Genomic DNA, 144,179 nt, shown 5'->3' with positions numbered 1-144,179 from the left:
TGCCACATGCAACCCTGAGCTTGTTCACATAAAATATAAGTCCTCCTAAAAATGATAAAATGCATTAATTAAAAAAAGATCAAATGCAATTTAAAATGCATTAAAATGGCTTAATATAGTCACAAAAAGAAAACATTAATCCTGATAAATGCTCATCAGATTAGAAACCAACTAGAAGGAGACTAAGGATATCAATTTCATTTCAGATTTTACAGAGATATGGAAAGCTATATTAAAAAAAAACAACAACAACCCTCTTTCACAGTCTTGACTCACTGCAAAATAAGAAAACACCCTCTATAACAGCCAAGGATCAAAAAAAAAAGTAATGGATGCTCTGGACAATGCAGACTAGGTGTGGAATCCTTTGGGAGGAAATACATCTAAGGTGGAGAGCATGGGAGAGCAAATCAGGATTTCTGTATTCTACCACTGTATTCTACTATTCTACCATGTGCAACAGTAGAAACTGAATGTCTCCCTGCCACTTTTCCCATCTGTTAAACCTTGTTTTTCCCATTTGTTTAACCCTTACCTTCATCATGGACATGTTGATACCTACTCTTGCCTGTAAAACATTTAGATGAAATTTGCTATTGGTTATAGGTCCAATAGAACTAATTATTTAGTAAATAAATAAAGCCTAGTAATATCAGTCTTAATCAAAAACAGCCAACAAGACTATCTTTATTACTTTATTTTGCTGTTCCAAAATTCAGTCTCTGAGCCCATGAGGCATCCCAGCTCCTGTAGACAAGGCCCCACAAGTAAAGTGATGTGGACAACATTCACAGCTACCTACCTCCAACTACCCAGCCCAATCAACCAGGTCCTCTTTTACATCCAGGACAACTATGGGATGCCTTTAGCAAAAGTCCAGAGCAAAGCTGTCGCTGGTAGGTGTTATAGGGCTTTGGCCCCCTTTTGGTCAGTGCCTTGCCCCCCACCAACGTCAGGGTGAGATCAGGCTTCGTTGCCACCTAGATGGTTCAGGTGCTGCTTTTACTCACCTGCTACATCTTTGATGTTCGTTGTTATGGAGGCAGTTCCCTGTAGGTGCCCCAAAGGGTCTCAACCCTGGGCTTTCTTCATGGGACTCCTACCTTTACCATATGCCCCCCCCCAATGTCTCCCAAACCCCCGCCAATGCACCCTGATACTCATCGCAGGGGGCTCCCATGGGGCTCCCACCCTTACCATATCCACAGCTGGGCAGGGGCTGTTCACCGCAGGTCTTCCCCTGGATGATCTCGCCTCATCCACGCTACCCTCCTCGAATGGGTCGGGTTTTCCTGGCCATCAGTCTGTCCATGTCTGTCCCTTGTCTTCAGGCCGACTCCCAGGCAACTAAACCTGCCCCATCTGGGGCTAACTGTAACTGAGGAAAACTTAACTGAAAAGTGTCCGGCGTCTGCTGATGGGGCTCCTGCGATTCTGTTTCCCTGGACCCTGGGTTACTTGGGGGACTCATCTGTCCCTCTTATCCTAGCAGGCATGGGTACAGGCAGCTGCCCTGTTCCCAGGCCTCTGTCGGCTCTCCCAGTGTGACATCCCTGGGGCCTGGCTGACCTATAGTTGGGCTATCCTGGTCCCACCAGCTGGCATCGTTCGCTTCGCCCTGCCAGGGGTCTGTGATCTCCTGTGCTCTACTCGCTGTGGGGCTGCCCAGGTGTGCCCATGTGGGGCCGTCCCCTGTTGCAGCGTCTGAGCTCCCAGTTGGAGCCCTGCCATTCCCCTGCAGCATCCCGTAGACCTGCTGCTCCCCGGTGGGGCTCCCTCATCCCTGTTGGCTCCCAGGGCTTACACACTTCGCCTTGCCAGTCTGGGTCCGCTAGCAGGTGCCCGGCCCCTTCCTCCGGCATCTGGGGCTTGAGCTTTCTGTCTCTGCAGCCGGTGTCTCCCAGCCAGCATTCCAGTCCCCGCTCCCTGGGCCCTCTGCAGCTGTGCCTCCAGCTGCTTTTTGAGCAGCCCGTGCTTCTCCGGAGCCACGCCACCAGGACTCGCCGATTCGCAGACTCAGGCAGCTCTGGAACTGCTGAGCCTGTGGTGGCATCTCTCCTCAGTTGCTGCTCATTTTCACCCCTGCAGTGAGTATCAGGGTGCATCGGGTGGGGGTTTGGGACATGTTGGGGGGGCTTTTGCCTCCCCTCTCACAAAAGCAAAAAGCCATGTCTCTGAAACAGCAATAAAAACCTTAACCTTGCACATCTTTGTCCAAAATAGGGTTGGGCATTTGACTGGTCAATTAAAGTTTGGTCAATTAACTGGTCAAATATCAGTCAAACATTGTAAAAAAATTGCCAATAGCTTCAAATAACATGTGGAACTGTACAAATTTTCAGTAAGAATTGTGCAAAAAACATTTTTAAATTATATTTAAAAAAAAAACCCTACAAAAAAGTTAGTGTTTTTTTGTAAAATTACTCTAATATTTGACCAGTCAAAAAATATGCAGTAAATTGACTCCTAAGTTGACAATATTTGACCTGTCAATTGACCAGGTTGCCAACCCTAGTCCAAGAAGTATGGCTTTTTTAAATCCTCACCAAAGAGATATGTAGATTATTTTTTCTACTGAAAAACTGCATCTCCTAAAATTTTTAAAGTTATCAAAACAATTATCATTTTTATTAGGCAAAGCTTTATATGTGAACTACTTAACAATCCCCTTAAAATGAATATTTCTGGGGCCAATTATACTGATAATAGACCTACTAACCACATTAGTAATAAACAAAGTTTCACTTTCAAAAATTGAAAAATTAATATAGTTCTAGAAAACAGATGAAGTAGAAAGGGGAAAAATCAGTAGAGAAGGATAAAAAAATCAGTATCTAGCACAAGGGGGAGCAATTGGACAACATTAACAATGACACTGCATTGGGACTAGCGATTAAAGGCTTAACCTGTTGGTTTTATAAAAATACCTAATTTGGTTAAATTCTATTCTAGTCTGGTGCCTAGATAACTCTCCTCCAAAAATCCTCTGCTATCCTCTCAAATAAAACCTACTAAAATATAAAAAAGTCTTACTGTTTCAAAAACATTCAACACATTTTCTTATTCCTAAACATAATCTCATCAATTTCCCAGTTATTTGTACTGGAGTGTGTGTAGAAGCTCACCCTTGATATCAACATTCAAATATCAGTTGTTCTTTGTCACAATGTTGATGTCCAAACATTGATATCAGTGCCTTTATTTATTAACAGAGTTAAATAATAACTGCCTGAATAAAGGAACATCACAAAATCTCAACCTCTGTTTTCTATAAGTGTTGGTATGTTTAAATACATTTATTTCAAGCCTATTCTATTGACATGATAAATGCTGGATATTTGATTAGGTAGGAGAATGACTTTGAATTGTAGTGTATGCCAAAAATACATCACAGAAAATTAACCTAAATGAGTTTGCTCACTTTACAAATGAAAAGACTCATTTTGCAACAGTCTGGTCATAGAGCCTCAAGCTGGTATAAATCTCCACAAAAAGCAAAAGCAGTTTACAGCAGCTGGAGGTAGATCCTCAGCTGCCCCAAGGTGTTCTTGCTGACCAACACCATCTTTGTTCCCTCCATTTTGTTTCCAGATTGGTCCATCTCTTCCTAGCTGTTGTCTCTTGTCTTATACTTGGATTGTAAACTATTTGGGAACTGCCTTTTTGTTTCATGTTTCATATACAAAACCTGGCACAAGGGCAGTATTGCCAACTCTAATGATTTTTGGCATTGTTCTTAAAGTCTACATTTTGGGAACGTGAAAAACTTGGCTCTTTCTTTTATATTTATACATAATAATATATTTATATATTAATATATAACATATATATTAATATATATATAAATATAAAAGAAAGAGGTAAGTTTTTCACATTCCCAAAGAATAGACTTTAAGAACAATGCCAAAAATCATGAGAGTTGGCAGTACTGCAAGGGGGACCTGGTCTATGACTAGTACTCCTACCGGGCTATGATAAAACAAAACAAACTAACAAATGAAAACACTAATAGGACACTACATAATCTCAAACCAAAACAGAGCCCAAACACCAATGAAGAAACTACCCCAGGAAAACAGAATTCTGACACAGTTTCAAGAACAAACAAGAGAAGGGGGCAGGTCTGGCCCAGTTACAACCTGGACTTGCGCTCAGTGAACATTCTGGCTAGGGACAGAAGTTACATATAAACTGGTATAAGTGATCAGAAACTGTTTCAAATCTGTAACACAACAGGGCTAGGAACAGATATTCTAAAAGCCTGAGCCTGAATTGATTCAATCTTTACAGGTTAGTCTAACCTGACTAGGCTGAACTGGTTTGAAACTGGATGGACATTCTCTCTAGACTGAGGAAATTCAAGCACATGCCTGAAGTGGCTCAGGATAGAAGCCAGAGGGGCACTAGAGCAGCCTTCTGCAGGGAGTTGAGCTAAGGTGGCCATGGTCAGGCCCCCCACAGGACTCTCTCACTAGGGATGTCTGCCTGCACAGTCCCAAGTTTTTCCCCACTGTCTGCTCAAAGGGTGAGAGTGTTGCCAGCTCCTAGCCCTGGGCTAGCACTCTGAGGCAAGGGTGTATGTGCAGTGCATGCATCTGTTGATGATACAGAGCTTTTCAATCTACCTCCCTGCTTCATCATACTGTCTGCAGCAAACTGACAGCCGAGTAAGCCAGCCGGGGGGCTGATAACAGTCTTTATCCCCTGATTAGCAAAACAATAGCCTCTCTCCACATTACTTTAAACTTCTTAAACAGCTTACTGGCTAACCTGTTGATTAGCTCCAAAAGCCCTAATCAGTCACTATTCTGTCTGCCTATCCCAGTGAAACTGGAGAGAGGGACATACACAGACACCTCTCAGCATTAGCTAGCATGCTGTGGCAGAGAGAAGAAAGGGATCTCTGCCTAAGCAGTGAGTGGTGAGAGGGGGATGGAGAGGGGGGCATGGGGAAGCCAGCAGACCCTGCTGTGCCTACAAGTCTGTGCCGAGTTCCACCCAGGGAACAGAGAGGAGGGGCTAGCCCTGCTGTAGGGCAGAGAGCCATGCCCAGCCCAGAGAGCATACCAGGATGCTGGGGGAGTCTGATTTAACTTAAACCAGCAAGGGGACAGACATTGCATAAACCGGTTTGAGCTAAATCAGTTTAGTCTGATACTACATTGAACCGTGTTTATCTCATACCGTTTTCAGCCATTTTCAAACTAGTTTATGTGCACCAAACATCTGTTCTGTTACAGGTTTAAACCAGTTTCTGATCACTTAAACCAGTTTATGTGTACTGTCTGTCCCTAGCCCAATAGTTCAGTGCACATAAACTGCTTTCGAAGTGGCCGAAACCAGTTTAAGATAAATCTAGATGGAGGCTGAATCGATTCAATCTTCACAGGTTAGCCTAAGCTGCGCAGATTGAACCGATAAGCAAGTGAAAAGACATTCACATTTGATTCCGGAAATGCAGCCCCATGCCTGCAGTGATCCAGGTCAAAAGCCAGAAGGCACTAGAGTATGCCTCCCTGCTCAGCTAGAGCATACAGCTTGGGCCCAGGCTAGCCCACCCACCCTGTGATGGGGGGCTTTGCAGGGGAGATGCAAAGCAACCTCAGATGCTGGAGGACTGTGAGTTAACTTGAATCTGGAGGGGATCTGAGACAAAAGTTCAATAAACCAATTCAACCTAAATCAGTTAAGTTTGATACTACATCCATCCAGATTTATCTTAATCTGGTTTCAACCATTTTGAAAGCATTTTATGTGAACTGAATTTCTGTTGCATTATAGATTTGAACCAGTTTCCAATCACTTATATTGCTTTAAGTGTAATTCCTGTCCCTAGCCACAAGGACACAAAAAAGGAGGGACCACAGATGTAACATATTTGAGCCTTGTGCCTAGCAACTGTGACAAAGACAAGAGTGAAAATATCTAAGGAGCAAAGTCCCCAATCTAGTAGCTGGTTAGCTACCATGTGGTCTGTATTAAATTAATTCATAGAGGAAATTCATATAGCTCAAAACCCACTTCAAACCCCCAAAAAAGTAAATGGGAGCCTTTTCACTAAATTCAGGCAGAACTAAACTAGGTTTACAATACTGTTAGCTGCAGAGCAGACCACACTACACAAGCTGACATTTTTAAAGTTACTCTTGCCACCAAAAAACCCTATAAACTATATTTCAAGTGAAATAGATTTTAAAAATAAAATAAGCTTATGTGAAATCCTTACTTCTAGCTTTCCATCCATATTTTCAAAATTAGGAGGACACCTAAGGTCATCATCAGCATAAATGCAGGAACTTAATTCTAGTACAAAGGATTTCCAAACTATGCTGCAGGACCAGTAACTCAGGCACATTGTTTCATCAAGAAGCCCACGTGGAAGGACTCCTTTATTTGTTTTTTACTGGAGCCACTTCAAAAACATTACAAGTCGGCCAATTAATTATGGCCTTTCTTGTACGAGTACAAACTTTACTTTTATTGCTACAGGTGGTAACAAGTCTTTCATCAGAAGAGATTTGTCTCATTTAGATCCAGTTTTTCATCTTTTTCTTTTTTAATTTGCTGCGTGCTCTTGGAAAGAGAATGAAAGATTTAAGAGCTTTTAAACCAAAATATCTGTTGGAAGTTCCAAGCAAAGCCTTGATACAGCCCAGCCTGCCAAGAACTGCACTTTTCACCAGTAAGCAAGCAAAACTATTTTTTCTAGTTGTTAAAAAAAACCCAACAAAACAAAATCTTACGTTTCTGTTGGAATTTACTCTATTTTTCCTTCTAATTATTCTGTGCGTTTTGTGTCCAACATAAATAAAACATCTTCCTTGAAGCACTCCCACCAGAAACCTTGGAAACCTAACAAATGCAAGAGATCACTCTGAAGTGCTAAGGTTGGAGCATTTGTACTCCCAGACAGATTTAACCCCAGTTAGGACAGTTCACCCTAGGGCCTCCATTCCAACTAGAAATGCCCAAACACTGAAAGACTGAAGTCCACCCTGGCAGCTTGCCAGCAGCCTTGGAACTGCATCTAACACAATTATTAATAGCTGTACTTCCATGGAGACGTCATGCGGAAATAAGCAGAATAAATGCTGCAGAGCAGACTGCAGCTGCCCACACTTTTATTGCGGGGATGAAAGCAGCATAGACTGCAGGACTTGGGGCACATCACCCTGTTTTAGTCTGAGGCGACAAACACCAGGGACCAAAATGTAGGAGTGCAGCCCCTCAGGTTTGCCTTTGGGAATCAGCTTGGCTAGTCTTTTGCCACCACTGGATTTTGAAAGTGAGGGCTTGGGGGGTGGGGTGGGCTGTGGCATCAATTGAGATGTTAAATTGTCTCTAAAGAGATCAAGCTAGATGCATCTATCCAGAGTGGCGCTTCTCAAGCATGGTGCCACAGCACACCAGGGTTCCTGGAGATCCTTTCAAGGGTGCCACACACGCAGTGGCACAAGCCACAGAGTAAACCCAGAGGTTTCAAATAGAAAATTAGTAGCATTAAAAACATCCTGACCTGCTGAAGTCTTTCAGAGTCCCTGGCAACAGAAGACTTACTCTGGTGTCTTTCTGGAGTCAAAAACCAGCCAGAGGCTGCTTGCCTTTAACAAGGGGCCCCTCCAATCTACAAAGGCTGAGCAACTCTGAACTACAGGGCTCTCTCCCCTGTCAGCCCCCCTCTCTGAGAGCTGCTCCAGCTCCACAGGCCTGCGCTGCTGCTGCTGCTTTGGAAACCAGAAGCAATAGGAAGCAGGCTGCAGCCAGCCTTGAATGTTCAACCTCAGCCCTTGCTCTGCCCCAGCCCCAACCCCAGCCCCAGCCGGCTCCTTGCACTGGTGCCGGTGTGCTGGAGATGCAAGACTCGCTAGTCCTGCACTGCCTCCCCCACCCATCCTGAGCTACAGCCCTCCCCCTTCCCTTCCCCCCAGCAGTGAAGATTGGGTGCAACTATAAAACCTTTGCTGATTCCCCTGCAGAGACTTGATCTCTCCCAGGCACAGATGCCTCTTATAGGTCTCAGCAGGTGAGACCAGCACCTCCTACCTGTCAGCAGCTCCTGTCACTGCCACATCCCCTGCAGCTCCTGCTGGTAAGTTTCTGCTAAGGCCTCTCATGTGTTGGCCTGCTGAGATCCACATCAAGAAAGTGGAGATCTGGCTCCTAAGGTGGTGACTCTAGTGCAGCAGTTCCCTGAGCAGATGGAAGATCTTGAAATAGGGGTGCAGATGGTGCTGGGCATCCTTACACATTAATACACAACACACCTTGTTCTCCAGGTAAAGAGAAACTAGAAGCTTTAGTGATATGCTGGGGGAGAGGGGTAGTGATATCTAAGTCAGTCTAAGATCAAACAAATCCAGTAGAGTTACACAGTTTGAAAAAAACCTCAACAGAATAGCCACAGTAAAATATATTGTCATTAGTTTCACAACCATTACAGTTATTCCAATTCATAAAACAAGATCTAGCCTTCTTGAGCCTTGGGTACTTCACCATCAGTCATTTCTACATCTGAGTTCATATTCCCACACCTGAGTTTAGGTTTTTAACTAGAGCTAAACACAGTCTACAGGGCTGTGAAATAGAAGAAAGGTTAGCAAGAATGTCCAACAGACAGCAACACTGCAGAAGAAAGGATAGTTTGAATGCTGAAACCAAGGCCATTAAAAAGAATAGAGGGTCATTAATACCTGTGGAATGGAGAGAGATTAGCAGGAATCAGGGAGATAATAATGAGCCATAAAGTCAATTGACTTTCAGCAGTACCTGAATAGAAATGCTGCTGCCCCTCTCAGGCAGTTGGCTTAAAAGACTGCATGGAGCAGGAATCAAAGGGGGATACAAGCCTCCCCTATCTGCCATTGAGTGATTATCAGCCAGGGTGATGAGGAAGATCTTTTTAAGGGTGCCCCAAGGTGTGAGGAAATAAGCAGAGAAGTGATAAGTATATAAACAGTAGGCTTAAGCCTGCCTGAACAATCCTCCACCCCCACTGCCCAGCTCCTGGGCAAGGAGGTAAGTGCTGTAATATGAAAGTTAGGTTTTGAAAATGGGGATCACAAGTCACAAAAAGTATGGAGTGGTGCTTCAAATCCAATGAGGGGGGTCCAGAACAGTTGAGAACCACTGCTGTAGTGGTTGTTAATTTCCTTCAAGTAGGATATTTGAGGAAGAAAGTATAGCACACCTAACTACCAAGAAGACAAACACCAAAGAACAGACTTACAAAAGAATAAGACTCTCTCGAACACAGTTAACGATAGGGAGAAATTGGATCCTGTGGTAGTTTATAAGTATGCAAAGGTGCAAGTCTTCAAGTTTGGCAATCCACAGAGGCCACATCTACAAAAACATGGGCATTTGTTTCCCCAGAAGCAAGAAGCAGAGCCACACATTGTGCTGCTGCTAGTTGTCCCCAAGGAATGCCTGTGGCATGCGCCCTCTGGCACGTGGCAGGTTACCCAAGATGGGGTTGGGGTGGCTGGGGCCAACACCGGTCTGGCCCCAGCAGCCTTACCTTGGGTTCTGGGGGCCTCCTGGGGCTGCAGCAGTGGCAATCCTGCTGCTCAGAGCCTGGCCAGCAACCAGTGTGTGACTCTAGCCAGCCAGGCTCCAGTTTTGGGTGACGCGCACTGTCCCCACATGCATCACCCCACTTTTTTCTTGCACAGGTTTTTTTGACCCTGCTACCTTGCAACATGTAAAGCACCTGAATGTGTGGTATGTGGCATCACAGATGTGTCTGTGGCACCACATACCGCATGGCTGCACTCATCTGGATGCAGCCATAGACCCCCACCTTTGACTTACCTGAGTCTGAAGAATGTTGTGACCTTAGGCAGAGATCCTTGTATTTCTAACTATCATGTATTGGGATGTAAATTCTGGATGTGCTTACATTTTTGTGGATATATGAAGCTTTGCAAACCAAAAAAAGTTAGAGATTGGGTAAAATGAGACTTCTTAGCTTTGAAATGCTCTTATGCCATTTATTCTAAAATATATTCACACAGTAGATGATAAGAAACTTAAAATACATATATTTTACATGTAATATCTAGCTTCCCACAGTGTTTGGCGTTATACTGTGAAACAGTCATCAGGAATACAATTTTGTACATCCAATATACATGCAGTTATGAACATGGAAGATACTTATATAATTTATAACGTCTGGCAAAATGTTGGAAACAAGAACCCTATCACCTGACTGCAGACCATCTTTGCCAAAAGGGTGAACACAGCTTTTTACTGTGATGTTTGTCTTACCTCAAGGACAACCAAAGAGCTGGAGTATATCTTATCAGGATTTTTCTTGACTGTAAAATGTGCTATATCATAGTGAGAGATTTACATAGTCTGAAAAGAAACTAGAGGATGTTTCAGGCATACAGGACTTTTACAACAGGATTAAGTCTGGGTAAGTTATTAAAAGGGCCTCTGAACAGTCATGGAAAGGGGGAGAATTTCAAAGGTAACCCAGAGCAGCAAATAGCTGAGTAGGAACAACTACTATAATTGCCAAGAGGAATATGGCTAAAGCTCAAAAATTTTTAAAAAGAAGAAACATTACGATAAGAATAGAAAGGATGTTCATTTTCAAGCAGAAGATAAGATATGGATTAAAGTTCATTCTCAGGATAGTGCAGAAACAGATTTCATAGCTAAATTAACCCTAAAACAAATGATTCCATGTTGAGTTTTCAGAATAATAGGGTAAACTCATTGGATACTGGCATATACTATGCATAAATCATAATGTTACTGGGATGTAAATCTTGGATGCACTTACTTTTTTGTAGATATGTCAACTTTGCAGGCAATAACAACAAGTTTGGGTAAAATTAAATTTCTCAGCATTTATATGCTTTCATACCATTTATTTTCTTCTCAGAAATTCAATTTGTTCTCCAGTGTCAACATTCTTTACCTGAATCCTTCATTCCTTGAACCCGCAAGAAGAAATTAATCTAATAAACATAAGTATGACTTCAAATTTGGCTTTTTTAAAAATGAATCCATTATCAATTATTGATGTTACAGTAGCATCCAGGATAGTCTAGACTTTGTCCTCACACTCACACAGTCCTGCCCCTCAGAATTCACAGTCTAAAAAGATAACCAATATATAAAAGCTGAAAAGGAAAGAGGAGCAGAATATGTATATTTCTTATGTACAGCTTTAATTAAAATATTGTGCCTTTATAAATTAAATACACATCAGGGCACCAAGTCCTCCTCAGTTTAATGATTATTAGTTAGACTTTTTTTTATAAGAGTTCTGGAAGAAGTGGATCCTAGCAGGTGTGTCTACATGCATGCCAAACTGCGCAGTTGTTGCTGCACGGTCATTTAGTACTTGCTTAAATACTCACCTGCCACTGTTTCCTAGTGCTACTGTGTTCCTGAGCAATGAGCTATTGCGCAGTAGCATTGGAAACAACCTGTGTGGTGCCAGGACTGTGCAGTAACACCAGTTACTGCACAGTCATTTAGTAAGCAAGTACCAAAGCAAGTACTAAAATGCTTAAGCAATGTACTATATATTGTGCAGTAACCGCTGTTTCTGCCCAGTCCTGGTGCCACACAGGTCATTTGTGATGCTACTGCACAATAGCTCATTTCTACTGTGCAGTAGTGTAGGCACCACGGTTCATGCCCACCAATGCTACATCACCACAGCAATGAGCTCATTGCTACAGCAACATAGCGTCTCTTGTAGACGCACCCCCTGAGAAAGAATCCAAAGAAGGAAAGAGTTGCTGAGAAGGGTATGTCATGATTTCCAAACAGCATGAAACAAGGCACGAAAATAGTTTTGGAAGAAGAAAATAATGGGTAGGACAGGCTGTTACTCCTGGTGGAGCAAAAAGGCAGGGATTGTGCTAGGAAACAGTAGCAGGTAAGAAGAGACAGGCAAAGTTATCTTTGGGTCCTTAAGGACAAGAACCTCTAATGTGCTGGAAAAGGAAGACTTCTGAAATCATGCTAAATTCCTCCAGGCAGAGACAATGGAACCACCTACATATGTTCATTTCTCTTCAAAAAGGGACCTTGGATGTTTAAATCCTCAAGGCAACTACAATGTATGTATACTAAATCATTATTTTAAATAGGAGATTTAATATTCTCGTTTGCCATTAGAAATATGGTCTTGTGATTGACTGGACTCTGGAGATTGTTTAGGTGAGTTCCAGCTCTGCCACAGACTTCCTTGTGACCTTGGACAAATCACATGATCTCTCTGTGCCTCATTTTCCTAACTGTAAAACTGGGATGATGGTATAACTTCCTTTCTCCCATCCTTTGCCTGGCTACTTAGACCATAAGTTCTTCAGTGCAAGGATGGTCTCTTCCTATATATTTACCTCAAGGCACTTCTGTAGTAATAGTAATGATTTATCTTATAAGTTTTAGAAACTTTAAAGACTTAGTTCACTAAGAAAACCATTACAATGTTGAACAGACCTGAAAATCTTTCCTGCAATATTATATTGACCTAACATTGTGCTGCACCAGTTTACTAGTTAGTAACTGATTACTAATTAGATATTATCTTCTCTCATCTAGATAAGACAAATGATCAATCAAAATTAACCAGGAAGTTAACTGGTCAACACTTAGTCTACGAACATGTGATTGGTCAGTTATCTCTGAAAACCCTTCCCAGGCCTTCCCTTCCCTTCTTTTCTCAACTGCTTCTTTTATCTTTCTCATGCTTTTAGCTTTTTTCCTTCTTTCATGTTCCCCCTTACATTTTAGCTTCCCATCTGCAATGTGCCAAGTCTCCTTTATATCCTTCTTTAAAACCTACTTCCTTCACATAGCCTACTTATACTGATATCATCACCAATGATGTCTCCATTCCTTCCCCATCTGAACTATTGTCCCATAAATCATATCTGTCATGCACTGTTAGCTCTGAATATGAGGCATGTCAGGAACATTACAGCAATAATTCCTTGTCTGCTACCACATGGATAATAAAGGGGTTTTGTATACATTTAGTGTACATTTCCCAGCAGCATAGAGAAGAAAAAAGTATTCAGAGCTTCATTGGAACCCTACGCTACACATCTGGGAACAAATGTTTTTTTGTGGGGGTGTTTTTTTGGTTTTTTTGCAGTACAATTTACAATCATGTTAACAGTTTAAACATAACCAACAAATAATAGTTTCATATATGACTTGCAGCTTACAATCATGCTAATTAACATGCAATTTAAAATGTTAGTAAAAACAAGCCCTGACTTTCTTTTGGTTCCTTATATGTCAGTTTAAAAAAATGCCATGACTAATTATTAGTGACATAGAAAATGATTAGCCTCTAACAGTCAATAACAAGATATATGAATTGCTGAAAATCTGATGAAAAAGATATGTGAACAGATCTTTTGAAAGTAATTTTGCCCAGTCATTTTCAGTCAACAGTTCCTCTATTTCAGTTGTGAAGATTAATGTTTTTTCCATTAAACTAACGCCAAAAGTTTGATTCACTGGAAATAAAGCATTACTTTAAAGAGCCACTCATTATCATTTGTTTTATATTAAAAAATAAATTTCATGAATTAAGATATAAACCATTTTGTCACATAATAAGTTGGGAAAGACACTGAAGGTGACCTGTATACAAAAAGTTCTTCTGCCATTGCCAAATTCCTGACTACTGTAACACTTACAAAATTACATGGAAAACACTTGCATTTGCTCAGACCTTGGACTTATTTTAAGTTTCCTCATGTCTAAAGCGGTGATAGTAACACTGTTCCTTACCTTAAAGGATCATAGGGAGGTTAGCATTTGTCATCATTTATACTATGTACAAGTCCTTACCCCAAAGGCTTAAAGCACTTTGGCTCAGAATCAGCAGACCATTACTCATGTGAGACTAGATCTATTGTCAGTGGGACTGTTTATGTGAGTGTGCATTATGGCTAATTACAGATTGTCAAAAAGTGCAAGGCTGAATCAATTCAATCTTCACAGGTTAGTCTAACTCAGCATTTCCCAACCTTTTCCATTCCACGGCACACTTACATGGGCCTTTCCATCACACAGCACACTGTCCAGATGCATGAATCCAGGGGGCACTAGAGCATGTTTCCCTGCTCAGCTGAAGCAGACAGCTTGGGCCAAGGTGAGCCCTCCCACCCTGCAAGGTGGGTTTGCAGGAGAAGTGCAAAGTATCCTGTGATGCTGGGGGATTATGAATTAACTTGAATCTGAAGGGGATCTGAGGCAGAAGTTCAATTGATACTATATACATCCAGGTCTGTCTTATATAGGTCATTTTCGAAGTGGTTTATGTGCACCGAACTTCAGTTGTGTTACAGATTTGAACTGGTTTCCAAAAACTTATACCAGTTTCTGCCTCTAGCTAATGTGTAAGAATTTTCAGGATCACTTCCTAGATAAGTGCCAGCAATCCATGCCTATGCAGTGATAAGCATTTCTGGAAAGGTTCTCAACTTTGTCAACTCCTATTCATTGCTGATTAATTGAACATTTCAGAGGAATGAACAATTAGGATAGGATCTAGCAGCCAATTTTGTAGACCCTTATTCTTGTAAACAGTCTTCAGGAGTCAGGCAGGAAAGGTAAAATAAGTCAGTCTTGCAAGGAATGGACTATGGCATAGGAGATAGTGATTCCAATGGAAGCAGGAAGTGTCTAGCACCTCACACGATATGCCCATTATTGTGATTATTGTTATTCATTTATTAAGATTGAAAAGTCTTATAGCACTCTGAACTGTAATCCTAGTTTTACTTTCCTAAACATCACATGATACATTTAAAAATATTCAAATTCTAGATGAAAAAGAAGAACGTTATCTAATCAAAAGTCACTGTATTATCTATGCATGTGGCAGAAGACCCAGAATGTCAACAACAAAGAGGCATCAAACATTCTTGAAGATTAATGACCTGTAGGAGGAGATGTTGGACTGAGGTAGATTGTTAACCCTATCAGTCATTTTTTCCACAAAATGCCGTGCACCAGTATTGTTATTATATCATATATTTGGTACAATATAATTATCATTTACTTGACTAGTCAATTGTTATATCCCTTTCTGAGTTTAGCATCTTGTTTGGCTTCATTCTTGTCCAATACATTTTTAAAAAGCACAGGAGGTGCTATGAACTATAATCAAGCCTCCATGGGGCTCTAGATGCCACTACGTTTTGTAGTATGGACTCTGGACTTCAGAAGATCTAAAAGGAAGTGTTTCTAGATAGTGGAGCAGAAAGATACAAAACCCTGTGAGCAGGGAGATCTTTTTGGCAAAACCCAGGAAGCAAAGGACAATAGATACGGACAGACAAAGTGGTTTACATTGGTGTAGCCAGCTTTATAACAGTGTGAAAAATTAATGGACAGACTATAAAAAACCTTTGCGCAGGGTATAGTTTAAGTTAGTAGAGAATTAGTCCCAAAAGAAGCAGGGTCATCTACCAATATAAGTTAAATCAATTTCATAGATTTCATAGATTTCATAGACATTAGGGCTGGAAGGGACCTCGGAAGATCATCGAGTCCAGCCCCCCGCCCAAAGGGCAGGACATCAGCTGGGGTCATAGGATCCCAGCAAGATAAGCATCCAGTTTCATCTTGAAGGTGTTCAATGAAGGCGCTTGAACAACCTCCGGCGGCAGGCTGTTCCAGACCTTGGGGGCTCGGACAGTAAAGAAATTCTTCCTTATGTCCAGCCTGAAACGATCTTGTAGTAGTTTGTGACCATTCGTCCTCGTCATTCCTTGGGGCGCTCTGGTGAACAAACGTTCCCCTAGATACTGGTGGTCACCCCTGATAAACTTGTAGGTGGCCATCAGATCACCCCTGAGCCTGCGCTTTTCCAGGCTAAAGAGCCCCAGGGCTCTCAGCCTGTCATCGTAGGGTCTGCTTCCCTGACCCCGATCATGCGCGTGGCTCTTCTCTGGACTCTCTCAAGCTTCTCCACATCCTTTTTGAATTGTGGAGCCCAAAACTGGACGCAGTACTCCAGCTGCGGCCTCACTAAGGCCGAGTACAGGGGGAGAATGACGTCCCGGGATTTGCTTGAGAAGCATCTATGGATGCAAGCCAGCGTTTTGGTCGCTTTACTAGCCGCAGCATCGCATTGCAGGCTCATGTTCATCTTGTTCAATTTAAGTTTCATCTGTCAGCTTCTATCCCAGTCATATGAGCTACCTCAGGATAGTTGCATGTCGGTCTATTCTTTATCCTGGTATAATTTATATCAGCATACAAAACAGATATATATCTCTCTACACACTTTATGTAGCATCCCTAAATTCCAGTGGGTTCACTGCTATTTGCTTCCTCACAGCTACATATGGCCTGAAGAGTATCCTGTTCCCTTAACTCCCCAGTCCCACTGGTAGTAGTACCATGTGTAGTGGGCAAGCAAGGCATGTGCCCCAGGTGCCACGTAAGGGGAAGGGCGCTAGAAGGTAGGGGAGGGGGTACCTCACCCTCCAAGCTCCAATCCACTTGCACAGAGGGCTCCAAGAAACAGCTGGCTTAAGCAATATGTGTCACGGAGCACAAGGTGTTTTGGGAACTGTAGTTTTTTAGAGCAGCAGTGGAGTTTGCGGTGGTGTTGGTAGAACTGATTCCCATTTTTTGCTTCCTAAATCAGTATTTTTTTCCCCTTTTGACATGGGCTTTGGTGGCAAAAAAATGGGGTTAAAGTTCCCTACCAGCAGCAGTGAACTCCGCTGTTCCACTGCCAATCTTGAGAATTGCAATTCCCAGAACACCTTGTACTCCATGACATACACCACCTGGCCATCCATGCTCCTGCTCACTGTCCCATGATGAAGCCAGAAGAAGCTGGGGAAGGGTGAGAGAAGACTGACCTGGTTGCGTTCTTGGGACATTAGCCCACTGGCCTGAGAAACTTCGGAATTACACTGAGGATTGAGCCTTCCACTTCCTAGTACACATCATAAAACATTATAGAAATGTTTTATTTAATAAATAAAATTGAAAGTATTCACAATAATTTTTTTTCATGAAGTGGATTTGTAATTAAGCTGTAATTACCTATAAATAACATCAGTGAATTTCTAGCATGAAAATTGATTTTGACCCAAAGTTACACAAGCCACTACTGCTTTTGGGAGGGCCTATGTTTGTGAATACAAATTTGAAACACTTTGATAGAGGACCTGGTTTTCAGATTTTTAGAGGGCAGGTTCAGTGCTCTCTGAAAATCAGGACCTTTTGAGATTTCTCAACTAGGATTCCCAAAAATTGAAGCACTCTAAACTAGTCAGTTTGAAAAATTTGGGCCAATAAAAATGTCATAGTGGGTTTTTATATTTATTTCTCAATCATTTTCCTACGAAAAGTGCTCAACTTATAAATAGAAACCTATTTGTTCTAACTGTCAGCCCTGTGCACATATTTTGGCCCAGAGAATTACAGATGAGCTTTTTCCTGCTTTATACATCACAAGTGACAATGGTTCTTCAAGCCTTAATTAGGCCCTCATAGTTACACGTGAAGCCTCATTACATTCATTTCTTATTCACAGGTTCCAGTTTAGAAAAAAACTGCTATAACTTTAAGGAGTGCACATGCTAAGCACAGGCTTGTTTCTTTCTGCGTGAGAATGCTTTCTGGACCTGGGTCACAAGGTTGGAACTTAATAAATAATTCTGCTAATAATGCAACGGTAGGAACTGAATCCAGTTAGTGTAATCGTAGCTGCTTGACTCTTCCAGGAATAATGAAACTGTGAATATTTTTCTAAATTAAATTAGCAAATCTGCCTGTTGATTCACACAAGATACCATTTTTACATTACTATTTCTCATAATAGAATCACATTTAAGGGTAAAAAAAAAATTTTTAAATATCAACCCTATCAGAATATTGTAATATTCAAAAACAAAATATTTACAAAATAAGGACACTGAGAGTTGGGGATTTGTTTAAAACAGGCGTAGCTGTTGCTGTTAGGAGATGGTGAAGTTTTGTTAAATTGCCTCTGATGCCATAATTCTGTGCTCAATAATGAACTAAGCTGTTGAAAGGGCATTAGCAAAGGATCAGTGCAGCGGTACTGGGTAAAGAAGGCAATGAAAAGTTCTGTATCTATGTGAGGCAGAAATGGGAGAAGATAGAGAAAGAGAACTAGGGGCTTACCTACAGAGAGGACTTAAGAAAAATCCTGTGTAACTTTTAGAAGCCTGCATTAACTGATGAACCAATCATCTAATATCATCAATGCTGCTTTGCAATTCCAATGGATGAGTTTTAGTTTACAACACTTGATTCACTACAGACCAATTGAATTCAAACTCCTGGAAACAGCAAATGTTCAATATAAGCACTGTCTGATAGGAGTGAAAGGATGGGAAATATCTTACATATCACATATGTGGGCATATAGGTGCCCTCTGGTGGCTGGCCCACAAAGTGAATAAAGAATGACATGAGCTTTAACTCATCTAATTGTCAGAGGCTTTTGCATTTTAAAGACTAAAATTTCCATATCCCACAGATGTAAATCCAAACACTCAGCCTTTATGAGAGCCAAGTATATTTTGTCCATTAAGACCAGCATAGTTAATGCATTGCTCATTTTCATATTTAATTCAATAAAAATCCCCATTATTATTAAAGTTACCTGAGTGGGCATGTCCAGAGAAGCCCACACATGTCTCTTGCCATATCTCAGAGCAGAGTCCTGAGTAGGTGCTTGCACCACCTCTGGTGGGAGTCTGTTCCAGGCCCTGGACACTTGGACTGTAAAGAAGTTTTTCCTTATGTCCATTCTAAATCAGTCTTCCAGAAGTTTGTGGCCATTAGACCTTGTTATCCCTTGGGAAGTCCTGGTGGACAACTGTTCTCCCAGATCCTGGGGCACACCCCTTATATATTTATAGGCTGCCACCAAGTTCCCCCTGAGCCTTCTCTTCTCCAGGCTGGAGAGTCCCATGTCCCTCAGCTTCTCCTCACAAGGCTTGCTCTCTTGGTCTTTGATCATGCAGGCACAGCTCTCCTTTGGACTCTCTCAAGCTTATCCACATCCGTTCTGAAGTGGGGGGCCCAAAACTGGATACAGTACTCCAGCTGCAGCCTCACTAAGGGTGAGTAAAGCAGGAGGATGATATTCCTGGTTTTGCTTGAGATGCATTGGTGGATGAATGCCAGAATTTGGTTTGCTTTGCCGGCTATGGCATCACATTGGTGGCTTGTGTTCATCTTGTGGTCAATCAAGACCCCCAAGTCTCTTTCAGTCATGGTGCTAGTGAGCATAGCACTGCTGAGCCTATAAGCATGATGCTGGTTTTTTCTCCCAAGGTGGAGCACCTTGCACTTCTCTATGTTGAATGCCATCAGGTTTTGGTCCACCCACCTTGCAAGCATGTCCAAGTTGTCCTGTATCCCCAGCCTGTCCTCCAGTCTGACTGCTTTCCCCCATCCATGAACTTGGCCAGTCCATATCTGATGCCTGAATCCAGATCATTAATAAAGATGTTGAAGAGTACTGGCCCGAGTACCTAGACCTGAGGGACACCTTGCGCCATGTTGATTTGCTCCCATCAACTATTACTCTTTGACTCCTGAGCCAGTTCCCCAGTCATTGGACTATGAGATAATCGAGCCTGCAGGTCCCCAGCTTAACCAGGAGGACACCATGGGAGACCAAGTTAAAGGCTTTCTTGAAATCCACATATATAACATCAACCTCGTCTTCCTTGTCCAGGCAGTGCATCACCTGGTCATAGAAGGAGATGAGTTTGGTTAGGCAAGACCTTTCAGCAATGAAACAATGTTGGCTGGCACTCAAAAAATGCCTTCTGTTAGCCTGTTGCTGATGGAACCTTTGATGATTTTCTCCAGGATCGTTCCAGGGATGGATGTCAGGCTGAATGGCCTGTAATTCCCTGGATCTTCCTTCCTTCCTTTCTTGAATATTGAGACCACATTGGCTCTTTTCCAGTCTTCTAGTACCTGTCCCAAGTGACACAAGTTCTCAAATTTCTTCATCATATGACATGCTATGATGTCCGCCAGCTCCTTCAGGACTCTCAGGTGCATTCCTTCTGGGCCTGCAGATTTACAGATATCGAGTCTTTCGAGGTATTCCCTCACTTGATCTACATCAATTGAGGGCCGGCCCATCTCCCGCACCCTGGATGCTTTGCATCCCACCCAACAGGGCGACCCACTTGACCAGATGGAAAACCCATGCAAAGTAATAATTTAGGAGATTGGCCTTTTCCTGAGTGTCAAATGTCAGCTGCCCCATTTGATTTAGCAGGGGTCCAATGTTGCTTTTATTCTTTCTCCGAATTAGACTGCATTGGACAGAGAAAGTGATCAGTTCATGATAAGAAAACCAAAAGCAAACATCAAATCATATAGATATTTAGAATTTATTTTATTATGATGATAGAGACACTGGTAGGATTCCAAATTGCTTTAACATTGTAAATATATCAATAAAACATTGCCCCACTGATCTCTCTCTCTCTCTCTCTATATATATAGAGAGAGAGAGAGAGAGAAAGAGAGAGAGAGAGAGAGGTCTTTTGTTTTAATTGTGGAAGAACATGGATTTTGGCATATTTTAAAGAGTGAATTTGGGAATTTTTTATCATAGATTTTGCAGTTTTTAAATAGGGAACACCAGGATTCCTGCTAGTGAGGCAAGTGGCATGACCCAGGCAGAGGAGCCTTCTCAGGGCTGGCACCCAGGACTCAGCTGGAGGTGGCTGAACTCCTGACCACTTGGGGCCAGGAGGACATGCTTTGACAGTTCAAAGTAGGCCACCACACTGAGAATATCTTTGGGGCAATAACTGCCCCGATGGCAGAGCGGCAGCACACATAGCAGTAGTGCCGCAGAAAGGCCAGCTGTGCAGCCACAAGTCACTGGCAGCTGGCCCAGAGGTGCAGATGCTTCTGCTGTCACCATGCAGTCCCCATCCAGGTCTGGCAGGCATGCTGCCTTGGGGCCACATGCTATCGCAGGTGGCAGCAGGTCATAGCCAGGCAGCAGCCCCCACTGCCAGACCCCTGCAGTGGGTTGAGGGTACAGGAAACTCTTAGTTAGGGCTGCTTCAGCTGGCACAAGAGGCACTGTCCCCAGATATCAATTGGCCAGGCCCCAAAAGCTCCTGAGAGCAAGTAGCCCTGAGCTGCTTGCCAGGGCAGCTTTTTATACTGCTGGGGTCAGCACAAATGCTGGCCCCAGACTCTTGCTCTTCCTGGCTGCAGATTCAGGAGGAGCTGGGCAGAGTTATTTTACCCCAAGTGACACAACTTGCCCCACACCAAAGCGCATGTCCAGGCACGTGCACTGAGGCAAAAATCCCCAACTCAAATTTGTGCTGCTCCTATTTGAGCTGCTGCAAGCACATCTGCCTGCATGTGTGGACGCGCCCAATGTGTCCAAGTATTTTCAGCCAGCTACAGAAATGAAAAATTTATTCACAGACTTTTTGTGTGGGTTTTCTATAGTGTCATAGACTTGGTAGTAACTAATTTGCAATAGACTGTTTTTATAACTGTGCATATTTATGTATATGTACTTATGTACTTATGTATGTGTACTTATATAATAAAATATATGTGAAATGTATATTTTAACAAAGTATATATTATACACACACACACACACACACGAACAGTTACCTAACTTACTAAAAAAAATCCAAGTTTATCATTAGTTTGACATTCTGTAATGAGTTCCAACTGATTCTAGTAAGCACCAGTATCTTGATTAATTACAAAAAGAAGCTAGTACCTTAGCAATTGCTTTTATTCAGAAAAAGTTTAACAACCCCATTTACCAGTCAACTGAAATCTCAGCTTCTCACTTTCTCAGGTCACCTACAAGCAGTAAAGATTTATGTGAGCAAGAAATATTGTTCCTCTTTTAGGTGGTATGTTTTTCTAAGCAGTGTATCTCTTAGTGAGATTTAGTCTCATGATACATACAAAGGGCCTCTGCTGTGAGAGGATTTGGTATGAACTGGGTCACAAAGGCAATTAAAAGCCATAAACCAGATGTATCATGTCTGTTCAATCCCTTTCATTTGTGTCAGAAAGTGAAATCATTGCATGGTACACACTGGTGCATTTTGTCATTCTAAAACTGGAAATGATGTAAACAACAAAGCAGCTTGCTCTGATTTTCTAATACTGGAATAGAAAAGATATTTATTAGTCATTTGACTTCTTGACTTAAAGGTTCCTTTGGATCTGAAAAATCTTCAGAAGCAACTAATAAATGTGCATCTTGTTAATGAGTCTAACTTTGTAAACACTGTTCCATGAAAAGGAAACAATTCATTTAATTGTGATCTGTTTATTTAATTACATAGAAAAATAATACTATGCTATAAGCCAATGTAAATAGTTCATAATATTAGGGGTTTTGCATTTAACAATTTATTTTAAATACATATTGTGATTTTAATTTAGCAAGCTGGGCACCTAGCTAATTTGCTTCCATAAAAGTTCAGTTTAAACAAGGAGTAAATAAAGCCATTCATGTAGATTACACTAATAAATTACTCAATTATAATTCTGTTGCTTTTGGCAAGTACCTGGTGTTCCAATATTTACTGTAATAATGTAGAAAGAGTTCCAAGCACCTTTTGAATCACAATCTGCGTAATGCAAAAATTGTGCACGTATTGAAGGGAGTACTTTGAACTCCCAAGAGAGTTTGTTAGGTATTTTACCAGCCCAACTTACCTGACCAGGAAGGAACATTCTGCTACTCTCCAAAATGCACCCAGTAAAAATAACTGCTGGGAAAATGTTATACCATCTGATGGCAGTGATCAGATTGACACTATGACATCAGTTCTACATAAGCATCAGCTTTTGGGCTGCTGAAAGACATGGAGAAAAAAGAAAAAAAAATGGCTCTTTATTTTCAGCTTGATGCACCCCTGCATCAAGCACAGTGCATTCCCAGAAGAGGAGCTGCATCAGTTTTACCCGGCTTGCCCAACATCTGTATAGATCACATGCTTCAGAGGGGCTTTTTGGGGCTTTTATTTAATAGCTGATTCATTTCACTCTTAGAATGTAACTGACACGGCTCCTCTTCTGGGAAAGTGCTGTTTTATTGTTTTTTTTCCACACATCTGTCATCAGCCTTAAAGACCTATTAACCACCCAACAGATAACACCACTAGAAATAGCCAGAACAAAGCATACTCTGGCCGCACTTCCAAGACCCCTTTTCCACCACCAGGCCAGAATGACTACTTCAGTAGTCAAAGAAATTCATCTGGCTCCTTCATTGCTGGATTTCTTTAAGATTTCTCTCCTTACATTTTAGCTTCTGAAGTGTCCGGTTTCTTCTGACTATACACTAAGATTTGTGACACTGGGGGCACAGCTACACAAGACACTCTACTGTGGAGTTTCATAGTTTCATAGGGTCGGAAGGGACCTGAGCAAATCATCAAGTCCAACCCCCTGCCATGGGCAGGAAAGAATGCTGGGGTCAAACGACCCTGGCTAGGTGATTATCTAGCCTCCTTTTGAAGACCCCCAGGGTAGAAGCGAGCACCACTTCCCTTGGAAGTTGGTTCCAGATTCAAGCTGCCCTGACTGTGAAGTAGTGTCTCCTGATATCTAGCCTGAACCTACTCTCAGTCAACTTATGGCCGTTATTCCTCATTACTCCTGGTAGTGCTTGGGGCAACAGGGACTTTCCCATAGCCTGGTGGACCCCCTTGGCCAGTTTGTAGATGGCCACCAGATCCCCTCTCAGCCTTCTCTTGTGGAGGCTGAACAAATTCAGGTCCCGTAGCCTCCACTCATAGGGCCTGCCCTGCTGCCTCCTGGTCATGCAAGTGGCCCTCTTCTGGACCCTCTTGATGCTGTCCACATCCCTCCTGAAGTGCAGCGTCCAGAACTGGACGCAGTACTCGAACTGCAGCCTGACCAGTGTCGCACAGGAGGATCACCTCCTTGGACCTGCTCATGATTCATCTGTGGATGCATGACAAGGTACGGCTGGCCTTCCTGACTGCATCCTCACATTGGCGGCACATGTTCATCTTGGAGTCTATAATGACTCCAAGATTCTTTTGTGCCTCTCTGCTGACGAGAAGGGAGCTCCCCAGCCTGTAGGTATGCTGCTGGTTCTTTCTCCCTAAGTGCAGTACCCTGCACTTGTCGGTATTGAATCCCATCCTGTTCTCATCCGCCCACCCCTGTAACCTGTCTAGATCTAGTTGCAGCCTGTCCCTCTCCTCCAGCCTGCCCACTTCTCCCCACATTTTAGTGTCATCCATGAATTTGAACAAGGTGCTTTTCACCCCCTCGTTCAAGTCACTGATGATGTTGAACAGTGTGGGCCCAAAGACTGAGCCCTGGGGGACCCCACTGCTCCTGGATAATTTTCTCAAAGAGCTTCCCCAGGACCAAGGTAAGACTAACAGGCCTGTAGTTTCCTGGGTCCTCCTTCCTCCCTTTTTTGAAAATGGACACCACATTGGCCCTTTTCCAGTCCTCTGGCACCTCACCAGAGCACCATGAGTGCTCGTAAAGCTGTGCCAGGGGTCCCACAATGACCTCTGCTAATTCCCTCAGCAATCTGGGGTGGAGATCGTCAGGACCTGCTGACTTGAACACATCTAGACCCACCAGAAGTTCTCTGACTAGGTCCTCACTGACCCTGGGCCTGGCAGTGCCTCCCCTGGGTCCATCAAGGATCCCAGCATGGGGGGATCCCCGGTCCCTGCTCAAAAAGATGGAGGCAAAGAAATTGTTAAAGAAGTTAGCTTTGTCGTCTGGTGTGAGTTGGCTAATTAGCTCCACAATAAAGCTTCACCCATGAATGACTGATGTCACCTTAGTCAGCGGGTCATGTTCCCCCCCCAGTGACCAGTCAGCAATGGCGGGGGGGGGGAGCGCTCTCCCTGCAGCCAATCTAACCAACTGGGGGGGAGTTTCCCCACGGCAAAACTTATTGACCAGTGAGCAGCTGCACTGCACCCAAAAGCAGCTACAGTGTACCTGGAAGTGGCCATGGTGCTTCTGCAAGTGGCCGTGGCCTACATCCGGTGCTCCCACTCCCCGGCCAGAGCTCGAAGGGGGGCACCTGTGCTCCCGCCTGCCCCCCCTTCCCATCACCTAAGCAGGGAGTGTGGCTGGTGAGGGGGTGCACCGGTGCTCTCAGGGGGTACACGTTCACCCCCGTGCACCCCCTACATGTTGCTACTGCCTTCACCATCTACATTGAGCAGTGCTATTAGGCTGGAGTAAACTAAATAACTTCACTTCAGGATAGTACTGACCAACACATGTACTATTCTATGGTGGAGTTATTTACTCTGCCGCAATGCACATGTAGACAGTGACTGGGGCTGGCTGGGGCATGAGGATGCTACAGTGTGAGCTGCCTGCCAGCTAGCCTAGCCCATTAGTACCCTCATGCCCCAGCCAGCCCCTCCACAGCACACTGAGCTTGGGGGGGAGCAGCTCCAGCCTGGCAAACTGACCCCCACACCCTCTGCCAGCCAGGGAAGCTCCACCCCGGCTCACCGTGCTGTGGTTCCAGGTGCACATGTAAACACTGCACTCAGGAGCAATAAACTCTGACACAAATTGTACTGAAGCTTATTCAGGCATACTAATGTCATGTGTAGATATACCCCTGGAGTCTAAAACCATAGCAGTTCTCATGATTGGACAAATATAGACCCAGCTGCTTGGATTTTGCTGGTAGCAGATTGAAGTTTGTTTTTGGTGCACTTTAATTTTCTATTTCTTGATTGGAGATCACTTTTAAAAACTTCAAACCTTGGCCCTATATATTTATATGTACATTTAAAAGATTACATACAATTCTGCAAAGTAAATGCACTAAAATGTACAGTGAAACTCTCATATGCTCACATATTTCACTCCCAAACCCCAAACTTCATGATGGGGGATGCCTACAGGCATTTCCTAACCAAAGTTACTGAGATCCACACAGGGACAGAGTGAACAGAGTGAACAAAGAATTCATCTCACATAGGCAACACCCCAGAGCCATCTTCACACTTTGTAGGAGAGAAAAGTACATTCTAGATAATAATAGAGCAAAGGACAATAATCAGTAGATTAGTGTACTAACTGATTCAGTGGCTCAATTTTCTGCATGCTCCTACTCCATTCTAAAAAGTGGCAGTGTATCACTACACAGGCCGTGCTATTTTAAGGCACAATCCCATGGGGCCCCAGACTGCTAGTTTGAAAGAGTTCAAGGACCCACTGGCCAGTGCCAGAACAAGGTCTGTATCCCTGGTCCAGGGCCTCCAAAATCCTTAAGCTGGCATAGGGAACCCCATGAGACTGGTTTAATATTGTAGAGAGTTTGCCCATAGTCCACAATGGCTCCCAAATTTCTATACATGCCACCATATTGTACAGAACACCCCAAATCAAAATGAATAAAACCACAGAGAAAAAGTTAGAAACTGTAAGTTTTTATCATAATTTGAAAGAATGTCCTTGTAAAATGTCCACACTCACTTCAGATGGCATCTTTAGAGCCATATCTTCAGTCATCTTCATGTCCACACATGAGTAAAACAATCATCTTTGAACTATGAAAAATGGCATATGCAGTCTCTATGTGGATTGATTTCTCTCTTCATCTACAGTTATGAAGTGATATGGCTGTGTTTTACTTCACTCTGCCAATATTTTTTGTCAGAGGAAACTGTTGGAGCATTGAAAGTTATTTATTTTCTCTTCTACTTTTATTAGGTTATTTCCTGTTTTTCTTCCTGTTCCCTTGCTCTGTCTAATTTGGCAGATTGATTTTCTTCTTGTACTTTCCTTCCTCTCAGTTTGTCCTCCCTGATTTACTCACCTCTTTTTCTAAATTTTCATGACTTAGGTTGAAACTTAAAACAAAAAACTAGTCAAACCTTACCAAATTTGCAATTGACAAAGCTTGTCAGCTCATTTTAATTTTAAAACATTTAGCAAATATTACATCCAGCACTATTAACAATTATTTCACTATTTTGGCATATGTAATGTACTTGTTAGATGTTGTTTCTCTCTCCCTAGCCTTTCCTTACCTTGAGGTTGCCCCTCACTGAAATCAGAGAGAGTTACACTGGGCTCAGTTCCATGCCCCTTCTACCCACAAGACTTACAGACTCCCAATTACCATATCATCTTTGTGTACAGAAACTGGTTTGGATGTTTTGGGCATTTAAAGCACTTTATTGCCATGATTTCACAGAAGTGTATGGCTTTACAGTGGTTTAAATTAACCCCTGTCAAATGAGGTATTAAATTTGAAGCACTGTATTTTACAGCACTTTAGCAACCTACAGCACTTAAATAATTTCTGTATACTGGTCATATTTCTGACCACTGAAGAAGCCCCAGGAGGCTGTGAAGTGCTCCCTACCTCCTAGCCTGGAAAGTGCAGGAAGGCTCAGACGCCTTCCCACCAAACAGGGCACTTCTGTCAGGTTTCAGAGCATTATTACTTCATAGTGCTATAAAAAGTGTTCTAAATTACAGCAATGTAAAACATGCACAAAGCACTTCTGTACACACCCTTACAGTCTCTCAGGTTTTTACTGTGTTTATATGCTCTGCACCTCTGTGAAGTAGTGAAATATTATTAACTCAACCCTATAGATGGGGAGCGGAGTCACAGGGAAATTAAGCAACTTAACCAACATCATGCAATAAGGATGGGGCAGTCAGGAAACACAGCCTGAATCCCCTAAGAATTAGCCCAGCATGCTGGGCCACTGTTTTCATTGAGCAGACCCTTATATAAATAATGTCCATTTTTGGAATTCAGGTGCCAGTTCTGACCACTCACTCCATCTCTATTAAATGTGGTATATTTTACTACTATGTTAAGAAATGAACATTGTTCCTTTGTTTAGGAAAATAAACCAGTTTTCATCAATCAAAAGATGAGTTTTCTGCCTACTAGTATTTTACCAGTTTCCAAAGAAATGAAACACTGTTTCAGGGGGAAAGTCACCCTGAGAGCAGTAGCATCCATCTGGACTATAAATTGAATTATATCAACTTCAGCTACATCTATTCCATCCCCTTGGGAGAAGAGAGCATTTAAATCAGCTAATAAAGAAATTGTCCCATGAGGTTTGCGCATGAAGTATATACTCAAGCTAACCAGAGGCCCTAAATCAGTCACAAAAATTCCCACATTTGACATAATTAAATTATAGTTTTAGATTCCCATTCTCAGACAATGCTTGGAAACCCAGAAGCTGGGTTTTTTGCAGTTAGCCTCACTTATCAGCTCCATTAATGAATATCTTAGAAAAGCAGGCCTAGAACATTACTGCTGGCTTACTGGAGGGTTATTTTAATTTCATGAAAAATAATTCAAGGGTTTTTAAAATTTGTTTCAGGTAAACAAAACCAAACCAAAACACAACTATCAAAGAAACTGCATCAGTTTTAGTAATATATAGAGGAAAAAAACCAAACCATTTACATGAAACAGACTTCCAAAAGCATTATCTCTACAAACACCAAAATGAGCAAACTAGAGTTGTTATAAATAAATGAACTAGTTTTACGCAATCCATTAAAAGTAGAGATGCAAACTCCTAAAGTGAGACCTTTTTTTTTAAGTCAGCATAAGTGTTATCAGAGTTTCAACATTTGTTAACGAAGCACAACTTTAATACAATTTGATAGGGAGAAGAACACTAGAAGCAGATTACAGAGAAAAAAAATATGCTGATACTGAAAGCAATGAAACAGATTTTTCTTATGCCAAAAAACAAAACACTAGGAGTATGACCTGGAAATCTGAGTACTTGAAGAACAAGGGTTCAGATTTATTTTTTATTTATTTATTTATTTATTTTTGGCACACATTTTTCACTCCAATTTACTGCTTATGCATTTGGACACAGACTTCAACTGTCTGCTCTACCCCAGGATAATGACCTAGTACACCCGTGATTTAGTAAACCTCGACTCTGTGCAGCCACTCAATCAATGATGGCCTAATCCCTTAATGGCCATTCGTGTCTTTCCAATACATCCTAAAGAATTCTGCAATGCTCCAATTCTGCTGCGTGGAATTACATGCACTTCTTCCATCCTTGTTATCTTATCAGGTAGCTAATTCCCACAAATTATCATGCAGTTTCAAGTAAAAAATGGAATAGCTGTTGAATCATAAATTTGTCACTCTCCAGACAGCTGCTAAGTCAGTAAAATCTTGATCAAGTGGGGATTAGTCACTGGATTGAACAATTAAGACCTGTAAGTGCATTTGGCCCTCTGTCAAAGAAATGTTTATTGATAAAAAAAATAGTTTATGTAGAGGTTTAAAATGTTATTAATTCTTAAGTGGGCCATAATCCTTTATCTGGTATATTGTGACACACAGCTTACTATGACACTAACATCCAGTTCAGCTCAATTGACTGTTTAAAAAGAATTAATCTTTTGAAATAATGATGAGTGTGAATCTTTATAAACTACTAGGGCACAGTGCAGACAGAAATGCCATTTGCTGAAATTGTTTGCCTCCATCTATATTTAGTCTGTAAAGGGAAAAATGATTACAGACCATCATCTAGATTTATTTTTCATACAACTCTTTTAGATATACTGAGTGAAAGACTTCCTGCACAAGGAAAATGAATTTTATGCAGACTAGTTACATAAATGCACTTCCCTCACAGACTTATTTTTAAAATATTTTAAGGCATGAGTTAATAGTGGAATATAATTTGCACTGATTTTATATCATAAAAACATATATGGAATGTAACACAACTTTACTTTTTTTATCTAGAATTTTGTTTTCATTTTACTGTGTATTAATGTTTAATCACAATGTCCATTTTTGTTACTTTGCATAGAAACTAGAGATTAGACCTTTGAATCCCAAAAAGTGTGGAGCATTACTGTTTCTATGACTATGATAACTTTGGAAACCTCTCATATTTGCAGTAGTAAGACTATAGCTACTCTTAATGGAAAGTGTATTTTAATAAGGGTTGGAATTATTCACATAGTGAGTTAGTTACTGAGGGTTTTGAGATGTTGACAGCTGTCCACTGACAACTAGGCTGAGACTACTGAGCTCATATCATATATGCCACTGATGGCAACAGTTTTTCATCACTATTAATCTGATGTGGATTTGAACCAATCATAGAAAACTGAAATGATCTAAAGTATTTTTTCTTACCATACACCACAGCCATCTACATCATCCTGAGAGTACATGTAATAGATGCACAAACACATTTTGTTCGCACATGTGTTTTTAAGGCAGAGGAAGTACAGCTACACTCTCTTTCAATCAGAGCGAATGCTCTTCCTGCTGTGCACTGGATAGCAGGAAAAGAACTGTGCCTCCTCTGGTCGTGCTAGGAATTTGCTCCTTCACTTTGCTTTTTCTTGAAAGGTCCTAGAAGAAAATGTTGTGTGTCGGTCATATGGAGTGCCTATAGACATGCTCATTCACATTTTAATTAGAACATGCCAGTGTTGCCTCACCATAAGGTATATTAAGCACCCCTCCACCCCCTACATTTCAAAAAGGCCACTGGGGTGCTTTATCTGAACTTTGTGGAATGCGCTTTAGATAAAGCATACCATGGACATTTTGAAACCATGGCAGGGAGGGAGATGGTGAGTGCTTAATACATGTGATGGTGAGCTGTTTTAATTAGACCAGCTGTCTGGGAACTGCTCTAATTAAAATGCCCCCCTTCTCCCCACATGTATAGGCAGCGATGAAGTACATGATTCAACATGGAATATTATTTTTTTCAATTTTTCATCTCAACAAGAAAAAATAAACAAGAAAAGAAATTGAGTTTGACCTAAATGACGTTTCCCTTGGACATTCTGGTTTAACTGCCAAGCTGATAAATCATGTATTTGCAAAGCCCTAATTGAACCCAGGTACATGCTTTTAATAACAATACATTTGCAGTAGTTCAAAAGCCATATTCACTTAACAACAATTCACTACACCCACACAAGATAAATGGATTAGCCTGTGCTGGGGAGGGAATTAGTATATGTTATATTAAGACAGTAGTAATGGGTTTTTTTCCCCCTCTTGGTCTGTACAGCACCAAACACACTATAACATGCAATAAATAATAAGTATATAGCTTAGTCATATTAATATTCAAAGCACTCATTTGGAGTTAAAGGTATGTATAATTTTGACTGTGCATAATTACATCCTGTATCTTTAAAACTATGCCTGGGCATTTATGACTTCCTGTATTTGTAGCTAGGACATGATTTAAATTGAGAAAAAAGAGAAAATGAAAAATGCAATACGATTTTAAGGATCTAAAATTCTAAAGGAATATTTTTATGTAACACTTTTACACATAATGCAAATAAATGCTCTACCAGCATTGTGAATGCAATAAAAAATTGCAAACACCAGGTCAAATAAATCATTATCTTACATATCTAAAGTATCCCACTGTCCAAAACAACACAAACCATTTCACAAAGGTAAGCCACAGTCTTACAACTTACTTTTTTTTTTCTTTGAGCCCATGTATTTTTAGGGTAAAGCATGAGATAGAGACCCCAAGCCTACCCCCTGTATTCTAAGCCAAGGGACAAACAAAAATAACCTAACATTTGTTATTAAAGTTTTTGTGATACCTAGGCCTATCTCATGCTTTCTCGGACCTTATAGGTGGTATATTTTTGCATATTTGCATATGACACTGTGTTTGAATGCATCTTAATGTACTTAAGTTAGCTTTTGGCCGAAATACTTCTTCACAGGCCCCGAGTAGAACAAGCACACTTATACTGGTGTTTCTCCAGTGCAGTTCACCATGGCATTTGCTATGCCATGTGTCATACATAACTGGAAAACTATAACATTTTTATTTTTATGTCGTGTGGTGAGTACTCACTCAGAATCTGAGTCTGCATTCTGCACAGCTGCAACACTTACTCAGAAAGATATCCTCTGGCCCATACAACAAATGTACCACAATGGCAGCCACTGAGGAGGAGAAGCAGACCCCTCCTAACAGCTTGGAGAAGGCAACAGGCCATCATGATTTCCAGGATTATGTAACAATATTGTCTTGGGCCTGAGCTCCAGAATCATATGTCATGGGCCTACCTGTTAATTCAGTCCCAACCATAATTATATTTTAACTTCTCTTTCTGGTTGAATTCCCCCATTCAGATAGCTGTGCTTTCTTAAACTAGCAACCTATACTTCTTTTATTTCACAAGGCAACGCGGTAGAGCACAGCAGAGCTAATGCAACCTCCCCTCCCCCTAAATCCAAATTTAATTAGAAGAATTACATGGATGTGGGAGATAATTAATCACACATTGGAGGTTTACAATAGATTTTACAAATCAAACTGGAAATGCTCTACTTCAGCCCTTTCTTCTCCAATCTATTCATATAACATCCAGAAGCATAATTTCATAAATATTTTAAGATGTGACGTGAATGAGACAGAATCATTTCATGCTATCCCTGCCTTCAGCTGGTTAACACAAATTAAATTTCATGCCATTCTGCCAAAGGAGTCTTCCTGCTGTTCAGAAATCCAAAATTCCCAGTAGAATTTTCTTCATACTTATGGGTGCTTTCAGAAAAAAAAGTAAAATTTTAAGGGCACTAGTATCCAAAATGAGGCTATGAAAAAAATGAATCAGACCAATGCTGAATCTAAAACTGGAGTTGAAAACTCCAAATGAGCTGTGAATTAATGTTTACGAGTTTAGTATGTGTGTGATTAAAGATATTTAACAAATGTAGAAGTAGAAATAACCCAGCCCTCTGTAAAAGGGATTTCTACAAACAGAGCCAGGAATGTGGTTAGCTATTTCCAAAAAATGGCCAAGTTAAACAACATACCACGACAAAAACTCCAGTCAATTAAAAAAAAGTTGTATGTCATGTCCGTTCAATACTCTGCTCCTAAAACAAGTTCACTTCTTGAAACAATATTTCATTCGTGTCTGCTTTTCAGCTTAGTCCTATCTTCTTAAACACTCATTCCAAGCAAAGTAAAAAAAAAAAAAAAAAGACTAAATCTTAAGTTTTTCTGTTGCCTGAATTTTTACTCTGTTTAGTAGCAGCCAAATTTCTTAATAATATATCTTCAATCATATATCAAAGGGGCTTGCATCCAACTAAACTGAATGACTCATAGCATTCAGACACAATGTGTAAGTACTTCCATAGTCTCAATAATTCATCCATAAACTATTTATGGTTCCTCTTCTAAAGCAGGTAGAGTAAAATCTCACAAATCCATACATTTTGGGCCTAATCTTGCCTAAATAGTCAGGGAAATTTTCCATTTGAATTAACTGCAGGAAAGTGGTGTTCACTGAGCTTGGTTACACTTGTTTGCACTCATATCATTTATATTGGTGTTGTTCTCCAATTTAAATGACTATAGGACCTAGCCAGGACACCCAACCAGCTATCTGGAAGTAGCTGCATGCAGAAGTTGGTATCATGACAGCTTGTCATTGAGTGGCAATGGGACCTGTTTGTCTTGAGCAAACAGCTGTCCCGGATAAGCTGCAGACACAATGCCTATACAAAATTCCTTCTGTACCTTACACTGATTTTTCCCTTGATATTTCACAAGGTAATTCTACAGTGGAAAAAAGGGGGAGAAAGGACAGAATTCAGTCTGGGATGCCTCTGACGTAAGGCAGTGCAGTTAAATTATCATTTGTATTCTACTTGCACTATGGATAAATAAAGTACTCCACAGGACAGATAGTACTGAGGATAAAATAAAGTACTCCTCAGGACAAATTTCCTGAGGACTAAATTTGCTCTTTTTCCTAAATAGCAAGCATTTGTGAAGATCACATTCAGACAAACAAAAAGAAAACTGAAATATTAGACAAATGTGGCTGAAATGAGAACCCTGGGATTAACAAAACTCTAATCGTGAGCTACCATCAACCAGCAGGTAGTAGCAAATGTACTGGACATTAGGCCTGTGAAGCGGCTAGTATTCGCTTCAGATTTAGCCAATTCGGGGGACAGCAATTCAATTTGGTGATTCGAATCACTGCCCCAAATTGATTCAGCTGGACCTGCTTTGGAGATTCAGCCACTGCCAAATCGGCCGAATCTCCTAATCAAACAGGCCCTGTTCCCTGCCTGCACTCCCAGCCCCATCATTGGCTGCCCCACCCAGCCCCAGACTCCCAGCTCTTTAAAAAAAAAAGTCCCACACTCACCGGTTGCTGCCAGGCAAGGGAGGGGGGCAATCCCTGCTGCCCTGCACTGTCCTGCGCCATATGGACGGGCTCTGCCACAAGCTCCCAGACGCCCCAACAGCCGCGGCAGCAGCCAGTGAGTGCAGGGCTTTTTTTTTTTTTTAAGAGCCAGGATGCTGGGGCCTGGTAGGGCAGCCATTGACTGGGCTGGGAGAGTGGGTGGGGGATGGGAGCTTATGGCAGAGCCCCCCATGCAGCACGGGGCAGTGGGGATTGCCCCCCCACCTCGCAGCAGCCAGTGAGTGGAGGCTTTTTTTTTTTTTAAAGAAAGAACCGGGAGCTGGGGCTGGGTGGGGCAGCCATGGAGAGGGCTGGGAGAGCCAGCAGGGGATGGGACCTGGTGAAGGTCCCCCATGGAGCTCCCTTCTGGTGCAGCTCCCTGCGGCAGCGAGCGGGGACTGCCTGAATCTCCGAAGCTCTCTGAATCTTTTCCAAATTGATTCAGAGACCTTTGAATTGATTCAGACCCTTTTATTGGTCTCCTGATGCAATTCAGATTCGGAGATTTGGATGCCGAATCAGGGCAAATCTCCTCCAAATCGAATTATCACCCGAAGCTTCGCACAGCCCTACTGGACATAAACAGGTGATAAAAGCTGATAAGAAAAATGACAAAATTAAGAAAATAAAGAGCACTGTTATAAAGATATATAGGTCACCTAAAGCAGAGCAAATAAAATGATAACAAACACTAATTTTAAAAAAGAGAAGGGGCATCAGCCATATAAACACGCAGGGAACTTCAATGCTTCTGTATAGTACTATGACACTGGTTTATTTACACCAGTATTGACCTTTTGCTCTCAGAGAAGTTTATTAACCATCTTGGTCTTTTTGTGTTGTTTTACTCATCAAGAGAAAGTTGTACAGGGTTGATTCTGATGAATGGCTTTTTCAGAAAGTCAACTTATCCTTGACTAGATGCAGATGGCCTAGTAAAAAATGAATACTGCCAGCAGACATTGTCTTTATCAGTTGTAAAAGTTCAGCAGGGACTAGACTTCCTCATCTCTGGCCAGAGAAATCCAGCCTTCTGTTTCAGCACCATATCACATATTGTCCTAATGAATTCTTGTAACACACTGCAGCCCAGATAAATATGCTTATATTAATGTTTTTTGGCAGGCTGGGGCATGGTACAGAATTGACACAAGTGTTTGGATTCTGCCTAAAGTAGACATCAGGAATTTACACAGCTTAGAAATATTAGATTGTTGTTGGGTTGTTAGTCCTATATGACAACCCTCTGTATCAAAAACTGTAGTTCATACTCCCCAAACTGTCTTCATATGGGGTCAGGTTGCATTAGGCTTGTCACTAGGATGTTCCAGGCATTCCAAGACGGTAAAAAAAAACTAATTAGAGATACATATACAAAGAAGTACACAGAATTTTACCAAACACTTGGAGGTTATATTGTCACTTTAGGCAATATAAATCATACTACTGACCCACTCCACATTTCTTTGAAATTGTCACATGACTCTTTTTCCATATAGTTTCTTCTAGTGCAACCACAAATCTCACAGCTCAGAATAACTGTTGCAGCACACTGACATATTATATGTCTCTATACCTATGGGGCAAGATCATCTTGGGGGGGGCGTGCAGGACAACAGGCTCTGATCCTTGATTTAGACCTCTAGGCAATATTCTTATCAACTACCACATACTTAAAATTTAGTTGTTGTAATGACCTAATCAATCCCATTTTATGGAACTTGATGATTAATGTATATTATTAAGAACAAATGTTCAAGATCTCAGGCTGCTCAAACACAATTGAAAAGTGTTCAACGACATTCTGCATATCTGGTTCTTCAGTTGTAAGTACTGTAACTTTCTGTTGCAAGCTAGCAAATTCCTCCAAGTGTTAAGAGACAGTCAAGCACGTCAGTGGCACATACACTGAAACCCTCATAACATGTAGCAATTTAGAAAGAGAACAAACCACTGGGGGTATGACCTCTAGTGGCTAAGTATTGTTATACATAATTAACTACCCAAAAGATAAGGGAAAGGCTGGACTTGGTGTTAAGTCATTGGATTGGGAATCTAAATCTAATTCCTAGTTTATAGTCTTCCAGTATGAATTAGACAATCATTTATGGCAGATTTTCCAAGAAGAGCATCCTAGTGCTGAGCATTTTTGAAAGGCTGGTGCTTAAACCTTTCCTGTAAATGAAAATCATATTTACTATATCCAAGTCTGTACTTGTACATCTTCCTCTATTTATAATTGTTACAATTTTATTCCAAATGATGCTGCTCTTTCCTTTTTTTTGAGACATTCTTAGCCTTTTAAGAAGATTTGTTAAAAACAACTTTGTTCTTTCCTTCAGGATATACACTCTTTATATCATTCCACTGGCAACTAACAAAGAACCTACTGCAGGGGAACCCATCCTTCACCAACTCTGACTTGGTCCTTAGTACTGGTATGGAGTCTGTCATCACATTAAGAAAGCTGAAAGCAACAATAATGAGCAGCACAGCTGCTTGCGTTCAGATTCCTATCTGTCAGACTCATCTTCTGACAAATCATTCTGACATTTTTTATCTTCGCTCTTCACATGACTTTGTTGACGCGGATGGTAAGTCCCCTCCCGAACTCTGATAGCCTTCTCAGCTACTTTACATAATTCCTCCAAGTCATAGGCACTCTGAATTATAAAGCCATTGGCCCACCAAGCCTGTCCTCTGAGTTTATCTCAACTCTACCCCCTGTTTTGTCACTGTATCCTTCAATCCACTCTCTCCCCATAAAAGTGTCTAGCTGTCTCTTAAACTCACTTTACCATTTGCTGCTTTGACCTCACTTGGCAACTTATCCTTGTGTTTATTATTCAAGGTGGAACAGTTCTGGCTGCATTCCTGGCTTTACTCCTGATTGTCTAATTTTTAGACAGTGTCACTATAGTTGTGGGTTTTTCTTAAATATATATATTTTTACTTATCACTTATTGAGACCAGTCCCTCAGTTTCCATGTCATCAAACTCCTCCATGATTTAAAGAGTCTAATGGTTAATTGTTTGAAATCTAATAACCTGAAAGTTCTTTTCTCTCCAGTGAAACTAAATTAATTAGTGCTCACCATATATTAGGGTTGGAATATCTAGGCCATGAATGCCATTTTGAACCACATAAGCTGACTTCAACCAAGTGGAGATGGCTAGTTGAAAAGTGCTACTATCCAAGGGAAATATCGATAGGTAAAAAGCTGGCCAAGTGCAGATCTGCTAGACTGGAGTATAAGGATGTAATGCATTTAAATCAGTCTGGTTATCATATTTGATCTGCTGTGCCAACATCAACCATATTACTACTTCTTTCAGAGGTAATATACAAGCCATAATGAGCAAGATGGGGTCTAATCAGAACCTGTGCAAGAAAGGAAAAAGTCCTGTTGGCTCAAAGTACATACCTGCATTTCCAGGGAGTGTTCCCAGCTGTCCAAGAACAGTCAGTAGGTGACTGAAGGCAATCTATACTTGAAATTAAGCATAGTTGAAGTAATTCTGAAAGAAATTGCCCAGGTGGTTCACCACAGCAAGAGTTGAAAATAGCAATAAGCTAGTTCTTCACTATTCTCTTTTCAGCTGCATGAAGATACCCTAGTTATAGCAAGATGAAAATTCCTTTTGTTCCTCATCTTATTTACTATAGTAAGCAACCGGGGGGGCGGGTGGGGGGTAAAGCCGCAACCCAAACATAGGATAGTGGGATTAAATATTGGGCATTTTCAGCCACTTGTTTTCATAACAGGTCAAAAAAACACATTTACCTTCTCTTCAGAAAAAAATTGATGCAAATCATACCTAAAACTTAGCCAGCAAGATAAAAAATTAAAGGAATCAGGTTCTTTACCCTTCTATGTGAACATGTTAGGAGTTTGGGAGTGGCTTTCCTAGAAGGGGTTGGACCACGTGACCTTTGATGACCTTTCCAAACCTATGTTTTACAAGTAAGTGAAAGGGCAGCAAAAGTGTGAAAACACTCCAGACAGGCTCTCTCAATACAATGGTCCTTCTATCCCAAAACTTACTGAAGCTATGAAACAGGAAGACACACTAAAAATGGTCGAATTGGTGTCATTCACTGTTTTCAGATTAAGAGCACAAGGTAGAGACATATAAGATTTGATCAATCAATCATAGCATTGAAAATTTTCCAGAAACTTAAGGCCACATGCAAAATGTGTAAAATATAACAGCGTGAGGGCCCCATCATCTATCTTATTGAGGTTTGGCCCAAGGAACATAAGCCCACCAACCAGTTTCTCCAATCATGATAAGGTACTACATGCTGAAAGAGACAGTGTCTGTGGACTGCATCTGCCCAATCCAATTAGTAAAACACCTCAACAAAAGCTATATTCCATTTCTGATATCACCTTTTGAAAAAGAAGTGAAAGGAAAAGACAGGAAGAACCAACTAGTCTTTGTCATGAGAGAATACTAGACTTAAAAACCACAATAAAGCTATACTCATTGTAGTCTGAATGCTGCAGGTATGGAGTAATCTTCATGAATTTCTATACTATACTATATTCAAACAAACACGAACTCAGTCTTCATTATTTTGCCACTATAGTCGTGTAACCATTTATTATTATTTGGCTTACAATGTCCTACAAAACTGTGGACCTAGTGGTTTTCAGGGTACTGAAAAGCTGGGCCATGTTATACTGTAGTTTTGGTTATATTTCAAAAGAGATAGTTTTATTTATGTTTGACTGTTGCAGGCAAAACTAAACGTTGGATGTTTTGGCTTATAGTATAAACACATCTGGCAGACCTCTATTTTGGGTGCACAATGGAAAACAGGCTGTTTTGTAGTCCTAGAACATTTCTGAGTGAATCAGAGGGCAATCCTACTAGAGCTGAATTATTTGGGAAGACAAGGAGTGGAGGTGTTTTATTTTTTAATTCTGCAGAGTTTTATGTACACCATTCACTCCAAATATTTGATGTTTGCCACACTTGTTATGAGTTTCTCCAGAGAGATGCTGTCTTTTGGCAGCAAAAGATAAAGCTGACTGATACAAATGAGTCACAGTACCCCAACAGTAATTAACAATGATGCAATACCCATGTGAAAAAGAGAACTTGAAGAATTAACTGTTGAGTTTTCTTGAGGATGCAGCTGCAGTTTGAGAAAGAAACTTTAAGTCATCATAGGAAGGAGTTTTGCTGTGTTGCTGTACATTAGAGAAAAATCATCTGGGAAGATATATCATCTATTTTTCCTTGAAGAGATACAAAAATGTTAAAAGGTCACAATCTGAGTTTGAGGACTGCAAATCAGGCCATATTTATTTACAAAATGTAAATCAAGCAGGATGACCAAAACCAGAGGGTTTTTTATCTTCCTTTTCACACTTCACCATCTAGAATAGAATGAGTACTTCTCAACCTGCTGAGCTGACTTAGTCCACCCCAGCTGTAAATCAAGTTTTACTTGGTATCCAAGCTATGGCCCCTTAACCTAAAATGTCTCCATGTTCACTATTACTGTGTCATTCTGTAGAAAGCTGGTATTTCCTTTTTTAGCATTTTTTTCTTACAGAAGTATTTCATTTAGTTATAACTTACAAGTTGTGAGTGAAAACTTTACAGTCTGGTAAAAGAAAAAGCTTGAAGCAACTGGTTTATAACACAATATGAAACATGACACTGTTTTCTGTTGTCAGTACAATTCCCCAGTGAGGTGGATAAATTGTGGTCAAGACCTGGACAGGTTAACTAGTGGTCATCAGTGCTGGTGGTACCTTTATATACAGAAACCCCTGGATACTATTGGACAAGGCATTTGAAATTTAATACCAGCCATGAAACAAGACATCTGCTGGATTCTCATTTGTTTCTCTTTGAATGGGCTTTAATTGAAAGCTCAGTGAAAAATGCAGGTTACATTCTTAGTGTTATCAATGGTTTTTAACAGCAACAACATCAGAACAGTGATGCATCTAATATTTATACACTTTCTAATGTAGATGTCTAAGGAGCAATACATTATCAGATATATATATATTTATATATATATATATATATATATATATATATACACACACAATTTCAAGCAATTAATAGTAAATAATAAACCCCTCCTCCCAAAACCCTGAAACAATATAATTCCTCACACTAATAATGTCTTTTTTTCACATATACTTGACAAAGAGTCTTTTTAAGTTACTTATCTTAAGAGTAATCTGTTAATGGAGATCCTGGACCAGCCCCATTTAAAGTTCGGTTTTAAGTTTATACAGCTTACTAGCCACATAACCAGTGTGGCTTTACATTGTAAACAAATCCCAAACGTCTACAATGATTGAATTAGTCTTGTATGGAAGGAGATCTTTGCTTCTCACGATGGAATAAATTTAAACCAGTACAAAAAGGGTATTTGACACAGATAGCACAGTTTCTGAGGGTCAATGATAAAGTTAAAAGCAAGTTAACTTAACTGTAAGATTCTCATTTTTCTGTACAGACAGGTACAGGTTAATCTGGCATTAGGTGCTCTAGAAACATATTCTTTTTTTTTTTTTTTTAAGTTGATTGTGGAAGTCAAAGTAGAGTTTACCTCTTAAAAGCCTGCCTTTAGACAGCACAAGTATAAAGTTTATTTAAAACATCCCAGGTATTTTTCCTCATTTGTTTCTTCTTCTTTTTCTTCTTGTTTGGTTTTTGTGGTTGGTTGTTTTTTGGGGGGGTGTGTACTTGTATTAATATTTAGAAACCCTAGCATATGTACGAATGCAGCAAGCACAAAGCTTGTCTTTGACATGTACACATACCCAACACACAGTATTACTGAAAAAAGGCACAGTACTTTCCACCTGAAATGTTCAAGTAAAAATAAAAACAGAACTTTTTTGAGGAAAAAAAAATACATAAGTAACAACAGTTTATATTAATATTTAAACTGTAACAGTTTTGGTAATTCCATAACAAAGTTACAAATTAAAACCACTTAACATTATTGAATAGGACATTTTTTAAAGTCCATAGGTCAGAAAACTGGACAGAATCCTACGGTTTAGCTAACCTGTCTCAAATGGGTAATGAAGATAGCTGTAGCTTTCCTAGAGATGTGATCAAGGATGATTGAAAAGTCTGCAGTAGTTCATAAAGTCCCATTTATTTATTCGTTTGTTTCAACTGTCTAAAGGGCCAACTGCAGTTTAGTCATGTTCCTCTGGTGCATGTTGTGATGACGAACTAATTCATCAGATCTGGCAAATTTTTTTTGACAGCTGGGCCATCGACAGCTGAATGGTTTTTCACCTGTTAACAAAACAACCCATAATTATACTAGCACAGATATGGACTGAAGTACAACCACATATTTCCTTTATTTCTAGATGTCTTAAAAATTACAACCCCTTCTATAATTCCTGAATGTAGCATTTGCAACTGAGCTCTCTCTGGGTGCTATCACTGCTAAAGTGCCCCAGTTTAAAACTAGTTCAGCTATGTCCACACAAACTATAGTCAGACCTCTGGCTGCACTGTAGATATGCCCTTAGTCATTTTACACACCAGTGGTTATGTAGGCCTTAATCCATTGCCCACTGGAATAATCCATTCCAGTGCCACTGGAAATCAATAAGACTATAGAGCTTTGTCTCATGGTTGGTGAGCCAAAGCAAAAAAATTTCATTTGCTGTTCAAGTTAAATGGACCTTACATGTTTCACTTAGGGGAAAACGGGGAGTTTTTGGAGCCCCGAGATGTTCATTCTTTTCTAACATTCCCCAAATTAGATTAGTAGTAAAAAACAAACAGAGCATAAATAGAAAAAAAATATCTTTTTGCACATTTATCAATATTTAGATGTGTCCCAGAATGTAAGTGCTGGAACAGACTGTGCTTCTGACAACTGAGGGGCTTAAGGTGGAATGTCCTCACCAGCTCAGAACGCAGCATATGTTAGAACAGGGACACCTATACATGTACATTGGGGCTGCTCTGATACGCTATAATTACAGCATATCAGAGCAGACTCAATTAATCGAGTCTGCTGGAGGGTGGTAATTACTATGCCCCAGCAGACTCCAGCATCCCCACACTGAAAAATGGCAGCAGGGGAGCTTTAACTAAAGTTCATTGAATAAGCTTTAGTTAAAGCGCCCCTACTGCCATTTTTCAGCATGGGGATGCTGATACATGTGACAGTCTAGGGCTAGGGACAGACATTACACATAAACCAGTTTAAGTAATCAGAAACTGGTTTAAATCTGTAACAGAACAGATGTTCAGTGCACATAAATCAGTTTGAAAACAGCTGAAACTGGTTTGAGATAAACCTGGATGAATGTAGTGTCACATTTAACTGATTTGGTTCAAACTGGTTTATGCAATGTCTGTCCCAGACCCCTTGCTGGTTTAAGGTAAACCAAACATCCCCAGTATTCTGGCATGCTCTCTGGGCTGGGAGGTGCTCTCTGCTCCACAGCAGGGCTCACCTCTCCCCTCTGCTCCCTGCCTGCAGCTCAGTAGAGACTTGCAGGCACAACAGCATCTGCCTGGCTTCTCCCTGCTAAGCAGGGATTATTCCCCCCTCCCCTCTGCCTTAATACCTCAGAATTAGCTAGCAGACCACACGCTGGCTACGGTCCATGCTGTGGGAGATGACTAAGGCACACAGGCTTTTTGGAACTAATCAACAGGTAGCTTAATGTCCTTCCTTGGAAAAACTGTTTAAGAAGAGCTGTTTGCTCTCCCCCTCCCCCTCACCACTCCCTGCTAAGCAGGAATTCCCCCCTTCCCTCTGTTTTGCAGACAGGTGTCTGTGTATTAGCTAGCAAACCACATGCTGGCTACAGTCTATGCTGAATCAATAGGTAGAATAAACAGATAGCTGGTAATGTCCTTATGTTGTTTTCTTAATGGGGTGAGAAACACTGAGTTAGGGGGTGAGAAACATTGTTATCAATTCCCTACTGAGCTAAGCAGAACGGCCTGCCGGGGCCTGGCCACATCCCCCCCCGCCCCCCGCAACCTCAGTGCTTTGCAAGGGAAGAGAGGACTGTTCTACCATTGCCTAGCTTCTAGTCTGAGCCACTGCAGGCATGTGCCTGCATGTCTGGGATGTCTGTGCAGTTAAAAAGGTGATTTAACCTAGCCAGGTTAAACTAACCTGCAAAGATTGGATCAATTCAGGCTCAGACTGTTTGAATGTCCTGGTGCTTTAATTAGAGGGGCTTTTGGAGCTGCTCTAATTAAATCACCCCCCCCCCCCCGCTGCCTCCCACAGCACATATATAAACGTCCTTGGTTTTTCTCCTAGATTTGTATCCTGAGTCTTATAATGTAGATTTTGTGTTCATTTTATTTTTTTTAAACAGGGTTTAATCTGGAGCCTGGATTCGTGTACGCTGTTTCCAGGTCCACATTGTCCAGTTCAATACACAACAGGGTTGGGATGAACTTTTCAAACTATCACTACCTCCCCAATATTGCTCTACCTGCTCTGCCACACATTGTGGACATCTCATTGCACAACTGTTACATCCAAGCTCAGGGGAGTTGAGACTGGGATGAAGTTTTGTTTGCATGGAATTATTTTTTGCAAAATGTTGAGCAATAAAGAGATACTTAAAGATATATTAAAAACAGTCTTGTTCTCTTAACAAAATGATTTTTAAAGCTCTAATTATTTTACAAGTATATAACAAAAGTCTGGGACAGAGCTGAGAAATCATAAAATTTTAGGAGTGGGTTTATGCTGTCTCTTTTCAGTAATACTGATTGATGTAAACTGCCCATTATAGGTGAAACTGTGAGTTTGCTGACATCCCCAAATTTAGGCACCAAGGAGTTGTGCTGCACCTAAAACAAATCTGGTTTTCTGCTTGATATATGGAGTAGCAACTGTGCTATATTGGGTGCAGGTTACTTTCTCTTTTACAGTAGGTAAGTTGCCCAAATACCATGAGGACAGTATCAATGCACTTTTGCCTGTTTGCCCACTTTGGAAAAAGACTAACAGCCCTAGTGTGACCCATATCTCATGCAGGGGATTAAAGGCCCAAACCCTTACTCTCTAGTGCAGATGTCACAGACTATGTCTTCCCTGCCAGAAACGTGTATGGTATTCTTTTTTTCAGTAAGCAGTTACCTCAAGTTAGCTATCTCACTGTAAAGTCTTCATGGAAGCAGGGCACTGTAATTTTTTATCTCAGTATGGCTAGTCAGAAATGTAGCTGGTCTTCCTGCATCCCACCGTGCTCTATACCTCCACTTTCTTCTACTCTCTGATGTCCCATACCTCTCCCCTGCTCTCAGGTCTTCCCCACCCACCCACCCACCCACCCACGCTCTCTCTGGCATGTTTACCTGAGGCTAGAGCTCAGAGACAGATGAGCATGCTGGAAAGCTCATGTAGAATAGAGTACCCCATTTTGAGACTTGGAAAATATTGTCATCCTATAGATGCTTCACCTCCACTGAGATTTTTATATCAAGCTAGCTATCTTGAGCTAATTTTCTAGCTATACAACACTTCATTTTTGTTGGCAGTGAAGTCATTGCCACAGGGCAACCTGGGCATGTGGGATGTTAAAAACTACCCTTCCCCTCCGCCCATTCTGGTCGGTGCCTAAGTCACATGATCCTCAGGGTATGGTAACATTGCAGTTAAAACTATGACTTTAAACTAAGTAGCTCAGATACCAACAGCAACATGTAGTTCAGTATGGCCTCCAAAACCTGCCCAGGAATACAGGTGTATATTCAGGTGGCAAGCACGCACTGAGCCTTATTCTGCCATGGCTGCACTGGTACCAGGACTTGTGCAGCCAGTTTAAAGCTAGCCCAGGTATGTCAGTGCAGGCTCTAGTCAACCTTTGACTGTAATGTAGTCACTTGAACCAGGTACAGCCCAGAGCTTGCAGCTTTATCTGCAGTAGAAAAAGAAGATGACTTGAGAACCAGGGTTAGCTAACATGAGGTAAAATCCTAATGGGGGCAAGAAAGCTGTAGTTTTCACATGGCTTAGAGGATCAAGTTAAAGACTAAGAGATATCAGAGCTTGCCTTGACTTATAGAAACCACAACCTGCTTTATCTTCAATAGAATATTATCATTGTTCGTTATCTTGAGTAAAGAATGGCCTTTTTTCATAGTACAGCCATCCCTGATTTCAGGTCCCGCTTGGCCTGTGACTGTATGTATATCCCAGATTACAACTGTACCCTTTACCATTTGCAGACAGTGGATATTAAAAACTTCAGTATCTTAAGCATGTACGTGAATGGCACCTGGAAAATGCCAGTATTCTGCAGGTAAATCTTCCTGCTTATTGTAAATTTGTATTTATTTTTTTAAGTCTTAAATACACATATCTTGCAATAGGGACAAGAAAACATAATTGTCATCATCTTGGCTAGGAGAGTACAACTAACTAAATGCCCTTATAGCAACATGGAGAAACATTAAAAAGATATCCTACTACGAGTAGGCCTAAGGTATCTAATAATACTGAACTCTAAAGGGGTAACTATTTTTTGCAAAATATTCTGAATTCCAAAGGGGCTCCCACATGCTCCCCAGCACACCCAAAAATGCTTCTGGTCCACTTCCAGGTCTGCTGCTGAGCATGCTGGGGACCCCCCATGCTCCTGTAGGACACCCCATCCACCCCACCACCACAGCATTCACGAGCTGCTTAGTACCTTGAGGTATGTAGAAAAAACATTTAAAGCTGTGTCTGTGTCCAAATCGCCAAATCTTTACGAAACTCTCCAAATCAATTTGGAGGGTTCCGATTCAATTTGTAGAGATTAAAGAGTCTCCTGATTCAATTTGGATTCGGAGATTCGGCCACCGAATAGGGCCAAATCTCCGCTGAATTGAATCAGCGACTGAAACTTTGCACAGCCCTAGTATACATGAATCTCATCCTAATATTTCTTCATAAGTTCCTTGACACTTTTGGCAAGTATTTTGTTTTGTGTGTGCAAATTTTAGGTGCCTCTTATGAGTAGCATTCCTGGATTTGTGCAGAGGATTGAACCAGATGACCACTGAGGTCTCCTCTAAACTTTAGGGGTGCAGTCTTCATCTTAAGGACAGATCACAATATAAACAGCACAGTGTAAGCATTACCAGGCTGCTTCACATTAGGCCTTAACACAAATCTGGAGGTGCCAGAGGATAATTCAGACTCTACCCCTCTGCCAAGGCTGGTACAAAAAGGCATCTTTGTAGTCAGTGACTGTAGTGCTAGTAGTTCATGCAATCTAGATACTTGTGGACTAGACCCACAAAAGTATTTTGCACAAAGCCTAGCAAAATATATTTTGCCAAGTCAATGTTTATTAAAATATGGAGTAACAAGTGGTGAAATTCTTAAAGACCTTAATGACTCAGGCCATGTCTCTACTTCTCATTTCCTCTGCCACCTAAAGCTGTTCTTAAGCATGCTCTGCTGCTCCATGTGTGCTTTCTCCTGAACCAAAGCAGCACAGTCACATTCCCAGTAACAATGCAGCACGTAGCAGACATGGAGCTGCCTGGCACGGTACAGATATGCACTAAAGAGCCTATGTATCATTTTGAAATATGACTTTTGAGATTTAAGAGCCCAAATCTCAAAGTAAATGTAGTATAGGCTCCTAAATCACTTAAGTGATATGTCTAAGTCATGTGTTTTTGAAAATTTCACAGATGGTTAAAAGACAATGTCTCAACATTTTAATTATAGTAAAATTGACTTAGCTTAAGTAAATAATGAAATATAAATGTGAAGAAAAGTTTACGCACTTGTTTTACCTGTATGAGTCCTGGTGTGAGTCTTTAGATGATCAGACCTAGAGAACTTTCTCTGACAGGTTTTACACTGGAAGGGTTTCACACCTAAACAGATAAAAGAAGTCTATTCCCATATGCCAACACCTTTAAGAAGGGGTGGGGGAGATCAGTTATTTATGAATTTGCAAAACACTGGAATTTTTTTTAATAGTTACTGTAACTGCTCCTTCCCAGCTACATGCCTACACATCTCAAAGGTCATTAATCAGGCTGCCACAAAACTTAAACTTTCATACCTTATCTTCCACTTAGACCAATTACCTGTAACACTTTTGGGCAGAAAATGCCTGCACTGCACATAGTTGAAGCAAGTAGTAACTTACCAAGAAAGAAGGAGAGGTCTGCAAGACAGAATTTTGGTTCTTGTGATTTGGTACTCCTTGGCCATGTCTACATGTGCATTAAAGCACTTTTCCTAATGCACATTACATTTAGTACCTTCAATGTGAAATATTAAATAAATGCATGTTAGGCTGCCCTCATGCACAGTAACAAATGCACATGTTTTTTAAGTGATGCTTAATGAGCAGTAACCTATTTTACTGTGCATTATCATAATCACATGGTTTTTTACCTGACGTTTTAATGCATATTAGTAAAGTAGGCTACTGTGCATTAGAGCACATGTATAACAGCATTCCTGGATTTGTGTTCTACCCTTGTGTTCTACCTAAATTTTTATGTATTTGGACTACAGTAAAAACAGAGGTTTAGATTTCTTTAATCCACGTGACAAGTTTTTTTAAACAATATACATAGTGCCTACATACCTAAGGGTTTGCTCAATTTAGAGACCTACCAGGCAACTATCAAAAGTTTATTTAAAAAAAAAAAGAAGTGAAGTCAAATAACTGAGTTTTTAAAATGTCCTTCCACATCACAAAAAAAACAATTATTTTTCATGTTGATTAACAGTTTGCAGAACCCAAAGAAATTTCTTCAAGAAACTGCTTGCTTTCATGTTTGAACCCAAGAGAGTCCTATAATCTCAGGTTCAAGCAGGTCAAGTTCACAGAACTTTCACCATTTCTTCTTAAGGGTCAAGTATCAGTCCTTAGGTAGGACAAACCCTTAGGTGGACTTCTCACGAAGAACATGGATAGTATTTGGAGAGTGGTAGATATGCTGGAAGGTAGGGCTAGGACTCAGAGAGACCTTGACAAATTAAAGGATTGGACCAGAAGAAATCTCATAAGCTTCAATAAGGACAATTGCAAAGTTCTGCACTTGGGACGGAACAAATCCATGCACTGGTACAGGCTAGGGACCAAGTGGGACGTGCGGGTTACACTGGACAGTAAGCTGAGTATGAGCCTACAGTGTGCCCTTGTTGCCAAGAAGGCTAACGGCATACTGGGATGCATTAGCAGAAGCATAGCAAGCAGATTGAGCGAAGTAATTATTCCACTCTATTCAGCACTGGTGAGATCACATCAGGGTGTCCTGTTTTGGGCCCCCCACTACAGAAAGGATGTAGACAAATTGGAGATAGTCCAGTAGAGGGCAACAAAAATGGATAGGGGGCCAGGGCACATCACTTATGAGGAGAAGCTGAGGGAACTGAACTTATTTAGTCTGGAGAAGAGAAGACTCAGTGGAGGGTTAATAGCAGCCTTCAACTACCTGAAACATGCTTCCAAAGAGGATGGAGCTAGACTGCTGTCAGTGGTAGCAGATAATAGAACAAGGAGCAATGGTCACAAGGTGCCACAATGGAAGCTTACGTTGGATATTAGGAAAAACTTTCTCACTAGGAGGGTAGTGAAGCACTGGAACAGGTTACCCAAAAGGGTGGTGGAATCTCCATCCTTGGAGATTTTTAAGACCTGGCTAGACAAACTCTTGACTGAGATGATATAGTTGCAGATGATCCTGCTTTGATCAGGGGGTTAGACTAGATGACTTCCAGAGGTCCCTTCCAACCCAAATTTTAATTTTAATGATTTTATTTAAATTTTAATTATTCTATGATTGTATGGCTTGCAAGATTCCTTAATCCAGAGTTAGGATTAGAGATCCAGTTCTGTAAAACTGGTGGAAAAAAATCAACCTGAAACAAAAATTATTACATTTTTCAGTCAAAGGAAAACATTTTGTGTCAGGCAGGAAATGTTTGTGCCCACTCATACACTGAATAGCCAGGATGCTTACATGAAAGGCCTGGGGTCAAATCCCCCTAGTGATAAAGAACATGAATTTGGACTTGTTTCCCACATCTGAGAATGTAGAAACTGGGAAATCAACTGTCTCCTCTTCCTGAGGTATGGCTCTTTCAATCTCTTGCATGGAAATCTAGTTCAAGTTCTTGCTTCAAATCAGGCAAAGGATTGACTTTGTACCCTAGCTCCCACATTCCAGGTTGAGTGCCCTAACCACTAAGCTACTGGCTATAAGAAGACCACTGTCACCTCTGTCTCTGCAGTTTCATAATTAGGGCCTACATCCTTTTAAGAATGTAGCTCAAATAATTGAAGCAATCTATTAAGGAAATGTCGAAATGAACTGTGTTCTCTTCATACTTTCTTGAGCCAAAGGTATTTGCTGAACTGTAGGTTGAATTAAAAAATAGCATTAGCTGCTGCAAAACTGCACTCTTATCAACTATTCATTCACTGAAAAAAATTGTCAAGCTCTAGATAGGACAGAACATTTGTGGTTACTATATCATTCTTCAATTTGTATTTTCTGCCCAGAGTTTTTGGATGATGGTACCAAATCATTCAGACCAACTAGCCACACTTCTGTCCTTTCTTTCCTTTCTACTGTACACTAATAAATTATTTAAGCACTCAAGTATTGCTTAAATAATTTGCTGAACTGGACCCTGGATGCGGAGCAGTGCTCTGTTAAGTGTATGAGCATGGCATATCTTTATATGATTTTTTCATATTTTTTCCTCTTTTCTGCAAGTGCACAGTGACTCCACAGCCTTTCGAGGCTGCAGTTTTTCCCTTACATATTTAACCATAAGCACCACCAGATTATTAATACTTTTGTCAGATTACTACTAGGTGGTATATTTTTATATAGTCATTCATTGTTAAGGAAAAAAAAAAGTTTATTATCCACCCCACGCTGGGGTAAAGAGCAGAATGTTTCATTTGGGAGTTTTAATAAAATTTTGCAAATTCCAAAGGCTTAGTTACTCAAGCACAAAATTGTGAATCTGAAATTCTGGAAAAATTATTGTTTTATTCCCCCTCCTCCCTCTTTCCTCTCCCCCTTCCTTCTCTCCCTCCCCCTTCCCCCCTTCCCTCCTGGCAACTAGAAATACATTTGCTCAAATGGGAATCTGAACATTCAGAAAAACTTTAAATAGAGATTGGCAGCCATACCTGTGTGTCGTCTTTGGTGTCGTTTGAGTTGGTCTGAACGGGAAAATCTTCTCTCACAGTCCTTAAAGTCACACTGGTATGGTTTTTCACCTGAAGAAGATAAAGGCAGCATTTGAAAGATATACTTAAATAGGGTGTTTCAGTGGAATTTATTGGAATAGATAGTAGTTACTTCACTAAAAAGCTAGGTGTCTTTCTCACAGTCTACATTTAAAGGGCCAGATTATCAATGTAATGAATCAACACAGTCTTATTGAAATAAATGGGTCTGGCCTGACTTTCAAATCTGAAGAATTTGACCTTGAATCAGTTTGTTGCAGAAAGGAGCGAATAGATTCAAATGGCAGAGACTTCATAGAGCTGAATAAAAAGTGCATTCTCACAGCAAAATAATTTTATAATAAAAAATAGAAAATGTGTCTTTTGTATTCCTGAAGATCATCAGAACAATTTCAGCATTTTCTAGAAGAAAATAATTTGCACAGAGAGACAATTTGCAGTTTGCTCTAAATTGAATTTGAAGGAAGAAGTCCAAACCCATGACATCTGTAAGACCAATAAATTTAACTGTGTAAAAACTACCAATATTTAATCCTAGAATAAAGTACATTTCTACCCAAAAACCACAGAACACCATGAAAAGTAGCACTTCGTATTGCATATGCAAATGTACAATACCTTCACCCAAGTCTATTAATTCTTTCAAAGGCCCTTATTAAAAAACTGAGTAAACTGTTCCTCCACATACACCTACACTCAGGATCCTAGAAATCAGTCTGTCTGGCACAAAATACAATCTCAAATATTAAAAAAAGAGTGTCCCAAATGTATACAGTTCCTTTCATTATAAAGGGCTTTATCAGGCATATAAACATACAAATACTATAGAAATGCATCCATTTCAGGGGAAAGGAATGCAAAGAAATTGGTTCAGTAGCAGAGGGAGGGACAATTTGGTCAACACAGAAGAGCTAAGCCATGTATATTTCAGAAAGGGATAAAGAATCTCTAAGGTCTGCTTCACATTTACGCTTAGTCCCCTTTATCACTCTGACATTCAAGAGGGGCCTGAATCCATATAAATGACATTAACTCTCACTTTAAACTCCTTTTGCACTTCCAAAGTCATGTAAAAGGACCTTAATGTAAACAAGAATAGACCTCTTCAATATCTATACAGAGCAAAAAAGACACTTGTCTCTAAAGCATCAAATCTAGCATACAAGCACCCAAAATTCAATATTCAGTATTCATTACATTACTTTATGAAAGTGAGCAGAGAAAAAGCATTATGTTACATGAATGTTGTACCTTACATGGTACACTAGCAATGTATACCTCATGAGATGCTGTGTTCATCTTATATGTGATCTGTGAAAGCAGACTGAACCCTTTAATGAGCATTTTTAATTACAATTATTAGGAAAAATTAGGAAAAATAGGAAGACTTAAGGGTTTCAATGACTTTTACTTTGAAAAATATTTGTCTTTTTAGCCTATTTGTGCCCATTTAAAATGTGCTACATTACAAATGTGTTTGTACAGCTCAATAATGTATAAAGCAGTAGTTTTGAGATGCTGGTGAAAATTATGATTTTATTTTTAAGTATTCTGGGATTACTCTCATTCTGATCTCAGTAACATTTTTGCAAATCATGTAATCAAGTACATTAATGGAAAATTCCAGATTTATATTAGTGTAGCTAACTTCAAGATTTTAATCATAATTATCAAATATCTGTAAAGAGAACTTTATAACTTCCTGTGTCAGATACCCAAAGGAGTATATTGACTCTTAAGCCTAAACATGGGCCATTTCCATGTCTGTTATCTGAATTTATTAATGTACAGGATGAGGTTTGCCACAAGCATTTACAATGATTCCCTACACTTTGACGACAAAGACTCCCATGGGAATGCCTGCTTCTCAGAAACAATTTACTTCCAAGGGATTTAGTCATCTGGCAGATTTAAGAGGGGGAATGTCTGTGAAACAGAACATAGTGACAAGATTATTGTGTCCCAATTGCAATATAAATGCAGAAGATGTTTAAGTATATATTGAATAGAATAGCGGCATGGTCACTTTAACTAAAACTTGTTCAACAAACTTTAGTTAAAGCGCTCCCACCGCTATTTTTAAGCGTGGTTACACTGATACATGAAACGCTGAAGTGTGCTGGAGCACAGTAATTACCACACTCCAGCAGACTCGATTAATTGAGCCTGCTCCGACACACTGTAATTAGAGCACATTGGAGCAGCCTCGCTGCTTGTGTATAGGTGCCCAAGATTCCATTCCTAGCTCAAGCACAGATCTTATATGTCACCTTGGACAAGTCACTTCACCCACCCTACATTCTCCCTCTGTTAAATAGGAATAATACGGCTCCATCTCTCAGAAATGCTCTTTAGATAAAGTTAATTAAGGACAATGAGGTGCTTAGATATCACAGCAATATATAGGCCATATAAACACATAAATGAATGAAAGGAGGCACAGGAGGAAAATCAAGGAGACAGATACCATAGTTAAATGGCTCTAGCAGTGGTGTATAACCAGGATACAGTCACTGTGCAAGATCTCACCAACACTCATATATTATTGCACTTCACATGTAATGAATCAAAAGTCAAAAACATTTAGACATCATACATTTGGACCTTTAACACTGAAAGCTGAACCCCCAGAGCTGAAACGATGAACTCGATTAGTTGCAGACTCTCATCCTTCATTGAGGATAGATACTTGATAGAAACATGGTTTCACATATTTCTTCAGCATGTTACTACAAAATCTCCAGTGAATACCGCTTTCTTCTTCCTTTTTTGGATGAAAAGTAGGTTTCATAGACAAAACAGCTGATATACTATTTTCCCTATAGATGAACAGTTTCTACTTAGAATAAATTCGTAGCTCTGCCAAGAAAAATCACCAGAAAAGTGGCCGGTGGTAAAAATGGGAACATTTCCCCTATAAATCAAGTTTATGAAAGCATAAAGAAAAATGTTTACAATGCCAGAGTCTTTCACTTATTCAAACTGAATCCAGGAAGCCAGCTTCATTAAACTTACTAGATTATTTTCTGTATTGTTTAAAATATATATTTATGTTTGCATTTCCTCGAGGAGCCTAGTCTACTATCATAGAATACTCCAAGATAAAAAGCATATTTTTTGGTTATATATGTTTCAATAATTACATTGTTAACAATGGATAAGCAATCTTTGAAGGTACATAATGTCAACACATTTTCAACCAAAGCTATGTTGAAACATTGGTAAAAACTGATTGCAGGTTCCAGCTCTGTGCTTCAGAGCTCTACTCGATTTTGCAATACAGCAGTTATTATCAGGACAGAAGCAGATGATCTAATAAGTCAGTCTCTGGGAAATATGTGGGTGATCAAGAGCCAAAATTATTTTGTAACATAATTAGCCATTTTAAATCAGTTTTAAATCTTGTTTTAAATCAAGTATCTGCTATGGCAAAACCTGATCTATTACTACATGAAGAAGGATGTAAGGGCTTCCAACTGCATGAGTGTATTTGGAGACCTCATTACACCACAAACAGAAAAAAAAATAAAATAAAGTATGCTGGCCATAGAATGAGAAACCTGACACAAACAAAATTCATTTATCTGGTGACTGACCCTTGCAGGTTCTCAAACTTTAATGCAACTAGCCAGACTACTGCCTGGAAGAAAAAGGATGTGGGCCTGGAAAAAAAGGAAGACTATTCCCTTCCTAAAAGGCATACACTGACTCCATCCAAACCAGCTGGCATATATAGTATAGAATCTAGAATTACATTGCTCAGGTGTTAGTGATCTGGCAGCAAACATGCAAAGAGAGATGTTTACGAGAACTGTGGTCTATTAGGTGCCCCCTATCTTACAGCACAAAAAAAACCCTTGCCTCTCATACATTTCCAGGACCATCACAACTACAACACTCCAACCGTGCTAGTTCCGTCCTAGTCACATTGGGGTCAATATGGTCCCTTCTAGGTCTCCCTGAGAAGCTCACACATAAAAAGAGCAAGTAGGATAGAGAAAGAAAAGAATAGTAGAAAAGCTGTAACCCAGAAAATGTTGTTCCCAGGAAGTAATACTTTCTATAACTGACTCAAACAGGATTTTCCCCTCGCTCCCAGAAAAAAAGAAAAATTTGTTTCCAGTGTTTGCTAAGAGCAGTCTACCTCCATAAAAAGCCTATCCAACCATGGGACTAGAATGCAAGAAAAAAAGTTAAAGTTACAAAGAAACTAGATATAGGATCCAACCAAAAAGTTCACATCCAATCCTCAAAAACTGCTGAATATGAAATAACTTGTGAAGTTCAGAGCCAGGTTTGGGGTTCAAATATCTTAAAGTCTGGGGTCACCTCTAAAAAAGATAGTTTTGGAGGAATATTTTTCAAAGTTTTCTAAGTATAGAGGGTAGCAAACTTATTCACGTAAGTATATGCCTTCTCTCCTTTTCTTCTCTCCAGGTCACTTCAGAAGAGAGTCAGATAACTTGGAAGCAACTGGCCAGCTATAGTACCAAAATCTGGAGGTTGCTGGGGCTTCTGTTGCTCCATGCCATTGATTAGCCCCCAAATAATGTGTAGTATAATAGTAGATATCTTTTGCACTTAAAATGAAAAAGATTTAGGAGTAACCTAAAAACCTTGTTATACATCCAGAAATAATACAGGAAAAACCAAGCCACTACATGTAATACAACAAAAATTTAAGATCATATTTAAGATCATATTAATCAAGATTCAGAGTAAATCAGCTTAAGAGTGAAGGGAAAAAGGGTGATTATGAAAACAATTCAAAATTGTTTAGACTTTTTTCCAAGAAAAATGTTGCCATAAATAGCTGAGAGAGGCCACTAAATGTCTCCAAAACTGTATTTCAAAGCTGTTTACAGATAATAGAGTGATATTTGTATAGAGTTTAAATTGTAGTTGCAGTCTGAGGTATCTTGAATCTATACTCTTCTGCAACATTGAGGAAATCCAGCCAAACACTCCAACTCTGCCCCATGCAGTATTGTCTATTATGAAGTTAAAAATGCACATGAGTAATTATCTTTAACCTCTTTTTAATTGCTGTGCACAGGTAAATTAGACAATACTTATGGTATTCCACTATTTTCATACTTCATTGTATGGAAAACTGAACATTTTACCAATAGATTTCTATGAACACCCCAAGCAGCTTTACTCTAAATCAAATGTATGCATCCAGGGAAAAAATGAATAATATATTTCCTTTCAAGTATAAATCTGTGAAATAAAAATTCATTCAGCTTACAATTTTTCTAGGGCTTAGCTGTACATTTTATTATTTCCACCCCTTACAGCTTAATTTGCAATTCCTGAGCTCCCAAAGCCTGTACTGAATTCAAGAAGCATTGGGAGTATAAAAAAAACCAAGGGATCCTGCTCCTATAATATATAGTATTGGCTTCATAAAGAACTACTTAAGGCATGTGCAGTTAGCCCACAGTAATGAGCAACATTTCTTTGGGTATGCTCAGTTCTTCCCAAGAAAAGATAAAGGGGGTGGGGAAAAAACAGAAAACTCTGAGGCTCCCTTTGAAGGAATTTCCTCTGAATGCTTTTAATAAGAGAGCCGGCTTCACCCTCCTGATGGAAGTAGCAGTGGTTCTGAAGTCGTTGACATGCCACAGTGCTGAAGGAGCCGGGCAAATGGTAAGTCTGTTCCCAGCACCACTCCTTTCACTTCTGCTCCTCTGTAGATCCACAACGAATCTTCTGGGGAAGGTACTACCTAAGTGATAGAACCTGTCACATTAGTTTCCCCCTGCACAAGTATATAAGGGTGGCCTTCTGTACCCCATGTTGTCTTTAAAACATCCTTCCGAATCTGCATAGGTAGCTTCTTGCTTAAAATAGTCAATGAGTACACTTACCAGTGTGCTTTCTGCTGTGCATCTGTAAATGGGATAACTTAAAGTATCGCTTATTACAGCCAGGGTATGCACACATGAAGGGACGTTTTTCATTTGTCTCACTTGCTGATCGGACAATAGTTGGAGCTACTCCTGGCACTCGCCGGACATCCTACAACAGAAACGGCAACGGTGTGTGCTATCACTGACACAAGTATGTGCATCCACAAGCCTAATCCTATTGTATTCAGTGACAACACTCAGAACTGACTTCAACACATGTAGATCACTTAACATACAATACAACCATGATTACTTGTCTTTTCCATTATGAAAGAATAGCATCAGCATCTCTTCATCTAGTTTATATACAGCAATGAAATTATGCAAAGGTAAAATATAGACAACTCCCCATGCTAAATTCCCTCAGAATTCCCACAGAATCAGCTACTTCATGATACTTCCAAATATTTAATAGTTATTTAACTATTAAGAAGTGATAATTTATTTTATTTTTGTTTTCAAGAAATTATGTTCAAATTGTTAGTTTCACAAATTCAGAGTTTCAAAACTGACCAGGTATCAACTGAACTACATACACAATCCCAAGCTGCAGAAACCATATATGGCCAAAGTTACTGAATACCTAACTTTCAAGTAAGAAAAGGGGCCTCCAATTTTTGACAATCCTAAATTCAGTGAAGACTAAGGCACAAGGGGTGTATTTTAGAAGGAGAAATGCATGAGTTTTCATACAACAACTGTGTCAACAGTGGATTTTATATGATCCTTCAGTGAAATCAAAAGTCACCTTCTGGGTTTTCTTAGACACAGAGTACTATAAAATTAGCAAATGAATCATCAACACTAACCCATTAGTTGATACATTACTGGATGGATGGAACCTTATAAACGATTGGTAAGTTTGTTTCTTCCTCTACAGTGTCCTAATATACTCACTTGTATTCCTCTAAAAACTCCATGGGTGTGTATTCTGTATTGGGCTCCACAGCTATATAACATAGGAGCAGTGTGGTTCTCATTTTCATATCCTGTTGCATGGCTGCAAATAAAGAGGGGAATAATGCATCGGGTTAAATATTTCAGTGCACCACTCCAAGCGAGAGGTTCTCTTTCTTCATGTGATGATAAAATATTTAGGCTTTAATTATGTTGTCAAGAGATCCAGGTTGAAATGCAAAAAACTGAGGGAAGATTCTGCTTCCTCAGCTTGGGTCAGCTCAGAATTACCACTTTTTGCACTGATTAGTGCCCAATAATGCTGTCCAGAGAAAAAAGAAAAGGATTCCTGCCATGGTTTAAATGCTGATGCATTTCCATGAAAAATATTAAGGAGAGAAACATAGGAGTAGAACTGTCTTAGGTGCATATGTGCGTGTTATTTGTCAGTTAAATGCAGAGCTGGATATTGCTAATATCTTTTGGAATGAGCAAAATGCTTTGAGTTTCACATTAAGTGTGTTGGATTTTTGTCAGCACCTCATGACTCAGATATTACCAGATAGTACCAAGAAAGTGATTACATTTATAAAAATAGCGGTCATGCACTCATAAATAAAGATTACAAATCAGTCTCCAACTATTTAGCTCACGTATCAGCCTGTAAGATGCACTGTAATTTAACCCTTTGTAAAACCAACTGAAGTTAAACTCAAAGGGACAGATCCCCAGCAGCTGTAAATTGTCAAGATTCCACACGCAGCATCATGACAACATTTAAAGTAGTGTTTTGAGGTTTTCCCCACAGAAATTTTGTTAATCTATTTAAGTGTGTTCTTCAAAATACTAGAATGCTTTTAACAGAAAGTTAGACATATCACTGGATTTTCTCCTTTGAGCATCTGACTGTTAAAATAATGCTGCAGCTTGCAGCCCTGAATTAGTATTTAATATATTAGGAGTGATAGGAGTTTAAATTTTACACTGTAACTAGAATGGCAGCTGTGGATCCCATCAAGACTGACTTGGGGAACAAGGTATACATATGAAAAGTTACAAGCAAGACAGAAAGCCCAGAACAAATGCATCTCTGTCATTGTTATTAGTAGCCATTGAGGCCCCAGACTTCTTTCTTTCAGTGGGTTCATTTTTTTTGTTTCAGTCATAAGTTCTTGCATTGAGTCAGATTTTATGAAATCCCAGACATTAATGGCTTACAATAGGAAACAGTAGACCTGAGGTATGGAAACAGTTTCATTAATTTGGCCAAAAGAAAAGGAAGGAGGGAGATGTTAAGAGTATAACACAAGTATATAACACTCGTGAAGTATGGTGGCTGTGTTCTTCTTTGGTTGTTTGTTCACGTAACAGCTAGAAGCTTGTTGCTGCTAATCCCTCCTAGAAGTACTTGTTTAACTTGGGAGCATCGAATTAATTGGGTCCCACAAGCCAGATCCAGGATTCTGGTGGTCTAAGTGAATCCTCAGGGCTAGAAAACAAGGAGTTAACTCCACTGCCACCCTCCCCCTTTTTCTCTGCTACCAATCTTAGTCACCAGAAGCAACCAAAAAGTGTGATTTCAGTAGCAAGACGAAGTGGGAGAAGTGGACAGCATTAACCCTTGTATTCCAGAGCCATGGCAAAACAGCAGGAATTCATGCCACTATTGCAAGGGTTTCAGCAACCATGGCAATGAATCTCACAGGCCAAATTTGGCTTATGGATGTGGATGGTTCAACCCACAAAAAGCTCCACAGTCCAGATGACCCTCCTCCATGGCCTGGATCTGGCCCATAGACCATAAGTTTAAAACCCCTGGTTTAACTCATGGTGGTAGAGGTCTGTGCTTTGATGCTTCAGACTCTGGTTTCAGATCCTGATGACAATCACCTCTTTCATCAACAGCATTAACACAAAAAACCCCAAACATCCCTATGGGTATAAGCCCACTAAACCTCTGCTAGGGTGACTCCCATTGTGTATTTTTTTCTTCTCTTTTTGGAGGCATCTTCCCCAAGGATCCCTAACGGTTGTCCCAACAACAACTTTTAATCCAACCATTCAGGATAGAGCCTCAACATGGCAACCAGACCAGCTGCCACAAATAGCTTTCTTAAAAGCAAGCCAGTACTCTAGCTTAATTTGTTTTCTTCAGAGTGAAATATGTAAAACCCTGGCCTCACATCTTTGCTTGGACAGTTCAGTGCATCCAAGCAACAGAAAAAGAAAACATTTCAGTTTTTCACAAATGACATGATAGCCATAGCTTTCCTCATTCTGAAAGGCTGGGGTTTTTTTGGCAAAGACTAGCACCAATCACTCCTTTCCTGAGAAGGGTCAATGCTATACCTCAAACGGAAGTAAAATTATTTTGAAAAAAGGAATCAACATCCCCTTAGGAATGTTTCCCCCAGCCTCTTCTCTTTTGACATGTCTCCATGTATGGGACTGTCACCAAACAGCTATGTATTCTAGTCTTGAATTTAATTCTCAGAAAGTTTTTCCCTACATCATTTTACTTCAACCCATTATTCCAAGTCATACTCTGCCACAATTGTATATGCAGAAGCAAAATCTTGATCATGTTACTAATTGCCGTCAAAACTGACCCACTGAATGCTCAAAAAGACATCTAGAAAGAAGGAACTTTAATCCCAATTTTTTAAAACACACCAGCAATATTATGTGCTTATCATGAATAACCTAGTTCTATTATCTTTGTCCTCAGGTCAGAAGGCACTGTTCAACATGAGTAAGGATGACATCATATGTCTCAGGAGGATTTGGAGACTCTCACTCTGGTAGCCTGGAACCAAATGGAACCACTGACATGCCAGTGCATTTCACAAAGTGATGCCTTGAACTGAGATCTTATTCCTTACTGATAGCAACCTGGTCTTGCAGATTATGAAAGAGGTAATTTCCAATTTCTTTCTGAAAAGCAAACATGATGCATGCCAAGAACTGTCAATTGAAACCATGTCTTGCATTATATGAATCTTCTTGATTTCTTCATAATTTATTCAACACAAGAATATGGAAGATTCAATGGAGGAATTAGTGTAAGTCTCAAAGTTCATTACAGCCTCTCACAAGTCTGTTACAGCCTGAGTCTCAGACCCCTACTTCATTTCACATGAGAGAGAACAATTAGAGGAAAGCCCCAACTGCATGAGTTATTAATGAGTGCATGCATGCAGTACATTAAATAATTGGAAGTAAACATTTTTCTAGTGGAAATCTTAAGAGGAGGAGGAAATTCTTTGATTTTAAGCTCTTTGCGCCGTAATTATATCTAAGTGGGAGAATCATCAATGCCTTGTATACTGTGGTCATCCTGGGCATATAAAAATAATATATCAGTCCTGCACATCTATCTGGGGTAAATACTATCTTTCAATTCAACAGATACATTGAGATCTATGGATTTTGAATTCTTACATTTAAACTAAATAAAAAATCAAACACTACACATCAAAATAAAGATGTAGTAGAAGAGATTTTAGCATATCATCCCTGAATCTTTCACGGTAGAGGTACCAGTAGTTCAGAGGCATTCGTACCTCACATAAAACAAGGCACTTCTACTCGGTGGGCGCGTCCGCACGAGCGCTCACGTGCCTCTTGCCCTGCCTCAAACCCCTTTGAGGCGGGGCAAGAGGCACTTGTGGAAACAAAACAATGTTCCCTGCGCTGCAAACTTGCAGTGCATGGAGAAAATTAGACCCCTGGATATAGGGGCCTAAAAAAATCTACATTTCAAAAAGCAGCGCAGGGCATGGCCCCTGACCGTACCCTGAGGCAACTGGAGGCTGGGTCCTCCACAGAGACGCTCTGGTTGCCAGAGCGTCTCTACGGTTGCCCCTTGCCCTGGTTGAGGCAGCATGTTTCAGCATCAGGGCTCTGGTGCCGGTGAGTAAGGGGTCGGGGGGCTGGAGGAGGGGACCATGGTTGGGATCCTCAACAGCCCTGCCCACTCCCCCAGCCCCCCCCAACCCCCCCAAGGCCTCCGAGCCCTGCTGGGGCTGGCCCCATCCCCCCAAACTCCCCATCCCTTCCTCCCACCCCATACTGTAAAAAAACAAAACCCCCCGGCACTTACCGGCAGTTGGGGCTGCCTGAGGCCCCGCTCACACAGCACGGGGCAGGCTGACAGCCCCAGTGGCCCAGGCCTGAGCCCTCCTGCCCCTCTGCTGCCCTGTGCTGCCTGGAGGGGGGGGCTGTGCCAGGAGGCCCTGGAGCCCCCCCACCCCTGCTTCTCAGGTAAGCAGAGGCTTTTTTTCCATTATTTTCTGGGGGGGGTTTAAGTGATGGTGCCTGGGGTTGGGAGGGCAGCCATGGGGGCCTGGGGGTGCAAGTTGGGGGTTGAGGATGGGTGGGGCACCTATTGGGGGGTCTGGGGGAGCAGGGGGGTGGGGCTGGGTGGGGCAGCCATTGGGGGGGCTGCAGCAACTGGTGGGGGATGGGGCCAGGTGGGGCAGCAATTGGGGGGCTGGGGTAGGGCATGTGGGTCTTGCAAGGAGGGTGGTAGCCCCTGTGGGGGCAATTTGGCCTCAGTTGGGGGCCTGTACCCCTTGTGTGGGGGTTGAACCCCCTGTTGGGGCGCCATGCCCCTTGTGAAAGGGCCAAACCCCTTGTGTGGGGGCCATCGTCCTGTGGGAGTGCAGCAAAACATGTATTCATGAATTCATAAAATGTATTTAGAGTATACTTTATTATTACAATAAGATGCGTGCTTTAACACAGTAAGATATATCAATAAAACATTGTCCAACTGATCACTGTCTCTTTCTTGCTCTCTCTCTTTATAGTGGTCTTTTGTTCTACTTGTGGAGGAACATGGATTTGGGGGTATTTTACAGAGTGACTTTGGGATTTTTTTTTTATCAGGGATTTTTCAGTTTTCCAATAGGGAACACCAGAATTCCTGCTAGCGAGGCCAGTGGCAGGATCCTGTCTGCTCAGAGCTGGCACCTTGGACCCATCTGGCTGTGGCTGACCTGGACAAATGGGGCTAGGAGGATATGCTTTGACAGTTCAAAGCAGGCCACCACACCCAGAACATCTTCCAGGTGATAGCTGCCCAAATAGCCGGGCAGGGGGCACAAATGGCAGTAGTGCCGCACAAAGGCCAATGCTGCAACCGCAGTCCACTGGCAGGTGGCCCAGAGGGGAAGATGCCTCTACTGGCTGTGCAGTCCCCATCCAAGTCTGGCAGGTGCACGGCAGGTCACAACCAGGCAGCAGCCCCACTGCCAGACCCCTGCAGTGGGTAGAGGGTGTAGGGAAGTCTCAGGGCTGCTTCAGCAGTCCAGCTGGCACAGTGGGTAGTGTCCACAGGTACCAATTGGCTGGGCCCCAGAAGCTCCTGAGAGCTAGTAGCCCTGAGCTACTTTCCAGGGTGGCTTTTATACTGCTGGGGCCAGGACAGGGCAGCTTTTTATACTGCTGGGGCCAGCACAGGTGCTGAAGATCCTGGAGGAGCTGGGCACGGTTATTTTGCCCCAAGTGACACAATTTGCTCCACAACCAAATGCATGTCTGAGCACATGTGCTGAGGCAAAAAGCCCTGGCTCAAATTTGCACCGCTTCTATTTGAGCTGCTGCAAGCGCATGTGCTTGCATGTGTGGATGCACCAAGTAGGTTGCTTCAGCAGCCTCCGATTGCTTCATGGTCTGGAACCGTGCCCTGCCCTGCTTTTTTTCTGTGTGGGTTTTTTTGACTTCTGGATATCCAGGGGTGTACTTTTTATCTAGTGCTGCAAGTTTGCAGCACGAGGAACATTTTCTCATTCCTGCACATGCCTCTTGCAGCATCTCAAAGGGGTATGACATGCTGCAAGAAGCAGGTGCGGGCTCATCTGGATGCACCCAGTGGGTTTGCCTGGATAGGCAGAAGAGTGTACCCAACGTGGGAAATTGCCAGTGGAGTTTGTTACCTGTCAGCTGTCAGCAACAGACTACAACTGTGGTTTTAGTATTACTGATGCTATTGGTGAAAGTGGACTTTCTAATCCCCAAAGTGTGACCCCTTTGCTCTCAATGGTGAACAGTTACCCGTGGGAGTAGTCCAACTGAAGCCAAAGTGTCAACTGTACGATAGGAAATTAGAATCATCAGGAAATACAAAGAGAAAAAGATAGGAAAAGAATGTGATTCCCTCTTTTAATGCTTGAAGTTATAGTTTGACTAATACAGAAAAAGAATAAAAGCTAAGTAAAGCCAGATGCATTTGGCCACGTAGTCAGGATAGCATTAATTTTGTGACACAGGCAAAACTCAAGAAGAGTTTTTGCTCAAGTGAGGACTGCAGCATTTGACCATAAGAGTCCCACTCTGCCCTTACTTGAAAAACAAAACTCGGTTGGATTTCAATGGGACTTGCATAGATGTATCCAAAGGCAGAACTGGGCCCTAAATACCAAGAATTCTTCAAGTTAGTTTCTGAGATGACCCCATGTACATTGTTCTTTGGTGCTAGGCAGCCAACAACAGATTTGGAAATAGATGCATAAAACATAAGCCTAGATAACTCAGAAACAAAGACTGATACAACTGCAACATAAAATGCCAAGCAAACATTGTATTCTGTAGAGCATTTAGAAATGTTTGCCTTTTGCATTAGTCCAACAAATCCTTAACACTTGGAGAGCAGCTCTTTTAAATGATTAATCTCAGTGCTGTACAGATTGCACAAAGATCAATAAAAATGAAGGTTTTACAGATGAGAATGTGTGATGAAAAACAGAGCAGCTTTAGAGAGCAGTATCACTCTAAGTGGTAGTAAAAAAAAATCTCATAAAAAATTACATTCTAATCTGAATATTTAACAATGATCAAGCTGCAATTTTTCTCTCAGACCATTTTTACTTTGTTATGCTGGTATTGTTTGTCTAATGTGTAACGAGCCACACCTTGATCTGGAAAACTAAGCCAATCTATTATTTTTTTATAAACCAAAAAAGGGAAGTTGTAGGGTGTACTAAAAACAGTTAGTAAATTTCAATATGAAACTTGTATGATTGTTGAGTCACTGACATTCAAACTAGGATGAATAAAAGAAGACAGAAAAAGAAAAGTACTACACTAAGTTACAATTTAATTTGGCTTCAATTCAGGAATTGGAATTTTAGAGTTTCAAAGGAGAGCCAAAAATGAGCCTCAGCAAGAGTGTAGGTCAGTCCCTTTGATAACAGGACAGAAACAAAGAAAAATAACACTAATTCCATTTGTTAAAACATTTTTCATTCTAATGCTATGGAAAATATATGCCAACATTGAGACAATAAAGAGAATTCTCATTAATTATATGGGGAGTGGGGATGACTCAGTTTATTATTAATGGCAATGCTATTAAGCAAGATGAAGCAAAGATCTATTTATCTGCATTTTCCAAGGCAAAGGAATATTAGAGAAGGTGATTTCTCTGATAGGGCTCGTTCTGCCATCCTCACTGAGGAAAAAAGATGGATGTCTAGATTAAGGCTTTAAACTAATTTTTAGGAAGCTTTGGTTCAGTTCACAGCTCCACTATGCATGTCCTTGGGCAAATCATTTGGGGTACGTTTAAGCAGCACAAGTCCCACACTATGCCGTCTGCATATGCTTTCCCATACCAAAAGACATATGGAAATGTTAGTACATGTTGTTGACCTATATGCAGCGCTGTATTCATGCAATACTAGTGCTTCTGGTTTGGGAGCCAGAGTCTGCACAAGAGTCAGCACAGAGTGTCTTTGCATGGCACTGCCTTATGCCGTTTAGTCATGCCCTTAATCACTCCCAGCAGGGGTAGGAGTCAACTCCATGGGAGTTCAATGGGGCCAGGATTTCACTCCATATGGCTCAGTATTTCCCATCTTCACAGAATGATTGTGAAAATAACAGTCTTATTAGCCATGAGGAAAAAGGGAGAAATGAGAAGGAAGGGAGGAATAACTATAACTAATAACACATAAACTGGGTTGTTGTGCACTCCAATTCACATTGACTGGAGGGCTGAGCCCAAGCACAGAAAATTTAAGTTTCTGTAAGTTTACTATTTGCATTTAATGAATTTACACAATGTATATATATATATATATATATATATATATATACAGGGAAAAGTCAGGTTATTTTATGAATCTGTTATAGAAAAACTAAATGTAAGTATCTTCCATGAAATTCAATTTAATAGTCTTCTACACAGAACACAGCTGTTTTGCTTTCTAGTGAGACAAAGCAAATGGCAATACACACTAATGTGCATGGGAGCCTAATGAATATAATCAAGAGAAAAGAACAAAGAAGAAAGGTGCCAAAAACTGCCCAGTTACATGGGAGTTCATTAACTGAAAGCAAAATCTGGCTCATTGCTTTCACTCAATATCTGGGTAACATATCTCTTAGTCCTGCAGCTGTCTGTCTGATTTATAATAGAATACTCATTTAGGAGCCTAATTAGCTAGGAAAGAGTTTAAGTTTCTCCTATCCAGCACCAACTAGTGTGTGCAATTCCAGTTAGATCTGCATTATAATATTTCCCCATCCCTGGAACCTCCAGAGTAGCACTTCAGAAATGGCTAGAGACTAGTTCACCAACTGAAAAAGCAGCAGCTATTATATTTGTCCTCATGATTTAATATTTGGTGGTATTTCTTGTTTACTGTACATCATCCACGTCTTCTATTGACTGAAGAACTCTTAATATCACCCTGGGTTTTTAACAGTCCTCATCATCATTGTACTCTAAGTACAGTAATGTACTTCACAGAAAGTACTTCACAGTTATTAATGACTGTATCATCACAAGTACCCTGTGAGGTAAGGTGACATTATTTCCTCCACTTTATAGCTAGCAAGTAAGTCACCAATATTAAGACCAAAATTATCAAAAATGTCTGCTAATTTTGCGTGCCCATCTTGACATGAAGAGGGCATGAGTTTTAGTGACCATAACATACAGTCAGATGACAGCACCCATTAATTTAATTTGCACTAATACAAATCAGGCTACAATGTTTTCAAGCAGCATACCAGAAAATGAGGAACATACAATTAGTGCCCAACTCTGAAAAGTTTGAAAAAATGGAATCCAGTTCTCCAGAGTAACATTTGAGTACCTTGACCATGAGACTTCCTTTCTCAGCCTGCAGCCTCTACCTCATTCACTATACACCTTCCAACTTCTGCAACTGATCAGGAAGGGAACCTACAGACAAACTGCCTCCACCAATTGGATTCACTCCCTCTCCATTACTGAATGAGGCAGAGGTCCTACAGATAAAACAACATGTAGCTCTAAATCAAAGACTGTTCAATACTGTATATGCTCAAAGAGAACTGATTAAGATGGCAGAGACAACTTTAACCCTGTTGTTCCCTAACTTTTAAATGTTTAATTTACCAATTTAACATTATTCTGAATTGTTTTTCTGGATTAAATGCAATTTTCTAAGTTTCTAACAATAAAAACTAAAACAACTAATTGCACACATATTGACCCCCAGATGAGTTATCAGCAAGTTTTGAACTTGTAATACCACAGTCATACCTCTGCCAGTAAGGCTGAGCTGTAGCTGCAAGAGGGTGAAATCCTCTGTGGGTGCATCTACATGTGCACATTTACTGCACAGTAACCAAAATTACTATGCAGTAACCAAAAATTACTGAGCAGTACGGGCATGAATCTATACATGCATGCCCATACTTGGGTGTAAATGTGATACCTGCATCACACAGGTGTCATATTTATGCCTGATTAGTTACTGCGCAGTAATGCACATGTAGATGCCTTACTGCTCAGTAACACTCTGTATGTGGACTGACTTGGGACTAACTTTAGTCCCAAGTCAGTCCACACGCAGTATTACTGCACTTTAACGACTGTACATGTAGATGCTGGCCTAAAAACTGCTTACTGTGCAGTAATTTACTATGCAGTAAATTTAATGTGACATAAATCCATGTGTAAATGCACCCTGTGTGGACAAGTCACTACAGTGACTGGGGGAGAGAAGCAATATGCTTCATCATTGGACTTCATCATTATTTGCCAGACATCAGAAGAATGATGGGATTCCTAAGGTTCTATTCCAAGTTCTAGAGGAGCGTGCTAGTAGTTGCAACCCTTTTGCCACTTTCCTTTATTATGTATCAACCCCTATAGAGCCAGACTACACAGTTTCATCACCCTCCTCCAAGCTGCCTCTGTTCCTCTCCTACTTTCCTCCCATTAATCTGTACTCTCTGCAATCCTTCTTTTTACTCCCCTGTCCCCGGTTCATTGTACCCAAGCTCTTTATGCCTTTACATTCCTCCTTTTCCTCTAACCTATCTGGTCAAATCAGTCAGAGCAATGTGAGCACACAAGAGAGTATGTCCCTTGGCTAGATTTGGGTGAGAAGCAGGTGGAGGTAGTTAGTTAACCTTGTTAGTCTGAAGTCAGTCTGAAGGCAGGATAGATATGCACTTTTATAGACTAACTAAATAAGATATAAATAGAGCACAACATTTCTTGAACCAAAGTTTACTTCATCAAATGCTGTGAAAAGACATGCAGAAAACACAGTATGAATAAGAGTGAGAAATTAGAATACAAAAGACAATTGAGCAGGGAGAGGGAGGGAGATTTGGTTGGACTTTCACAATGACAGTAAAAGACACATGTTTAGCACCAGGGCATTATCCCTGCCAAATTTCAAATCTGTATGCCAAAGAGGGCTTCTAGACCCAGTCAATACAATAACTGTATGACTATAAATATGGGCAAAGCAACAGTTTTCTCTAACCTCATTCCTAACCATTTTGCTTAGTCTTTGTAAAAGAAATCAGCCTGAAGCAAACACTCAGCTTAGACTGAATTTCAGTCTAAGTATTTAAACTTTGGCAAAATTATAAGCAACTAAATTTGGCATCCTATCATGGAGACTTTCAGGTAGCTTTAGTGACCTTTGGGTCACTACCTGGCAACTCTACCTAAAATATTTTATAGTGCTTTCTTTTGAACTTATCAAGCTTAAATTGACTACTGTCTCAAGGAGAGGGTTACCAAATCAATCTAATGTAAAATATCATGTATTTAGCCCTTAATCATAAGATAACATTTTAGATTTCACAATTTCTTACAGACTTACAAGTAATATTTCTTTGTTCATCATAGTATATAAAAGAAACCTTATCCTAGCCATGAAGAAGTTGTGGGAGGACAGATGTAGGGTTTCTATATAAAGGACTGTCATCTTTGAAGAGAAATAAAGCAGCTCTATATTTCAATACAAAGATAATTTCCAATATTCATAAAATGCAACTACAGGACCAAGAAAAATATCTTAAACATTAAATGCTTGGAAATCACTTATGAACAGTTCATATATCCTAAAGATGTAAATCTTAGGAAGAATACTTTAGGTTCAAGGCAACCAAGGTACATTGTAACTCTCAGCCAGAGAAGACAGATAACTATTTTGGCTCATATTACCAGTGATGAGGCTATGTCTAGCACTGATTTTCTACAGATTCTACAATCTTGGCCTATACCAAAACTTTCAGCTTTTTTTTTTTTACCATATATCATTCATCATGGTTTTTTTCTTTTCCTTTTAAGCATCCTAGGTCACATACTTTACACTGCTAACAGTCTGTACTTTTGGACAAGTGAAAGACCATTTATTTTCTTCAGGACTCCTTTTAAAATTTCTATTGTGTCCTTTTTTGTTTCACCGAGTTCCCTAAAGAATAACCTCTTCCTTGCTTTAATAACTTGGACCTCAGTCAAGGTTGATGTGTTTCTCCATTTTGCAGGATATTTTCTCCAGAAGAGACAAAACAGTGTCTAATATTGCAATGAATGGTTTTAAAGGGTGCAGTTTAAAGAGGAAATCACAAACAGTAAAGGGGGAATAAAAGGTAGGAAATAGCTTTTAAGAAAAGAGAGGCAGCAGCAGAGAAGAACAGCTTGAACTGAACCCAACAGTGAGATTTTGCAGTAAAAGGGATGCCTCTTTCTTTCTAGTCAGAGGGCCGTCTGATGTATTTCATATATACCTCAGACAAGGATTGCTGTATACTCATTTTACTAGTCCATGCTGACACAGATGGTTTACTACAGTACTATCTTGCAGCTCTAACCTTCAAACACAATTCATGAATGAGATTTAGGACCAGATCAGCAGTGGTTTATCATGCAATACCAAAACCAGCCTATACACAATACCATACGAGATAGAGGCAGTTCCTTAAATAGAAGGCTGACTTGGGAGTTTCATTTTTAAATATATATACTTGAAAGTTGAACCTCTTTCAGTCTTTACAACTTCTTGTGAAAACAGTCTTGCAGTTTGAAACTTCGTAACACCTGGAGACATCTTACAAGTAGGAGGTAACACTCTCACTTAGAAGTGGGTAAGGGTAATTCATGACTCTCACTCGCCTTATTTGGAACAATAGGTGACCTTTGGCTTTGTCCTGACAGGGACCAAAAGATGATTCATTTGAATGTGTTAACTAGCACCTTCTAAAGATCTGGTGTGGACAAGGAAAGCTGTACTTCAGCCCACATTAGCCCATCAAGTCAAAGTCCAAGCTCTCCCTAACCTTCAACTGGACCAACCAGCCACTGCTAAAGAACAACTTGCTTTAACCACGCTTGATTTTAAAACAGATTACTTATAAAGTGCTATCTAACATGCTAAAATCATGCACCTTCTGTGTCTTAATTAAGACACTTCCTTTGATATTCTCTGTTCGTTCCTCCTTAGATACCATCTCTTAACGCCTGTCCTGTTTTGGAAGGGCAGGAAGGGTTACATTTTCTGTCAACTCTAGGACAGTACAAAAGACCCTTTCTCAAAATCTCTCACTCAACACCATCACTGTCTTGCCAACAGGAAAGGAGGGAGAGACACACTGACCCTATAAGCACCACGCCCTGCATCTCTGCCACCCCACCAATGTCTCTGATCTGCAGTGCTTCCAAGGGGGGCTTCCTGCCTGCAGAGTAACAGGAAGCCCATACTGGACAAGCAGAAAACAGGCCAGAGCTCTTTCCCTGCAGGTGGGAGGGGGACAATGAGTTCAAGGAAGGAAGCCAGAAATGATGGGAGGAGCCAGGAAAAGCAGGGACAGAGGATGTAAGGCCTAGAAAAGGGAAAGATCATGAAAAGGAGAGAAAATAAAAACGGTAGGAAGAGGAGAGTGAGATTAAAACCAAAAAAGGAATAAAGTAATGGAGAAGAGAAGGTAGCATAGGAGGTAGCATAACATTAAAGCATGTCCCATGTCCCCCTGCCCTGCTGTGCAGTAGGAGCAAAGACACCTTCATGCCTAATTCTGGGGAAGGCTGATTGTGACGTGAGCTGGAAAACACGGATCAGGGCTGGATTGCCCATGTTTCAGCTAACTAAAAGGACTAGAAGGCAGCAGTTTGCTACAGTCATGGGAAGTCCCATGTGTACACATGCATGCAAGCATGTATGCCCATGTTCCCAAGCAGGGGAGGCCCACTCTGGAAGGGGTCACAACTACTGTACAAAAAAGCAGGTTTTGAAACTGCACTGGTTATTGTAAGATGAGGAGCATACCACCTTGCCACAAGGAGGACTGAAGACATCAGTCTTTAAGATCAAGCATGATATTTTTAAGGTATAGTCTTATGAAATCACAGAAGCTCCACAAGCTCTGTAAGCGTTCATCATTCACTCTCAAGGATTTTTATCGAGTCCCATCCTTCACTCACAGGTTTAATTAAACTGTTAGATCTTTGGAGTTAGGGCTTTGCCTACAAAATTAATCTCTCATATCCATGTTGTATATTTGGGTGCTTATGATATAATTAGATAGGTTCTCACAATCATGTTATCCCAACCTAAATTCAAATATTTGTAGTCTATGACTAGGAAAAGTCTTCAATTAAAACCTGTTATGTATCTGGCACCTCATATGTGTACCCTACAACTGAGCTCACTCATTTGGACATATTAAAATAGTCAAAATTCTGAAACCAATGTACTGTTCTCCAGGACATTCCTTTAAAAGATAAAGAGCAAGTTACTTTAAGAAAACACTGCTATTTCTTCCCCTTTGACTATCTTAACATGTGAGGAAAAAAATCTGATATAAAAATTTTAGAAGGCATAAACAGCAAAGCTGCAAAACCCTTACTAGCGTAGTAGACTTAATTTTTGACATAATAGATCAACATCTTAAGCTACAAACAGATGATGACCCATCATTCAGATAGGATGGGGGGGGGGGAGGTTGTGCAAGTGACAGCATGCCAGTCATAAGAAAATTAACTAATAAAACTACACTGTGGTAGAAGATTACAAAATAATGAAAGACCTTACCCCTTTAATGTGGATCCCAAGTTCATTTGATTCCATGTCATGCATTCAAGCTGCGAGGTCATTTGGTATAAATTGTCACTGTTATGAAAATATCTAGAATTAGAACTAAAATGACTTGATCAAATTAAAATAATATTTAAAATAGCAGCAATATTTTCATTTTTCTTTTTCAATGTATCTTTAAACAGAACAGTCCCAAGTAAATTTATTTTATGTGAAACCTTTTATTGGTTTGTGGTATTCATTTTTAAGAGAAAGAAAAAGAATGTCTTAAAAAGGAATGGGTATTCTTGCTAATCCACTAATTTGTAAATTGTGAATGGCTGGAAGTGATGCACAAACAAAGCTCTCTCTGAGAAAAACTAGGCTTGGTTTCATAGTTTAATTGCACAGAACATCAACTATTCCTATTTGTAGGTTACACAAGGCAGATTATTTGTTTTTTTTAAAAAAAGCAAATCAAGTAATTGTTTTAATCAAGAGTGTAATGGATCGTGTGGTTAATGGACCCAAACGACTATCGTGACTAGTGATGGATGTTGCTACACATAGTGACTTGACAAGAGGGGGGGAAATGAAGTGGCTGAACGACAAATCAGTCTCACAAGTGGAATTTTTGTAAAACGTTACGATCTTGCAACAAAGCAAACACTATTACTTGCAGAAGCTGATCTCCAAGTGGTTATTTTTCTATTTTTAAACCAAAACCCGTTGGTGTAGTTTTTTGTTTTGTTTGGGGTTTGTTTGGGTTTGGTGGGGGGGGGGTTGCGTGTGTGTGGGGGGTGTTTTTGTTCGGTTTTCTTTATTTGGTTTTTGAGACATCAGCTGTAACCAAAAGAAATTGAGATCCCAAGCCCAGACATACACTGCTCCACACTTGACACGCAAACAGCTTCAAATCATAGAATCATCGGGCTGGAGGGGACCGCGAAGGATCATCGGCCCCAGGTCAGGCAGTAGAGGTGAGTGAGGTGAAGCGAAAAAGAGACAGTTAACTTGGGAACTCGACTCCTCGTTTTCCGGAGGTTTCTCGACAGTAAGAAGAGAGTCTCACTATGCAGCCAGGGCTGAGCAGATGCTTTCCATCGGCACAGCCCGACCCCACGGAATACTTCCATGGAAGAGCTCCGTGGAAAAGGCCCGGCTGGGATTTCAGGTTTCTGGCCCTATACATTTCCCCCATGTTCTGCAGAGAATCTCACCCGCACCGAGAGTCTTCAGCCCGGGCGCTCCAGCGGGTTCGATGATCGATGTAAGTGCCAGGGAAATAGCAGCTCACAAGAAGCACGCAGGTTGCCCGCTTGATTAATGATAGGCTAGACTTATGTAGTGATTTGATATCATTTTGTTGTTTTTTTCACTGCAGGTAGAGGCGATCTAACAAAATCAGATTCCAGTGGGAAGCTTTGGCATATATAAAAACAAATTAAACGACTCCAGGCTCAGAGTATGCCCCATGCCATTCCGTCAGCTTGGCTGGACGCTATTATTCATCGGCGCGTCTGACCGGCTATTATGCTCCTGCCACGTCCCGCCGCCCGGCTCCGGGAGCGCGCGGCTCTCCTGCAGCTTCCCCTTGGCCAGGGCAGGCCGTGCCGGGCCGTGCCACGGCGCTCGCAATTCCGCGAATTCTTCCCCTAACGCTGCTGTAATTAATTCCTCCAGGACCCGGGGTTGGGGGTTTTTTTATTATTATTATTAGCAGAGCCCGCCCGGTACATTTCCAGCGGGAGATTTCCCTTGGACTTTCTTCCCTCTGACAGTTCATTTATAAGAGCCTCCCCCACCTTACCCACTGCCCTTCTCCCCCCCCGGGCGTTTCCAATAAGGCGATACACTCAGTCATCTCCTTGTCACGGCTCGCGGCCGGCTGGGGTGACAGTGCCCGGAGCAGAGACCCCGACGGATCCCGCTGGAAGTCGCTCCGCCGCCGCCGCGGGCTTGGGCTCGGGGGGCTCCATGCCCCGGGGGACAGGCACGGACGGGGGAAGGAGGCGAGGGCTCCCTGCGGGCTGCCGGGCATGGTAGGGTAGGGAGTGTGCTAGCCGCTCCCCCGCAGGCAGCCCTCGGGTAGGGGGGCAGCCCTGGCCTCGCTCCGGACGCCCTTAGACGCCGGCCCTGGCCAGCAAGCGGGGATGGTGCATGGGTTCCCGGGGCTCCCCCCACCTCCCTGCTGGGCACTGCCCGCGGGAACTCCTCGTCTCACCCCGGGCAGGCTGGGCGCAGCGCGGCAAGCGCAGCCTGGCCCCCAGCCGGCACCCACGGGGCCAGGGGAGGACCGGACCCACTCCATCCCCGGCCCGGATCGCGCCCTGCAGTGGATCCCGCCGGCAGCCCTACGGGGGTGACACTAAAAAGACCTTTTCGTTAAAGATGTTTGCAAAATGGGAGGGGGGCAGACAGACCGCTTTGCGAGAGGGATTGATGTGAGCTGGAGGGGAATAAAAGGAAGTCAGCCCTGAGCACCATATATATATATATATATATGTATGGGGAACTTGAAAGGCAAGCAGTAGTAGATCACAGAGAGTTTGTTTTGGCCTGCGCCACAGTATTACCGAGTTCCTGACCCCTGCCCAGCGAGAGCTATAATCTGAACCGAAACTCCTCCACTCTTTAAACCTCTGCAAGTGTGACTCACTGTAAATTTTCCGCCCTCAACATGTTTACTACGCCGAGCAGCACGAGGCAGGGGAGAGCTCCGCCGCCCAGCTGCAGCGGGGGCACAAGCATGGCCGCGCAGCGCTGCCAGCCCCGTCCTGGTTCGCAGCAGCAGACGCGGGGCGTCCTGGCAGAGCCGGTGCCTGTGCCACAGAGGAGCTACGAACTGCCCGAGCCAGAGATCTCCGCGATACCGTTGTTTCCCCGATAAGAATGATGGTCTTCTGCATATTTATTTCGAGTCATCGCCTCTCGGACTCCCTCTCCCTCCTCGCAGGGCACAACAAAGCCACTTTAGACGTGCCTACATATTTTCTGCTTCCTTCCTTGCTCCTTGCCTGCTACTAGTTTAAGTTGAATCGTGTTCCCGTATCTGGAAATCTGGGGGGCTCTTTTAAATGGGCTGTCACTGCTGCTATTTGGTTTGTCACATCCGATGTGTTCCTTAAATCAGACACTGATGAGTAGGGATCCTGGTTTTCTCTGATAAAAAAAAAATCCCCAATTTTCAAATTAAAAAAGTAACCCAAATCCACATTTTTCCGTGATTAAAATGAAACGCCTCTCTCTCTCTCTCTCTCTCTGTATAGATATATCTATACATATACATATATACATGAATAGATATATCTATACATAGAAAGAGAGTGGCGTTTTATTATATATATGATCATATATATAATATATATATGATATATATATTGCCAAGAAGCCCCACGCAGTGCTGAATCAAACAGATTAAAATGAAACGCCACTATATATATACATACATGCATACATACACACATGCATATTATATTTACATATATATTTTCATTTTAATCACGGAAAAAATTAGATTTTGGTTACTTTTTTAATCTGAAAATTGGGGATTTTTTTTTTTTTTAATCAGAGAAAACCAGGATCCCTGCTGATGAGAGTTAAGAGGAGGCAGACTGGCTGCTGCTAGCCAAGAGAACATGGGTTTTGCCTCCCTGCTTTCAGAGCTGGGAGCTAAGCCCCTGCTGTGACCCAATTGTTATCAAGTCCCTCTTTTTAAACACAGTGGCTCACACTCATGGACTCGTCGCTCTAAGGTAGGTGGGGAGTTTTGGCAGGCAGAGCGAGGTACATTATTAGTCAGGATATAGAAAGAGAGGAAGGCGTGTGCTCTCTTATCTGAGAGCACAAGCCCTCTGAGGGAGGCAGTTTAGGAGGAAAACTGTCCCTCTGAAGAGCTTAAATCCTAGACCTTAAGTGCTGGAAGGTGCAAGGGAAGAAAGGAAATGTGGAAAACACCCTCCTCATACCCAGTTCACTCTCCCCCTCAGTATCCACTCTGCCACTGTGACACCCGAAGATGCCAGGCAAGACGCACCTACGGTCTGACCCAGTCGATGGCAGTTCTGATGGTCAAACTCAGTGGTTTTCAACCTTTTTTAATTTGCAGCCCCCCCCAAAAAAAAATTCGAATGGAAATGTGGCCCCCCTGGAATTGTCTGGGTGGGTAAATACATCAATCACAGTCACCTTGCGTGGGCCCTTAGTCTGCGGACCACAGGTTGAAAAACACCGTTCTAACTTATTTCATAAGCAGCATGCCCCTCCACCCCATTTAAATGAATAATTTTGGGTGCAGGCTCCTGGCCTCAGGCAGCCAGGTACGGAAAGGCTGGCCCTAACTCTCGGCGCGATTCTGCCACCATTGGTTTCTGGCTTTTGCTCGGGACCCCAGCCCCAGCTCCTGCCAGACACGACACTGAACTCCATGGAATCACAGGGCAGCCCGTGCCTGTGCGCAGGGGCACCAGCCTCCCCGCCCCCCCCCCCCCTTCCTCTCTCCCAGAGTAAGAAAAGGCCTGTTTATACGCGCACAGAACGAAAAGCGGCTTAAGCAACCGACTGAAATAAGTGACTTAGCAGAGACGGTGGGGAGTCCTTTGTGGCCGGGCTTTGAGGCAGGAGGACTCCTCTCCACTGCACAGCACCCGGGCGGGTGTTACATGACAGTGCGAGACGGCACTGCCCAGCTGGCAGGTGGCTGATAGTGCCGGGTCAGCCTTAGGACTCAGCACGACAGCCCTGGGCTACATGAAGCCGCCTTTCACCCTGTGTTTACCACGTTCCTGTAACCAGGCCATGTTCCAGCATTTATGGAAAGGTCTCCAAGGCCAGGCGCGCTGCAGGAAGCCGTCTGCTTTGGCTTGAGGGACCTTTTGCAGCCCTGCCTTCTCTGTCCTTAGAACAACACCGATTTTCCCACACGAAGGAGGATTGTGACACAGATGCCCGCAGCCCTCTGCACATATCCACAGCGGGAAAAGCGGGAGGAGGGTGCTAAACTAGGTACCTAAAACCTTACTTCGACCCTCCCCCACTCCCGAAAGTCCTGTCTTTCCCAGGTGGCTAGCGCTAACTCTCCCCGCAGTGGTGCAAACTCTCCGGCCAGGGGGAGCCTCTCAAACCCCAGCGTGGGTCAGTGAGGAGGCTCGGGTCTGCGGGGACGGGGGAAGGGGCCAGGTCCTCAGGGCGGGGGGATTCCTGGGGAGCATTTGCACTGCGAGGAGCTGTGGCAGGCCCGATGAGACCTGTCTCTTCTTGACCTCTTGCCGTAAACATGTACTTAACTAGACTCGGCTCCATCCAGCCTCACTGGTTTAATTCAGAGGCCAAGGGATGGAGGGATGGGCACCCGCGAAAGCAGACGGAGGGCTTTACCGAACCTCCTCAGCCCAAGCCGGGGTTGCATACAGACAGAGGTGGCCTCAAGGGCATTGGGCCGGGACCGAGCCTTGTTTTTAGTCACTCAAAGGCCGGAGAGAGAAGAGGTCAAAGGAACAGGCTGCCCAAACCGCGCTGGGGACGGATGTTCCCAGGCTGCGGCCCGTGGGCCACCGCGAGTCTGTGCAGCCAAGTGCCAGGGGCCAGCAGGAGCAGACGTGACACCGGCGATCACATTTCTCAGCCAGCGAGTGACGGTGTGAAGGGCTGGAGAATCTGCCCCAACTCTCCAGTGCCCCTGTCCCACCCCGCATTTTTGCTTGCTCTCCTGGGCACCTCACACTTGTGGGTAATGCCTCTCCTTGCCAAGTTTGCCTCTTCAGAAATCCCAGTTGCTGAGCTCCCCTCCCCGGGCCCCGCTCGACGTGAGCAGAGCACTCAGTTCCCGCTCTTCGACCTGACACTCTCTGGTGAGCTAGGAGATGCTTCCAAGCACAGCAGGAAGGGGAGCGTGGCTCCGCCAGACTCAGCACTGCAGCCTAGTTTCTCAAGCACGGGTCATGCTAGCACATTGATTAAAGCATCGCTGATGCTCATCTTTCTATGTAGATTAAAAAACCCCACGCAAGCTTTTTTTGTCCAAGGGTCATTTACAACTCGCTCCTACAGAGCGGAGGTTAGTGGCCAGATATGTCTATTTACGCAGGAGAGCTGCTGAGGACAGGAGCTATAACCAGCTGAACTAAGTCAAACTTAACAACACAGTTGGTCCAATAAAAGCTCTCACCCACAAAACCCCCTGCCTCTCTCAAAGATCTATCAGTGACTCCAAGGGCGTAGGTACCGAAATAGTAAGCAGAGCATCCAAATGATCCTGTTATAGCAGAATGGACTGGAAGCCACTGGGCTAAGGGACTCTCCATCCCAGACTGGGCCAGTTGCTAACAGGTTTATTTTGGACTAAGCCCTGGCAAAGAGCTTCCCTGTAGAGAGAGCTGGCAGACTGCAGGCTTGGTTCTCACTAATGTAGCCGCCGTGTGAACTAGGGCAGAATCAGGTTACTGCACTAGTCCCTGTTCACACAGAAATGTATTTCCCATCCAACTCGCTTCTCCACCCTCAGATGCAGGCGTGAAACCGAGAGACTGCCAGTTTCCACCAGAACTTAGTTTGCAAACCTGACTTGGCCTAGAGGAGCCCAATCGCCTCCTCAAACTGGGCTTGGAAATAAGCACGATCACATGGGGGGGGAGGGGGGGGGAGATGATAAGAAACCTAAGAAATCTCGTTCTCCAAAGATCTTCTGCCGAGCAGCAGGTCATTATTACAAACTGGTTTAAGAGGGAAGAGCCAACCCCGCACATCTTTAGTCACCCCTTTGTCTTTGCGCGGGGTGGGGGGGGAGGGTTGGCTAAACGTGCAGGGAAAAGACTAGCATTAGGGAACAGCTCGTTCACACAAGGGGTAGCTTAAAATCTACACCTGTAAGAGGAGCGGCGAGACTGGAGCTCGCCCACCTGTTTGTCCGCAGACCTTGCAAAGGGGATCAAGTCCTGCCCCGATTTACACGGCTATCCATAGCAGCTGGCTGCAGCTGGGTTTGAGGGTCTGATCCCTCTGAAGTCAGCGGGAAAACTCCCAGCGGCTACAGTGAGCGCAGGATCCCGGCTCAGGCCAGGGGAAGTCGTGGCAAGCTACAGTGCGAGCTGGGCACAGAGCTCCGGATCCGCGGGTACACGAATGTCTTACTGCAGAGCCCGGAGCGAAACGCCGCGGTCCTGGCGAGGCATCGCCCAGTCCGCTCCGGGAGCCGGGAAGTGCCACCCAGCGATGCCTCCGAGCCACTTCATCCCGGCGAGCGCGGAGGTAGGAAGCAGGGACCTCCTCTTGGAGTCCCAGAGCATGCTACAGCTCTCCCCTGTCCTCCCGGAACGCGCCTATCAAAGTACTTGGCTTGCTTCATTAACCATCATTAGTGCAAATTTAAAAGAAAAAAAAAAAACTGCATCAGCGGCAGCACAAAAAGTATCCTTCAGACTCTGCTCGCTCCAGTCCCCAGCTGGGACGTGCTGCAACGCCGGGAGGCTTGGATCGGCTCTTCAGCTGGGGCAGGGATCTTTCTCCGTGATCGTAATTTGGGGCGAGGGAGGCTCAATAAATGTTTAATGCAAGGCGAGAACTATTCAAAGCAAGTCTCCTAGGAGGAAGCTGCCCTGGTTCAAATAGCTCGCGGAGAAAGATCTTTTCTAAATGCAGAGATGGTTTCTGGCTAGCCGGGTGGTGCAGACAGACATGACAATTTTCCCCGATCTAGCCACAGAAAGGTGTGACCAAACTTAAGAGCAGGGCTGCAAACAGTTTAAGAAATGGCCGTTCAGGTAAAAAATCTGACCCTGGTTGTATGAGTTATCGGAGAAAAATGTTTAAAAACGTAGCCTCTTCTGTTGCTTGTGTCCTGCTAGTTCTGTAGCCAAGCTCCTGCCCTATGGGCCGAGCAAACAAAATAACGTCTCCGGTAAAGTCTAATCCCAATGTACTTTGGGTTTAAATTGCCTACAAGCCCGTATTTAGTTCAAAAGGACAGAAAGCCCCAAACTAGCTGAGATCCGCGGGGATTTTGTGAGCTGCTTAGGGAGAAACCCCTGGCGTACTGAGCTGCCCGTAGTTTTAGTCACAATCATTTTGTTCCCCTGGAAAAGCCTCCCGACAAGTCGTATTTATAGATTTCCCTGCGAGGTCTGTGTCCACTGCAGCGAAGGAATTCTCCTCGCCAATTATTCCACAACTAATCTCTCTGGATAGGCTTCTTTCCTTCCTTCATTACCTCATTCCCTCCTTCCCTTGACGTCAACTCACGTTCATTAGCGAAGTGGCTTCTGGAAGTGACACAATTTTGTTGTCCCACGTCCAGTGTTGATTAATCAAAGATGATATAACCAGCCTATAAGAAAGGCCAGTGGCAACTTCCTTTGCAGAGGCACATTGTTTTGTGTGCAGAAGTTACTTAGCAACTCCGAGATGCGGGACTGGCTCCAAGTTCACAAAAAGTTGAGGAATAAATTTGGGGGAACTTCTTTGCTCGGCAAACACATTGTAAAACTGTAGCAGCCCCACCCGGCCCCCGTGCCAAGCTTACGTACAAAGAAAATAGCTATTGGGAAAGGTCCTCTATCTAAGATGAAACAGGAGACAAGATACCTGCTTGTACTGATCACGAGCAAAGCGGGGATGGCTTTCACCGATCTTTTGTTTTTATTTTTTGTATATTTAAAATCCCGCTGTTAAAATGTACCTTACTAGGGAGCCTGAAGAAACAGTTTCCGTTTGCAATGCAAAGCCACAGTGTGGGCTGCTTTTTAACTCTGTTTCTGAGATTACAGCTATTTTGGCAGGCGTTGCTGATGCTCTCTGCAAGTGAGCAGCGATTTTCCCACAACACCCGCAGTCCCTTTCTGCGAGAGCAGAGCTCTGAAAATCGACTGCAGTCGGGATCAGTAGGGGGGAAAAATCGCTAGGGATCCCCCCGCCGCCGGGCTGGTTCAGGGAAGGCCCTCGCTGGGAGCGGCAGGATCGGAGCCTGCAACGCAATGTTTTTGTTTGCGGAGTCTCCACGCAACAGCAGGAGACTGGATCCCCTCCACCCCGCATCGGGAGACCTGCAGTCCTTCCAGCTAAGCATGGGCGCGGATGACTGCAGGATCTGGGCCTGAAGTCCTCCTTCAGCATCCTAATCCTAGGATCATCGTTTTAATCCGCGCTCATGCCAGTGGAGAGGGCTGGGGGGGCTCTGATTCACCGCTGCCAGCGACACCGAAAATAGCAGAGAGAGCAGCCGGCCTAGCAGGCAGCAGCAGCTGGGGGAAGGGGAAGGCCTCTTGCTGCCAAGAACCACAATATCGGGAAGGCGCCTCCAGGCTCACTTGCACGGCCTGGGCTTCAGCCCCTTTCTCGGGGCTGCGGCATGTATCTAGGGCAGCGTCCGTTGAGGATCGTCTCCAGGCCCTGTCCCGCACAGCCCTGCTCTCGCTCCCGCTTCACCCAGCCTCGCCGATCCCACATTCAATCAGTGCCACCCCCGGGCCCGCTGGTGGGGGCTCCCGTCGCTTGGCACGCAGCCCAGCAAAGTCCCTCCCGTCCAGCCCGGCTCCACCTGGCGCCGCTCAAGCCAGTGCCCGGCTCCTGGGGCGGACAGGCAGGGGGTCCTACCTGTTGTAGGGGGTCCGCAGGAGCAGGGCCTGGCTGCCCGTGCAGCTGTCCGTGGGCGTGTGGCAGCCGTACACCGGCGGGGGCACCGAGTACTGCTGGTCTCCTGCGGAGAGAGCACAGGGTTAGCCGGATCTCAGCCCGGGCTCCGCCGCCCCCCAGCCCCGGGCGCGGGGGGCCTCCGGGGGCCGCCCCCTCGCTCCCCTTCCCCGACTCCGGAGTGACTCGCAGTGAGAGCCGCCCGGATCGCTTCGGGGCCTCCGATCTCCCAGAGCCGAGGGGCGCGGGGCAGGGGGGCAGGGGGGCAGGCAGGGCCGGGGAGTTACCTAGGGAAGTCTGCTGGGCGATGGGGTCCTCGTGCTTGAAGGAGTGGTTGGAGAACTGCGCGGCGTGGTGCGAGGGAGCGTGGCCGTAGCTCGGGGGCCCGTCAAACGCCACCGTGCTGTAACCTTGCGAGAGAACAACAGCGGGGGCTCCGCGTTAGCCGCCCGCCCTTGAACTTGCTGCCGGGGAGGCTTCCTGCACAGCGTCTCCGGGCTGGCGTCGAGGGCTGCGGGAGCTCCGCACGGCTCCCGGCGGCAGATCCCACCCCCCCCCTCGCTCCCCGGGGGCTACCAAAATAGCCTGGCCCGGGTTTCCTGCAGCTGCGCTCCCCGGGGGCGCCGCCTTAGCCTCCTCCGCCCCCGGGGTCACCCTTCGGCCCCTCCAGGCAGCCCCGGCCGAAGTGGCTTTGCTGGAGAGGTCAGCAAGGGGTGCGGGGGCTAGGGGGCGGGGGGTCCTGGCTCTGCCCGGCCGGGGGTAGCGAGAAATGGGAAGCTCCGTCGTGTTTAAGGAGCACAGCTCGGGCCGGGCAACACAGGGGGATGTTTGCTGCTCGCCATCGAGGCGGGGTCCCCATGTGCTGTGCCCGCAGGCCAGGCAACCCCTCTCCCGCGGTGCCCGCCCCGGGTCTCGCCCTAGGCTGGCTCAGGAGCTGGACCGCGCACTCTGGGCACCGAGCTCGTGTCCACACTGGCAACAGGTGCCACTGCAGACACCCCCCCGCCTCCCCATCCCAGGGCTGCCGCGGCCCCTCACCCCCTTCCCCGCGCCCAGGGGGAGCTTCTCGCCGCCTCCCGGGCGCTCCGCAGAGCCCCGCGCACGGCCGTGCCTCACCCGGGGCTTCAGGAGCGCGATCACAGCGCTCCCCGCCCCGCCCCACCCCACCACCTCTTCCGGCTCTTTAGCTAAGGGCCTTATCGGAGCCGGGGCTGATGGCCGGGGGCTGCGAGCAGGGCAGGGCAGGGCAGGGCAGGACAGGGCAGGGCAAGGCCGCGCGGCGGGCGGCGGATCCCGGGGAGAGGCCAGGCTCGCACCCACAGCAAGAGCCGGGTGACCGCGGCCCGCCGGGATAGGAGTCGCGGGGCTGGATGCACCTGAGCTCCGGTTTCTGCTTCCCGCGGCCGCGCTGCGCTCCCGCTTTGACCCCAGACGCCAGGCCGGTGCCCGGGGCTGCGCGCCCCTGCCCTTAGCCCCTGTGCGCCGACTCTCTTGCTGCCTTTGACTAGTGGGACGATTGTTCCCAGACGTGGGGCTGTTTCCCCGGACATCAGCTACCTGCTTTGCCTGGGGACAGCCGAGCTCTGCCGAAACGAGCCCTGGATGCAAGTTGAGGTGGGAGGGTTGGGAGTTGTTTGGGGTTTGGGGTTTTGTTTTCTGGGGTTTTTTTGGAAGGATTGAACCTAGATTTCTCGAGCGAACAATTCCTTACACGCCTTTATTAGTGCGTTGATGTGCAGGAGAATTAATCTGCTCCGCATTAGCGTCACTAAAGAACCGTGCGCCCGCGCTCCTGTACAGTTGCGCTTGTTACTGCGTTCATTAAAACAACAAAATGTCTGCTTTGGCCTCCTGCACCTCTAGGAATGGACCCAAGGGAGAGGGTCCATTCAGCACAAATCGGATTTCTTTGAGGCACTCACTGCCTCGCTTCTTGTTTCGTATTTTAAAATTCTCCTAACATCAGCGGGGCCAAGATTTGCTCCCTCTGCCCCCGCTGCTCCCCTCGCGCTGATTAATAGTGAACCCCTCGATGAGAATCACTGCATTTCCCAGCTGGGGGGAGAGGGGATAATAATACTGGGGTGCTTTTCTGGTCTTGAATGACTAAAACTGAACTCTCTTTACTAGAGCAAAACGGCGCAGTGAATTTGGTTCAACCAGCCGGTGTAAACGGAGGCTGTTTGCTGCGTGCTCTGCTCTGGGAGGCTCTTGGAAGTGTGCGCCTCCTTGCAAGCCTCTTGCGGGTTGCCTGCTGCAGGGACCCGCGCTATGGGTTTAAATATTGTCAGCGCTTCTCTGCACAGTGAAGTGACTTCGAAAATGCGCTCTGATGGCGAGAGCATCAGAAACGCAGCATCAGCCCGAGGGCAACGACAGTTTTAAAAAAACACAACACAACAAAACTAGGGCAGGTATTTGAAAATGAGAAGGTTTGCAATCACGGAAAGCCCTTGGCTTCCTATCAGCTCAACTAAAAGTAGAAGAGATCCTGATTTTCAGCTACGCCGCTCCTTATAAAGAGGGTGACTCCCCTCCACCTCTCACACAAGTCTAAGTGTCAAATCAATGAGTCCGTACCCCCCCCACACACAAGCTTCTAATAATTAATCCAATGATGGTTTTCACTAACCAGCCGTTTGCTACTTCTTTTTTTAACAACCAAACAGATCCAAAACCACCGCGGTTACCTTTTCAGTGTCCAGGGCTGCATTTCTAATAAACTGCTAGGTATCAAATGCGGATGCTGGGGGAGTTTCTTTTTCGATGCAGCCCTTTCCCCCAAACCCACACGTCTATAGTTTCGAAAGGGATGCTATTGCTCCCGCGAGGCCAGTGTCCTTGCCGGGGGGCAGCCTACGATTGAGCTTCCCCGCGGGCAACGAAGAAGGCACACGGGCTCCAGCCTTGCCAAAACCCGACTCATTCCGGAGGACAAACTCAGCCTTAACGCGGATGTTGGAAAATGCACAATCAAATGAGTGTCCGATCCTCTGGAAGGCAGGTCGGGCCCCCGCGCTGTTCACGAGCCCTATTCTTAAAAACAAGAGCGGGGAATAATTAAATTAATCCTTTCCTCTCTGATTATCCGAAATGTTTTATTATTCGTAAATGCGTATTGAATTTGTTGTGCCATTGAGGAAACGATGCCCTCAAACAGGACTGCAGCTCTGGGTTTCCGATACCAGGTTTACTGCGAGTGCTGCTATGTATTTAAAGAAACATCTAATCTGCCAACTGCTAATCTAATCGAATCTAATCCAATCTAATCTCACCAACTACTAATCTAACATAAACTAACCAACTAATATAATCTCACCAACTACTGATCTAACAAACTACCAACTAATATAATCTAGCCAACTACACATGTAATCTATTCGAGTCTAATCTAACCAACTATTAATATAATCTAACAACTACTAATCTAATGCATCCTAATCTAATCTAACCAGCTACTAATCGAATTTAAGCAGCTACTAGCCAGCAAAACCCTACGATTTCCAATTAGGAAAATAGACTATTGCAAAACAACCCCCGCCCCACCCCACAAAAAACCCCTAAACAAGCGAGAGAGAGATTCGCAAAATAAAAAACTTATATAAAAATGCAGCAGTCTCGGTGCCAAGGGGGATGGGAACTGAACCCGAGTTATTGTAGCTTGCTGGTGGGGGGGGGGGAGTGTTTTTTTTACCCCCTCCCCCCAGCCACCCCCGCTCCCAGTTACATCGGCAGAAGTTTTAATCGCAGCAGGCGCTGGAAGGGAAGCGATTAGATAGGATCGCAGAATCCCAGAAACCCGGCTGGAAGGGAGCTCGGGAGGCCACCTCGTCCGAGCCCCGCTCCAAGCAGGACTGTCCCCGGCTGCCTCCCCCCAGCCAAGGCTTTGTGTGTTGCTCCAGTTCTGTGCGAAGGCAAGCGTGTTAACAGCCCCCGGGCCCGGGCAGAGCCGCCTTCCCGGCCGGAGCAGAGCAGGGCGCGGGGCGGCTGCAGCCGGGCTCGACCCCAGCGCCAGCCCCGGCCCCGGGCCGGGCAGGGGGCGTACACGCCGGGCGCGGGGAGGCAGGGCAGCGGGGCCGGCGGCGGCGCGGCTTACCCTGGTTGCGGATGGCCTGCTGGCTCTCCAGGCAGTTGGGCAGGTAGGGGCCGCTGGGGAACATCCTGGCCTGGCCCGACGGCGCCTGGCTGGGGGGCGGCGGGGCGCCGAAGGGGCCGTAGCGGCAGGCGCCCGCCGTGCCGGTGAACTGGCCCGAGAAGTGCACGGTGAAGGCGCTGAGGCACTGCTCCTCGTGCGGGTCCGAGCCTCCCCAGCTCGGCTCCTGCTTGATGAAGGAGTGCGGGGCCAGCGAGCCGTAGGAGGCGGCCGGCGGGAAGTCCAGCACGGGCGCCCACTGCGCGGCGCTGCCGACCGGCACGGCGCAGCCTCCGCCGCCGCCCGCCCCGCCGCCCGCCCCGCCGCCGCCCAGCGCCGGCACCGGCTGCAGCAGCGCGTTGAGGTCCCGCACGTCGGAGCCCATGCCGTCGCGCCGGCCCGCCAGCCACTCGCCCGCGCCGCACTTGCTCCACGCCACCTGCCCGCGGCCCGGCTCCGCCGGCACGCACCAGGCGGTCGAGCCCAGAGCCTTGGGCGAGCCGGGCTCCGGCTCCAGCCCCGCGGGCGGCGGCAGCAGCGGCAGGGCCAGGGGGCTCTCCAGCGTGGCGTGGCGGTGCAGCCCGCCTGCGCCTCTCCCCGCGGATGCGGCGCCGCGCCCGGGCCCCCGGGCTCAAATAGCGGGGCTCGGCGGGAGGAGGAGCCAGGGGCTCCGCTGCTCCATTCACACGGCCCCCAGGCCCCGAAGGCGGGGGCGGCCGCGCTGCCCCGCTCCCCCCGCCAGGCGGCCCGAGCCGGGAGCCGCAGCCGCTGCGCTGTGAGTCGCTGCCCTCGGGCGGGGGCGGGTCCCCGGGATGGCCCTAGCTCGGCCGGGGGCGCCGGGCCACCTGCCCGCCCAGGTGGAGGGGTAGCTCGAGCGCGGGATTGGGGCAGGGGCGGGGGCGGGCAGGCAGCGCGGCGTCGGGACTTGCGGCGGGCAGGGCCTGCAGAGCCCTGTGCCCGCCCCAGCGCCGCCCTGCCCCGGCCGCAGGTCCTGTGTACGGACACGGGGCCGGGCGGGAAGGATCGCTGTACCGGCGCAGTGCTCTCTTTCCCCCCGCATTACCCCGGCGCCCCAAGTAACGCTCTTCAGCCCCGGCCGCCGTCCAGGGCCCAGCTCCGCCCGCGCTGCCTCCCGGGCTCCCCGGGAGCTCGCGTGTGCCCGGGCAGGGACGGGCCCCGACGTCTGTCCCACGCGGCTGCGTGCACGTCTGTCCCCTGCCCGCGCCCAAAGCAGCTAAGAGTAAGAAGGGGATAAAGAATACAAATTCGCCGCCCCTGGTTCATGGGCCCGGCCTGGACCCTTGAAAGCGATGAGACGAGTCATCGGGGCGAAGCGATTCACCGCCTCAATTTTAACAAACGAACTTTGATCAAAGGCCGGTCGAATCAGCCGCACCTAACCTAACCCATCACAGCTGCACACCTAAGCTCCCTGGCCGGGCCATGGCCCCGGCCCTGCCCGCCACAGCCCGGCGCGGTGCGCCCCTGGCCGGCGCGGGTCGGGGCAGGGCGAGCCGGCGCGGCCCCCGCCGCAAACAAACGCGGGACAACTCCGCGCCTCTGCCGTGCTTCTCCTTTCGAGGAACGGGCAAGATGCGACGTCCTTTGCTCGCCTTGAGGCAACCACACACGTGGCTGAGGTGCCCGGCGCTAGCAAGCATAAAACGCGGGTGGAGATGGGAAGCGGCAGCCCTCGGGTTATATGTTTTATTTCTGGGGAAAGCATCACCTCGGGCCCACCCAGCGCTCGGGACTAGCCGGCTCCTTGCACCTTTTGGCTCCTGCACGTGGGGAGGCGGGAGCTGCCTTTACTGCCGGGGGGCGCCTTGTGCCCGGGGCGAGGGGCCGGCTCAGGTGCTTCCCTCGGGCGGGCGGAGCGAGGCGGCCCGTGCCAGGCTGCTGCCCGTTTGCCGCTCCGTTAGCCTGTGTGGCCGGGCGGCTAGGGCAGGACCAGCCGTGCCCAGGCGCCCGCCCGGCCTGCGCTGGGCTCTGGGCACGGGGCAGCGGGCCAGAGCCTCCCTGGACGTGCTGCCCCTCAGTGCCAAGCCTGGGGCCGGCTCCGCGGGAATCTCCCGGGTGCCCGGGCAAAGCCGAGCAAGGATGAGCCACGCACCCCGCTCCCCTCCAAGGCTGGTGCCCGTCGGGACCCGGTGGCTTCAGCTCCTCCACGTGCCTCCTCCTCCATTGCCCGCTCGGATGCAGCCCGGGGCCCCCGAGCCCCTCCGGCCTGGCTGCCTGCCTGCCCGCCCCCTGCCTGGGTCCTCCCTCCTGCCCTCGCCTCAGCCCCGTCCGTGATGCTGTCCGGGCTGGGCGGGGAAGAGCCACTTAAACAGAGATCCCCCTCCCAGCTCCTTTGTCCGCGCAGCTCCGAGGGATCCTCTCCGCGCGCAGCGCGCCCCGCAATGAGCCGCCCCCGCGGGAGAGGAGGGGCAGCGGGGGAAAGTGTCGCCCGCGCGGGCGATGCCAGAGGAGCCCGGGCCTCCGCCGCGGGACCAGGGCGGGAGCCTCGCAAGGGAGGCCGAGCGGTGCAGCGCCCGGCAGGGCTGCGGGCAGGCGCGGGCGCAGCGCCAAGGACGCTTCTCCCCGCGCCCCTGGGAGCCACAGGACAGAGAGGACGCGGCTCCCGGTGTCCTGCCCTCCCGCCACGTCGGGACCCGCGGCCGGAGCACCTCCTCCGGCACGTGAAATTGATGGACTGAGACTCGCCGCTCGCCCGGAGCCGCCATCTGGAATTGCAGTCTCAGGCTCCAATTAGAGCTCCTGACCCCGCATTCAACTTTGGGAAGAACCGACAGGAAGAAAAAAAAACACGTTACTTCTCCTGCACCTGTAGGAAACGCAGTGCTGGAGCCTCTCGCGTTTGAAAAATGATTTCTAGCCTGAAAAAGACCATCCCAATCCTTCCCCCTGCAGATCCCCCCCCCCCCAACTTTCCTGCTTCATTGGCCCTATCAAGGGAAGATTTAACTAACAAATCGGGTCGCCAAGAGTTTTCCCTTTGCCGAGCCATCCGCTTCAGCCTCCAGCTCTTCGCCTGCATTGTTGGGAGGAAAACAACCCTGGTGTTTAACGGGGTCATAAATAACTGGGCGACTATCACTGCTTTAGTAACTCTTCTCGTGCTACTTAGTCTCACCTTGCACCCCTCCTGGACGGGAAGAGACTAAAAAGAAGTACTAGGTAGTACAGGGGTTCTGCTAAATTTATTAGCATACCGCGAAGACAAAACCGAACATAAATCATCGAGCTGTATAAGGCCATAAAACATCCTCATGCAGCTAGTCCTAGCCAAGATTCTGGTGAATAAAAGTTCATATAAAATGGACTATCAGTAACATCTTTCAGATCTGGTCCATGTGACATTTTAAAAGTCTCAGATATATGGTGGGATATTCTTAAAAAGAGTAGCTAAAACTATTATATGTAGAATGTTTATCAGTACTCATGTATAAAAGAAAACAACAAAAAAGGGAACCTATTGCTGTTTCATTTTACCTTTTCTTGAAAAGAGTTGAAATGATCTGTTACAAGGGAAGGGACACTAAAAATATTTAGTGGATCACAAATTAATACTTTTAAAATCCATGACTCAAGAGCTAAGGAAGGGATCTGATCTTTAGGTCTGTTGCATGCAGCTAAAAAAACAGATCCCACTTTAAACATATAAATTTAGGTGAGAAGGTAGCGGCCGGTACCTGTCCCATAGACAACTGATGAGAACTCCAAGCTTCCAGGGATATAGTCTGTGAATCTGCATATACATCTGGACTTCCATGGAAGGAGTTACACATTCAAAAGAATCAGGAAAAAAATCTAGCTAAAGTAAATGCATGATGACAAACCACAAAAACAAATTAGAGTATTTACAGCATCTTTGATGAGTAAAGGAGGACTGTTTATGAAGATACTAACACAGCAGATAACCCAAGGTCTCACTAACCTTAGCAGAATTACAGGACAGTCTTTCCATAAGGATGAATTGTTCTATAACAAATTTCTCCAGTGGATTTAGCACAAACATGTTTTCCTAAACACTGGTCATGCTTGATTTCATGTTCCATTTCTATTCCTGAACAAACACATCATTTTAACAATGAGAAGGAAGTCCTAATCTCAGGTTATTTTTAAGCACTCCTTTGTGCAGAAACCTTGGGCAAAGATACATGTCAGCCCAGGCTTTCAGCTGATGCAAATCAGTATAACTTCTCTGGACCTGCACCAGGTACTCCAGCTGAAGATCTGGGCTTGAAGAATCTTGTTTTAAACCCATGGGGCGCATCTACACATTCATCAGTGTGCCGTTGTTACTGAACATGCAGTAGTGCCGGCACATGTTTTGGGATGCTAATGCGCAGAAGACTAATTCTACTGTGCATTAGTGCATTACCATGGCTTTTGCCATGATGTGCTAATGCACAGTAGAATTAGTCTACTTTGCATCTAGCATGTCATGTAGATGTGCCCATGGAATGCTTTAGGGACTGGTGTCTAGTGCGAAGACACACCCACAGAGCTCAATTCACCAAGACACTTGAGCAGCTGTTTAAGTACCTGAATAGATCTACTGCTGCCAAAGTTTGTTCATGTGCTTGAAGTCAAGTTTATGCTTATTTGACTGGGTCCTTAGTTCTAGGTCTCACCCAAGGATGCTCAATGATACCAGAATCAAAGAATGTGCAGACAACAGCAGTGTGTGTGATGGTTGACATGGGTGCTCTCAAAGATAGTTGCAGCAGACTCCCTACAGTATGCAGAAAGGAAGCATATGTACTAAAACCAATACATTCTTTTTTTATATATGGATTAAAAAAAATAAAACTACAGTAAAAACAAAACCAAGCCAACCCCTCCCCCCCCCCCCAAACATGCAGCCCGGTTCAAAAAAGTCTCCCAGCCTTCATTTTATGTCACCTTCCTCACAAACTTCCTTCTGTCATTATATTCCATTTGCTGCTGCCTTCAACTCCAAACATAATAAATTCAACCCTTCCTGCATATATATGCTGTTGTGCAGAACACCTAACAAATTTGCTGAGGGGATAGAGCATTAGCTGTGATTCCTCTTCCTCACATCTCTCCAAAAGTCTTTACTGCCAACACTTAAAACAGGTTTAACCTTTGCTTGTTCAAAGACACATAAACATTTGTAGGTGACAGCCTACTTCATCAGATGCTATGAAAGCCTCTGAACCAGTTATTCTGTAAGTTGCTACCTTGTCTTCCACCTGACTTCAGACTAATACAGCTAACCACCTCCCATTGCTTGTTCTTGTAGAGAGCTGTAGAAGTCTTTCAGGTATTTATCTGGTCCTTATCACTATGTGGGATTGTGATGCCTAACTTCCCTCTCTCTCTCTCTCTCAATATTTACAGCTAAACCATATTCAGTAGCACCTACTGCTGAGCCCCACGAATCCTTTGCAGTGCAGACAACAAGTTCCAAGGCTGAGACCTTCGAGGAGATTTAGGAGCAAAGGGGAAAATCTAAGGGAAAATAAATCACTGCTAGATGCTGCTTTAAGGGTCAAATTGATCCCCTGTATATAAGAACATAAGAACTGCCATTTACTGGGTCAGACCGTAGCTCCATCTTGTCCAGTATCCTGTGTTACACAGTGTCAAAGAGTGGGTGCTGAACTACAAATGACCAGGATTTTTTCCACTGTTCCTCTCTCACTTGCAGCCTCCAGCATTAAAGGTCTAGCACTTAAGGTATATGTTTAATAGAGCTACAGAAGGGACCTTAAGATAAGTATGCTTATATTCTGCTATTCATTTACAAAACAGCAGAACATAGAAATTCAAAATATACCTGGGAGTCTGCTGTATCCGTTGAGTCATGGCCTTTTAAACCAGTAAGATCTATTATTCATTCATTTTCTCTTCTGAAATGTCATAGTTGAGTTCAATGATTTGGAGATTAGGACTAAAACCTATTTATGTGATGCTTTAACTGGCCTCTCCTCAAATATGAAACACATCAGTGGAAAAGAAATGGAAAAAAAATCAAAGGACAAAGAGACCCTGTCAGTTTGCAATTTATGGTTTTTAAAAGAAACAATGGAAGGACAACTCAATAAATGTGACTCCTCTAAGATAGCCATGGAATAGATTAATAGCTGTATGAACAGATTTGCAAGTAGCACCATCATGCTGATCAAGATATTTAAAAAAAGTTTATGAGCAGTCGCTTAGAAAAAACAAGATAAAGCCAATGGAAATCTGATACTGGTCAATAGTGCATTTATTCAAAACATAATGACTTCAAGTCTCCATAAATCTTTTGCAAATTAAACTTCTATTGTGATCACTGTTCCAGATCTAAGTGATTGATTTTTTTTTCCTTTGGTAGAACATAGATATCATTTCTGAAATCTAACATGTACATATTGATATGGATTTAATTATGCACCCATTAAATGATAAACATTTAATGAAAAGAAGATCATTCAAAGAAGGAATATCTACAAGTAAATATTTTTATTTATTAGTGAATTCGCTCACATAGGAAACAGATTTTTATGTAACTGGTTTAAAAAAATTCAGAGCTTTCACATGTCCAGACTTCAGCTCTTGGAAGCTGATGTTAGGTTCAGCACATTTTCCAAAATGGTTTCTTAGCAATTATCTCCTCATGTTATTTGAAAGGGCATCTGCATCTGCACTCTCTATCAACATTTGGGTGTGTAAGATGTACTGTTTTGAACATCTGTTTGTACATATAAATGTGTGTTGTATGTATACAAGCAGCACACTTTGAATGGCATGTAATGAAAGTACCTTCAGAAGAAAATACCATCAAGACCAGGCTCACTCTTCTCTAGTTCTATGAGTTTCACTCCAGTGCAGTAATCTGTAAAACCATTAGGTCTTTTTATGCTTACTGCCTTCAGTATTTCTATGTTTTGTACTATTTTGTATGGGATCGTTCACATCTAAATGGTTTCTTAGCCTTTCAATTTACTACACCAATCCCAGTTAACTAAGAAGTGGGAAGGAAGAGGAGCAACTGGAAACTGGGGAATTAGCCCCAAATGCTGACATAGGGGAAGAGGAAGTGCAAAAAATAGCCCCAGCCTGGCCTTGCCATCAGCAGCAGCTGCTGCACCATGTACTGTAGCGCTGTGCAAAGCTACGGTCCCCAATTCAATTTGGCAGAGAGTCGGCCTGATTCAGTGTCTGAATTTCCAAATTCGAATCGAATCAGAGGACCCTTTAATCTCTCTGAATCAAATTGGAACCCTCCGAATCGATTTGGAGAGATTTGGAAAGATTCGGCGATTTGGACATAGAGACAACTTTAAATGTTTTTTCTACATACTTCTAGGTAGCAGGGGCTCATGAGTGCTGCAATGCTGGGGCTCATAGAGTGTCCCACAGGAGCACAGGGGGCTCCCCAGCGCGCTCAGCAGCAGACCCAGAAGTGGATCAGAAGTACTTCCAGGTCCCCCGAGGAGTGCACTGGGGGGCCCCCCTGCATCGCCCTGGCTCAGTGACTGGTGCCTCCTGGGTCTGGAGGAGGCTCCTGGGGTCCCTCTGCGGCCAATGGCCGAGCTGGGGAGGCACAGGAGGGCCCCCCAGCACACTCCCCGGCAGACCCAGAAGTGGACCGGAAGTAATTGTGGCCCACTTCCAGGTTTGCTGCTGAGCATGTGGAGGGCCCTCCCACACCCTTGTGGGATGGTCCGTGCACCCCAGCATTGCAGCGATCACGAGCCGTGCCTGCTACCTCAAGGTATGTAGGAAAAGCTTTTAAAGCTGTGTCTATGTCTGAATCGCTGATTCTCCGAATCAGCATCGAATCGTCAGATTTGGATTCGGCCAAATCGAATCAGGAACAGTGATCCAAATCAATGAATCGAATCAGTGTCCCTAATTCGGGCCAAAATCTAATCCAAATCGAATAGGGCCCGCTTTGCACACCCCTAATGTACTGCTGTGGTCCAGGGCACAGAACTGCCCAGCTACATCTCTAAGAACATAGTCATAGTCAAAGCAGTAAATTGATACGCAAGTTTGATATCTATGAAAGAAGGTGCAGAATTTTTAGTTAAGTACTCCTCCTTCAAATTAGCTATCGGAACTAGTGTCAGGCAAACATAGACTTGTCAGTGAAACAAAACTAGGAATGGGTAACAAAAGGCTCAAACAAGAGGAAATCAATATGAGAACTAGTTCTGCAGTACTACACATCTTTTATCAGGGAATGAAAATTCTTGACTAACTGTGGTAATTTCCCATGTCTTAGTAGTGTTTGCTTCATAAAATATACAAAGAAAAAGCCTTCAATATTTCTGACACCTACTGCAAAATGCCTTACAAGTAATTTCATTACAAACCTGATAGAGACTTGGGCCCAGCTTTCAATATTATACATACAAGTGCACTCACAATTGTGCACCTAATTGACACATGCAGATTTGTCGTCAAGTGATTGTGTCCACATACACATTTGAATCTGATCAGCTACACATACAAGTACCTGACTCATGTGCATAGGATTTGATCCTAAACACCTTGATTTGCATGGAAAAAAATTAGATGCTTAGTCAAAATATGCGCAATTAAAAATATAAGTCTATAGCAGCAAGTTTTTATTTAAATATAACACAACATTAATGGAGAAGCATAATCCAATCAAAGGTTCAGAGCTTTCCAGCAAATACAATGAGTCTCTGTGATCTTGAACTCAATTAAGAGACAATATTTGACCTAACATATATTCTTCATCCAAGTCCCTGTGGAGTGCAGAACTTTCCCTGGTAGACCACATTCCAGTAAGTTGAACAGCTTTCTGGTACTTTTCCCAAATCACGGGGTTTCCCTGGGGAGACTTTCATTATCAAACATCTGGTGGTCAGGAAGTTTTTTCTTTGTTCAGCCCAATTTTTGCCATCATCGTTCCATCTATTCCTTGTAAGATCTTGCATAATTGTTTTCCATCTTTCATGCTTATGTGGTTTAGTAACTTACAGACTGTTATGTCTTTCCATTCTACATTTGTTTTTTCCTTACTCCAGCTACAGGGGAGAGACCCTTTGAGCTCCCTACAACCGTATGAAAAGCTGGGAACCAAGCTAAATAAATATAAAGACATTTGATTATCTCTGTATGCATGATTGTGCAAGCCAGGTCGCTGAAATATTTTGAATAATTGAGTGGTAGTCCAAGAGGGCTCAAATTATCAAATCAGTATAGGAAACTTTGTATACATTGAGGTGGACCCTCAGAAAACTGTTTCTCCAAAGGGTGGCCTACCAGCACCAGTTCTATTGTACTTGTCACAAGTTAGTAAAGCATTTATTTAATGACAAACTATTTCATCCAGGAAGAGCACAAACCAACTGCAGACGCTTCCTCACCCTGATGAAGAGCATTTGTACCTGAAAGCTTGCAAAGAAGATTTTTTCCAACTATCTGAGTTAGTCTAATAAAAGATACCAGATTTGCAAATAAACTTTTCTCATTAAATAAATAACATTCATAGTGATTATGTTCAAAGTAGTTTACACACATTCTCTAAAACAAAACCCATAAGACACTGGCAAGTATGTATTATCCCAGTCCTACACATACATACATACATACATACATATATATATATATATATATACATGTATGTATGTATGTATGTATGTATAGGTATGTACGTACGTACGTACGTATGTATGTATGTCTGTCTGGGACATGTATAGCTAAGTGTATATTGTTATCCTTATATAGGGAAACTATGACAGGTGAATTGTCTAAGACACAAATAGGGAGAAATATCTGAGCAAAGACCAGTGTGCAGGAATTTCTGATAAATTGCTACCATGGATAAAATCCTAGAAAATACTACCATATGACTTTTTACTATGGGACAAAGTGACCTGTTGGTTTGCTTCTGTCATCATACAACACATGTAGGAAACAGTTTTTCAGGGCCTTCCACTGTTAGAATTGTCTGCTGCCTTTCCATAAATAAAAAGTCATTCCACAGACTAGAACTATAATGGATTACACAATTAAATCTCACCTACACAAGTTACAATTTATACATTGAGGACTCGAGAGTCTTCAAATGTGCATAGGCAAATGAGTCAGACTGCAACACTGAAAACATTTTATTTTGTCAAGAATCAGAAGTACTATAAATGTAAAATAGGGTCCAAATCCAGTTACGAAAGACAATTGCAGAGAAGGCACATTTTTTTAGAAAAACTCTCTATTTTTGTTTAGGACATGCCTACCTCTTTGTGAGCTTTACCACTGTGCATAGTTTCTGAAAATGACATGCAGTTTTGTAAAGTGGCAGAACAGAAAGATCTAGGTTATATAAGTTTATTGATTCACTGAGCAAGACACTCTTTCAACTTAGATCTTGGTTCTCCCATTCATAACAGAAAGGCTAGACAGCTTAGCAGGAAACCCAAGACAGCACACCAGCCCTAGGAGAAGAAAATATAAGCATTTGTGGAAAAATATTTCCTTGCATAACGCTGTGTTTAAATGAGCCAGTAGGCAACATACAAAAGAAACAGCAGCTACATGATTATTAAAAAAGACATAGCTCCACAAGCTCTAGATCTAGGGTTGGGCCTGGCACTTCAGAGTCCTGTGTGAAATCAGACAAGTAAAAGACCTAGGCCTGACTTCCAGAACAGAAGAGCATGCTTGGGGCTGAGCCCAGACTTGTCACTGTGGAAAGAAAGATGCTGGCAGAAGAGTATGGGTGAGATCTGGGTCTCTTAATTCACCTTTCAGTTAGGAATGGGAAATAGGGTTGACCTGTAGGTTTCAGGAGAGGTCATAAGTGCACGTTGAAAGAAGAGCAGCACACAGAAGGACCTGCCCAGTATGGGTCCTCAAGCAGCAGGGCACAGGGCCATGTCCCGAGCCAGCCGCAGCTATTAATGTAGGAATTAAGTTAAATTTGAAATTTAAGGGATTACCTTCATCTTTTCTTTAAAAACTGTTCTCTCTGCATTTGATTTATGTTCCATATTTTTCCCACTTTGCTCCCCTTATAGAAAAAAAAAAGATGATGATGCTTGCCACTTTAAATCACTTTGACTCCTTTTTGGCCCATTCTCCATCCCTCCCTTTTTTGGGTAATTGGAAGGATCTGTAATCTACACAAATTTAGAAGAATGTTTTCAGGTCAGGTACAGGAGGCTGCTGCATTTCAGATCCCTCTTTGATTACGGCTAGAAAAAAACCCAGAGAAGTATAGGTATACAAATATCTTAGAGCCTATGACCACTAACAAAATTACATGTACTCTATTTCCTGTATTGCCCAGTTATTCCTAAGGATGCTGTTCATGTTTATAAAGTCTTTTGGGGTGATGTGTTGCCCAATGGAAAAACATAATAGAAAATTAACAAAAGCCATGCTGCAAATGTAAAAACAAAACAAAAAAAGTAATTCTCCCACAGGAACTGAAAGGCATTTCATACATGTCCAAGGAGACATTAAAAATTATTATGTGGAAGAGTAATAGCTCCCTTGGTTGTTTTAATGTATTTTTGTCTACAAACAAGAAAAGTTCTCTAAACTGCTGCCTTGGCTTTGCTTGAAAGGTCTCTCAAACAAAAGCCCTTCAAGTAACCCTAGGATTATTAAACAGCAGTGAATGAATGTGGATCTCAGTTCAAAGAAACACTGGAAAAACAAAAAGACTGATAGCAGTTTGGATCCTGGAAATACATATGTTTCATTGAAAGAGGAAAGATGAGGGATGTATTTTTATTCAATAGTGATCCATTCTCAGAGGGGAAAAAACAAAGGAATTACAGGTCATTCATCTCTTTGAAATAAATCTAAAAATTCAGGTAGAGATTTTTTCCCTCCTTCTCTCTTCATTTTTATTAGACATGGGGCTAATTACAAATTCTGATTTCTAATTTAAACTTTTTCACAGTTTATCAAAAGGGCTGTTCAGATCAGGATGGTTGTCTTAGACTTCATCTCTAATAAGAATTTCTCAGAAACTAGTTAAATATCTTTAGTGTCATGAAAGAAGTTTGGGATAGACAAAACAATCAGTGGATGAGTCCTCACAAATAGGAGTGGCACAAATTTGAGCTGGGAATTTTTGCCTCAGCACACAGAACCCTTGGTGGGGGGAAGTCATGCCACTTGGGGCAAAATAACCCCCAGCTTCTCCCAGATCTGCAGCCAGGGGGAGCTAGAGCCTGCAGCTAGCACCTGTGGGCCCTGCAGGTGGTGGGCAGGGGACCCACCCCTCCCAAGCTCCCCCCCCCCATAGTCCCTTACACCCTCACACCCGCCCTCTGTAGCCCCCACCCCCTCTACTTACCTGGAACGGAGCCTGGGTCCAGGTCCTTGCAGCTTGCACCCCTGTTTGACCTGCACAGGCACACAGCATGCTTCAGAACCACGGCAAGGGGTAGGCATTTGGCCTGTGCAAAGCAGCTAGTATTCACTTCGGATTAGGGCAATTCGAGGGGCAGTGATTCAATTTGGTGATTCAAATAGCTGTCCCGAATTGATTTGGCTAAATCTGATTTGGAGATTTGGCTGCTGCTGACTCTCCAAATATCTGAATCACCCAGGCCAAGTCCACCCCCAGCCTGCTCTCCCAGCCCCGGCAATGGCTGCCCCGCATGGCCCAGCTCCTCATAAATACAATTAGGAGATGCTTTTTTATTAAGGTTTTCACCATTAATATGATGGATCTCAGCTGGTAGATAGAAATGATAACCAAATTTCCCAGTGGAGTGGTATGCCATGTATGCCCTCTAAGGTGTATGAGATGCTCAGAAATGATTCAACCAAGACATTTTTATAGTAACATAGCACAGTTTGTCCTTCATAGTACTTCAAAATGCATTATCAGCTTGTTAGAGCAAAGCTTTCTGCTTGGCTTCAGAACACATGCTGTGTAGGTCTCAGTAGTATTAGCTGCCTTGCTATTGTGCCTGGCCCCTGACCTGGATGCACTGACTCTAGAGGCAAGAGGTGGGTTTATCCTTAATACACTTGCTGGCAATTTGGGCAACTAGTTTCAAATTTAGAGATTTTTGTGAACTAGGATTACCCTACCAACTCCATTCACAAAGGTCACCCAACAACTCTCAAGTGATAGAGATTTCCATAGTACTGGATTGGATTTGAATATGGCAAATAACAAAAGGCAACCCTTTCATCACCCTTCCATATTCCAGCACATTCACAGTTCTCCCAGAATGAATGAACATCCATTTTGGTCCTTCTTAAAACCAGAAAATACATCTAGCCCTGACACTTCAGCATATGTATAGCTCCACTCTGTGAAGTGCGTGCATTAGTTGGTAATATCTTTACTAGAGTGTGATCCAGAAGTAAAATTAAAAATAGGACAGAGAAATTAGCTGGGGTAGGTAAGGGAAAATATTTCTCAATGAGATAGAAAACATTAATCTATGTAGTAAATTATGCTCTCTTCACTATTCACTGGTTTTCCTACACAAAGTTAATATAGAAAGCAAACAATAATTGATAATTTTTTAAACTACAAGTAGTACTACAAGTACTGATGATGATGGGTGATCAGTCACTCACGAACAAGTAAGATAGTCTTCCAAGGATCTTAATAGTGAGTCCGGAGGTGGCTCCATAGCCCAATTCTAGATCCACATGTCTTGTTGCAGTGAGGACAGGTGTTTCAAGAAGGGATGGGCACTGTGTTGCTGCATTGGATGTTATGATGTTCTGTTCACCTGTTCCTCTTTTCCTCTTCTGCCTGTTGATGAGCTGTTTCAAAGTGTTGAGGTCCCTACAAAAGAGTCTTCCTCCATTTTGGTCAGTCCTAAGCAAGGGTCCCCCAAGTGTTAATGTCAATATTACACCTCTTCATGTTTACCTTCAGGGTATCTTTGAAGTGCTTTTTTTGCCCTTCGCTACTTCACTGACCTTCTTTCAGTTGTGAGAAAAAGATTCTCTTTGGAAGGCGGGAGTCAGGCATGCAAACAAGACCTGTCCAACGAAGTTGTTTTTGGATGATCATGGCCTCAATGCTGTTGGAATTTGCTTTGGCCAAGATGCTGATGTTTGTGCGTCTATCCTCCAAAAAAATCCGAAGGATCTTGTGGGGGCACCGTTAGTGGTACTTTTCCAAGCTCTTGAGATGTTTTCTGTATGTGGTCCAAGTTTCTAAGCCATACAGCACAGTTGGAATGGCACTGACCTGATAAACCAAGAGATATGTTTCAGCAAGGATGTCATTATTTAAGAAGACTCTCTTACTAAGATGTCTAAAGGCTGCACTCACACATTTCAAGCGGTGTTGTATTTCCATGTCAATGTCTGCCTATGATGAAAGATTACTTACAATATAGGCAAAGTGATCCATGTTCTCCAGCAATTCTCCATTGATTTGAATGGGGGGGCCTTGTTTCTCCATTTGGAGCCAGTTGGTAAAGGTACTACATGTACTACAAACCAAACAGGTACCACATACCAAATTTTATTCTGGACACACCTTAATCTTATTTCTAGAAACACATAGTATGTGGCATTAAATACTTGAGAAGATGAGAATTCAACACAGACCCCTTTCTGAAGTAACAGGTCACTTCATTTTATTTGCATTCATCAGAAGCATAGTGAGCTTCCCCAACACCTTAAGCAGAGTGTGGACCACCAAAGAGCCAGTGGTGGGATGGGGTTAGGGTCTTGACTGTGCCAGTTCTCTCCACGCTCTGGTGGCAGCTGCAGCTGAGAAGCAAATTCAGCACATACCAGCTCCAGCAGGGGACACCAGAATGCATCCCTGCCCCCACCCCCATCACCTGCAGGAGTCGTTGCTAGGTTCAGACCAGCCATAGAAGCCCAGCAGCCCTGGGCTAGGGAGGGGAGAAGGAGTCAAGAAGAATGGTGGTCCTCCTCCCCCCCAGAATTTTTGCCACAGGAGGCACAGCTCCTTGTCCAGTAGTGTATGTGAGGTGGATAGTGGGGAGCAAACAAAGTCTTGTTCTCTCCCCATCCCAACCCTGTGCCTCCCAGAGCAAAAACTCCCTTGCAGGGTGGGGACCATTCACTGCGACCCCTCTTCCCCATATACTGCTGAGCACAGGACTGCCTGGTTTCTATGAGCTGTGCCTGCCGTAGCAAAGACTCCCAGAGGACAGAGAGCATTTTCATGCCCCCCGTAATCTGATGCTTGGGTGGGGGCCCTGCTGTCCTCCTCCCCACCTCCTCCTCCCTACTAGTATGGCATCCATTTCACCATATCTGAGACTCATCTTCTTATGAACCTAAGCAGGTTAGGCCTAGAACTCAAGGACTCAAGCTCTTTTTTTTTTTATTATTGTGCCTTCAGATGATACTATGGTATTACAAATACTACCATGCTGCAACAATAAGCCCATTGGTCAGAAAAAAAACATAAGCAAGCAGTGTCTGTGCAACACACCAATCACATAATCAGCTTCAGAGGCTGCATAACATTTGAATCATATTGCAAATGTACAATGTGTCAGAAAAGGGAGAAGAATTTCAAAGAGAAGTAAAACCTGAAAATTATAAATACAACACATTCACTTTTAAGGATCTCTATTACTCTTAATGTATATGATGACAGGGGGTCTTCTGTATATAAACTCACCAAGAGGCTCTTATTATTAAATATTTAAATTGCAATAGCATTTAGAAATAACGCACTGGATCAGGGTCCAATTGTATTAGGAACTCTACAGCTACATAGCAGAGGAGGTGCAGTAGAGCTTAGTTTATAAATGCTTTAGGTATGTACCTACCTAAAGAATTTATAATCTATGACTTGTCACCTTCAAAAAGTCATGGTCCATAAGGTTGACTTAATGGAACACTATATTTAATATCATTTTCTGTGGATTTGCTGGTTATACTTTGATATTTCTGTTTATTACAGGGGGAAAAAAGAGAGAGCAATTCAACAACATTCTGCACTTTCTCTGTTTTAAAAGTTCCAATGCATGCTTATTAATATTAGCAATGCCACTGCATATTTTGGCCGTTTCTTTATAAGTTTTGACTTCTTGTATTAATTAAAGCTGCTTAATGTTGAACATCTGGGCCTATGCTAAGGTCAGGAGAAAAATGGCTTCTGACTGCCACAATGACCTTTTAACAATGCCTTTTAACAAGTCAAAAAGAGGCTATATTGAATTTGCTTGTAACAATTGTAATGAAATTGCCATGATGAAATGAAATGTCAACAGTGTTTTGACTAGTGAAACTTATCGTATAGATCCAAATGTATCATGCAAGTTCAAGGAGTAAATTAGGGCATAAGAAGACAAATGCTGGGAAACCCTCCCTTGGCAAGATGTGCAGCAGCTCCATGGGAGTCTCTCATTAACATGATTGGCTGAGCAAGTAAAATATGATCATTTACAATAAGAAATATGACTGGATACACTTAACTAGGCTATAATAAATGTTTACACATCATTAGGAATGGCAAGAGAGAAGCGTGAAGAGTTGAATCTTGCTGACCTCAGATATGAAATCGCTCTTATGAAAAAAGGCCCAAATAATAAAGATCTGGTTCGAATACTTTCCTTGGAAAAGCACTTCTTCCCAAGCCTTATTATAGATTAAAAGATTCAGAGAAAGTAGCATGTAGTATTGGCACAAAAGAATCCTCAACTTCTCTGATATTCTGATCATGTAGGTACTCCAAGCTCTACTTCCCAGAGGCTTTCTTAGCAGAACTTGTCTAGTTCTCCAGCAGATGGGACTGATTTAGAAATACGTGGTGAACATGCAAGGGATGAATGTATAGATAAACAGTGCACGACATGAAAACCCCACGACAGCCAACATGAAAGAGGGTGTGTAGAATATTCTTTACTTGTAAAATCTGAGAAAAGAAATCCCTCTGGCACACACAACCTTTTGTTTGTGTGTTTGTTTTAATAGTGAGTAGGTCCTGAAACTATCAAGAAGACACAATGATCCAAAAGCCTAGAAAGATGTAAATGGTGTGCAGAAACAGAGAGCAATACAACTGCAGTATACAGCATTACTAAGACAATTACTTGAATACTGTTCCTAGTTCTTGTGTCCACATCTTAGAACAAGTATTGATAAATCAGTAAGAGTTAAAGAAGAAAAAGAAATAGTCAAGGTTTGGAAAAACCTGTCTTACCTTGAGGGCGCATCTACTTGTGTGCTTTAATGTACAGTAGCTTATTTTACTGAACATTACAGCATTACGGCAAAAACTGTGCTAATATGCTAATGTGAAGTAAAATTAAGCTATTGCACACTACATGTAACTAAAAAAGTATGTACTTTCATTGCTATTAGGGCAACTTAATACACATTTAATTAGTACCTCACAGTAGGTACTAAATTTAATGTGCAATAACAAAAGCACATTAATGAATGTGTAGATACACCCCAAGAGATTAAAACAATCTCGGTAGAGTTTATCAAAAAAGTATAAGACGTAATTTGATCCTAGTCTGCAAATGTCTATAATGGGGAGATGATTTTTGATAGTAGAAAGCTTTAAACTTTATCCAAAAAAGGCATAAAAAGCTAAAGTGGAAATGAGGCAAATTCAGGTTAGGAATATGGTGCTTATTTTTGATAATGATGGTAATTAACCATTGGGGAAAAATTACCTAGAGCTGTGATGGACTCACCATTATTCTGAGTCTTTAAATCAAGACTAGATATCTTTCTATATTTATTTAGCATATGCAGTTTCAGCATATTGTTTCAGTTATCTTAAGGCAATGTCATCACCAGTGTGAAGAGCTTGAAGGCCACCAGGCAACACCGTAAATGAACACAACTCAATGATATGGGACATGGTTTAAACTTGTCCACAAAGGCATTTGTTGTCGTTGCAAAGGCCCCACTGGTATAGGTTAGAGGCATAGTGACCCTGTCAAGTTTGAAAATGGTTGAGAAGTGCCCAAAAATGGCATGGCCAGTTAAATCCTGGTTGACTGACTATAGGGTCAGAGATGATGTGGCGATTGGTGGTTGTGCTGACCATTCTTAATATCATTGAATAAGTAAGGAAGAGTCAAAGGGTTTTGAAAGGTGGACCATACTGGATGTCTTGAGGGGAGCCAAGCTATTGGTGGGTGGAATATGTCCCAATGCACTAGTAGCATAGGATTACTAAATTTACTTCAGCATTTGTGTGGTGGAAATGAGCAGGAGCAATGTTACTGAGGACCAGTAACCATGGAAGTAGAGTGGGGCGCAAAGTACCTAACACAAGATGCATTGTAGCATGTAGGTGGGTGTTCACTAGTTTGCTGTGTGATGAACGAGGCCATACAGGGTCACAGTATTCAGCACCTGAATAAAACAGTGCATGAATGACTGGTGCCTCCCAAGACTGGGAGGGCACCATTTGTAGGCAGCAGCGGCGAGTGGCAAGCAGGGAATGCCTGCAGATGCCAGAGGCAGTGTCGGCGGTGGTGGGGGTGGGGGGTGGCGAGCAGGGAGCAACTTTCAATTGATGAAACACTTAATGAATTTATGTTCCATTGTTTAAATAATTTAAGATGAAAACATTTAAAAAAATCTAAATATTTTGTTTCTACATTTTTAAATTAAAATAGTTCTAGTTTTTCATTTTGAAATGACAACATGAATTTGTAAGGATAGTCCAGGTTAATTAAAAACGGTATAAATGCTTTTGTTCCACCCAGTACAAAATCTTGGTCACTTTTTTGGCTCAGTCAGCAGTCAAAGAAAAAGAAAAGGGATTATTGCATAGTTATAATATTAGCTATTATCTATTAGCATAGTAAAACCTCATTTACTGGTCATTTCAATCAAGCTTCCCAACCACTGACATCTGTGCAGGGGGGATGTTTGGTTCATCTTCAGAAACAGTTTTAGCTTAACTGAAACTCTGAATTGCTGGGGGAGAAAAATGTATTTTCAACACTCATTCAGGAAGTGCAGTAAATGTTCCTCTATTCTAAATTCTTACCTCTGCAGACCTCTGCTTGTATCTTTCTGAAGGGTTTTATTTTCTGTTTCTTTTCATCTGCACCATTGTCCCTATAAACTGATTCTTTATTTTGCTTGGCAATAGTAGAATGTGTGACTAAGGACAGAGTTTACTAAACGGTGAATTAGTTGGGATTAATTTAACCATTTAGGCATTTACTTGTTCTTAAGAAAACTTGCATGAACTTTGAAGAAGTTGTTTGATGCTGTTTTTTCTAAGCAGGATGTAAAGTGATTCTCTCTCATTTGCTATAAAGGGCCCTATAAAAAGCTGTCCTGTGATACACACTTGAAAAGGCCAGAAAAAAGGCCCAGTTGACAGAAACCACTCAAAGCTGACATATTTGTGAGCTATGTATCATTTCCATACTCCGTCAAAAATTAATTAGATGATAAGAAAATAACTGGCTTTTGTATACAAGGCCACTCAGAATACCATCTCCTAACTCAATTTCAGAGTATGAAGAGATTAAACACTGGTTCCCATAATTCACATGGAACTTTTTTCATGTGGTAAGACCTGCAACATTTATTCCACTTTCACTGTAATCTCCATTCTTGAGAGATATATGGAGTGTCATTTAAAAGGTATCAGTATCACAAAACAGCTCCAGTTTTGTTCCAAGCAAAGCAGAAAGCCAACACAGCAACATTTTCCACAAGGACAAGAATAGTATTACAACAACATTATTTGGTTCCAACATCACAGGATCAACATTTGCTGTTTACTTATAATTGTTAGCATGAAAGCTACCCTAAGATTTTCCTCAAGGAAGCAGTAGAGATATTTCTGAAAGCTTTTCTGTTTCAAACATTTCTGCATTTAGAAAAGCAGCTCAGCTCCTCCATGTATGATCGATTGTTTCCTGCATTGGCAGAGATTAAAATTAATAAAGCAACAGCAAACTCATAACCTAAAAGCTTTACAATTCAAATGATTTTTATGAATTGTTCTTCAGTGATTGGCTACTTAAATGAAAGAAAGTGATGGGATTTGGGTCCAGTCCTCCTTGGGGCATCTACACAAGATATTTCATTTACTGTGCAATAGATTAATTAGCTGTGCAGTAAGTGTCTTGGCATCTACACGTGTACTCCTATTAGGCTGGAGTAAACTAATTTAATCCACAGCAGAACAGTACTTGTAAATACAAGTACTATTCTGCTGCAGAGTAAAAAACTCCACAGCAGCACATGTGTAAACACTACCCCAGCTGGCTGCAGCATGAGGGTGCTTCAGTGCAGGGGCTGCCTGCCAGCTAGCCCCACACTGAAGCACCCTCATGCCCCAGCCATCCCCTCCTCAGCACAATAAGCTGGGGGAGCAGCCTCGAGCTGGCAGGCTGACCCCCTGGACCCTCTACCAGCTGGGGCTGCTCCAACGTGCCTCAACATGCTGCAATCCTTGGTGCATGTGCAAACAGCAATAAACTCTGGAGTTAATTGCTCTGAATGTTATTACTCCTGGGTGCACGTTCAAATGACATGCCCAGGAGCAATACACTCCAGAGTTTATTGCTTTGCATTAACTGCACATGTAGACATGCCCCTTGAGTGAGAGGAAAAGTCACCATGATAATGACTTCGTTGGGTTGGAAAAGCACCAGATTTGAACATGAGGCCATAACAGTGGAAGGGCTAATAAAACATGGATCTTGGTTGTAGCAAGGTGGAAGAGCAATACGGTGGCAGCTACAGGAGCTAAGTGAGCAGCTCCTGGTGACCTTGGGGAGAGGCTGCAGCTGGGTGCCAGCTGTGAAAAGCAAAGGAGTTCCATAATCACTGGCTTAAAAAAAAGCAACAAGTAAAGAGCTGAGCTATAGGGAAAGAAAAAAGGAGCTGCAGAAGAGAACAAGTCATAATGGGAAAGTCACAGAACCTCTTATCTGTGAGCTTTTCCTGAAGTGCCACCTTCTTGCTGCATTGAGAGAAAGGGGTAAGAATATGGGAGAACGGGGGATAGAAGGGAAGGAAAGGGGAGGCAAGATGAAACATTTGAGGATGTGTGAAGGTTTTTAGGTTGAGGCAAACTCAACTAGGTTTTTTAGGGTTATTTTATGTTTGAAAGGGGCACTGTTAGTTTCTGCAGGCCTAGGCCCAGGCCCAGGGAATCTCTTTTCCTTTTCTTAGGCTTCCTGTTTTACAGCTAAAGGCTGTAACAAATCCCAAAGCCAGTGAATAATTTCTCATCCTATCACAATCTCATAAAAATATGCTTTTGACTTCCTACACATTTCAGAAAAGAATGTCACAAAATAGAAGAATGTCTGTATAATCAGAGGTATCCCCTGCTTGGACAGAAAAGTTCATGATTATATGGGTGTTCACTTCACCGGTAAAAATTCTGATTCATCAGTATCTAGTATTGCATACATTTAAAAATAAGGAAGTTAGTCAATCACTGAATCACATTAAAATAAAGCTCAAAGTGACCTCAGGTCATCTTCTAGTCCAACCCATGTTAAAGGCAGTATCATCCTTGTTTAAACCATCCTCAACCAGCATTTGTCCAATCTGCACTTAAAAATTTACAGCAGATTCCATGGTCTTTCAAGTTAATCTGTTCCAATGCTTAACCTGCCTCAGATTTAGACAAAAGTCTTCCTAATATCTAACCCAAATCTCCCTCCTTGCGATTTAAACCTATCACTTCCTGTCCTTCTCCCTGTGAACACAAAACAGTTGACTGCCCTCGTCTTCGTAACAACCCTTTTTGTATTTGAAGACTGTAACCAATCACCACTCAGTCTTCTCTTCTTTAGACTAGACACCCCCTCCCCCCCCCAGGTATCTTCTTTTTTGTAACTGGAAATATGATACCCCTATTAAGTCCTACATCATCTGAAGTTGCTCACTCTTTCTGCCTGAGTTTGCTTTTCTCTCAATGCCTCAGTTTCTCCATCTGTAAGATGAAGAGTGGTAATAATTAAGTAATAATGTTCTTCAACGGGAAAATTGCTGTATAAATGCATGTGTCACAATGGCCCAACCCAATCTATAGCAAACTGGACCTGATTATTATATCATGTCTCCCTGGATATTTTGGGGTAGCATCTATGTTAAAAATTCAGTTTACTATTTAACTTGAAACTGAATTATCTACCCCAAAATTAAATTTAATTTTCTCTTGTTTCCAACTTTTCATTGTGTTGTATAGCTGTTTAAAAACACTGGGGGTTTTTGTTTTGTTTTTTAAGGAAAATGTTTTGTGTCTCAAGTCAAACCAGCCAAATCAATTCCAAATCTGGGAGTCATTCAAGATCCGTATGTGGCCCTGCTACCAGCAAGCATCCTCCATCCCCACCTGGGGCTTCAGATGCTTCCAAATCCTTTGGCAGGCATCCTACGTGCAGGCCCAAGCCTGGAGGCTTGGGGTTCGGATGCCCCCCCAGTTATGCTTGCCCTCAGCCATAGGAGCAAGCTAGGGAGGAATCTCCCATTTCCATAAAGTGGGCGTATAGCCCACTGGAAGTGATAGTGGGAGATTGTGCCTTACCTTGGTCAAGGTACTACCCCCTGCCAAGAAAATGGTTTTCCCCTGAAACTAGGAAAACTACCTTAGTAGTCATGGTATTTCCCAACACAGCTGCACTGGAGATGTTGTCAGTAAAGGAAGCTGGAGGTTTTAGCAGCTGTATAGTGGAGAAGACATGAGGCTTTTGACTCCTTGGAGAGCATGGGTGACAGTTTGGGTTTGGAGAAATCATGAGTCAGTGGAGGCTTTTGGCAGTAAGAAAATGCTGTCTGTAATAGTCCCACCTCTTTGTGGCCAGGACATAAGTGAATGGGTTGGAGATCAGAAGACAAGACATGGGTTCTACTCCCAGCTCTGCTGCTGACCTGCTATTTGATTTGGCAGGATGCTTTGTTGTTTTTTTTTTGCAATACAGTTTTCCCCTTCATTTAACGGAGCTAGCACTCCCAAGCTGATAGCATTTTTTAAAAACCTCAAAATTCAGGGCACTTCTATAGCAATATCTTTAGAGCTATGAAACAATCCTATGAAAGATAAAAGTGGGTGTGGTGGTGTTGCTAATGCTCGCCTCTTAACTCAGCAGAGATGAGTCTATTTCTCAGATAGAGGCTTTTTCCAGAAACTTTTTGTGTTCTGAATTTTTTATCGTGACATTCCAGACAAGGACCTTCCATTGTCACTTTGCAAAAGCATGGGCTTGATAGTGTTTACTCCTTTCCAAGTATGAAGCACCCATCCTTCAGATTGTTTTTTTAGTAGTTGTCTGGGGCACAGCCACCCTTTTGTTCTGGGTTTATGCAGCACCTAGCACAGTGTGGGTCAGCTCTATCTATCTACCCCTACTGCAGTATGAATGACAGTAGTAATAACAAGAGCATAGCCTACTCAGTATAACAATATGTTTAAACAAATCTTTCGTAGTTTTATGTTTTGCTAAAATAAATGAAAATTCAAGATACACCACATGTCCCAAAATAAGTCTCTGCAGTAATGCAACATTGGGATGAGGGGGAAGGCAGGAAATCAACACACTTCCATTGCAAGTGGGATATTTGGGCACTTTTTTCTTTCCCCTCTAAATTCCTTTGTTGTTGTTATTGCTTTGCATCACCTATTCTAGTTCATGGCTGGCTCGTGTTTGGAATTTTTTTTTCATAACCATATAGCACAGACATTTTGTTTTGAATGAAAACTTCAAATTTAAAGCACAATTCTTCTGCAAGGAGGAAGGGTTTTTGCAGCAAATGCCACAGCTGGGAAGTCACACAGTACGCAGAGATCTGAGTATAATCACCAACCTTTTTTATTCAGCCTTTGTAAACTACTAATATGTTCCTTAAAAATGAATAATGAACGTGTAGCAATGCACAGTCCCCTCCCCAAACATACACACATTGAGAACATTGTGCAGTTAATGTTACAATAAAGCAACTGTTCTAAGATGTTGCATAAGCCAAATGAAATGCTGAGGCAAAATGGAGCAGCATTACTAATAGAAGAGGATAGGGGGCATCTTCAAGAGACAGAAATGAGTAAAACAGAAAATTGCACCTACAGACAATAGCCCTACATAGTTTTCATTAGACATACAGAGGTGGTCTGAGCTGAACATCTTGGGAGGGAATCCCACACTTCACATTGCATCACCCCCTGGCCCAGAGTATAATGAAATATGGTACCTTTCACAGAAGTGATCCATCTTGGGCAATGTGTTTTCTCAGGCTTTCAGGTTCTGCAACATTCAAAGGTTTATTGAATCAATTTCTGGAAAACCTACCTCACCTCACTGGGCAGGTGCAGACAAACTGGCAATATCTGTGTGGGTGCAAATTGGTCCCAACACCTCTTACAGAAAAAAAAAGCAATATTTGTGTTGTCATTGACACTGGGAAATACCTTCTTCCCTGGCTCGATAACTGGCCCCTTAGCTCTCTTTGATGTAGTAACATAATAGTAGATTGAAAATAAATGTGCAGCTTTTCAGCAGTACATCAATGAGTAGATCTCAAATAGGTTTTTCAAAGAAAAGTGTGACACTGACCATCCCTGAAGCTAAATCAAAGAGCCTCTGATGGCAGCAGCAGGTCTCCAAGAAGAAAACCAAGCCAAAATACTTTAAAATAGATCAGAACAGAAATAATGGGTTTTTGTTGGTGGTCATTACCGGCCAAAATTATGATTGGTTACAAATGTTAAGGGCCCTTGACTTTCCTGAGTCCTTAGTGTCTCAAAATGATCATCATTATCTGCCAAGGAATGAGCTCAGTCAGAAGCCATAAATTATTGCTCAATTAAAGATCCAGCCCTTCAAACTCCCTGCAGTGCTATTTCTTTCAGTGATCATGAATGGGAAAGCAAAATAAAGAAGCAGATTATGGTAGGCTCTGGATCATCCTGTCTGAAGAAAGGAGGACAACGCTCTCATCTCTGAGTACTAATGTGTGTATTAACAGACAGCAGATTAAAAGCATTTCTGACAAGATGCATATGCTCTGAAAACTCTTGTAGGTAAGAATCAGGCAAACTACTTCTTATTAGAGTGGCTCCCATAAAGTCTGTAGACCAAGAATTTTTAAGAGTCCCTAATGACCCACAGCTTTTGATTGTCCATCCTGAGGCACTTGCAACAAGGCTTGAGTTTCAGAAATGCTGATCACCCAGTCTATAAAAATCAGATGTTTTGAAGGTGTCTAAAACTGGGCATCCAAAAATGAGGTCTCTAAAAGAGCTAATCACTTTTTTAAATAGTTACCTTAATTATCATGGAATAGTTTGATTTAGACAAAAAACAACCTAAAAGAAAAGTCAATAATACCCACATCTAAAATGATTTGCATGCAGCTAATAGTAAAATTTTTATGCCAGCATACTAATGGAAAACCCTACCACTAGTTTTCACAATTAATGGAGGAAAATAGTTTTGAAAATACCTAGTTAAAAAGAAAAGCTGTCAACCATTCCATCTGGTAGAATGGGTGCAAAAGATTTTTGTACTTCACAGGATGAGGTTAAATTTGGATGTGAGCCCTAATTTTTGCAAGCTCCCTTCCCAGCCCTATTTTTCTCCTAGTCTATGATAATGAACTATTTTAGCAAAAAACATTTCAACTTTATTTTTGTTCCCAAACACTTGATTTTTTTCCCCCCATGGAATGGGAAGGAGTGTTTTCTGAAAACCTCTATGAACCACCACTCTCATTCCTATTCCCATTCTGCAGTGGATGGTTGGCCAAATTCACAGCTGGACTGATACCATGAAGTAGTCATTCAGTTATAATTAGAATTAATAATGCCTGCGCTGCCAGGCTAGATTAAAATGGTTCTTCAAATGGATTTTCTTTTCATTTTTTTCCTCCTGGTGTCATTATAGGAAAATAGTAGCCCCTGACAATGAGGGAGCTGCCATCTTTCCCAAGGGCTACTAGCCTTTACTGCTATTGGGAACAGCAGCAGACAGTGGCCATTTTGAAAATAAGAGCCACCATCTTCCCTGATAGCAGCCTGCAGCCTCAGAAGCATCATGAACAATAAGAAATAGTCCATTCAACCCTCATCAAGACAGAATCCGAGGTTGAGGAAGTAGAAGGATTGTGGGTTAGGCTACATGGGGGGCAAGGAGAAAGGGATTTGGTGGTAGGGGTCTGCTACAGACCCCCACACCAAGGGGAAGAAATAGATACGGGGCTCCTGAGGCAAATCTCGGAGACCATAAAAGCTAAAGAGGCGGTAGTCATGGGGGACCTAAACTACCCGGACATCTGCTGGGAGACGCAGACAGCAAGGTCCCATCGCTCACGCAGGTTTCTAACCTGTGTACAGGACCTCCACCTGACACAGGAGGTGCATGGTCCCACTAGGGGGAATGCCATACTGGATCTGGTATTGGCAACAGGGGATGACATGATAGGGGACCTCCAAATTGGTAGCCATTTGGGAGACAGTGATCACCTAATAATAGAATTGAACATAAGACGTTGAGTGGGTAAGGTAACTAGTAGGGTGAAAGTGCTAGACTTTAGGAAAGCTGATCTCAATGCACTCAGGCGATTAGTCAAGGACGCACTACAGAGTAGGAATTTTGAAGGGATGGGAGCCCGAGAAGGGTGGCTGTGCCTTAAGGAAACGATCCTTCGGGCACAAAGCAAGACGATCCCCGAGCGAGGCAAAAGAGGGAAAGGGGCCAGGAGGCTTCCTTGGCTGACCAGAGAAATCCAGGGCAGCCTAAGGGCCAAAAGGGGAGCACATAAAAAGTGGAAACAAGGTGAGATCACTAAAGAGGAATATACCTCCTCTGCTCGTGCTTGTAGGGAGGCAGTTAGACAGGCCAAAGCTACCATGGAGCTGAGGATGGCAACCCAAGTAAAAGACAACAAGAAATTGTTTTTTAGATATATTGCGAGTAAAAGGAAGGCCCAGGGAGGAATAGGACCCCTGCTAAATGGGCAGAAACAATTGGTGATGGACAGGGGGGACAAGGCTGAACTCCTCAACGAGTTCTTTGCCTCAGTGTTCCTAAGTGAGGGACACGACAAGTCTCTCACTGGGGTTGTAGAGAAGCAGCAGCAAGGCGCCAAACTTCCATACGTAGATCCTGAGGTGGTGCAGAGTCACTTGGAAGAACTGGATGCCTTTAAGTCGGCAGGCCCGGATGAGCTCCATCCGAGGGTGCTGAAGGCACTGGCCGACATCATTGCAGAGCCACTGGCGGGAATATTCGAACACTCGTGGCGCACGGGCCAAGTCCCGGAGGACTGGAAAAGGGCTAACATGGTCCCCATTTTCAAAAAGGGGAGGAAGGAGGACCCGGGCAACTATAGGCCAGTCAGTCTCACCTCCATCCTTGGTAAAGTCTTTGAAAAAATTATCAAGGCTCACATTTGTGAGAGCCTGGCAGGACAAATTATGCTGAGGGGAAACCAGCACGGGTTTGTGGTGGGCAGATCATGCCTGACCAATCTAGTCTCTTTCTGTGACCAGGTTACGAAACACCTGGACACAGGAGGAGGGGTAGATGTCGTATACTTAGACTTCAGGAAGGCCTTCGATACGGTATCCCACCCCATACTGGTGAACAAGTTAAGAGGCTGTGACGTGGATGACTACACAGTCCGGTGGGTGGCGAATTGGCTAGAGGGTCGCACCCAGAGAGTCGTGGTGGATGGGTCGGTCTCGACCTGGAAGGGTGTGGGCAGTGGGGTCCCGCAGGGCTCGGTCCTTGGACCGATACTCTTTAATGTCTTCATCAGCGACTTGGACGAGGGAGTCAAATGTACTCTGTCCAAGTTTGCAGATGACACAAAGCTATGGGGAGAAGTGGACACGCCGGAGGGCAGGGAACAGCTGCAGGCGGACCTGGATAGGTTGGACAAGTGGGCAGAAAACAACAGGATGCAGTTCAACAAGGAGAAATGCAAAGTGCTGCACCTAGGGAGGAAAAATGTCCAGCGCACCTACAGCCTAGGGAATGACCTGCTGGGTGGCACAGAGGTGGAAAGGGATCTTGGAGTCCTAGTGGACTCCAAGATGAACATGAGTCGGCAGTGTGACGAAGCCATCAGAAAAGCCAATGGCACTTTATCGTGCATCAGCAGATGCATGACGAATAGGTCCAAGGAGGTGATACTTCCCCTCTATAGGGCGCTGGTCAGACCGCAATTGGAGTACTGCGTGCAATTCTGGGCGCCACACTTCAAGAAGGATGCGGATAACCTGGAGAGGGTCCAGAGAAGGGACACTCGTATGGTTAAGGGCCTGCAGACCAAGCCCTACGGGGAGAGACTAGAGAAACTGGACCTTTTCAGCCTCCGCAAGAGAAGGTTGAGAGGCGACCTTGAGGCTGCCTTTAAGTTCATCACGGGGGCACAGAAGGGAATTGGTGAGTATTTATTCACCAAGGTGCCCCCGGGAGTTACAAGAAACAATGGCCACAAGCTAGCAGAGAGCAGATTTAGATTGGACATTAGGAAGAACTTCTTCACAGTTCGAGTGGCCAAGGTCTGGAACGGGCTCCCAAAGGAGGTGGTGCTCTCCCCTACCCTGGGGTCTTCAAGAGGAGGTTAGATGAGTATCTAGCTGGGGTCATCTAGACCCAGCACTCTTTCCTGCTTATGCAGGGGGTCGGACTCGATGATCTATTGAGGTCCCTTCCGACCCTAACATCTATGAATCTATGAATCTATTTCAGTTTGCAAAATCGTTGTTTCTTTCCAGAAGTCCATGACTTTGCATTTTAAGGCCCAGCTTGACAAAGGTCTGGCTGGAATGATCTAGTTGAGAATGGTCCTGCTTTGAGAAGGGGGTTGAATGATCTCCCAAAGTCTCTTCCAACCTTAATTTTCTATGATTCTATGATCCTTCTGTAGTTCCTCACAGTCCACCTTGGTCTTTACCCCTTTAAATAATTTACTGTTATCCACAAATGTGGCCACCTCACTACTCACCCCCTTTTCCAGCTCATTTATGAACAGGTTAAACAGCACTGATCTCAACACAGATTTCTGGGGGACTCAGCTGTTTACTTCATTCCATTCTGAACACTGACAATTTCTACTCACTCTTTGCTTTCTATTTTTGAGCCAATTTTTAATCCTCAAGTGGATGTTCCCTGTAATCCCATGACTACCTAATTTAGTTAATTATGAGTCTCTGGTGGGGGATTTTGGCAAAGGTTTTTTTTGGAAGCCTAAATATACTATGTCAACTGGATCACCCCAATCTATCTGCTTATTGACACCCTCAAAGGAATCTAGTAGGTTGGTGAGGCATGATTTCCCTCTGACAAAACCATGTTGATTCCTCCCTAGCTAGTCTTGTTCATCCACATGCTGAACAATTCTTTTTTTAATTTTTATTTCCACCAGTTTTCTAGAAACAGAAGTTAGGCTCACTGGCCTGTAATTCCCTGCGTCTCTTCTACAGCCTTGTTTCAATGTGAGAGTCACATTGGCAACCTTCCAATCCTCTGGTACCAAGGCTATTCTTAGTGATAGGTTGCATACTACAGTTAAGAGTTCAGTAATTTCTGATATAAGCTCCTTCATGACCCTAGGGTGAATGCTATCAGGTTCTGGTGATTTGATGCTGTTTAGTTTATCAATTTCCTCTACAACAGGAACCAGCAAAGTCCAGCCTGTGGGCCAGATCGGACCCCTGCAGCAGCCTCCATTTCCCAGCAGCCCCTGCCCACATCACTGCAGCTGGTTTCCATGAAGACCCCAGCAGCAGTGGGGCCATAACAGCATGGAGCCAGGGTTTCCATGGAGATCGGCCCCAGCAGTGCTTGCAGGGCACATGGCTGGGTGAGGAGCTGCTCTGGGGCTGGGATCTTGTAGCAGTGACAGCGTGGTCTGGAGCCAGGACAGAACCATGATCCACTGCCCGCATACCCTGGGCAGGGGCATGCAGGCAGCAGTTCACAGCTCTGCCCTGCCTCCAGACCACGCTGTCATCACCACAAGAATAGCTCCCCACCCAGCCATGCGCTCTACCAGTGCTGCTGGGGCTGGTCTCCATGGAAACCCTAGCCCTGTGCAGTCACAGCTCTGCTGCCGCTGGGGTCTCCATAGAAACTGGCCACAGCAACACTGGTAGAGCGCATGGCTGGGAAGGCAGGCACAGCTGGTGAACTCAGACTGGTGGGGCAGTAGAGTGTCCCACAGGAGTGGGGCGGGGGGGGTGTTGCAGCTAGCCGGGAGTGAGGTGAGGTTTGCAGCCAGCCAGGAGTGTGGGCCCGGGACAGGGGGGTTGCAGCCTGCCGGGCACTCCAGCCAGTAGTGGGGAGGCTGCAACCCTCCCCCCCCCCACCTCCCATGGGATGCTCCACTGCCCCACCAGTTTGAGTTCACCAGCCACACCTGCTGGGAGGGGCAGCTGGGAAATGGAGTCTGGCTGCCGGCTAGATCTGCCATTTTGCCCACCCCTGTTCTACAACCTCATCTACTGAAACCTCAGTTTGGATCAGTTCCACTGACCTGTCCCTAGAGAGCAGTGGATCTGGTGAGGGAATTTCCCTACCATCTTCCACAGTGAAGATAGATGCAAAGAATGCATTGAATTTCTTAGCAATGGTCCCGTCATCCATTAGCACCCCTTTTACACCCTGATCATCCAAAGGCCCAACTGACTCCCTTTGGTCTTTGACTTCTAATGTACTTAATTGTTACCTTTTGTGTCTCCAGCAAGTTTCTCCTTAAATTCTCTCTTAGCTTGAGAGAAGCTTACCTTATTTCAGTTTTACATTTGCCTTGACAGTGTTTATGCTCTTTTTTACTTTCTTCATTAGGATTTGATTTCCACTTTTTGACAGAAGTCTTTTTCTACTTATTGCCTCTGCAACTCTGCCATTAAACCATGCTGGCTTTCTTTTTTTTCTGCTTTCCATTTTTTTGATTTGCAGTATGTGTTTGCTTTGTGCTTTCAGTATGGTGTTCTGAAGGAGTTTGCATGCTGCCATGCTGCCTGCAACTCCCTCACCACATTAGGGGCCCCTTTTAATTTCCATCTCACTAGTTTCCTCATTTTGGTGTGGTCTCCCTTTTAGTTAAAGGCTACTGTGGTAGATTTCCTTGCCTCACCTCCTACATGGATGTCACTACTGCTGAGTGGCTCAGTTACACTTGCCCTTTGCACTACATCCTGTGTACTACTTAGGACTAAGTAAAAAATGGCCTTTCCTTTTGTAGGTTCCAGGACTAAGTACCATGGGAAGCAGTCTTTTATAACATCAAGAATTTTGGTTTCTGCACCCTGGCCTGATATTAGATTGACCCGGTTATTTGTGGATAGTTGAGGTCCCCCATTATTACTGTGTTTCCGCTGATGCAGCCTCTCTCAACTCCATTAGCATTTCTAACTCACTGCTGCTGTCCTGGTTTGGGGCTCAATAGTATATCTCTAGATGTCCTTTTTTTCTATTAAAACTCAGGTTTTCTATCCACAAAGATTCTACAGTACCCCTCCTGTCAGGTGAAAAATCTAACCTATTTGATTTGGTGTAGCCTTTGATGTATAGTGCCACTCCACAACCAGAATGACCTACTCAATGATTCCTGTATAATTGGTATCCTGTGTGCCAATCCTGCAGCCCCAGGAACTGGCACAGGAAGCAAGGGAGAGTTCCCACTTTTATATAGAAAATCATAGGGGTTAGGGTCACAAGGCCAAAGAGAGGGAAGAGATAAAAAGTAAAGAAATATCAATACTGTGGTAACATATATTCAGTACCTTAATTTCCTCCCCACACCACCAGAGGTGTCCCCAAACAAGCCTTTAGTCCCAAGAGCACTCAAACAGCAGCCTGCAGCACCCCCAAATCTGAGTCCAGCCTTTTCAGTCCACAAGTCTAACTGACCAAGGCAGTGAGATCTCCTGCTCTGCTGTGCACTTTTCGGAGTAGGAATGGCCAGGTTTCATGTGTACACTGCCCTCTTCTCCTTACTCCAGCTTCAAGCTTCCTCTTTGTTTTTCTCTTATTCCTCAGTCCCTGTGGGTTTCTGGGAGTTACAGCCCAAAATAAAAGGCATAGCAGCTCTGCAGAGTGCCCCCTGGTTTCACGCATTACATTCACATTACACCTGGTATTACAGCATCCCATGGATTTTCATACCTATTACATCAATATCATTATTTACTGCTAAGCATTCACATTCCCCCACCTTTGATCTTAGACTCCTAGCATTAGTATGAAAGTACACATACTTTTTATTGTTGCCTGGTTGGTTACTTCTGTGTGACCTTTACTGCTTGTGCTTGTCTTCACCCTATTTCTTATCCCTATTTTTTAGTTTCACCACTGTGGCATGTGTCAATCCGAACTGTTTGCTGTTCCACACCTGTTAGCTTTCCCTCCTTTTTTTTTTTAGTTTAAAAGCTACTCTACCACCTTTTTAATGTTACATGCCAGCAGTTTGGTGCTATTTTGGCTAAGGTTGAAACCATCCCTTCTGTAAGGGGCTCCTTTCTGTACAGGCTGCCTTCACTACAGGCTCCCCCTGTTCCAAAAGGTCTCATCTATGAATCTCTCTGCTTCCCATAGCTGCTTCAGCTCCACCACCCAAACTCTGAGAAAATGAACTTCCTCTCTCAGAGCAAGGAGTTCTTTGCACCCAGTGCACACCTATGAAACCTGCCCTGGGGCAAGTAATTACACATGCTACACTCACCACAATAACCTGAGTAGCTGGACTTCTACCTGAATATTTTTTAAACTGTTAGAGCATCTTTACAGACAGGCTCACTAACTTAGTGATGAGGGCTTTAAACTAGGTTCTCCAAGGGATGGAAATCAAAGCCCTGAGGTAAGTGGGGAAGTGGGTGACCTGGAGGGAGTGCAAGCAGGGGAGGTATTCTCATTCTTCCGGAGAAAATAGAGCAATTGGCTAGTTACCTCATGTGTCTGTACGCAAATGAACGGAGCCTGAGAAGGAAGCAGGAAGAACTGGAAGTGTGTGCACAAACACGGAGATATGACATGATAGGAATAACAGAGACTTGGTGGGATACCTTGCATGACTGGAGCTTGGTCATGGATGGGTATAAACTGTTCAGGAAGGACAGGCAGAGGAGAAGAGGAACAGTTGTGCTGTATGTAAAAGAGCCATATGATTGCTCAGAGCTCCAGTATGAAACTGGAGATAGGCTTGTCGAGAGTCTCTGGGTTAGGGTCGGAGGGGAGAGCAACAGAGGTTATGATATGGTGGGTGTCTGCTATAGGTCACCAGACCAGGAGAATGTGATGGATGAGGATTTCTTCAAACAGCTAACGGAAGTTTCCCGATCACAGGCCCTGGTTCTCATGGGGGACTTCAATCACCCTGATATCTGCTGGGAAAGTAGTCATCAGTGCACAGGCAATACAGGAAGTTTTTGGAGAGTGTTGGAGATAGCTTCCTGGTGCAAGTGCTGGAGCAGCCAGCTAGGGGCCATGCTCTTATTGACCTGCTGCTCATAAACAGGGAAGAGTTAGGGGGGCATGTAGTAGTGGATGGCAGCATGGGCAGCAGTGACCATGAAATGATTGAATTCAGGACCCTGAGGAAAGGAAGGAAGGAGAGTGGCAGAGTATGGACCTTGGATTTTAGAAAAGCAGACTGACTCTCTCAGGGAACTCATGGGCAGGATCCCCTGGGAGACCCATCTGATGGGGAGGAGTCCAGGAGAGTTGGCAGTACTTTAAAGAAACCTTACTGAGGGTGCAGGAACAAACCACTCTGATGTGCAGGAAGACTAGCATGTATGGCATAAGACCACCTTGACTAAGCAGGGAACTCTTTAGCAGTGAACTAAAACACAAAAAGGAAGCTTATAAGAAGTGGAAACTTGGGCAGACAGCTAGGGAGAAGTATAAGAGTATCACTAGGGCATATAAGTATGAAATCAGGAAGGCCAAAGCACAACTGGAGTTGCAGCTAGCAAGGGACGTGAAGGTAACAAGAAGGGTTTCTACAAGTATGTCAGCAACAAGAGGAAGATCAGGGAAACTGTGGGTCCTTGATTAAATGGGAGAGGCAATCTAGTGACAGAGGATGCAAAAAAGGCTGGAGTACTTAATGCCAAGACTCACCTCAGTCTTCACAGGCAAGGTCAGCTCCCAGACTACTGCACTTGGCAGAACAGTTTGGGGAGGAGGTGAGCAGCCAACAATGGCAAAAGAACAGGTTAGAAACTATTTAAAAAAGAAGAATGCATACAAGTCCATGGGTATGGACATGATCCACCCTAGGGTGCTGAGAGAGTTAGCCAATGTGACTTCAGAGCCACTGGTCATAGTTTCATAGTAGCTAGGGTCAGGAGGGACCTGAACAGATCAGCTAGCCTGACCCCCTGCCACAGGCAGGAATGAATGCTGGGTTCACAAGACCCCAGACAGGTGATCATCTAACCTCCTCTTGAATTTGCCCAAGGTAGGGGTGAAGACCACTTCCCTGGGAAGTTGGTTCCAGATTTTGGCCACCCTAACTGTAAAATATTGCCTTCCGATCTCTAACCTAAACCTATTCTCCATCAGCTTATTGCCATTGTTCCTTGTCACCCCAGGTGGTGCTGGGGAGAAAAGGGCTCTACCTATTTGCTGTTGATCTCCCCTGATGAGCTTGTAGGCAGCCACCAGGTCGCCTCTCAGCCTCCTCTTGCTGAGGCTGAACAGGTTCAGGTTCCTCAGTCTCGCCTCGTAGGGCCTGTCCTGCTGCCCTCTCACCAAGTGGGTGGCCCTCCTCTGAACCCTCTCCAAGCTGGCCACATCCCTTTTGAAGTGCGGCACCCAGAACTGGACGCAGTACTCCGACTGCAGCCTGACCAAAGTCACATAGAGGGGGAGTATCACCTCTCTGGACCGGCTTGAGATGCACCTTTGGATGCATGACAAGGTATGGCTGGCCTTGCTGGCTGCGGTCTGGCATTGGCGGCTCATGTTCCTCTTTCCGCCTCTGTGCTTTCAAGAAGGGAACACTCCAGCCTGTATGTATGCTGTGGATTCCTTCTCCCAAGGTGCAGCGCCCTGCATTTTCTATGATACTAAAATTGAGTTTTCTCTTTAAGAAGGTCTTGATTTATAGGTTGCCTTAGACTAGAGACTTTAAATGTACAGACTGACCTGTTTAGCCTTACTCTGCCCTAATTATAGCTAATGATTAAAAAGAACTTAAACATTGATTTAACTGCTGGGTTCCAGCTACTTCCACTAAATAACTAGTTAGTTACTCTTAATTAAAGGAAGAATATACGTTGATAGCTTCCCTTCAAATAGGGGACAGTAAACCATCCTTGCAAACCAACTTGGGAACGGTTTGCAAACTGCCCTGTTTGCTCCCCCTGTTCACTCCAAAACAGAGGCCTATTAGGGCAACCCTGTACCCTGGGCAGTGCCAACACATGCAGCAGCCCTAACAGCTGTGCTGCTGGCTGCAGTGGTGTGACAAGTGGCCAGCTGTGGTGGTGGCTATTCTTCCACTTCTCTAAAGATGCACATGGGTGGCAGGGATCCATTCCACACCGGAAGTGAAATTGGAAAGCCTTTTTGGGCATTGCAAATTGTGAAGAGGGGTACTGTGGTTCTTCACTCGCAGTGCTAGGGTGGGGAGGGGAGAGGAGTCCCTGGTAGGCTGTGGTTCCTCAGGGTGGCCAGCCAATCAGTGTTTTCCTCAAGATCTTCTGCAGACAAAGCTCCTGCAAAGCATTGTGGTATGTCTGCATGCTGGTCTCCTGGCTCCAGGCTTCTTCCATGCTTCAGACAATGGGCACTTATACGCCTCTATGTGCATTTCTCACCCATTTTCATATTGTTGCAATTTTCCTGGAAATTCTTAACACTGTCTGTGCCCTGAGTGGTGAAGTTCAGTTCAAAGATCAGCATCAGAATGGACCCCATGCATAGGAATGCACCTCAAAACAAGTCTTAATGACATAGTTAGCTAAATGATAATCCAAATTGTTTTATAAGTTAAACCTACCATACAAGGAAGTGGATGTTGCCAAATCTCAACTCTTTTGTTTGCTGACATGTGGGAAACCTGGGAGAATACATTTTTGCATTGTGGGGGAAGAACCATTCATATGGAGTCTCCAAAACCTGTCCTCAGTGTCTGAGCAGTGGAACCACCCCAGGTCAGCAGAACCTTGGACATCCTGTGCCCTTTGCCATTACAAAAAAAACAAAATTTGGCCCAACCAGCTCAACATGAATGATGACTACAAATATGCAATGGCTGATACAACATGGTGTCTTTTTTTTTTTTTTTTAAAGAAACAATAAAAATAGCCAAGAAACAACAGTTCTGTTCTTTTTATGAAAGACTGGCATTCTTCCAGCAGAGACTTAAGTACTTTTTGTACTTTGGGGGGAAAAAAAAAAATGATGGGACGCAGTCCAAGATTGGTCATATGAGCCTGAGAAATAAGGAATAAGAGGCTGGGCTGTAGCAGCCAAAGTGGTACCACCAGCTGCAGACCCATTAATTAATGTTCTGCGGTATGTAGCCATAAGAATGACCCCGATACTTGTTGAACACAAGCAGATAAGTTTTACAGAGCAGCTATGCTTTTCTTACCAAGGTATATTTATCCAAGGAGTACCTTGCACATTTCACCCATCTCACAAGGCAGTAAATTAGGCCTAATTGCAGAGGTATGTAATAAAAGCTGTGCTCAACCTTCTGCAGCATTTGAAGATTTATTTTACAGTTTTAGGTATTCTTTGAGTATCTTGCTAGAAAGGGGGGAAGGAACATACGAGAAAATGTAGGTTTTATGGATCTATAAAATTACCTTACTTTAGACAAATGTATGTTCTAGTATAACTTAAACAGTATAACCTAAAACTGAAATTCTGTGGCTAGCAGTGCAATGTACTGTATACATTATAATACATATTTCTCTCCCCATTTTCATTACTCCTTTTAACTAAGAAATGCTGAAAATGATTATCTGCTTGAAAGAGAAAATGTGGCTGGAGGTCTATGCCGACTTGTGAATCAATTTGAAAAAAAACCCACAATATCTAATAGTAGACACAAGACCAAACTGTGTTTCTAGAATGAGTTTCACTGATTTCTATGTGGGTTCTTAAAGGTCATAAAAGTTGCCCCATAGTCAATATAGCTGACAGGAAAATCATATTTTTAAATAGATTTCAGTGCCACTTTAAATTGAAAGAAAACAGACTGTTATTTTGGAAGCTACCAATGTGCAGCAATATATGAAAATACTTAAAGGAGCCAGTGAATAACAGTACTGTTTACAGATACTATGAGCATTTTTAGTTGAGTGAAGCATAACTCGAAGGCTTACCCTCTTCTGGAAGGGAGATTCATGCAGTATACTTAGAGAAGTATAGTACTAGCTTTTGCATATGATGAGACCTGTTTGAGAAATGCAAGAGGCAGAAGTGTTCATATCATCTCAAAACAGCACCAGGCACCAGGGTGCAATGAGTGGGGCACTAGCCCCAGGCACCAATTTAGAGGGAGCACCAGCAGCATCCCACAGCACTCAACACTCCAACTCACCTTTCTGATCTCTGGTGATTGACAAAATTTCTGCCCAGGGTGTCCCCCCCCACAAAAAAAACCCCCAAAACAAAACAAAAAACAGTCATTATGCCTGCCAGGCACAGGTGGGCTCTGTAGTTTTGTAGTTTATATCCTGTGCGGGACATCAGCTGGCTGAATTGCAGGTTTTGCAACCTACCATTTGTAGGGGAACCATCTGTTGTCCCCGGGGAACCAAATATGCCTGCACATCTGGATGTGCCCAGTGTATATAGACTGGAACTTAAGTAACCAAATTTATGCTACAGTCTTCAGAAGTCAAGACAGAATTGATTTTAATTGTTCAGGTGTGGGTACAATAGAAAAACCAAGAAAGGGAAGACTGAAAGAACAATTTCTATTTTCCATGTCTTACAGTATAAAGAATGCTTCACGGAGGCAACTGTCTTTCTAGGATCTCTTTCATAGGCAAAAGCTGGAAAGCTTTAATGTCATTCTGATTATCTTAACTTTTTTGTAGCCTTATATATTATGTATTCTAGGTTCTAGTCAGCTCTACAGTTAATAGAAACCAACGCACTATGACCTCATATTATGACACATTGAATGAACCCTAGAAATATGAAGATTGGGTGCTGTCCCTAGGTGGTTAGTAGGGCTGCGCGAAGCTTCAGGTGCTGATTTGATTCGGAGGAGATTTGGCCTGATTCGGCGGCTGAATCTCTAAATCCAAATTGAATCAGGAGACCAATTAAAAGGTCCAATTCGATTCGAAGCTCTGCGAATCAATTCAGAAAAGATTCGCTGAGCTTCAGCAATTCAGGCAGTCCTCGCTTGCTGCAGCAGGGAGCTGGACCCAGACTCTGTTCTGGTAAATAGTTGGGGCTCTGCCACAAGCCCCCTGACCCCCGCCCGCTCCCCCAGGACCCCCATGGCTGCCCTGCCTGCCCCAGCTCCCGGCTCTTTAAAAAAAAAGCCCCCACTCACTGGGTGCTGCCAGGCGGAGCGGCGATCCCCACTGCCCCCAACCCCTGCCCACTCGGCCAGCTCCCCCCCCCCCCGGGCTGCCTCACCCAAACCAGCTCCCGGCCCTTTAAAACAAAAAACAAAAGAACCCAGATTCACAAGCTGCTGCAGAGCCCCCCATGCAGCACCAGGCAGTGGGGGCCAGCACGGATCGTTCCCCTGCCTGGCAGCAGCCCATGAGATGGGGCTTTTTTGTTTGTTTGTTTAAAGAGCCAGGAGCTGGGGCAGGTGAGGCAGCCATGGGGGGGTCTGGGAGAGCAGGCAGGGGTCGGGGTCTCATAGCAGAGGCCCCCATGCAGCATGAGCCAGTGGGGATTGCCCCCCCTGCCTGGTAGCAGCCAGTGAGCGGGGGCTTTTTTTTTTTTAAAGAGGTGGGAGCTGGGAGAGTGGGCAGGGCAGCCATTGAGAGAGGGCAGGGGGTGGGGCCAAGTCAGAAATTCAGCCAATTAGGCTGCAGCTGAATCTCCAAATCAGATTCAGCCAAATCGATTCAGGACAGTGATTTGAATCACTGAATTGAATCACTGTCCCCTGAATCGGCCAAATCTAAATCCAAGGCAAATACTAGCCACTTTGTGCAGGCCTAGTAGTTAGGTACAGTATCAGATAACACTCTAGAGCATGAACGCTCAGTTTGCTGAATGGAAACACCACATGAACATATTTAATTATTATGCCACCCACCTCCATTCTTTTTTAAAATTGGAAGATCTAGCATATAAAAGAATGGTTGCTTCCTTAGCTGTCAGTAAACAACAGTAAGAAAAAAGCTTCTTCTAAGAAGTGACACACAAACCTATCATAAAGGATTAAATGCATGTTAAATGTAGTGAAAAAGGGCTGTCAAACAACACAATGCCAAGCAATAAAATGATTGTCTTAAGAGATTTTTGGATTCACTAGTTTTACTGTATATGCAAATAAGTATTTTGATAAGCTGCAAGGAAGTAGATTGCTCATTCTAATAATATACTTTATTACTATACTGTATTAGAAAAATAATTGCAATTTATCGTCAACTACATGTTGTTTCTCCAAATAATTGCACTGAAAGTTCCAATAAAAATACTATGAAAAATCTCTTGCTTCCAGTTTACCATACAGGTTCATGGCCACATTCAGCACTATCACTTGGGGTAGAAAATTAGAGTGACAGATCAATACTGGCCAAGTGGCCATGGATACTTTTGTCTGAATACACAGTGGACCTGTTCAGTTTTAGGAGATCTCCAGGTTCTCTTTTAGGAGATCTCCAGGTTCTACTTCAGTGTTACAAGATTGTGTGGCTCTGTTCCTTCCAGTCTTGCTGTTCCTTTTAGCTCTTTAATCTGATTTGCTAGATCAATCACCTGCTTCAATCACTGCTTCAATTGATTAGTCTCAGCTTCTTGAATCTTCATATCATTGTATGTCCCACCCATAAGTAGCGTGTAAGAACAAAAATAGGATGAGGCCCCACTGGATGAAGAAACACCAGGCCAGCAACACCAGGCCCATTCAACTTTAATATATTGTTTTGGGCATATTTTTGATGTGATGAAAATTCTAGACCCACTGGATTATCTACTGGGACTTCCAACATCCATACAAGTGTGCCCAAGTCCCAAGAAACAGTCAAGTTTTCCAGCAACATTTACCTGTGTAAATCAACAAGAACAATGTTGTATGTTCCACTAGTTTAGCCACTTTATATAGTTTCTATAAACTATCTACATACATTTGGGTCAATAACCTAGCTATTGCAAACATGGAGGCTAGCTCCCACTCCTCTGTAAGCAAGTATGTTTAGTTTGAAGCACAGCTCAGCAACCTCTTGAAAGAAAGAGTATTTCATCTTTAATGCTGCCAGAGTTCCAGGCAGCAGATCCAAACCTTTTGCCACAGCAACCCCACTTCCACCTGCCTCCACCCCACTTCCACCTCTTCTGACCACTGCAATCAAATTTCTTTGGAACTAACATTCTCATTTTTTAAATGTGGATATCCCATTTAATGTCATGACCCTACCTTAGGCACATGACTTATGAGGAGAGGCTGAGGGAACTGGGCTTATTTAGTCTGAAAAGAGAAGACTGAGAGGGGATTTAATAGCCACATTCAACTACATGGAGTTCAAAAGAGGATGAAGCTAGTCTGCTCTCAGTGGTGGCAGATGACAGAACAAGGAGCAATGGTCTCAAGTTGCAACAAGGGAAGTTTAGGTTAGATATTCAGAAGAAATTTCTCATTACAGGAGCTTGTACAATTGAGGGGGTATAGTTCCCTAAATTGAAATTGTGGGTTTTTAATTTGTGGGTTTTTAATTATGATGCAACAGTGATGACCCACCAACAGCTTACCTCCCCCGCCCCCAATCTTTTTTTTTTTTTTTTTTTTTTAAACTTGTGGAGCCTGCCCACCTCTCCCACAGCTGGAGGGCAATCTGCTTGTGGCCCCTGAGCTATGGGGGGGCCCTGGACCTTCCCTCCACAGTGACGGTACCCCCTGGATAGCACCTGCCTGGGTGGCCCCAGAGGGCACCGCCCCCGTGGAGGGAAGGACCAGAGCTCCCTGCAGCTCAGTGGCCACTGGCAGCTCATCCCATGGCCATGGAAGAGGTAGGCAGACTCTGCAAGGTAAAAAAAAAAAAAAAGATTGGGCTCATCACTTTTTTTTTTTTTGCCCTAAGCAGAGCCTGCTCGTGCAAACTGCTGCTGGGTCATGCAGCTTCTGGGCTGTGAGGGGGGCCCTGGTGCTTCCCTCAATGGTGGTGGCCCCCCTGGGGCCACACAGGCAGGGTGCTGCTGGGTGGGTGCTGCCCCATGTCGCAGGCAGCACCCAGACTGATCCAACAGTGCATGGGGAGCTGGAAGCCCAGGCATGCTCAGTGAAGCTTGGGCTTGATGGGCTTCCAGTGCCCCATGCACTGTCCCTACCACCTTCCCACCACCTGGAGCTACCTGGGAACAGACTACTTGCCCCTGGGGCAAAGTGGGGAGGCGGCAGGAGGGTGGCTGGGTGTGCTGACAGCTGGAGAAGGTGGTGGAGATGGTGCAAGGGGTGCTGGAAGCCCACCAAGCTGAGGTTCTGTGAGCCTGCCAGGGATTCCAGTGCTCCATGCTTTCTCTGTGCATGTACACATGCACAATTTTTTATCCACAACAGGACAATTTGCCCCAATCAAACTAAAATACATCCGAGGTGCTCTAAGTTGGCACGCTCAAATAAATTTTTACACACAAAAAAAAAAATCATGCACATGTACATGGTGACGCCATTATGTTAGACATATGACAATTTCTTGTCACTTTGCAGTGTGTACATGGCCCCAGTATCACATGTACAAACGCTTTAGGAGAGTAATAAAACACTGGAACAGGTTATCCAGAGTGGTTGTGGAATCTATCTTTGGAGGTTTTTAAGACCCAGGTAGACAAAGTCTTAGCTGGAATGTTTTAGTTGGGAATGGTCCTGCTTTGAGCAGTGGGTTGGACTAGACCTCCTGAGGTTCCTTCCAGCCCTAATTTTCTATGATTCTAGAATATGAACCAATTCCCATTTAAGACACTTTGGGCACATCTACACATCAATTAATGCACCTGAATTTTCTGCGCAGAAAATTCAGACTCATTAAAGCACACCCCAGCACACATCTATACATGCGCCCCCACTGGGAACAAATTGAGCCTGACAGGAGCAGCCCAGTCCTGGGCTGTTCCTGCCCTGCTCTGCCCCCCTGCAGATGCCAAGGGGAGCTCCAGGGGATGCCAGCCCCAGGCTGGCAGAGGGCACAGGGGCTTAGCCCTGAGCTCCAGAGGACTGTGGGGGTGGGAGGTGTCCTGGCCCAGCAGGGGGCAGTTGCCTCCTAGCCACATGGAGATCAGGACCCATCCCAATTGCCATATAGCTGGAAGAGCTGTCCTGGCAGCTGAGCAGCTGCTCCACACCCATGTGGAGATCAGGACCCACATGGCTGAGAGGTAGCTGCCCAGCATCCGGGATAGCTCTATGAGCCAAGTGGAGACTAGGACAGGTGTGGCTGGCAGGCAGAAACCTGCTGAGCTGAGACAGCCCTCCCCACCTCCTGTGGCCCCCCTGTTGCATAAGCTGACGTGGAGCAATTTGCTCCCCGTCAGCATTTACACATGTGGTATGGTGCATTAGTTAATGCACCATTTTTCTAGTATTTGTATCTATAGGTACTAGAAAAGGGCACAGTAGACTAATATACTGCACAGTCATTGCTGCACATGTGTAAACGGTGATGCTTTACTGTGCATTAGATTAGTCTAATGTGCAATAAAGCATCTCTGGTAGAAGCACCCTTCAAAAGGAACCTAGACACGGAACTAAGAGAGTTTTAAAAAATTAACAAGCAATGTGAAAGAGAATAGAATATAAAAAGAAAATTTATTGCCTCTAAAACTGCCCTATTCTTTTCTACCTTTCAGTAGTGGTTACATGCATCTTCTGCACATTTTAGCACCAGAAAAACATATAAACCAATTTTATTGCACAGAACAAAAATTTATCTACACATTTCAGCTTAGATCTGCAAGAATCCACTTACAGTTTAGAACTAGAATGAGAAAACAAAGTGCAAGTCAGTTTTATCCTGTGCAAAGCAATTACTCCAGCTGTCAGCACAAGTCACTTTTACTGCCAAAGTTAAAGTGTGAAGAGTCAGATGGAGTCCCAGGAAAAGCAGTATAAATTCATATAAAATAGACCACAGCTTCTACAAGTCTGTTGCCCCTAATTTGACAATACACGTTCTTTAGGCCTACACACCATCAGTCACAAGCAATAACCAATTACTAAGTGGAACAAAAAGAAGTGAAAATACCATGGGGGGGGAGGGGGGGGGAATACTGACCTTCTGTCAGTGTTATTGAATCCAGGCAATAGTTTTCTGGGAGCTTTCCTAAAGTTTCCCATTCCTTGCAAGCACAGGGTGAAATCCTGAACTCAATCAAAGTTTTGGTATTGTCATTGATGCGTCTGTCTACACAGATGTCTGGGCATAATCGGGCTCTCAGATCAGTGTATGCCTGGCAGGACCACAGGTCCTATTCTCAGGACCATAACAAACCATTAACGCCACGAATTTGTAAGCCAAGGCATGCAGAGTAGTGTGGGTGGGTGGGGCTTAGTCTTTTGATGACATACCTGTTCTCACTTATACCACTATGTAGATATACCTATTGTGGCCAGGCCATTGCACTCTCAATCAAACTAACTTTAACTGTCTTCCTCAAGGAAGTAAATGAGACCAGGTTTCTCTGTGATTTGTTTTAAGCAAACAGAATTCAAAAGTATATTTTTATTTGGTCAGTTTCACATACAGCACCAAAACCTGGTCCTGTGAGCTACTTAGGGGAATTCAACACCTGGCTACATGTACTAACTCCTACGAGCATGCTAAATAGTAGCACAGGCTTGCCAAGTTGTAATTTTTCTTGGTCATGGACATCCGCATATCCAGAAAATGCTGCACTTCAGATAATCCATCAGTGTGAAAATGGCAACTTTCTTTTTAATCTTAACAGTTCTACACATCTGATTTTCTTTAAAAAAAAATAAATGGAAAGGTAAGATCTCAATCCAAATTCTAAAGTGGACTGTTAAAGGCTTAGAGCTGTGTCATATGCAGCTCTAAGTTATCTGGTATAAATGTGTGAATAACTCTGTTGAGTTCAGTGAAGTTACTTTAGATTCACATTGAGAAGAGAATTATATTTATAATGCAAAAATAGCATATGTTGCTTGGTTAGCAGTGCTATCTGCAAAAAAAGACTGTGTACATATGAAATGACTAGCTTAATAAAAATAATAGGGTATGAAGAAAAAAGCAAATGTCTAATTAAGTTAACACAGGTAATCCACAAAGTCTGAATGAATCATTATGGCTCTTCAATTATAGAAGCCATTTTATGTGGAAAGGGGTAATATATAAACAAAGTGCTTTATCTCGGGTATGACTAGAAGCTCCAAGATTGTAATGTGCTTTAAGATAACATTCCAAACCTACCCTTTTAAGTTTTCAGCCAAGAATTTGTTTTTATAATTTCTTTGCTGTTGGCAAAAAATGAAACTTTACTCCAGCCTGTTAAGCTCTACTCACTGTTGCTACCACTCCCACATTCTTTGACAAAAATGATACAAATGTTTCAAAAACCAAAAGCTTCAGGGAATTAGTTCTAACTAGCCTTGATCACCATTTTTTTCTTTATATTCTCTTTATCATTTTCAGTGTATGGTGTTAGGACACAATCCGTTAAAAATATAAATGATACTGTTTAATCTAAATATGTACCTAGCTCATGTAGTTCTCTCTGTGTATCCTGAGGAATTCTGGCCTTTAGGTAACGTACCCATTTGAAATTGGTAGTATTCACTCTTAAATTCCCAGTTATTTCAGTGAGGATGTTCCTGTGACAAATGCCCACTCCTGTAAAAGTTTGCAGGCTCAGGCTTCATGACAAATTAGATGTATTCAGAGTTCACCTAACTCTGCTCTTCATGGAGTCTGTGGTATAACTCCCAGTGGTGATGTGTGCCATGCCCAGGGGATAGAAAGCTATGTCTTTACAGTTAATATATCCCTGGTGCTGGGGATCATCCACAGAACCATCTAGGGCAGATTTAGGGAGTGCTGCTCTCCCTCTACTAGATACATGGCTTTTCCATTCATTTTACACTGCTAGAGCAGCATGTTGGGATTCAGGGGGAGTTTGGGGTAAAACCTCATCCTAAAATAACTGCAAGTAAAAATCTCTCTGAATTACATATTGCAAAAGGAAAATGAAAAGCTGCCCTTGACTAATTTTCCTTATCTTTTCTGGCAGCTGCACCCACTGAACTATAACTACAGCCTTTACTGGAGCAAATTTCTCTTTGACTTGAGTATATAACTTGTAATGCGAACTGCACAGCGTGGCTCAAAGCTAGAGCTAGGGAAGGTTTTCGTAGTTTACTGGTTAAATTTGCCTGGCTGTGAATATGCAAACTGTTCCTGAACTTGAAGTTTTCAAAAGTTTTACGTGTTGCACAGAAGTTTCCTGTTACAAACCTGGCAGATGCCAGGAAGTATTGAGAAATGTCACAGCAAATATTCTAATTTTTCCTAAGGTTGTGTGTGCGTCTGTGTGTGGTTGTTTGCCTCTGCCACATGGTATTGCTTCTAGCCCCCCTGATTGATGAAGCCTAGTTCATGTGCTGCTGAGGGTTAGCAGAACCTGTTTGCATTTCTTTTCCCCAGGAGAAATACTATATTTTGTCTGCTGTCTTTGGGCCCCTGGAAAGTGGGGGAAGCTAAGTATCAGCACAGCAAGAGCTGCCCCTGAAGACCATTCAGGATCTGAGCTGGGGGTAGAGGCCTTGAATAATAACTCTGAAAAGAGTGAAAGGGAAAGCATCCCATTTTCCACAGTTGCCATAGAATTACCCCAATTTACCCAGAAATTCTCCCACACAGTAAGGCAACATAAGTATGGGTAAAGGGGATTATTGGGGAGAGCCTGCCAAAGAGTCTAAATGCAATGAATCTGGCTGGAGACAGAGTGGCATGGTTTGATGGACCTTAGCATGCCTAGTTCATTTTGATAGCATTCAGAATCTGAGGCTTTGGAGACTCTCAACTCTAGATTTATAACTATGGAGATGCTGGCTTAAAGCATGTGTTTATGAATGGCTATTTAACTGGCTATGAGCCCTGTGGTATGCAAGTTTGACTTTTTTTAAATGTTATTTTCTGTCCTAGAGTCACATTCTGACTTCTTATGCACTTCACTAAATTCAGTGGAAATACTCTTGATTTAAATCAGTCCAATTAAGATCAAAACCTGGAAATCAGGAACTATTAGGTTGTTAGATTATTATGTATATGGTGCCAGAGGGTTCATGGCATTTTACAGATATATACAGTGATGTTTCCCTAGTCCCAGAACCTTACAAACTACACTAGAATTTACTCAGGCAAAGGGAAAATCATAAAGAGAAATTGCATGACAAGATGAGGGCTACAACACTGAGCTTTGATGAAACATGCTCAAGTGTTGTGCATGCATCTTGTTAGATCCTCCTGGAATTAAAAAAAATATCACAATTTAACATATAATTTACAGATTTAAGTAGCATTGCTAGAGGCACATTGGTGGGGACAGTGTTCTAATTAAATATTCCTTTAGCAATTTGAGAGGGTGTCATACACAGCACTTTACTTTTAAAACCAAGGTCACAAAATTCTTCACAAGGATATAACTCACAGATGAGAACCCAGCTGTTCAGAGACAAGGAGCTATCATTTTAATCCTAATATGCATAGTGGAAACCTGGGGCCAAGGGCAATGCTGAAAAATTAGACTTTGTTCAAAAGAGGTAACAATATTTTGATGTTTTGAGGTGCAATCATAAATAGATATGAATAAAGGGAACTCAAAGCCTAATGTGTGCACATGGCTATAATCTGCAAAGTGAAGGACAAGAGTCTGAGAATGAAATATTTTGCTTCTGGAACAAGTTCTTAGCCCTATCAAGGTCAGAGAAACAAAGTACGTGCTGAAAAATATATAGCTTTTCACTCTTATTCCTCCACTTTTTGACCAACACTTGATGAAAACTCATTATGCTTATGCTTAGAAAAGAAGTGTTTGATCTACAGATCAAAACTTGTGAGGAATACATACAGCATTGTGCAAATTCTGTAAAGTATTTAAGAGTATTGAATACTTTGTATTGGCAGTCATTTAGAAAAGGACTATAAAACCTTTTATTTTTGAAAGCTAATCTAATTCATTTTGTAACCTCTACCACTAAATTATTACCCATAATAGTACTATTAAAAGATGCCTAGTTTAATGATGGTTGAATACAGTTAAATACAGTAACAAAGAAATCCACCAAATCATCCTATGGAAAATTCTAAACCACTTCAGATTTTATACATGTGAATTTCAAGTTGCATTCACTTTCAGCACCTTCCTAAGCTGCTACTGCTACCCAAAGGCCAGTGCAACTGTCCCACAAGAAAGATTCCTGAGCTGTTTATTAATTTTCTGATCAGGGATGCTGAACTATCAAGGTCAGATGACAATGTTCACAAAAAAGTGCTTGTGGAATACCAGCATTGTTGTCTTCGTTGTGAATTTCTTTGCATCTGCTCACGTCCTGATTTTTTAGAGTGCAGCAATACCATTGTAGTTTTCATTAAAACAAAACAAACCCCATTCTCCCTGACCTTTCAAGCATGTTAGGTATGAAGATACCTTTAAGAATGAATACACTGTTGTCTTGTTGAGTCGGCAATGAGACAGACAAAAATAACAGCAGCAAAGTAGATGTGCTTACCCATGTGTCTTATAGAGGTGCTAACTATGGAGTCAAATTAATAAATCATAACAATGATGATTTGCAGAATCATTGTGCCTTTCATCGCAGGATTTCAAAGCTCCCTACAGCTATTTATGAAGTAAGCTACCCACAAGAAGTACAAGCATGTTTCTCTAGCTATGTCTATCTGTATGACACCAAGCTCTCAAGCCTCTCTACCCCAGAGTGTTTTAAATGGCTGGATTCAGCCTCTCTGGGATCCAGAGCAATGTTTAGGATCACACAGAAGAAGAGAGAGGACCTGTGGGAGAGGACCTGCAGGCTTCTCCAAAACAGCAGGAGAGACAAGGTAGAAGGGAATCCCATCACCCTCCCCATCTTCTCCTGTCACAAAACAACTGGAGCTAATCAACCCAAATCCTAATGATGTGAATACATGACAGTTACTACACCTGCAGGAGGAAGGAAAGACCTTAAGAATTGAGGGTGTGAGGTCCTAAACAGTCACCATTAAGGAGTCAGACATTTCCAGATATGGACTTCTAGGTGTACATGCTGAACAAACCCACATCTCAAACCTCCCCCAGTTAATCCATCCTTGATTTCCAGGAGGGAAGACCCATTTCTGAAACAAACATGATGAATGGTTCCATAAATGAAACAAGTCATTCTTGGGGGTGAGATCTAATCTGTTTACCTTGGGGTTTGTATTTGCACCAAGCACCATGGTACATGACTGCAGAGTCTCTGATTCCACTCAACAGAACACATACTCAGAAGTAGTGTCCAAAAACTCACCTTCTCTAATCATAACTTAAGAACAATAACACAATATAAAGCTTTTTCTTTCTGGAGTAGGCTCTCTCTAGCTCCAGCATTCACCTCCCACCTTCCCATCTCCTAGAGAGTCCACTCATCCCTCCTAGGAGGCTGACTTGATGACCCCACCTGCCCAGCAAGTGTGTAAAAATTTAGCAAGTTTTCCAGAAGACCTCTGACAATGTAGACAGGAGGTGAACCCTCCCACCATATTTCATGCTTATATACAGGGTGGGATACATAGGTATGCTCCAATAGGTAAGGCCAGAGGGATAATTTGCTGAAAGATCTCTGTAACATTTATTTTACGGGTGCTATTAGCAGATCCACTGTTATTACCTGCAGGTTTCTAGCATGCCAGAGGAAAAGAAGTGGAGTAAAAAAAAAAAAAAATCTCCAAGGGTTACCAGTTTTGAGACCTTAAGTTTTCGTTGCCTTTTTTTTCCTTTTTTTTTTTTTTAATCTTTTAGGTTTTCATGATTCCTCCTTTCTACTCCAGATTACTACTTTAAAATCTGTCAGGGCAAGAAAGTTATGTGGAGGAAGATGAGATAAAGGAAAGAGGAAAGGAAATCTTGAGATCCTGCAAGGAAAGCAATAAAGCGTCTGATATGTTGAAGGACTCACCCTTCTCTTCTCCCTCCCCATCCTGCTCTAGTATCAGTGCAAACCCTAAGATTTAAAAACACCTCACCTGCAATTTTTTGGTTCTGCTTCTGACATTCAACTTTTCTATTAAAACTCCTAATGCACCAGATTTTGAGATGCTGGTTGTGCTTTTAAAGAAAAACAAGCTGCAGTTAAATAAAGTGCACTTATATGTAAAGTGCTACAAAAAACTATAGCCCTGGCCACACGAGATGGGAAAGACTTTTGGTGAATCTATTAATAGAGTTGTCAGAACTGCACGATTCTATAGCAATCCACCTAGACGAGTGCCTCTTTTTGCCAGTGCTATTCATCATTAAAGACCTAAAAAATATGGCACAAAGTTCAGTACACTTAATATACAACAACCTGGCATAGGGACTGTTATAATGTGAGTAAACTAAAATTAAGATTCTAATTAATCATTAGTAGGCAGAGACATACACGTAGGGTGTATTTCACCTGATTTCACTTAGGTGCCTGATAGTTGGAACAAGATCTAACCATATGGTCTGATGCCAATTTCCATTTTTGCTACTGTTTTCATGTATCTTTACTTTAGCGCAAGGATCACCTTTAGTTTTAAAAAATTCATATTAGATTTTGAAACCCAAATGGAGTAGGGTGGAAGCCTTTCAGGAAAATAGAAGGTGCTGCAGGATATTGTAATGGTGATTCAGTAACTTTTAATCTTCCATGGTAATCCAGGGAGTTGAACCACTGTTATAGCTTGAGAGCACTAGTGCCCTGTGAAGTTAACTATGCCATCTTTTGAGTAACGTGTAAAACTGGAGACCTATGGCCATTAAATATTTTATAATGCTTTTCACAGGAGAAAGAGTCACTGGGTTGTGCTTTGTGTAATCCTAGTCTGTCTAACCAAATTACCTCTGCAAATTCTAAATTAATCCTCATCTGCAGCAGAGCACTGTTGTTCTCTGTTTGAGTGCTGCCACATTTCACTCCAGAAGTAGCTGTTTTATCAGTGGTGGACACAGAGAAATATGATTTCAGTGAAGCGCTGATTTTCACTAGCAGAGGATTTGGCCCATAATGATATAAAACAAAAATATAACAATAAGAGTATACTGCAAACAGGATCAGAGAGACATGCATAGGAAAGTCAAAGTTTCTACATCACACACACTTACTTCAACTTCTGTAAAGAGTTCTGGGATGATAAATACATTTTGTCAGCTATTAACTGGAAAGGGGGTGGACATGCTTTGTCATGGATTACAGATTTAAAATTGATTTTAAAAATTAAAACAAATGTTGTCACAAAGACAATTAGAGGCTACTATCATCATTTCTTACCAACTTTAACAATATCTTCTACCATCTATCACTCAACAGACGTGTTCAGGCAGTTCTGCTACCAACTCCTCCCAACTTCTAGTGGAGAAAACTAAATGTTTTAAGCCACGGGTGTAAAAAGAGGTTACAGGGTCAATTTAATCTTGCAAATAATCTTTGCAATGTATAAGGAGATTCTCCACTTTCCTTATCTCTTCAACTTAGAACAGTTATCTTAGTTAAAAGGCAGGATTACAGTTATCAGAACAAGATTTTAGTTTTAGGAGATGGACTATTGATCACCACAGTCAGAAAGTTGACCTGGACAAGCAGCACATGAAAGATTTTCCAACACAACCCCTACTAAATTAAAATCTCTGTTATTTTAGTGAAGAAGTTTTCTTTAACACAAACTTACATTATCTGTTGGACAGGAATGATATAAAAGGTACATGTAACCTAATCAAAAACAATGGAATATACACATTTCACTTTACATGGCATAAGAAGTGACCACGTTCACTGCAGTTAATGTGTTATATTACTAGAAAACAGATCGTTTGAAATTAATCATTTTAATCTTGGAAACAAGTTAAAATGAATACAGAATCAATATTATAGCAGTAAGGAGCTACTAGTGTGTGCACTTCAATACAAGCTGAATCTATTATAGTGATAAATCCCAAAGAATCATTAAAAAATGCAAAAACTTCTGTCTTATACAGAACCTAGTATTTATTTCATTTTTTTTTTTTTAGTGTTATTTTGTGTTGTTTTTCAATTACCGCTTAGGGATTCTGGAAGGGTTTTCTTCTTTTTATTCAGGTTACTAAATGATTTCTCCTGTAAGCTCCTCTTAGCATGTTGTTAACTTGCACATATAATTAGGTATGATATAACAATATGGGCTTCAATCCTGTCATCCAGACACAGACATTGCCCCTCTCCTACTGACAACTGGGATACTTTGCCTAATGTGTTGGGCTCTTAATACATTTTTTATTTTCAATATTAAGATAAGGAGCCTGAATCGCACTGCCTTAGTGATGTTGCATTGACATAGAATTGGATCAATGCTTGGGGAGTCTAGTCCAAGAATTTTTTAGAAACAAACTACATCCCACACCAGAACTACCCATTTTCTGTATTTAACTAGCAAACCTGTATAATGGAGATCACCTCACTTACCTCTTTAATCATTGGGATGGAAGTGTGAGGAGAAAGAAAGGAAATAGATGATCTCACAAAGAGTAAATACAGATACTGTGAAACAATGTTAAAATGTAGTCATAGTTTTACCAACCATGCAAAGCTTTGATGAGATTAGTCACTCTGTTATGGAAAAGTTACACTGGAACTCAGGAGAAATAAGCTCAAAAATGGACTTGGGTTAATAGGTCTAACCCTAAAGTCTAAAATGCATAATTGAGCTGATCTATCACTGCTCCCTTAAAAGGGAGGATACTAGCTATATTACTCTAACAGTATCTTTTGACAGCTCTTTTCAGTACAAAACAGTGCTGCCATTAGCACTGAAGTGAACAGAGCCAATCTGGTACAATGGACGAGTTGAATTATGTACCAATCCAACTGTTAATTTTTATTTTTTTTTGTACTGCATCTTTGGATCACTAAGATTTCTAATGTCTGTAGAGACAGGCACCTTTTAGGCTTTCAGTTTTTGTAGACTTTCCCTGCAGTGAGATGCACAACTATTCTCTCTCACATTCTCTCTCTTAATCAAAAGGAAAGGCCATTCTGACAGAAAGTAGCTGTTCTCTCATAAACAAAAGAACTAGTAACAGTAGCACAAACTGAAGAAGGTGCACGTTAAGAAAAAATGTGATATGCCAAAAGTTAAACAGCGGAATTCTTCAAACTAAACCAATTAACATTTTTCACAACTCACTCAAACATGGTTCTTTTTTGGTTGATTTCCCCAACACAGTATTGCACAGAATGGATTATGCATGAAAACAGATTGATTTGGCTTCGGTTACACCTATTTTAAAATCCTTCTGCTATTAAAATAATATAACATATTTCTAAAGTGCTTTTTTGACTTACAGTCCTATAGTATTGGCCCAGTATGTCCTATTTACCTTTAAACTTTTTTCCCCCGCAAGAATTTTCTTGTAATTCACATCTTTTGTTCTTGTTCATAATGTGTTATCTACAGAGGGCAATGTGCTTGTACATCGCAGGATTTGTTGGGGGGACTGAATGGAGCTGTTATCTCCTAAGCCTTCTGTTTGTGTTCGTCTACTGGAGGTACTGTACATAGTGTACACAGCCCAGAATGTTGTTCTAAAATTAAATTGCATATCTTTTTGTCTTATTGTTTGGTAAATATTATTATGAGCAACTCTGCTACAGTAATAATTTAGTATTCCTTTTTGTTCTATCCTTTATTACTTATAAGTAATTATTTGCTATATAGCATGAAAGGCTATCTAAGCAATTTATGATCTAGAACGTTGTTGAGAGCCATGAAATAAAGCCCATAAATGGTGCCTGTAGAGAATGGTCCTATTCCTAAACCTAGTATGTTGGGAATAATGTGGAATCTGAGTTTTTCTGCACTGTATTCCAAAATATTTAATCTAAGGCCCAGTCCTAAAGTCCTTATTTATATGAGCAGTCCCTTAGAAGTCAGCTCTATTAGACATAGAACACAGACAAAGAATACCCACAAGCATGGGACCTACTGAGTTCACTCTTAGTTGTTGGTTTCAAATGGAGACACACTCAGAAAGCCTAATATTTTTAAAATATGCAATATAGTATATACTTTTCTAATGAAAGATGAGTCAGAAAAGCAAATTTGCTTATAACAAAATAACCATTACTTTGAAGATCTCAAACACTTTGTTAAGAATGTAAAGGTGTGGTTCTGAAAAAAACTTGGTAGCAGCTGACTTTATAACCCCCGCTTTTCAAATATTTTTTTTCAAATGTACACTGAAGGACCAGACCTGCTGCTCTGATTTATCTGAAGTACTTTAAGGGTTGTATAAAATGGCCTTTGGCTTGTAAACTCCAATTCTTACCTGGCTGTTGTTTCCTAAGCACCACCACTCCAAATCTATGGTCCAGTGTGAAATATTTTCAGCAACAGACAGTACTTGAAACTTATAAACCAGTCAGAAAAGAATAATAAAGGCTAGCTGATTCAAATTAACATAGTCTTTCAGCAATAATTCCTCCAAAGTCTAGCATACTTGGGCTGGCCATCTTATGCACAGAGACCAATGAGGAGAAATTGGAGTGTTGATATTTGGAACAATCAGTATAAGTAGAGGCATCCTTCTCCTAACTTGCTTAGATTTACAGCTTTGAAATGATGTGTTTCAACTTGGGTTTCCCTCTCTTCCACCCCACACCCTGACAAAACATCTCAGCGTTCCTTGAATGATAATCCCAGCTGGCTGCAATGACACCTACTGGATGTCAGAACTGATGTACTCCAGGCTCTGCTGCTGCTGAACTTAGCCAGCGCCACTGTATGACTTCAAGGCTCAACATCGCATTCTTCACTCAGGTGAAACTCCTCTTAACTACAGCTCTTTTCCTGGCTTTTGGATCTTAGTTTGGATCTCAGTTTTTGGATCTCAGATCCAAGCAAGCAATTTTCTGCCTTTTACAAACTCATTCCTCAACTCCCAGGTAATAAATTTTCAACCTGATTACAGGCAGACGAGAATGTTAGTCCTAGGTCTTGTAAGCAGAGCTGCTCTGCTGCAGCTGTTGTTTTACAGCTGTTATTTATAAACTGTAGTCAAAATTCTTCGATATTTACCAAAGCTACTATGCAAAATAGTGAGATACAAAACACAGCACCATGGTTATGTTTTCACTGGGACATTCCTGTTTGCTCCTTCGTAACTGTGAGAAACCCACAGCTGTATTTTGGATTTGATTCAGAAAGAATTTGGGACTTCGAAGTCCAAATCAAATTTTGCTTCACAAAAAGCAAATTCATTCACCAAGTTAATTCCACAAATTGTGTATTTTCCTAAGAGAGACTGACCAAGACTACTCATTCTTGTAATGCTGTTTTGCCATTTGAAGTAATAGTATGAGATAACATACATTCCTATCCTATTTCTACACATACATAGCTCTGGTTTATGTCACTAGTCAGACTCAGGGCTATGGGTGGATCTAGGATTTTGAAAAGGGGAGTACAGTGCCCTGTGGGCAGATGGTACCATGACAGCAGCTACCAGGGACATTTTTTAAATCCCTGAAGCAGATATAACCACCACCCCCCGCAAAGCCCCACTCAGGACATGTCCTCCCTTCTGGCACTCAGCAGTACCTCCCTCCCGCTCTCAAGCAGGGCTTGCCTCTGAGCACACAAAGGGGGATGCACCTGCTGCTGCCACTGCCACAAGCTGACCTGGGGTTAGGGAAAGCCCCAGGTCACTTGTGCTCTGCTCTAGCCAGGGACTGCGGTAAGTGACTGCACAAGGTACCGGGTTCATCTTGGGACAGAAGCACCAGAAAGCAGGGCAACCCTTCTACTGCTTGCTCTCTGCCCAGGCCCCCCAGGTGTCCTGCCTCTGGAGGAGAGGGGAGGGACCTGCCCACTGACACCACCTGTTCTCAGTCTAACCTGGCACCCTGCATAGCCACTCCCTGCAGCTAGAATTGCTGGGTCAGTGAGGGATAAACAGGGAGGAGACAGAGAGCAGGGTACTGCAGAGCCCAGCACTCTACACAGCCACTTCCAGCAGCCCACAGCTGGTGAGCTACACTGTTAAACTGAGGTGTGACCATGCCACTACATTCAACCTGGATCTGCCCCTGCTCAAGGTGGAGTAGTAACCTAAAGCAGGGGTAGGCAACCCCCAGCGCGTGTGTAAGAGTGTGGCATGTGAAGGCATTTTGCTTGGCATGCGAGCCACAGGGAAGGGGCCGGGCTATGTTACCACAAAATGGACTGGGCTCCTTGTGGCTTCCCTGCCATCTGCCCTGGCACACCAACATCTTAAAAGTCAGGGTTGCAAGTGTTTTTGGCACTCTGCCCAAAAACATTGCTGACCTCTGGCCTAAAATCCTTAGTGCAAGCAAACAGCCAAGCTGAGTTATTCCTGCTGTTGGTTAAAATAAGTGAATGGCTGAATCAAGTCATCAGCACTGATTCTCCATTACTTTGCACTTTGGGTAATCATTTGCACATGTGCCAAGCAGGTGTAAAATACTTGTGTATAAATAACTATGCAAGAATTTGTTTCTGTTCAGTAGAAAAAAATTGGGTTGCGTTAAGAGAGGTGGTTGCAAACAACCACCTTTGCATGTAATTTCAGGCCTGTGCTAAAACCAAGCAGGAAACATTTCCAGAGTATTGTGTTTGGAGCAATATTAATCAAAGGCCTGGAGCTTCTCTTTGGTACTATAACCTGCTTGCAAGGACATGGAGCTAAATCCTAAATACTAGAACCCTCTCTAGTTTCTGTTGCCTCCTTCTCCACCCCTGCCCCCAAAACAGCTCAACTGATAGTGGGAAAGGAGGTACAACAAAATGTCACAGAGGCCCAGTTCAGGCCTGGAGAGATTTCAAAATCCAGAGCAGAATTTGTTGCAGCTACCATTCCTCAAATTTGTAAGGTTTCTTGTAGACTCTTGCCTCATTCATGGTTGCCCAAACCTGAGGAAAGCAATGGGAGGACACCATAAGATCAGCCTTTTACAGTTTCCTAAGACCTGCCCTTAAATTTTTCCCTGTGAAGGCAAGATACAGCAATGAGTCTGGATTCAGTTTAGAAAATTATCCAAATTTACTAGGATCTGAACAAGACAGAGCAAAACTTAGGTGAACTTCCTGACAACTCCAACCCTAACAATCCACAAAACCAATGACAACGTATTGAACCACTTAAATACCAAGTTAGAACCATATAGCATCTGAGTAAAGTGTTATTGAAACAACTCATTTAAATTCACCAGGATAAATGCTGAGGATAAGAATGTATCTTGGATGGGAAAGGATGCTTTGACAAGGAACATAAACTTCTGGATCCTGCCTTGCACTGACAAGGACAACAAGATTCTAAACATTTGATAGAAGGGAAATTAAAAAGCCAATAATATTTTATTTATTACAGCTTACTGCTACAAAGTATTCTCTGAGAGCCAAAGAAAAATCAAGATTTTATACAAGTCAAGTTAAAGAAAGTGAGAGCACAGATATGCATAATTTCTAAAGAAAAATTGTACAGAGCACTGACAGACAATGATGTTATAAAGAAGATACATACAAATACACAGACACACACAAACACATATATATTTAGCGATATAGTAATAAGGAATTGTTTATGATTAAGACACTTCAGATTTATGGAACTAGAATGATGACAAAAAATCATTGTAATTCTCATCCTGCATCACAGAGTAGTGCAATACTGCTGGAGAGTAGACTCTAGGTTTCTTAGATTATCTTTCAAATTATGCTTTCTGGACTTCTTTATATTCCCTGGAATATACACTAAGACCTTCTTTACATGCTCAATAGTCCCCTGCACAGATGAGTTTCCATTCTTATTATGCCCTTGTGCATTTAGTCACCTGCTCCAGTTGCTGACACCAGCTTGCACCCCATTGTTTCCTACCCACACCCATCACTTTCTCTTATACCACTCACACTTCCTACTCCCAGGTTTTCTTCTTATCTTCTCTGTGGGTTAGATCTGGTGCAACAAGTAGCTTTTGAAAATACATGTTTAGGAATAATAGTAATATTCTTGTCATTATTATTCATAACTAAAAGCTGTTCCATCAGCAGAGGTTTCCTCTTCAGAAACACCATTAAAATTCTGCTTGCTCTCAAAATTCCTGCCTCCCAAGGTCTTTATTTGAACTGTGGCAACAGATGCTCTGAGCAAAAATGTTCTTTTCCAAAATGTCTACCAATTTTTATTGTTTTCAGAGAGAGAAAAATACATGAGTCATCTTATTTGAGGGCAGCCTCTGGCTTCAGTGCAACTGGGAACAGAAGAAAAGCTCCAAACACTAAAATAGAAACCTAAACGTAGGTAAGTTGGGCCTCAGTCCAACAGGAAACATTGAGAAGTGGCAACCATTTTGCAAACATTCAATATAGAATACTTCTAAAAGTGGAGTAATACTTATGAGCCCCATTAAAAGACAAACTTTTGATTATAAAGGAGTGATAACAAAAAGGCAATTAAAATAAAGAAATCTTTAAATATAGCCTATGCATAACATTGTAGTGAATCTAGCTAGAAGTGAAGTGTGAAGACCATGCACAGGCCTTGTGTGGGTTCTTGGACAGAAATGAATTTCTCCCTTTCTTAACATTTTGACATATTTAAACTTCCATAGTGATTGGGCACCTGTCTGCAGCATACATTTGCTTGGTGAGAACAAATACAGATCTCAGGACTATCATCCTTAATGTTAAACTCCTTCCAGAGCCATCCAACATGCCAGAAGACTAGAAAATATTTGGAAAGTTATTCTCACATAGTTTATCAAAATAATTTCAACAGCTAAAATCCAAGAAGGTAGTTTTGGCCTGTGGCTTGACCTGAAAACTCACAAGAACACGGAAAGCTAAACAAATCATGACCAGGCAGACAGAAGTTATGTATCCAAGCAAGAGAAGTACTAGCTTTTGAATCAAAAGAAATTCCTTGACATTTAATCAATTACACTGTATTTTTACTAGGTTTTCTAAAATAATTCATAGTAGTTAACTAATCTCCTTGTAAAATGGCTCTCAAAATTATTAAAAATATGCATACAGCTAAAGATGAATTAGCTGCCTTTTTGTTCTACATGTCTCAAGACAGTATGGACAGCTAACAAAATTAAATCTGTCAAATGACAATTAGAAAACTTCATAACATACCCCTTGTTTTTCTCTCTGGGGGTTCATATAGCACACTTTTATGGGGGAAAAAAAGAGAAGAAAAGAAAGAATAAACATGGGATGATCTGTGATATACAGCCATCTAAATGCACCGTCTGTTGAATAGCAGCAGTAATAGGACGATAGGGTTTAGCCACTGCAGCCAGCACAATATTGACACATAATCAAAGATAGCTGCTTATGATACTGGCCAGTATTTAACCTTAAAATTAACCCTTTCAATGCTGATGACAGATAAATTTGGCTCTCTCCCCTCCCCCTCCCTTTGTTTCCCCCTCTCCTTTAGTAGGTCTCATTTTGCTCATTACTTCTGTCCACTCCCTCTCTCTCAACTGAGATGCTTGTACCTCTTCAGGCTCCCCCTGGCACAGTAGTCCTAGAACACCCAACCCCAATTTAAAAGGGTAGGGA

At 43.1% G+C, this 144,179-nt stretch overlaps 1 protein-coding gene across 3 annotated transcripts; it reads right to left on the bottom strand.

The window, feature by feature from the left end:
- Nucleotides 1-39,180: 39,180 nt before the first annotated feature.
- On the bottom strand, nucleotides 39,181-85,976 carry WT1 (WT1 transcription factor). Of its 3 annotated transcripts, none has more exons than XM_059722712.1 (9): nucleotides 85,325-85,974; nucleotides 81,516-81,638; nucleotides 81,193-81,295; nucleotides 71,626-71,703; nucleotides 57,299-57,401; nucleotides 56,360-56,510; nucleotides 50,427-50,516; nucleotides 47,044-47,136; nucleotides 39,181-41,562 (listed from the first exon to the last, which is right to left on the bottom strand). In XM_059722712.1, the coding sequence occupies exons 1-9, from the start codon at nucleotides 85,743-85,745 to the stop codon at nucleotides 41,441-41,443; spliced, it is 1,284 nt and encodes a 427-aa protein (XP_059578695.1). In that variant the 5' UTR covers nucleotides 85,746-85,974; the 3' UTR covers nucleotides 39,181-41,440. The 3 variants fall into 3 exon arrangements, with proteins under 3 accessions (XP_059578695.1, XP_059578696.1, XP_059578697.1); XM_059722713.1 differs by having other exon boundaries at nucleotides 47,053-47,136; XM_059722714.1 differs by lacking the exon at nucleotides 71,626-71,703 and having other exon boundaries at nucleotides 85,325-85,976.
- Nucleotides 85,977-144,179: the final 58,203 nt, after the last annotated feature.

Source organism: Alligator mississippiensis, chromosome 2 (assembly GCF_030867095.1).
Source record: "Alligator mississippiensis isolate rAllMis1 chromosome 2, rAllMis1, whole genome shotgun sequence".
Lineage (NCBI taxonomy): Eukaryota > Metazoa > Chordata > Crocodylia > Alligatoridae > Alligator > Alligator mississippiensis.
Note: the sequence above shows the minus strand (reverse complement) of the source record. Positions and strands in the feature narration are given on the sequence as shown.

Excerpts from the sequence above, each read along its gene's own strand:
- WT1 (XM_059722712.1), bottom strand. The coding sequence starts at position 85,745 with ATGGGCTCCGACGTGCGGGACCTCAACGCGCTGCTGCAGCCGGTGCCG. Across the intron at positions 81,639-85,324 it reads GCAGGCCATCCGCAACCAGG|GTTACAGCACGGTGGCGTTT; the intron begins GTAAGCCGCGCC and ends TTCTCTCGCAAG. Across the intron at positions 47,137-50,426 it reads ACACCAAAGACGACACACAG|GTGTGAAACCCTTCCAGTGT; the intron begins GTATGGCTGCCA and ends TTATCTGTTTAG.